Raw genomic sequence first — 144,179 nt, 5'->3', positions numbered from 1 at the left:
ACTGCCGGGCGGATCAGCTAGTAAGTAATACGTCTAATATTGCTTCCTTACGAGTGGGCTCCCTCACCAATTGTTGGAGGGATGCTCCTTGCAAAGAATTCACAATTTCCCTACTTCTCGTGGAACTTGCAACAGACACCTCAGTTTACATCAGGTAGATTAAAGTCTCCCATTTATTATTTATTTATTTATTAGCAGTTTCTTATATAGCGCATACATATTCCGCAGTGCTTTACAGAGAATATCTTGAACATTCACATCAGTCCCTGCCCCAGTGGAGCTTACAATCTATATTCCCTACCACATGTACACGCACACAGACATACTAGGGTTATTTTTTTTTTGTTCACAGCCAATTAACCTACCAGTATATTTTTGGATTGTGGGAGGAAACCAGAGTACCCAGAGGAAACCCACGCAAGTACGGGGAGAATATACAAACTCCGCACAGTTAGAGCCATGGCGGGAATTGAACCCATGACCTCAGCACTGTGAGGTAGTAATGCTAACCACTACACCATCCGTACTGCCATTTATTTATTTATTTATTTATTAACAGTTTCTTATATAGTGCATACAAATTCCGCAGCGCTTTACAGAGCATAGTTATGAGCAAACACAAAACAAATTACATTACAAGACAGTTTAGGACAAGTACATGGTTAATACGGATAGTTGCATCAGGGGACAGGACACTGAAGCAATTATCAGGGTGGCAGTGGTTTATATATTCTAAGAAAGGCACATGAGAGAGGGCCCTGCCCGTGAGAGCTTACATTCTAAAGGGGAGGGTTAGACAGACAGGGGTAACACAGAAGGGGGAGAGGTGAGCATAAACAGGTTAGGATGAGAGATGGTCGGGTTTTATGCAGGAGGGTCGGAAGAGGTCAGCTTAGTGTTTGATATTTTAAGTCTAAAATAGCGCTGGGTCATCCAAGAGTAGATAGCAGAGACACAGTTGGAGATATGAGTTAGGATGGAAGGAGAGCGATCAGGAAATGAGGGGTAGATTTTAGTATTTTCGGCATAGTGGAAGTCGAGTGAAGAAATAAGTTCACCCAGAGAGGACATGTAGAAATAGAGAAGAGGGCCAAGAATAAAATAATCAGGGACACCTACTCTCAATGGAACAGCAAGAGAGGTAAAGTCATTAGAGGTACAGCTGGGCATTTTCAAAACTGACAGTGCAAGTACAAGCATAAAGAGTGATATTCAAAAAGTTTTAGCAGATGGAGAAATGGTGATATCACAGCTGAATAGGCAGATTAAGCAGCCAGGAGTAGTATGATGTGAGAATGAAGTGAGCTCACTCAAAGCAGTCTCTTGGTTTTCTGGGTTGCTGGTGTCTTTCTGAGTCACTTTGATACGAAGATGTTAAGTTGGTTGGCAGTTTCTGTCCAGTTTAAGTCCAAGCTTTAATCTATGTAACTGTTTTCGCCCTACTTAAAAATCTTCCTACTTTAAAATTTGACAAACTAAAAATAGTCAGCTTGCAATAGTCAGCCAGGCTGAGGTCAGCCTTGTGTTCACAATATATACTAAAAGCTGTTTCTAAGTTAATTGATTGAGACCCCACCCAGCCAGAGCCCCTCTTCCACTAGCAATAAAACTAAGATAACAAATGGTAAGAGGTTACATACCATCCCAGCCACTAATAAATTCTAACTCACTTTCAAATCTTATAAAAATATTTGCACAATTACCTAGATATAGAATATAGCAGTATGCAAGCAGCTACTTCAATACTGGTGTAACAGATGATATGAGTTACCTAGATATAAAATATAGCAGTATGCAAGCAGCTACTTCAATACTGGTGTAACAGATGATATGAGTTACCTAGATATAAAATATAGCAGTATGCAAGCAGCTACTTCAATACTGGTGTAACAGATGATATGAGTTACCTGTAATGAGAAGGAGACAGGAGTTACATCACAGTTGGTCCAGAATAAGTCCAAGCTTTAATCTATGTAACTGTTTTCGCCCTACTTAAAAATCTTCCTACTTTAAAATATGATGCCATGATTATTACCTCTCCTTTTTATGCCATTTATTGATATCCTGCAATAGGCTCTTGTCAAGTTCCTCTTCCTGACCTGGTGGTCTGTAGATCACCCATATAGGAAAAATCGCCTTCTCCCCTGTTTCTATGGTCACCCAAAGGGCCTTAGTTTTTTCTTCAATACTTTGTATTAAGGTAGTCTTTATGCTTTTTTCACATACATTTCTACCCTTCCTATGATTATTTCCATTTTGTCCTTCCTAAATAAAGTATATCCTGGTATAGCTATGTCCCAGTCATTTTCATTGCACCATGACTCTGTAATAACCACAATATCCAGTTCATCCCTTGTCATTATTGCAATTAGTTCTGGGATTTTATTTCCTAAACTCCTAGAATTTTCACACGTGCAGTAGCTCTTAAAGTTTTGTTTGTGCTAGCTATGTTCATCTCTCTGCCTATAGCTATTCCATTTTAATCATCATTATCTTCTGTTGCAATGGATGGGCTTGCTGTTCCATTTGCCTGCAGAGACAATACCTCTAGGTTTGGGGGAGCAGATTTCTTTATTTTAATTTGGTTCACTATCCCCCTCTGCTAGTTTAATAATTACTAATGAAGCATCCAAACTTCTCACTTAGTATTCTCGTTCCCCTTGAAGATGGGTGCAGGCCAGTGGTGCAAGTAGAAAAAAAACTCATAGTGGTATTGTGGGTGTGGTCGGGGTGTGGTCATGGGGCATGATCATATGACACACAGGGGATTAACCAGAGGCTTAGCTAGGGCATAGCCGCTGGAGCACGAGCTCCGGGCAGTGAAATGTCACCGGGCGCTGGAGCCGTGCACTTTGCTTCCAGTTCCCCTGCCCTGCTCGCCCGCTCCCCCAGCACGCCCGCTTCCCTACTCACCGATGCGCCCGCTCCCTGCTGCGCCCGGCATTGGAGTCAGTCACTATTTTCAATTAAAGTCACCCAATGGACCGCTAGCCAATAGGCACTTGCGGTCCAGCAGCCAATTAGAGACAGCATTGGATGCTGGACTGTGAGCGCCTTCTGGCTAGCAGTCTAGCTGGAGACTTGAGCTCGCCTCTGGCTCAGCCGGGCACAGCAGGGAGCTGGAGAGCTGGGCAGGTGGGGGAGCAGGCTGCATTTCCCCTTGGCAACGAGCAATTTCATTCCCCTTGGCAACAAGCAATATTAGTCCTCCTTGGCAACGAGCAATGTCAGTCCCCCTTGGCAATGAGCAATGTCAGTCCCCCTTGGCAATGAGCAATTTCAGTCCCCCTTGGCAACAAGCAATGTCAGTCCCCCTTGACAACGAGCAATGTCCATCCCCCATGTCAATGAACAATTTCAGTTCCTCTTGGCAAAGAGCAATGTCAGTCCCCCTTGGCAATGAGCGATGTCAGTCCCCCTTGGCAACGAGCAACGTCAGTCTCCCTTGGCAACAAGCAATTTCAGTTCCCCTTGGCAATGAGCATTTTCAGTCCCCCTTGGCAATAAGCAATTTCAGTCACCCTTGGCAACGAGCAATTTCAGTCCCCCTTGGCAATGAGCATGAAGCCCCTGGCATAGAGCATGACATTCCCAGCACTGAGCATGTTGGTAAGTGGCACTTATGTGTCAAATGTGTAATGGGCATTACAGTTTGTTATATAGTATGTAATGGGCATTACAGTTTGTTATATAGTATGTAACGGGCATCATGTGTGACTTTATATGTAATTGGCATTACTAGCAAGTGGCTTTATGTAATAGACATTAAGGTATGTAATGGGCATTACCGTTTGTTATATAGTATGTCATGGACATCATGTGTGACCTTATGTGTAATTGGCCTTACGGCATGTGGCTTTATGTGTAATGGGTATTACAAAGCTTGCTAAAATGTGCAATGGGCATTACGGTGTGTGGTATAATGTTAGGCCATGCCCCCTTTTTGCCACGCAAGAGCCCCACCTACTACAAATAAGGGGGGGCGCGAAACATGCCCTTCCTCCGGGCACCGTGAGGATTAAAAAATGAGTCTGTAAAAATGCGTATTGAAAATGTATCAGGCTGACTAATTGCTGCTGGCTTCCAACAGCCCAGACATTGTATAAACAATAGTACCAATGTTAGATTGTGCTCATTCATTACAAATCTGTCATTTATTTAGCAGGAAGTAATAATACCAAAGGAAGAAGTCACTGGATATCGCTCACATTGTAGGGTTCTCTCTGTGGCTCAATATGAGGAAATGTGCATGTCTTGTTGCTATTAATGAATGGCTGTAGGGCAGTGGCGTAGCTAGAAAATTTTCTCCTCCCAGCCAAAAAAATTACGCCCCCTCCCCCCCCCCCAGAAGGCTAGGTGATGGCCACCACTTTTATATACGCCCCTGCTTTGCCAGATAGCTTGACTATGACCTAATAATCCAAATCCCTCCTCATTACACCAATTTTTTTGCCAAACATTGAAGTTTGCGCTGAGTTCTATCTGCCCCTCTGTGTACTGGCAATACCTCTGAAAAATTTACAGTGTTTGCCAGCTGGTTGGGCCACCAGTCACAGGGCTGCCCAGTTGGAGTTAACCCTAAGTACTGGCCAGCCAAAGATACCTCCCAATGCTAACCACCTGGAGATTAACTGAGCTGCCATATGCCCAGGAGAGATTGCTACACTTGCAGACGCAGGAGAGGTCACAGCCACACCTCTTGAACACAAAGGTACTGCAGGTCACATTCAAAATAAGAAATAATGCTGGCCATGTATCAGATGACCTCTTCTCCAACCATCCAAATGACCAACCCTCAAACTTGTTTGCCCAACTAAAGCAGTGTTGCGCACACCTGTAGTAATGTGCCCTGGTGCTGGGACAGTATCCATGCTCCCAGCACCGGAGCACCAGCGGCAGGCACGGGAGATGGAGCTGTGTCCCCAGTGGGACGCAGGTCTAGCTAGCACAAGGATCAAAGAACTGATTCCAGCGCTGACAGTCGGGGGAGAGGCGGCTGTTTGTAATTGGTGTCTTTTTGGCCGCCAATTGAACAATGGCGTCATTTGGGATCCAATCATGACTCCCGAAACAGCCGCGGCGAGCCAATCAGTTCTTGCTGCGCCATACTCTACCCCGCCCCCGGCGTCTGATGTCAGACACCGCCGGGAGGCGAAGGAGGAAAAGGAGCACAGGAGCGCACCGGCTGAAGAAAGACGAGGACGTCGCTGGAGGAAGAAGATGGTGGCGAAGAGGAGAAGGACTTTGGCGGCCGCTGCAGAGACAGGAGGATGCCGGAATCAAGCAAGAAGATCTCCATCATCTGGCTGCAGAGAAGAAGCGGTGCCGCCGCTGGACTGGCCACCTATCCTCTACCCTAGACCATCGGGTGATCAGGCACTAGGCCCATGGGCACTGTAAGGCCATTCCGGCCTGTGGGTATTTCAGTGGGCCACTTGATTGTCGGGCCCTCATGGCCCGTGGAGTTTAGCTGGGCCCCTCCTCCCCGTGACCCCTTCCATGGTAGGTCGGGCATTAGGCCTGGGGGCCACATAGGTACCCCTTAGGTACTTAAGGTGGGGCATCCTGCCCCAAGGCCCCCAAAGCTGGGCGCAAAGCCCGAGGTCCAAGTACCCGGGCACTAGGCTCGTGGGCTCCATTAGTCAGGCTCCAGGCCTGTTCCCCCACTCAGGCCTCCAGGCCTGTGTGCCATACCAGGTCCCAGATCTGTGCCCCCAGTCAGGCACTAGGCTTGTGGCCACTGACAGGCACTAGGCCTGAGCTGCAGTTAGGATCTGTTGTAGTGTAAGGGACTTTGGCATTAGGCCAAGGTCACTTTAATGTGGATAGGCAGGCGCTAGGCCTGTGAGTATTCTTCAGGCCCCTTGGCCTGCAGGTGATCGGGGGGGGGGGGGGGGCACTAGGCCCCGTATAGCAGAGTTCCCTGTGGGTGGTTGGGGTAGGAGGTGGACGGGCTGTGCAGCAAATTTGGCCCAACCCCCAATAGTCGGGGTTTGCGCATGCACATTTCTCGCATCGGCACCAATTGGCTTTGGTGAGTTACACACTCGCCAAGCTGTTCGCTGTGGGGAGGGGGTGAGCAGGGGCACGCCCAGTGTATTCTAGGCAACCCCATGAAAACACTGGGTGTTCCCCTGGAAAAGCAGACAGGCCGATGCCTGTCAGGGGCGGGTGACTAACGCCACATAATGTCAGTGCCCGCCCCCTCTTCGGCTGACCAACAGAAATAAAAGTCTGTATAGACTGACTTATTTCCAAAGAGGAGAGAAATCATTCAATGGTTGGCAATGGATGTGTTCACGAACATCCACTCGGACGGTACCAAGGGGATTGGGCGGCGGGTGGGAGGGCTTAGGGGATGGCGTTCAGCCAGACGGTAGGGGGTGTTGAGGGGCTTGCTAGGCAGCAAACGACCACTGCCTAGAGATCCTCCCAGAATCACCCCCTAAATGTGAAGTAAATACACAAATGCCAAATCACAAAGCACATCACTCTGCTTCTAGCTCTTCGCCAGGATAGGCGAATTCAGATGTTCATACTCTCAACTGTCCTGACTTCTGTTTGGGACTATCCCACTATCCCACACAGGGGCTGCAGTGTCCTGTAGTGAATGGTTGTATAAATGATGTGTGCATGTGCATAGGATCCAGGAGTGTGGGCAGAGAGGGTAACCAGGCACTGTGAGCCAGGGCTGTGTGGTTGCCCCAGTGTATATTTTAATGAGAGATATCTGTGCAGTGTGATCTCCCAGAACCCACATTTGTGGTTCAGATATTGCCACAGTTTGGAATTCAGATTTTAAATCCTAGTTTGTGTTTTGAATTGAGAAAATTACATGATTTTTTTTTTATTGTTTTTTTATTTCATTTTATTAATGATTATTGATTTTTTTAAACCATTTTTAATCAAACCAAAATCTGAATATGAAAAAAAAACACAGTAATGAATTAATCATTACCAAAACACAGGGGTTTCCGGGCACAGGGCCAGATTAACAATGGGCCTGATGGAGCTACAGCTCCAGGCCCACTCTCCAAATAGGCCCATTTTGTAGATGAGCACTGGGGCTTTCCAACAAACCCTGCCCCGCGTCACTAGCCCCCCGGAAACCGGAGATAACGCTGGGCAAATCTGGAACATTTTCCCCACAGGATAACATGGATCCGCTAATTCTGACCCCAACCCAGTTCCGATGGCTGCCAGTTCCCCCCTGGCATCACAGAAGTTCAAGGTTGATCTCATTCAAATGCAAATCACTCTGCCTTCAATCTGAAACCAGGCTGGTATGGTTAATTGGTTCCAGAGATATTGCGGGTAAACCGATTTTTTTATTTCTGAAATATAATTTCATGGCTGTTCATATTCTTTGATGGAACCAAATGGCCCAGTTTCATGTGACCAAAATCATTTGAAGTCCATTTAAAAGTTCTTCAATATGATACTGGTCTCATGTAAATAGGTCAGTTGGTTCCGAAGATATAGCAGGTTAAGCGATATAGCCAGTTAAAGGGGGGGGGGGGGGGGTTCTCTCCCATTCACACCAGAAAATGCAGGGACTAGGGTGGTATAAAAGGGGCCAGCCCAGGAATGTCCCTGCATGATCCTGGGACCATATTCCCGCATAACTCCCTGCATTTTCTGGTGTGAAAGGGGTATTATTTCAAATAGCCGGGACCTGCAGTGCTCAATACAGCCGGGCAGCCCCCCACGACTGTCAATGGCTGTCACTTCTGCCCGGTGGCGGCTGTCCCCTAGGCAATGAGGTATTCCCCCTTGGCAATGAGCATGTAATCCCACATGGCAACGAGCGTGGAACCCCTGGCAATGAGCATGGAACCCCTGGCAATGACCACATAGGTAAGCAGCACTTATGTAGCATAATTTTTAATAGGCAATATGGTGTTTGGCATAATACATAATGGAAATTATGGTGAGTGGCTTTACATGGAATGGGCATATGGTGTAAATTTTTAATGCACACCTTTGGCGCGCAATGTCCCTGTTTGTGAAGCATATTGTGAAATTTTGCTCAATCCGTTTGGTATAGTGTGTATTTTGGCTCAATCCATGTGGCAAAATGGTAATTTTGCCTTAATCTGTGTGGCAAAACGTGAATTTTGACTCAATCCATGTGCCATAGTGTGAATTTTGGCTCAGTCAGTGTGAATTTTGGCTCATTTCATGAGGCATAAACTGGAAGAGGCAAGCACAGTATAAGGGGGTTACTATTGTGTTGCATGATTTGTAGAAGGGGCATAGGTGACCACATATATATATATATATATATATATATATATGTTTCTGTAGTCAGGCGGCACTCGGACGACTTCCAATAAATGGGAGACCACACACAGATTCAAAATCTTTCGAGATTTATTCTCGTCATCAGGATAACAACATACACTTAGGTTATTTATAGCCACATCTATGTGAACAAACTCCTCCCCACATAGGGGCGTGAAGGACAAGAATTTCTTGTAACATAGAATTAATCTATGTTACAAGAAAAAAATGGCAAGGAAAAAAAGGCTGTATACATATAAATACAAAATATACATAAAAACATGTATAATACACCACTTCTAACAAAGACACATCCAAAAGGTAAAAAAATGCATATAATATCCAAACAACACCATGATAATATATAACACTGTCTTAATTCCAAAGATGTTGTAAAGCTACTCCGTAGCTGTTTAACCCAAAGGGCTCTCCAATGACCTCTGTTGGTCAGTCGGGGGAAATGCTGTTATCTAAAAAAAAGGATTTTTTTATATTAAATGGATAACGTGAAACAATGTTGCCAATATTGCTTTATAGAAATGCACTTAGACCAAGACTTTCATTTAGACCCATAGGTGACAGGGTCTTTAATGAAAAGATCCATTTTGACTCCATCTGCAAAAGTTTTTTCCCTCGGTCACCCCCTCTAATGTTGGGGGGTACCTGGTCAATGATCCGATATTGAAGGGAGCTTAAGGAGTGTCTGGCTTCCATGTAATGCAGGGCCACCGGCTGATCACTGTGGCCCTTGGCCATAGCCGCATTAATTGCGCTGCGATGCCCTGCCATACGCTCCTTAAAGCTCCTCTCCATTTTCCCCACATAATACTTCCTGCAAGGACACAAAATTAAATACACAATGAAGGTTGAGCTACATGTAACATAATGTCTACTGGGAATAGATTTCCCAGACATGGGGTGCTTCAATGTACTGCCACTAATCATGTAACTGCATGTAACACAATTCGGACACTTGAAACATCCCATCTTATGTGGAGCTAACACCCCTTTCTCTTTAGGTTTAGCAGTCACATCCACCTTAACTAATAAATCCCTAAGATTACTGCCTCCCGAGAAACATTGCATTACTCAACTAGTTTTTAATGAATCTAGGTCAGGGTCGTCTCGTACCATTGGGCAGTTCTTGTTCAGGGATTTTCATATGGCATTACTTTTAAGATTGAAGTGATTCTAAATGTAGTTTTTACGTACTTTCTTTGTGCTAGATTCCAAGATTTTTTCTCCTCAATCGTCTAACCTCTTTTCTCAAATTTGTTAGTGAGGATTGCAAATTGCTTATGCATTTCCTCATTATCACCGACAATTCTGCGTACCCTCAAATATTGAGAGTACGGCAGGCCTGCCTTCAATTTAATAGGTAGCTTTGGTGATGGAGAATGTTATTACGATCTGTTTCTTTTATGGACAGGTTAGTAGATAGCGAACCCGCTTGGAACTGGATCTTAACATCCAGAAAGTAAATTTCTTTAGGGTCAATCACAAATGTAAATTTAATGGGAGGACACAAGGAATTCTGCTCCTCAAAGATGCCAATGAGTACACTCTCCGTACCTGACCATATAATGATCAGGTCATCTATGTACCTGTAGTATAGCTGAATCCTGTTCATCACATTCACATCAGAAAAATATATATACAAGTGTGCCACGGAAGATCCCTTGGCACACACCCCGTTCTCTGTAGGTAAAAGCGTCCATCGTAATAAAAGTAATTGCATTTCAAAGTACACACAACAGCAAGGCACCCAGCTCTTTATGTTCACAGAGCATCGATGTGAATTCACGGTGAAGGTATTCACTTAACTATACCTGTCTTATTACCAACATTGAAACCGACATGGCAGAAGGAGGTGAGATTAACCCCCGCATACAGTTGGAGACTGGGGACATTTTTAGTTTTTCGGACGTGGAGGCTGAAAAGATTGTCTACCAGCAATGTTTATACGACAATGTCCAATCATCGAATGAGGAATTGTTTAAAGACTGGTATAGACTCAAGAAAAGAGAGACTGATTGCCTCAATCATTGTATCACCCTGTCCGATTACTTTAAATGTAAAAAGATTCCCAGAGGATTCAGTGTAAGGAATGTGCCAACAATCGGCAGGCACAATATGACTTTCTGCAAAAAATGGGTCGTGTTACTAAATAAATGTTCCCTTAATTTGACTCTGTTAGTTATTGAATAAGTGACCAAGGAGTAAAACACGGTACAGACAAAGATTACAACATTTGAGCAAACCCATAAGGAGACGCTGGCTGCTGACAACACCACTAATTGGATTGAAAAGCTCCAAAAACAAATGGATACATACCTGGCGGACCTCATCAAAATTAAGAAAAATAATTTCAACATCGTGATGGAAGATTATGAAAAGCAGAGAGTGTATCCCTGTGGTTACCGGTGTGCAAACCAGACCACCGCGCTAAGAGAACAGGAGCCACCGGAGATTCCAGTACAAAGCAAGATGCAAATCATCGAGTGAATCATCTGCCAGTTTCAGTGGTAATGAAGCACACCTGGACCCTCCTCCGACAGTTGTACCCCTTTAGGGGTCGACACCCGGGCTATTACTTCGGGAAAAAGAGCAAAACCTACACCAGGAGGGGCCGCCAGAATCAGAGGAGGAAGGGGAGGCAGACGCCCCCCGAGAACCTATCCAGAAGATCCATAACGGGGGGTGAGCTCGGTGTGTTAAATAAGGGTTTTTCTTTGGTGCCTTCTATGACTTTCGATCCCTTTCAGTGGGAGATAAAGAATTATAAATTATATAGAACACTTCGGTTGAAGGAACATTTTAATAACAAAGTTTCGAATGTCTCTAATGTACAGGATTCTATTGTCTCTATCCCACCGAAATTAAAAAATATTGCGCCAAGATCAAAGTAGCTCAATCAAAACCTTTTCTAGGATATTGTATAATGAAGTCTGAAATGATATTGTTTTTCTAACTTGTCGATATTAGAGCGTAAGGCATTGACAGATCTGAAGGAGTGTGACGAAATAGTTATTCATCCTTCTGATAAAGGAGGCTCTATTGTGGTCGTAGACAAGGACTACTATAAGTCTGAAATACATGAACAACTTGCTGAGTTAGACACCTATTCAGTTCTGTCTGCCAATCCTACCCACAAGTACAAATTGGAGTTAGATAAGCTACTGTCAGAAGCTGTGATAAATGGTGTTATTTCTGCTGAAATTAAGAATGCACTGACGGTACAGTATCCAATAGTTCCACTGGTGTATACATTGCCAAAAGTGCATAAGTCTCTTGAGAGACCCCCGGGCAGACCCATCATCTCTGCCCAGGGATCCCTATATCAACCAAGAGCTATCTACTTGGTTAGTTTCCTTCGGGATGCAGTTAAAATCCCGGCGGTCGGGATCCTGGCTTTCAGAATCCCGACGCCGGAATCCCGACCGCCGAAATGCCGACACATTCTCCCTCCTGGGGTGTCCACGACACCCCTGGAGGGAGAATAAATGAGTGTGCCGAGCGTAGCGAGGCACCGGGCCCGCTGCGTGGCGAGCGCAGCGAGCCCGCAAGGGGGGCGATCCACGTCCCCCCCTTGTCGGCATTTCGGCTGTTGGGATTCCGGTATCGGGATTCTGAACGCCGGGATCCCGACCGCCGGGATTCAATACTGAATCCGTTTCCTTCAACCGGTTGTACAACATGAGGTCACTTTCTTAAAGGACACCACCACTCTATTAAAAACATTAAGAGGTCTGACAGGATTACCGACTAATTGTTTATTATGTACGGCTGATGTCAAAAGCTTGTACACTAGCATACCACATGAAGAGGGGTTGCTTGCAGTACAGCAATTGATTGAAAATAACCCTTGGTATTCAGGTCCTGAAATAAATTTTTTCATGCAGTTACTACGCCTTACTTTCAAAAGCAATTACTTTTATTTCGATGGACCCTTTTACCTACAGCGAACGGGGTGTGCCATGGGATCTGCCGTGGCACCCTCATTCGCCAATGGGTATATGTTCCATGTCGAAAAAATTAAGACAGAGTTATATATTATCATGGTGTTGTTTGGATATTATATGCCTTTTTTACCTTTTAGATGTGTCTTTGTTAGAAGTGGTGTATTATACATGTTTTTTATGTATATTTTGTATTTATATGTATGCAGCCTTTTTTCCCTGCAGTTTTTTTCTTGTAACATAGACACAGGTGTGTATGGCCTGTGGAACACAGGTGCAATTAATTCTTGTCCTTCACGCCCCTATGTGGGGAGGAGTTTGTTCACATAGATGTGGCTATAAATAACCTACGTGTATGTTGTTTCTTATCCTAATGATGAGAATAAATCTCGAAAGATCTTGAACCTGTGTGTGGTCTCCCATTTATTGGAAGTCGTCCAAGTGCCGCCTGACTACAGAAACTGCATATGCTAACCCTCTTGGGGGTGGAAGCTGAGGAAGGCACCGGGAGTGAATTACCCTAATAGAGCATTAGAGTGCCGTCTATCTACATATATATATATATATATATATATATATATATATATATATATATATATATATATATATATATATATAAAAAACTTGATCGAGTAGCACTCCTCACATATGGCAATGGCCGGGTGCCTTCCCTAGAATCCCAGTCTGGGGGTTCAATATAACAGCATGGTGGGCGGCACTCTCCGTAAATAACCAATCTGAAACACTGCCGATTTGGTCAATGTTTCGAAGCTAAATTTTAATGCTTCTTCATCTGGACAATCATATATATATATACTAGGTGATTCATCGCGCCCTACGGGCGCTCTTCACACCGTCGTAAGGGGCTGCGCCCCCTTAATTTGTGAACGTTTGTATATGAGAAATATGGTTAGAATTGTATGAAAGATGCCCTGTATTGCAACTTAGGTGTCCGCGAATCGCGGGAGGGGGGGTCGCGGAGGGTGCCGCGAATTGCAGGAGGGGGGGTCGTGGGGGGTGCCGCGAATTGCAGGAGGGGGGGTTGTGGGGGGGTGGATGCTGCGAATCGCGGGAGGGGAGGGATTGCAGAGAATCGCGGGAGGGGGGTTGCGGGGTGGGTTGCCGCAAATCGCAGGAGGGGGGTTGCGGGGGCGGGGGTTGCGGCGAATCAGGGTAGGGGGGGTCGCGGGGGGTGTGCCGTGAATCACGGGAGGGGGGGGTCACGGGGTGGGGTGCCGAGAATCGCGGGGGGGTGTGTGTGTGCCGTGAATCGCGGGAGTGGGGGTTGCGGGGGGGGGTGGGGGGGGTGTGACGCGAATCGCCACAAGAAAAAATCAACACAGAAAGGTCAACACATGTAAATGTTGACATAAGTGTGGCACTTCATTGGTGTCCATGTCGACACATGAGAATGAATATGAAAACAATCAAAAAATGAAAAAAAATACTTCAAAAACTCATGTCAACCTTTTTCATTGTCGACCATAGCCATGTCAGTGTTTTCCATGTGCAATTTAATTCTGGAGCTGCCGCGAATCGCGGGGGGGGTGCCGCGAATTGCGGGAGGGGGGGTCGCGGGGGTGGGTGCCGCGAATCGCGGGAGGGGGGGTTACGGGGCAGGGGTTGCGGCGAATCATGGGAGGGGGGGTCGCGGGGGTGTGCCGTGAATCACGGGAGGGGGGGTCACGGGGTGGGGTGCCGAGAATCGCGGGGGAGGTGTGTGTGTGTGTGCCGTGAATCGCGGGAGTGGGGGGGGTGGGGGGGGGGTGTGACGCAAATCGCCACAAGAAAAAAATCAACACAGAAAGGTCAACACATGTAAATGTTGACATAAGTGTGGCACTTCATTGGTGTCCATGTCGACACATGAGAATGAATATGAAAATATTCACAAAATGACAAAAAAACTTCAAAAACTCATGTCAACCTTTTTCATTGTCGACCATAGCCATGTCAGTGTTTTCCATGTGCAATTTAATTCTGGAGCTGCCGCGAATCACGGGGGGGTGCCGCGAATTGTGGGAGGGGGGGTCGCAGGGGTGGGTGCCGCGAATCGCGGGAGGGCGGGGTTCACAGGGGTTCCGGTGGGGGGTTGCCGCGAATTGCGGGAGGTGGGGGGTCACGGGGGGTGCCGCGAATCGCGGGAGGGGGGGTTGCGGGGGGGTGTGACGCGAATCGCCACAAGAAAAAATCAACACAGAAAGGTCAACACATGTAAATGTTGACATAAGTGTGCCACTTCATTGGTGTCCATGTCGACACATGACAATGAATATGAAAATATTAAAAAAATTAAAAATAAATCTTCAAAAACTCATGTCAACCTTTTTCATTGTCGACCATAGCCATGTCAGTGTTTTGCATGTGCCATTTAATCCTGGGGCTGCTGCGAATTGCGGGGGGGGGGTGTGCCGCGAATCGCGGGAGGGGGGTCGCAGGGGGGTTCCGCCAATCGTGCAAGGGGGGGTCGCGGGGGGGTTCTTTTTGCCGCGAATCGCGGGAGGGAGGTCGCGGGGGGTGTTTTTTCCGCGAATCGGGGGGGGGGGTCGCGGGGGTGTTTTTGCTGCGAATCGCGGTAGGGGGGGTCGCGGGGGAGCGGGTGTTTTTGCCGCGAATCGCGGGAGGGGGGGGGGCGCGAGGGGGGGAGGTTTTGCCGCAAATCGCGGGAGGGGGGCGCTCACCTGGTGGCTGTGGAGTAGCAGTGCTGGGCAACATGGGAAGGCAGTGGGTGTCTGGCACTGTCTGTGGGCTCACTGGGCTGGTTCTCTGTCACATACCTCCCAACATGACCCTCTCCAGGAGGGACACAATGCTCTGTTTCTAGACTTCCCCTTAATGTATGATTGCCATCACCTGTTTTAAACAGGTTAATTTCTCAGAAAGGTGTTCAGCACAGATGAAGGCAATCACACATTAAGAGGAAAGTCCAGGAACAGAGCGTTATAGACACAGACACCCACTTTGAGTGACAGATGTAGCCAAATATATAGGAGATATATATATATATATATATATATATATATATATATATATATATATATATATATATATATATCTTGCAAAAGGTGATCCGGTACTCCACTCCAACAAACGTTATAAGGGGTGCCTTGGCTGGTCCTATACCGTCTGTTTAGAGATATGACTCCCTTCGTCCGGCACTCTCATACATCCAAAGAAAACGACCTCACACAGGTCTTAACGGCAACGTTTCGGGAATTTTATTGTATTCCCTTCGTCAGGACAACAATAATACATCTTACAATACAACATTAAATAAACTTACCCCCTCCACCGTGACGAGCGCTCCCCGCCGCGCCGTTCCCCGGAGTCGCGATGACGTCATTCTCCTCTGCCCACCTGACGTCTCACGTCGGCTGCCGAGGTACTGGGCGCCGCTTGAGGCGCTGTGTCTGGATCACCCCTAGTGACAGAAAATACGTGTAGTGAAAAACCTACAACACTAAACAAAATAACAATAAACCAAACAAACCCTCGCATCTGCAGCCACTGTTAAATTATCTTGTAATTATGGCTGATAAAGTAAACTAGTCTGACTATATGCGCACAGTCACATGGCCATAATCCTACTGTAGGGGCAAGAAAATTTATTCAAAAGATGCTCCCATACTGGGATGCCATGACAACTAGTGCAATCTGACTCATGTCAATCATTGTCAGAGCACTGCAAGCATGTCAAACATGCGCCTTCTTTATACAGCTTTGATTAATCCCTCTTTTTTGCTTGATACACACAATGTATCTATCGTTTATTACACTGTCTCTGCCGGGCAGTCAGAGGAGTCAGCCCAATTGCTTTTAGATGGCTGACCACATACATGGCTTTCAGCCCCGGAGGCATACAGATTTACAGATATATTGTTAGGCGCATGTTTGACATGCTTGCAGTGCTCTGACAATGATTGACATGAGTCAGATTGCACTAGTTGTCATGGCATCCCAGTATGGGAGCATCTTTTGAATACATTTTCTTGCCCCTACAGTAGGATTATGGCCATGTGACTGTGCGCATATAGTCAGACTAGTTTACTTTATCAGCCATAATTACAAGATAATTTAACAGTGGCTGCAGATGCGAGGGTTTGTTTGGTTTATTGTTATTTTGTTTAGTGTTGTAGGTTTTTCACTACACGTATTTTCTGTCACTAGGGGTGATCCAGACACAGCGCCTCAAGCGGCGCCCAGTACCTCGGCAGCCGACGTGAGACGTCAGGTGGGCGGAGGAGAATGACGTCATCGCGACTCCGGGGAACGGCGCGGCGGGGAGCGCTCGTCACGGTGGAGGGGGTAAGTTTATTTAATGTTGTATTGTAAGATGTATTATTGTTGTCCTGACGAAGGGAATACAATAAAATTCCCGAAACGTTGCCGTTAAGACCTGTGTGAGGTCGTTTTCTTTGGATGTATGAGAGTGCCGGGCGAAGGGAGTCATATCTCTAAACAGACGGTATAGGACCAGCCAAGGCACCCCTTATAACGTTTGTTGGAGTGGAGTACCGGATCACCTTTTGCAAGATATTCACAGATGCCCTGGGTCAGGCATTGGATCAAGGTTTACCCACGGAACTTTTTCTCAACATTATTTGCGGACATACCACTTCACTTGTCACATTCACTGGGTGATGCAAGCAGGCTTTTCCACACAGGAGATCCTGTATTGCCATTGGTGTTAACACAAACAGCCTGATATCTGTCATTGTCAACAACTGCTGCATTTCGACCAATTGCCCACATCAGCTACAGTTTGGATTGTGCAGTCCCATTTCCTATCTTATTAGACTTTTGCCTTAAGACTCTTTTCACTCCTGTCTTAGGGAGTTCTGTTTCCCTCAGAACTTTCTACTAACAGAGAACGTATTAACATTGATCGCAAATCATTTACAGCCATTGTTTATATTGTTTGCAAGATTGGTTGGGTGTGTACACACCATCAGATATGTCCACACAACCCACAGATGTGGGAGGTTTTTGCGATATTTCTCTACCTCTGGGAGACTCTTTCACTTACACCACCACCGAAATAGATAACATACTATTAAAAGAAAAATTTGCGGAAGCAGCAGGCGAAGAAACCTGCGAACAGATCTATTTTGATATCCTGAAACTCAAGAAAAGAGAAATAGATTACTACTTGCATGCAGTAACTCTTTCAGATTACCACCGGGACAAAAAGATCCCACGGGGTTTTCGGCTGAAGAATATCCCCACTATAGGGCGCCATAACAGCGAATTCTGCCGCAAATGGGCAGCAAAATTAAATCGCTGCTCCTTTGATTTAATTGTCTTGGTGGTAGAAGAATCTTCCAGAGAGTTGGCCGTGGTGAGAGAAGCAATCAACACCATTGAAAAAACTCACCTGGAACGCCTTAATCAGGATAAAAACACCAAATGGCTGGATAAGCTAACCTCTCAAGTGGATCATTATAAAGCAGAATTGGTGAAATTTAAAAAATCAAAAAGAGCAACAGTGGATCGCGACTACGCAGAAAACAAAGTTTATGCGTGGGTAAACTATAAAAGTAACCCAGGACGTCAAAACAGAGGTCGCCCTTTCCATAAACCCTGCTTTGATACTGGATCCTCGAGTGCAGAGGCATCCACTGAAAGCGAGAGCTCCACTGTCGCCCCAGGTACCTCCAAGCTTCCACCTTTAGGGGTTACCCCCCGAGACAGGAGAGCCGCCGCAAGAGGATCTACAACAGAAGAGGGGGCCAGTGGGCACGGGAAAGGAAAGCGCTGGCGGGGAAGGATCCCGTAGTGTTTAACCTCTCAGATCGGACCCTGACCACCAGTGAAGTCAGCGTCCTCAACAAAGGGTTATCCTTTGTGCCTTCGAACCCCTTCGATCCTTTCAAAAGCAAAATTGATCTTTTTAAATTTAATCGCGGCCTCAAACTGAAGGAACTGTATGGCAAACAAGACCAAACGGACATTGAATATCTTACGTTTCTCAATAAATCATCTTTTGATCCTTCCTCGTCTAACATTGCAATCAAGCAATTTACCTCTGCCATGGACAACACCATCAGTCAAGTATCCAGAATGCCCCCGTGTAATGAAAATCTTACAAGGGCTGAAAAACAAGCACTCAAAAATTTGAGAGAATATACGGATATCATTATTCATGCGGCAGACAAAGGGGGTGGAATTGTAGTACAAAACACCAAAGACTACATTCAAGAGTTAGAGGAGCAATTGAGTGACGTATCAGTGTACGAGAAACTCACTTCAGACCCCACCAAACAATACCAAAAAGAACTCTCAGACATTCTGGAACTGGCCGTAACTAAGAACTTAATTTCTACCAAAATCAAAGATGGCATTATGGTACAACATCCCAAAATTCCACTCATTTACTGCCTTCCAAAATTACATAAGAATCCGGTCAAACCACCTGGCAGGCCAATCATATCCGCCAGAGAATCTGTTTATTACATAGTGTCGCAGTTCTTGGACCACTACCTGCAGCCAGTCATTCAAATGCAGAGTACTTTTCTGAAAGACACCACGACGTTCATTCAAAAAATGATAGCCCTCTCGCCCCTGCCAAAGAAAAATCTTATGGCCACTATAGACGTGGTGAGCTTGTATACAAGCATTCCTCACCAGCGGGGCCTGGAAGCAACAAGATCTTTGCTCCAGTCTAACGAACATTACAAGGGCCCAGATGTTGAGCTGTTTATAGAATTACTATCTTTAACCCTAACAAGGAATTATTTCACCTTTAATTGCTCGCTATTTAGGCAGAAGCAAGCGTGCGCCATGGGTTCCTCGTGGCACCGAGCTTCGCCAACGCATTTATGTTTCTGGTGGAGAGGGCAGTATTCTTTGAAGACCCAGGCTGTGCACCCTTTCTCACCTTTTATTGCCGTTATATTGATGACATCTGCATATTCTGGAGTGGCACCGAGGAAGATCTGAAATCACTCCTCACAAATATAAACATGCGAGATGTTCACATGAAATTTATGTCAGAGTACAGTGGCACGTGCATACATTATCTAGATGTCCTAGTGACTTTAGACAACAACATAATCAGCACCTCGGTTTTCCACAAGGATGTGGACAGGAACACGTATTTGAGCGCCTCAAGCCACCATCCAGCAGCGTTGAAGCGTGGCCTCCCTTTCTCCCAGTTCTTACGCATGATCCGTTTATGCAGTGACAGAAGAGATGCTGAGAACCAAATTGATAATCTGATGACAAAATTCCTACAGAGGGGATACTCGGCACGCAATCTACAAAAAGAAAAAAGAAGAGCACTAGCCATTTCAAGAGATGAAGCACTCCACCCCAAGAGAGATGAGGAGGTTACAAGAAAAACTATATGGCCGATGGAATTTACTACAGGGTCCAGGCATTTTACCAAAACAGCTAAAGATCTATGGCCCAGTGTGACCAACGATCCACTTTTGCCGATGCTCAAAGACTCTAGGCTGGTCCCAGGCTATAGAAGAGGTGCGAATATTAAGGATAAAATTGTTAAAAACGACTTAACCAAGTTTAAAAACAAAACAGTAACTAATTTCCTCTCACGCAAACCAGGGAACTTCAAATGCCTTGGATGTACTACCTGTGGCTATCTCGAAACTGGAGATAGCTTTGTACATCCCAGATCCGGTAAACGGTATAAGATCAACTATCCCCTGACATGCAGCTCATCCTTTGTCATCTACTTTATCCGATGCCCCTGTGGGCTACTATATATAGGGAAGACCTCCAGGACTTTTAAAGAGCGGATGGGAATGCACCGCTCCAGCATCAGACAAGCCCTTGATGGACGAGGATCTGAACAGCCGGTGGCCAGACATTTTAGGGAATTGGGCCATTCCATGGCTTCCCTAAAATATAAAATGATAGACTGGGCCCCCCCCCAACTACAGGGGAGGAGACAGAAATAAGACCCTGCTTCAAAAGGAGGCTAAATGGATGCATACTCTGCAAACGGTCCACCCCTTGGGCCTCAATGAGCTAATGTCCTTGAAATGCTTTTTGTGATTATTCAACATTAGTATGTGTAGATCCACCATCGGTGCCGGGGGTGAGATTCATCCTGCTCTTTTCTCTTCATTTTTCATTCTCTTTTTCCTCCCTGTAAACCCACATCTAAGCCCTCTTTCCCTCTCTTTTCATTTTCCCTGCTTCTTCCTTCTCATCTTCCTCCTTATCTTCCTGCTCCATTTATTCTTTATACAGCTTTGATTAATCCCTCTTTTTTGCTTGATACACACAATGTATCTATCGTTTATTACACTGTCTCTGCAGGGCAGTCAGAGGAGTCAGCCCAATTGCTTTTAGATGGCTGACCACATACATGGCTTTCAGCCCCGGAGGCATACAGATTTACAGATATATTGTTAGGCGCATGTTTGACATGCTTGCAGTGCTCTGACAATGATTGACATGAGTCAGATTGCACTAGTTGTCATGGCCTCCCAGTATGGGAGCATCTTTTGAATACATTTTCTTGCCCCTACAGTAGGATTATGGCCATGTGACTGTGCGCATATAGTCAGACTAGTTTACTTTATCAGCCATAATTACAAGATAATTTAACAGTGGCTGCAGATGCGAGGGTTTGTTTGGTTTATTGTTATTTTGTTTAGTGTTGTAGGTTTTTCACTACACGTATTTTCTGTCACTAGGGGTGATCCAGACACAGCGCCTCAAGCGGCGCCCAGTACCTCGGCAGCCGACGTGAGACGTCAGGTGGGCGGAGGAGAATGACGTCATCGCGACTCCGGGGAACGGCGCGGCGGGGAGCGCTCGTCACGGTGGAGGGGGTAAGTTTATTTAATGTTGTATTGTAAGATGTATTATTGTTGTCCTGACGAAGGGAATACAATAAAATTCCCGAAACGTTGCCGTTAAGACCTGTGTGAGGTCGTTTTCTTTGGATGTATGAGAGTGCCGGGCGAAGGGAGTCATATCTCTAAACAGACTATATATATATATATATATATATATATATATATATATATATATATATATATATATATATATATATATAGAATCAGAGATGGGCGGCACTCAGGAGTTGGTGAAAAGAGCCAAACTGGGTTTATTGGTGCATGTAGGCAACGTTTCGGGGCTTCGCCCCTTTCTCAAGCCAAAAACAACAAGCAAAGTGAACACAAAATCAAATAAATACCTTAACTGAAGCAGATACAGCCGCTTCCACCTCCTCCTCCGTGCAGCGTGCTATCATCCCCTCCCGCCGCGTCTCACCCGGCGGGTGACGTCAACAGAACTAGAGGAGTCAGCTGAGACGCCTCTCCGGACAGAAGTGGTGTGGCTTCCGTTACCTAGGTAATGGAACAAAAACAAACATATAACACTGATTACAATACCAAACGTAAATTAAGTATGACCTAACAACAACGTGCAAAGCGTTATCAAAAGCTGCTGTGCCCTACTGTGTATGGACTGAAATAGTCTGCAATGTATAAGTGTAAGATACAGTGGGATCCTTTATTGTAGAGTAAATATAAGAATTAAAAAATTAACTATGTTACTCATCTTTAATAAATCTGAAGTTTCCAGAGGTCCAGATGGTAAGTATATAAATGGGGCCCCGTTTCCAATCTCTCTGGTTCTCGCTCAGATTCCCTGGATGAGGTCTGCTGCTCCTAAAGGTCAACACCAACGCGTTTCGATCTTAGGAAAGATCTTTTTCAAGGTGATACTCTGTATCTTCTATTTGAACATATATATATACAAGTTGGATTATAAATATATACGTTTGGAGTGCCGAGACCAAGACATTGGTATATATATATATATATATATATATATATATATATATATATATATATATATATTTATAATTAGTTGAAAGTATAAAGACACACCCATGAGCAGACCACTGGTCCCCCTCCCCCTCATTATTAGGTGCTGGCCACAACCCTTATTATTGCACATAATAGACCCTTGATAATTTTCAGCTCCAGGCCCATTTAAACCTTAATCTGGCACTGATTATTGCAGTTACACATAAGTGGTAATACTTATTGTTTCCCTCTTCAAAGTCAGAGGGGAATAGTATGTAAAAAAAACAGACACAATGTTGGTTAGGTAATAACAAATCCAAATTTGTAACAATATGCTTGGTTACACTTAAATTAGATGTAACTGAAGTCAATGGATTCTTAATAGGTTAGTGTACAATCAATCTGATGTCTATTAACATGAATCCTCAAGAATTTGAAAATGTACAATAAATATAGTATCAATAAATATCGACTTGCACATTAGTTTGTAAATCAATTGTAATAAACTTTACAGTCCACCTACTCAGAGAAGAAAAACGCCTGTGAAGAATTACACAATGATAGATATCTATTGCACCACTGTCCAGGCTAGCCAGTGCATGTGATCAGACTAGTGTAGCATTTACTATAATATATACTTTCAACTAATTATATATGCCTGGAAAAGGCAGGGGGCTGGCATAAGAAAAATGCAGGGAGCTATACTGTATTGGCGGGTGCACTCCAAAGGTGCATCCGCAGGATGCCGATGTCCTAAAAAACTTACGGGGTGAGGCAGCACTCCAGTCATAAAAAAAATACTGAAAGCCGAAACTTGGTAGACAACATTTCAGCACCTTTTATGTGGTCACCTATGTTTACCACACCATATACCCCTTATACAAATCATGCAACACAATAGTAACCCCCTTATACTGTACTTGCTTCTTACACATTATGCCACATGGAATGAGACAAAATTCACACCGACTGAGCAAAAATTCACACTATGGCACACAGATTGAGTCAAAATTCACGTTATGCCACACAGATTAAGGCAAAATTCACATTTTGCCACATGGATTAAGCCAAAATGCACACTATACCAGACATGTCCAAACAGTGGCCCTCCAGCTGTTGTGAAACTACACGTCCCAGCATGCCTTGTAGTTTCACAACAGCTGGAGGGCCATAGTTTGGACATGCCTGCACTATACCAAACAGATTGAGCAATAATGCACAATATGCTTCATAGTCAGGGGCATTGCGTGCCGAAGGCGCGCATTAAAAATTTATACCATAATGCCCATTACATGTTAAGCCACACACCATAATCTCCATTATGTATTATGCCAAACACCATAATACCTATTAAAATGTATGCTACATAAGTGTTGCTTACCTACATGTTCATTGCCAGTGGTTCCATGCTCATTGCCAGGGGTTCCATGCTCATTGCTATGTGGGATGTCATGCTCATTGCCAAGGGGGAATACATGCTTGCGGTAACTGGGGGACAGCTGCCGCCGGGCAGAAGTGACAGCCATTGACAGCCAGGCAGAGAGCAGGGGGCTGTCCGGCTGTATTCAGAGCACTGCATGTCTCGGCTATTTGAAATAATACCCCTTTCACACCAGAAAATGCAGGGACTTACCAGGGAATATGGTCCCAGGATCATGCAGGTACATTCCCGGACTGGCCCCTTTTTCACCAGCCTAGTCCCTGCATTTTCTGGTGTGAAGGGGAGAAAAAAACACCCCCACCCCCCTTTAAACAACCAGCTATATCTTCAGAACCAACTGACCCATTTACATGTAGACTTCGAATGAGTTTGTTCCCGTGAAACTGGGCCGTTTGGTTCCAGAGAAATCTGTTCTCAAACAACATGAACAGCCATGAAATTGCATTTCAGAAATGAAAAAAAATTTGGTTAACCCGCAATATCTCTAGAACCAATGAACCCATATAGACCAGGTATCAGATTGAAGGCCCAGCGATTTGGGTTCGACTGAGATCAACCCCAAGCTTCTGTGATGCCGGAGGGGGAACTGGCAGCCGTTGAGGTTGGAATTAGTGGGTCCCATGTTATCCTATAGGGAAAACGTTCCAGCTTTGCCTGGCTGTATCTCCGGTTCCCGGGGGGGCTAGTGACGCTGGGCTGGGCTCGTTGGAAAGCCCTGGTCCTCAGCTACAAAATGGGCCTATTTGGAGAGTGGGCCTGGAGCTGTAGCTCCATCAGGCCCATTGTTAATCCGGCCCTGGCTGTAGCCTGTGGGGAATGATGCAGAGAGGCTAGAGAGCTCCTCCTTGCACTGCGGAGTGGCGGCAAGGGTGACAGCAGGTGACTGGCAGCTGCCGCCCATAACAGGTGCCGCCCCTAGGCCCGTGCCTCATGGGCCTAGTGACAAATCCAGCCCTGGGTATACTCTATTTGGGCTTCTATATGTTCTTGTATCAGAAGGGCTTTCTTCTTACCACCTTCACATACAAACCAGACTTAACTATTTTAGAGCTGCCATTTGCCTCCAGTTGGTATCTCTCATCAATTGGATCCTCTATACTAGAGAAAGGCCTTTTTTCTATGATGGACTGTTCTTTGGGATATTTTTAATGTGTAGAAAATATTCTTGGGCCATTTTCCTAATTAGCATTTCTCAGTGACCTTTGTCATCAATCATATACTGTACATTGTTTTGATTTTGTAGTCATTGCTTGGAAATGTGCCAAATATTTGTATGAGCACAGAGAGCACAGAACATTTCACATACCCAATCTGCACACAGGTGAAATGCAACCAACTATTTATGTGATACTGGTATGGATAGAGCAGTAGGTAACATTTATGGAATAACTTATTTTGAATGATTTTTTTCTAATCCAATCCTGAGATATATTTCTGAAGCATGTTCGCCTTCTGTGGGAAGAAATTGGACAACAGCTCTTCGCTCTGATCTGGAGGAATCCATCATGCATCCGACCACGTAAAACATCTTTCCAGAAATTGAGGCAAAGCCGTTCACAACTCATGCCCAACTGGGAAAAGCGCCACGCCATCTATCGGCAAATACATTATCCCACTGCGATTAGATATAACACCGCTACAGCAATAGTTTCCTTTTCATTTAGGCACACCATATATATATAAAATAGAGTACTTATTATTGATTATCGGGAATACATTTTAATTAAATCCATCATGGTTCCATGTTATAATAATAATAATAATAATAATAATAATAATAATAATAATATTTATATAGCACATTTCTCCTAATAGGACTCAAAGTGCTCGCATTAGCCTTTTACAGCACAAAATACAAAACAAACTTAACAAGGGACATAAGTGAAATGCTTGGGTGAACAGGAAAGTCTTGAGTCTATTTTTTGAATGTTTCCAGAGTGGAAACTTCTCGAACTGAACGGGGAAGTGAGTTCCATAGAGTTGGAGCCACAGCGCTGAAAGCTCGACCCCCCAGATGAATTCAGGGAAATTCTGGGTACTATTAGTAGTCCTTCATCAACCAATCGCAGTAATCGAGTGGGACAATAAGGGATCAAAAGCTGCTTCAGGTACCTGGGGCCCTGGTCATGTTCTAACAAAGCATTACGTGAAAAAGCTCAAGGTTTGGGAAGGAGAGTAATGAAAATCTTTATGCATATTTATTGTATGTAATTTTTATATAAATTCATGTTTTGATATGATTTTGTAATTAAAATATTAGGTAAATTAAATGAGTAAACCTTTTCACATTTTAGACAATACATTAGGCATTGATTTCATTTAAAATAGTGATTAATATATTTGTAAAGTGTAAAGCTGTAGTTTTGAGAACATACAATTTATATTTTATAGTTAAGAGTACTACTGCCATCTACAGTCTAAAGTTAATATTGCATATGTTTAATTTATGTGACAAGAAACAATGGGATACGGTCATTGGGTGACAAGCATTAGGTTGACATGCATTTAGGTCGACATGGGTTAGGTCAACAGGGTCATTAGGTTGACATGGGTTTTCTTGGGCGTGGTGGTCACACTAGGGCGTGGTGGGAGAATAAAATAGTGTGCCCGAAGCATGGTGAGCATAACGAGCCATGCGAGGGGATGCAGTGCTTTGTTTCGGTGTCCATGTTGACACGGCATGTGCCGACAGGCGGTATTTTATGCCCTACCATCCACTAGGGTGTGGTGGGAGAATAAAATAGTGTGCCAAACGTAGCGAGGCACTGTGCCCAAAGCATGGCGAGTGCAGCGAGGCACCCTGCCTGAAGCATGGCGAGCGTAGCGAGCCATGCGAGGGGACACAGTGGTACGTTTCGGTTTCCATGCAACTCAACATTTGCCGACAGGCGGTATTTCATGCCCGACCATCCACAAGGGTGTGGTGGGAGAATAAAATAGCATGGCAAGCATGAAGAGCCATGTGAGGGGATGCAGTGCTATGTTTTGGTGTCCATGTCGACACGACATGTGCCGACAAGCGGTATTTCATGCCCTACCATCCACTAGGGCGTGCCAATAAAATAGTGTGCTAAGCGTAGCAAGGCACTGTGCCCAAAGCATGGCGAGTGTAGCGAGCCATGTGAGGGGAAGCGGTGCTACGTTTTAGTGTTTATGTTTTCTGTGTTGACATTCCGGTTAAAAAAAAAAAGTTGACTTTTTTATGTCGACCTTACCCATGTCAACCTAATGACCCTGTCAACATTACCCATGTCGACCTAAAGACCCTGTCGACCTTACCCATGTCGACCTAATGACGCTGTCAACCAAATGACGCTATCAACCTTAACTCATGTCGACCTAAATGCATGTCGACCATAATGCTGGGGACCTAATGATCCATACACGAAGCAATATAAGGATTACAGAGCAGGGTTGCCTACCCTCATGAAATGGCCAGGAGGCTCCCGAAAATCCGGTTCCTTTAACCCAGACCCTCAGAAAGGTGGGTAAGTCACCTGCATTCCGTTGGATTGGGAATGGTGTTGGTGGTTAAATACCAATTTTGTTTTGCATAATTTTAGCCCTGCCCCCTCCTTGGAGACCCACAATTCAAGGTATTTGCAGTATTGGGGGCGGGACTTGATGACGTCCCCCAAAGTGCTGCCGATAAAGGTCGAAATACATTAGGGGGCCTGGTACTTATGTAATATCTGGGCTCCCGTTTTTCTTATGAGACCGCGTCCGCTCGCCACGCTTCGGGCACGGTGGCTCGCTGCGCTCGCCACACTATATAAAATCAACTCCATGCGTAGTTGGATAGTAGAGGTATGAAAAAATGGGGTGCATTTAACATGGGAGCCCAGATAATACCAGTGGGCCTTATTCTGGTCCATTCTCTTGGACACACATTCGTACGCAGCCGAGCGAACTGCACCCACTCGCACACAGGCAGCAAAGGCACGCCTCTAAGCCACGCAAACCCGTTCATTCGCAGCTAAACACAAAGGGTAGTGGTGTTCCGAAGGGGACGCGGAATACATGTAAAGTAATACGCGTCCCCTCGCGGGGCTTGCTGCGCTCGCCACACTATCTAAAATCAACTCCACGCGAAACGAGGATAGTGGGGGTATGAAAAGGTCGGAGGACGCGTACCGCCGCCCCTTGCGGGCTCGCTGCGCTCGCCATGCTTCAGATTTGCGTTGATAGTGGGGGTGGCATGGGGGTGCATTTAACATTGTAAGCACCCATTAGGGTGCTTATACAATTAACAATCGTATTGGGGGTGCATTTAACATTGTACTAGGGTGCTTATACAATTAAAAATCGTATCGCATCGCATGCATCGTATTCGGCTATAAGGCATGCGATGCATGCGATGGCATAAGACGCCATAAGATGGAAATCTTGGGCGCCATGCTAGGAAACAAGTACCAAAGTGTGAGACACACAGGAATAGAAATATCCGATAGGTGGCAGTCAAGCCCTATACCTGTTTTGTGAATATCACAATATCAATATAACACAATAATTAAATCAGACCATTAACATACTAGTGTAAGGTCCACAGGTGCTGGAGTCTGTAATAGATGATAATTAAAACACCTGTACCGCAACTAGCCTGGATTTACCATATATCAATAGAAGGCATCAAAGGTATGGGTTTGTAAAAGGATGGAATCCTTTTTATAGGATTTGCGCTCGTGGGTAGGAGCAGCCTGATTGGGAAGCTTTAGTTGGGTATATATGTTGTTCAGATGCACAGCATTGATCAGGCGCTAGGGGGGGATGGGATAGGAAAACAATAAGGGGCAGACCGTGAGACAATTGGGGTAGGGATCACGTGGGGGGGGGGTTAGTTTATGAGATTGGGACGAAAAGGTAGAGATAAAGAGAGGTAGTAATGCAATTCAATGAGAAGGGTTATAAATAAAGATAAATAGAAAAAATGAAAAAATGAAAAAAAAAATTTTTTAAATAGAAATAATCAAAAAATAAAAATAAAAAATAAAATAAAAAAAAAAGTTGACCAAATATGTTTACACTCTTTCTGTGAGTAGGTAGAAGCAGTCTAGGTTTTAGGGAGGTTGAATAAGCTTGCCCTGCACTATTCTGACGGCTATGCCGCTTGCTGCGGCTTTGCAAACTTACGGGACTCTGACGTCACCTGCCGGCTTCTTCGTTTGCGGCTCTGCGGTATCGTCTGGCAGGAGGTTGCTTCTCCTCTTCTGCTGGGGGGCTTCTTGTACTTCTTGTACTTTAATCCAACGCGTTTCACACGCAAGGTGCTTTGTCAAGGATCTTGACCTATATACCCAAAAGAAGGCATCAAAGCCCCAAATATTGTTCTTGAACGCCCAGTAGAGAGCATTTAGATCCTTTATCCAGGATAGACAAACAGTCCAGGGCTACTAGGTACTCCATTACCAACACCAATCTGTGCTGAATAAATCAAGACATCTTTCAGAGTGACATCAGTATTTTAATACACATTTTTCCTTTCTTTATTTCACTATGATACACATTCTGTGTAGTTATGTACAGATGTAGTGGGAGACATCTTTGCAGGGGATGGCGGAAGAGTCACCATCCGCCATCCCCCGCCAGCCGGCGTAAGGGCACGATCCGTTTCACCGTGCGTTTCCCGTACGCGGACGGTGAGCGTAAATCCGCCCACAAAACATCCGCATACAGACGGTCACAAACACCGACAATGGGGAGTGGCGTACACTTGAGCGTATGCCACCGTATACGGACGGGTCTCCTCTTAGACACCTTTAACTGGCGTACAACAGAGCGTACGTCACCATCTCGTCCATTTTCACACCGACATCTTCCGTATATCGGAGCGTACGCCACAGTGCACGGACGGGTCTTGCCTTTTTTCAATGGAAAACTCAGCGTGTGTCACCGATCGTGAGAGTGAGCGTACGTCCGTGCACGGTGGCATACCCTTCACATATATGGCACTGCAAATCTTCCCTTTCAACTATAATTAAGACGGTACTTGTGTAGTATCACGGCTCCCACGATGGGCATCGTACAGTATAGGAAAAAATTGCATCGCATGCCGTTGCATGCGATGTGATGCGATGCGATGCCATTTTTCACAGAAATCATTGACATGTGTTAAAATCATGTTAAATGCACCCCAAAGGGCATTTGTTACTGTTACCACCCCCACTATGAACACCAACCCGAAGCGTGGCGAGCGCAGCGAGCCCGCAAGGGGCGGCGGTACGCGTCCTACGACCTTTTCATACCCCCACTATCCACGTCGGCGTGGAGTTGAGAATAGAAAGTGTGGCGAGCGCAGCGAGCCACCGAGCCCGAAGTGTGGCGAGGGGACATGGATAGCTGTCAATCCCGCGAGGGGACACGGATGCCTGTGAAGGTATCCGCGTGACCTTGCGGGGCTCGCTGCGCTCGCCACACTTCGGGCTCGGTGGCTCGCTGCGCTTGCCACACTTTCTATTCTCAACTCCACGCCGACGTGGATAGTGGGGGTATGAAAAGGTCGTAGGACGCGTACCGCCGCCCCTCGCGGGCTCGCTGCGTTTGCCACGCTTCGGGTTGGCGTTGATAGTGGGGGTGGTACAGTGTGAAAAAAGACATTTGGGGTGAATTTAACATGTTTGCTACTAATTAAATGCACTTGGATGCATTTGTGATCAAAATCGCATACCATCGCATCGCATGGCATGCGATGGCATGCAATTTTTACAACAAATGCATAAAAAAAACAGAAAAATTGCATCGCATCGCATGCCACTACATATAGCATGCGATGGCATGCGATGGGAGCCGTGAAGGTATACAAGTACCATTAAGACATTTAATTAATTATTCTAATTGTTATTCAATAATTGTTTTCTATTAACTCAATTGTCTACCTTAATAAACACCCTAATAAAACAACATTTTAACCCTCATTACATGTATATTTATTATGTTCAAATGTTGCATTTTAATCACTATCTATGTTTCCCCACATTGGTTTTACTTTTAAATAAAGTTATGTTGGTGTTACAGTGAAAAAGTTGACACATGTCGACTTCTGTGAATTGAGAGTCCTGCTTTTTAAAGTATACAAAAACACTTACCGAATGGGTGTAGATGGTTATAAAATAACTACCTTGACATATATAAGCAGGTCTTAGAATGAATCTTACCTAAATTTAAAACAACCTTTACATGTAGAGAAGTGTAGAAAGATATGCTTCCAATGTGTTTGAGGGCTGTGTGTGGCTTGCAGGTAGTGAAATTATAGTTTTCACTTAATAGGCTGCAGCATTGCTTATTACATTCAGGTGTAGTAATCAGCGTTAATTAGCAGACCCAGGCGTCCACTCTCATGCGGTATCTCTAGGGGTGGTCTGGAGCTATCTTTAGCGTCCGCCTGTTTTTGGCCCAAAATGCACGGTGCGTTCGCCGATCGAGCAGTTGTAGCACCGTACATTTTTGGTGCACACCCCCGTGTACGCCCATGTTTACGCCCAGTTTTCCTCATTATTCCAGCCGCTCCCATAACAACGCCCCCATGCCGCCCACATTGACCGTACACTTTCGGACAGGTTTTTTCGCACGGAGAAACCCGTCCGTGAGCGGTGTGAGGTCGCCGCACATGCGCATAGCGAAAGCTACGCATGCGCAGATGAAAAAAAAACCCGATCCGCCCGTATACGGTCCCACCGTACCAAGCAGAATAAAGCCCTTAATGAGATGCGAAATTGTGTTTTTTGTGATATTTTTTTCCAAAAACGTCAGAAATCGCACTTTTTCCTGAATTGGCATATTTAATGAGATGCAAAAAAAGGCAAAAAATTGCTGATTTTGACGTGAAATCGCACATTCTGAAAGTGCGATTTTTAGTCGCACCGGAACTCGCATCCAGATGTTTTCCAATTGAAAAGTATACAATTTGCATATTTAATGAGATGCGAATTCAGGAAAATGTGTCTAAAAATCGCCAAGCATGTACACCAGGTTCTGATATGCGAATTGGCCAGAACCCTGCACAGATCATTGAGATATGTGCATGGTCCTGTGTAAAAAAATGTGTTAAAGTGTTGTTGTTTTTTTAAATGGCGTGGGATCCCCCTCCTGAGCATAACCAGCCCCGGGCTCATTGAGCCGGACTGGCTACAAAAATATGGGGGACAAAAAGTTCCCCGTATATCTAAAACCAGCACCGGGCTCCAACAGCCAGTGGTATCATGCCACGAGCTCAGGGAGGACAGAAACCTCCCGTGGAGCAGATCCATGCAAATCTAACTCTCTCTGCACATGTTACATCTGCCCCACCTGCAGTGGACATGGTTTTGTCCATTAGAGAGAGAATTTTATTTTCAAGTGAGCCAGAATCAGGCCCTATGTGTGGTGGGAGAGGGGGATCAATTGCACATGCCCTCCCTCTGCCTACTGCTGGTGCCAACAGCCCACACTCTGGAATCCCCTTTAATGTCACATGTGCCCACTTCAAGACTTTACACCTAAAGTTTCCAACAAGCAATTGAATCTGCCAGTTGATATACAGAGCTTTAAATGGAGCAAAATGAATGCTGTAACCAAATGTAATGAATACATACAGTCAATTCTAGGAATTTACGCCCCCTGCAGAAGATAATTTTTATTGCAAGCTAGAACCCTGCAAGATTCATTCTGCACAGAAAAAGAAAATAACAGGACACATGTGCAGCATAGATTATAAAATAATAATATAATGGTGTGAGATAGAAGTTATCATAAATTTATTAGACATACAATCTAAAGCCTATATAATTAAATACACATGGTAAAAAACTAGTTCCATTAATATGCAGGGTACAAATCTCATGTATAAAAACTTCTCATATGATTTGTGAAGAAGCTGTAGGATATTCAGAAAAATGAAATAAGTACATTTACAGAGGAGAAGGTTTGGGTACGTAGCCCAATGGTTGCCTAGCGTAGTCAGCGTAGTGTCTCCGCGGCAGCACTCCGTAGTTAGCGTAGTCAGCGTAGTGTTCCCGCTGCACCCCTAGTCACATACGGTCAGGCAGCGTAGTCACCGTACTGTCCCCGCGAGCTGCAGCTCTGTCCCCGGCATCCATGGCAAGCCTAAAGAGCGCCTCTCACACATCGCCGGTAACTGCCAGATCCCCTGCACTGGCGGACGCCGGCGGAGATGGGATCATGTGGGCTACAGCGAAGAGGTGCTCCATCTGAGAAGCACAAGTGTCTCAGATGCTTGTGCATCTCAGTAATTCTTGCGGCAGGGTACAGCAAACCTGTCCCCCACATTACTCCCACATGATTACTGTTGACATAGGTGGGAACCATATTCGTGTTTAATGTTGTTTCGTCTTTGTCCAGTGTGAATTAGGTCTGAATAAAAATACCTTTTTAGCTAATAAATACAGTTTTAACAGTTACCATTCTGTTTTAGAAGGCAGTGCCCCGCCCGGGAGATTTCTTTATATCCTCTCTTGGATATTTCTTTTGAATGTGGAACTTAGATGCCCAGCAAGCCCGGTAATGGGCCACATGCTGGGACTTGTGCTTCTCCAAGTCCCAGTATGCGGCTCAGGCTTGCTGAGACTCATAGTTCCTCTCAGAACCCAATAGTTGTTTTTCTATTTTTACACATTTATCACCCCGGTGGCCACAGCCCAGGGCTGCTGGGGACAGCCGCAGGCTTCAGCCTGGGCAGGTAAATTCTGGAGGGGGGTCCCCTTCATTGGGGGGTCCTCACTTTCCTAGGACCACTGCCCAGGCTGACCGGTCAGGGGGTATTGCTTTGGCCCCAGAACTGTCACAATCCGAGTATTGAAGCAAGCTCTCTTACCGGCTAAGTGTCTACAAGTGTCTTGCATTTCAGATCCAGACGCAGCCATTGCTCCCGGCCACAAGCATGGTGTATACAAACAGACTTTCCCACCCTGACATGGGGGCTGCCATGTGCCTTTCAGACACATGTCAGTCTGAACCAATCCTGTGCAGTCTAAGCTCCCTGTCATACCTACCCGGCCAATCCTGGCCTTCCAGTCGGTATAAGTATGCTGGGAGCCCACAGACTGAGGCTAGTGCTTCATTTGTCAATTGTCTCCTTTGGTGCAGTTGTTTCTCTCTCTCTGCTGCAGTGTGATTTACTCCAGGTATTCCAGCACCTGTGACCATCCAGGTATTCCAGCTCCTGTGATCCAGTGTCCAGTCTAGGACTCACCTCAGCAGTTCTCAGCCTATCTCCTGAGTATTCGATGTTCCACCATCATTCCTGGGTATTCGATCTCCCACCATCATTCCTGAGTATTTAATGTTCCACCATCGTTCCTGAGTATTCGGTATTCCACAGTCGTTCCTGAGTATTCGATGTTCCACCATAGTTCCTGAGTATCCGATATTCCCATCATAGTTCCTGCGCATTCCATGTTCCAGCCATCGTTCCACATCTCAACTACAGGCAAGCCTCAGTAAAGTATTGCTCACACTGTGCGGAATGTATTCCCCATCAAGGAATTCATCAGTGCCTGGCACTGCACCCAGGGCCGGTTCAAGCCACCTGAGCGCCCCAGGCGGGAGGTGGGGAGGGCATCCTGGCGCTCATGCTCCACGGGGAGGGGGGGGTTAGGTGATGCGGCCGCTGCCGCTGACCAGCACAGGGGCAGTGGGAGACACAGGGGCTCCAGGGGGGTTTGGGGCTCATGGGGGGGATTTCCGCTGATGATCAGTGGGGGGTGCGGGTGGGCAGCTGGTGCCACCCGCAGATTAGCACTGATCCATGGGCGGGCTCCAGGGGGGGCGGGGGTATGGTTTACCTCCTGCTGCTCCCTGCTGGGAGGATGAATAGTACTTGGGCGGGCTTGGCACTGCAACTGCTTTATTCTTCCTGCTCTCCTCTGGCAGTGGGAGCTTTCCTGCTGCTCCTCCAGCAGCTCAGTACCGCCCTCCAGTTGCCGGCGCCTTAGGCAAATGCCTAAAGCTGCTTTGTGTTGCTGCCGGCCCTGACTGCCCCATATATCATCTGTCCATTGTACTACAGTATTCTGCATACCTTAATGCCTGCCTGTCTTCAATAACATCAATAAATCTGGTTGTATTTTACCTTGCCTCCTTCCTGCCTCTGGGTGCACTGTCACGCTAGTGAATAAGTAAAGGTTCTCCTAAAGGCTCCCCGATTCCTATATCAGCCCGAGTCCCCACCAGAGGTCTTTGTCACTGGGACTCAGGGGTAGATTTATTACGCTCGGTGAAGTGATAAAGGGGGAAATTTACTAAAGGAAATTTGTAAAAAAAGGTGTATTTGTATCCAGAAATTCACTTATTTTTTATATTTACTATCCCGAAAATATGGCAATTTGTATTCGTATTGATAGCACATCAATACGAATACGAATTGCCGTATTTTCGGCATAGTAAATGTCAAAAATAAGTGTATTTCTGGATACAAATACACCTATTTTTTTTACAAATTTCCTTTAGTAAATTTCCCAAAAGTGTCTGGTTTTTATCACCGGCCAATCAGCTCCTACCTTTCATTTTTTAAACCAAGACATTTTATCACTTCACCGAGCTTAATAAATCTGCCCCTCAGATCCCTGGTGTGACAGGGACCTTATATAATAAGTGTCCCCTGGCTGTGGCATTACCCTGCTGGCTGGATGAACTTGGTGCTGGTTCACCAAATACGAGGGACCCCTACTTGTTTTGTCCACTGTATTTTGGGAACCAGGACCAGCCCTTGAGCCTGGTGCTGGTTTTAAAAAATAAGGGGAACCCTTATTTAAATTGTTCTCTGATTTTTTTGAACCAAGACTGGCTCTTTGAGCCTGGGGCTGGTTATAGCCAGGGGGAGGGGGGGGGGGGGGGGGGGGTATATGGGGATGGGGAACCCACGCCTTTATTTATTTCTTCATTTTTTTTAAACTGAAGCCTGAATGGATCTGACTGATCTGTGCAGGCAGTGGCGTAACAGAACTTGTCATCGGTGCAGTCCCGGCTCCCCTCCTGGCTTCTGCTATGAAAAACAGACCATAACAAAATGTCTTCCCCCATACAGCAGACAGTTTCAGAGAACTGCCTGCTATATTGGGGCGGACATTTTATGATGGTCCATCCGTCCGAAGCCAGGAGGGGAGCCAGGACTGGGATCTCAGAGAATGCCAGTAAATCTGCCGGTCTGTGGTGGCGGTTACAATAGCCCCGCACCCCCCCGGCGCCTGCATTTACACAACGCCTTCCGACTACAGCAGGGGCTGCTGGGCTATTGTTACGCAACTGTGTGCAGGCTTCTGACAAATATGCATGGAAAATTAAGTGTATTTTTCAAGCATATTTTACCCGCAATTAGCGGCTGTATATTAAATATGGCCACTTAGTAAATTAGGAATCGCCATTCTTTTGAATGGCGATTCCTATATGAATAAGAATGTGCCATGAATATGAATTGTATGAATAAGAATGTGCCATGAATATGAATTGTGGTATTTTTGCATAGAAAATGCCGTCAATACGAATACGCATAAAATAGGAATATTTTTTTTATACAAATACACCTATTTTATGCAAATTTAGCTTTGTAAATTCCCCCCACTCCCTTTAATAAGAATAAGTATGTTTGGCAAGTATCACATATTATGCTGCTTTTTTAGCCCAATACAACTGGAATTAGGATTGCAATATATGTACTCGACCCTTAATGGGGTAAAATGTTTATACCTAGTCAAAATATGTAAAAATATACGTAATTCAGTAGGGTGCAATATAATGTAAATTAACAGTTAAAGCCCCACATTTTCATCTCAATCCATGTGTATGCAGAACTATACAGACTTAAACAATGCATGAATTATTACTATCTTTTTGAGATAACAGATAATATGAGTTCAATCTTTGCTTGGCACACTGACGTGTGACACAGGTGCAATATAGATTTAATATGTCAAATATATGTTACCTGCTTCCGTGTGCTGGGACAACTGATAAGATAATTTTTTGTGTTTTCTTTGTCAACGTCATCACCACTCCTAATGCTGTCCAAGTGTTATTTAGAAGGTAACATCTTGGTTCCATACATATCAGTACTAGAGATCTATCTATGTAAATACATTAGTATCGTAATTAGTGTAAAAACATGAGATAAACAACAAGACCGGTGTTAATTACACATTACTCACTTAACTAATAGGCGTACATAGTATTCTCTGATAATGTTTACCATATCGCTGATTTCCTCATAGGAGTCATGAATACTTACAGGAAAATTAATAACAATAAATGAGGAGAGAAGGGCATACAGTACAAGTAGTTCTTCCTAACATCCAGAAATGTCCCCTCCATAGTTTAAGGTAAAATAAAGAATCCCAGATATTTATGAAGGATAGACTGTGTTGAAGAAATCTTCCGGTCACTGAACTACACTGCACCATCATCATAGTTATCTTGGGGTATTGTATTGCTGAGGCAATTTAACAATTTAGGTAAAGCTTTGCTGATGATGTGTTTAGTAGAGAGTGGGCTCAGTTTTTAAAAACTCAGTCCATCCGAAGTGCTACTGAAAATTGAGCTCCTATCTTGATCCCTAGAAGGGTGGATAAGCCTACCGAATTCCCCAGGACCCCCCTCGCATCCTCCTATCTATTAAAATGATGCAAATGGCAACATTTTAGCACCAACCTACTCGTATAGACCCACAAATTGTGGCATTTACAGTAATGGGGCGGGGCTTGAAGCAAGACTAAGACCCCCGAAGCGCAGCTGAAAGTCTCCTCTCCGGGAGGCAAGTATGCGACAGCTGCAGAAGCAGTCACTTTTCTGCAGGGGTTGTTTCAATTGCATGTGGCCACCCATCTGCCTGCTGCAGTGGTTGATTTTAGTAGGACTGCAGCCCCCCAGTAAAATCTGGTACATTGGCAGCAGCTTCCCATTGAAGACACTCCTGCTATTCACAGCCAGAAATCCAGTGTTTTCTGTCCTGAAACTATGGGGGTAATTCAGACCTGATCGCTGGGCTGCGAGACTCCGTGGAGAGAAGGAGGCTGCTGATGACGTCAGTGGCCCTCCCTCCCAATGGCGAGGGAACGCCTGCTTTTTCCAGGTGACTCCTGAAAAATACTGCATTACCGCCTCCAAACGCCCTCAGGGTGTCCATCAACTTGCCGGCAGCCTGCTACCATCACACGAACGGCTTGCGCATGTGCACATCATACCGTGCACATGTGTGGTCATTCAATAATCAGCAAGGCAGCCAATTCGCAGCCCTGCATTCTAATCTGAATTAGCCCTATGCAAAGTAGACTCTGGCACAATGCCAGAGTCTACAGCAGTATGAAGAGGAGGGGGCCCACCCGGAGTCTGCAGTGGCACTCTGATAAAGTGCCGCTGCAGAGAGAGAGAGTTAAGGGCCCCATACATCAGCAATTAATTGTGACAATTTTCAGATATGGAGATGATTGCCACAATTAATTTTAGATGTGTGGGCTCCCCCTTTTGGCAATCCCAATCAAAATCGCCAATCGATTGCTTAATCAGGTTTTTAAACATGTTTAATAATCTGGTATTATCTGCAGATCTTTTTTATATGTGTTGGCATTCCCAATTCGTCTTCTTCATCTATTTACATTGTGAACAGCTGAAATGACAATCGATTGGGCAATTTCCAGATATGAAGATGCAATCTTTAGATGGAAAAATCTGCCGATCACTGAAATAAATCTGTAATGTGTGGGCAAAGTCAGATAGATTGTAAAATCCATTTATCTGGCCAAAATATCCCTATATCTGAAAATCCATAAATTGTGATTGCTGATGTATGGGGCCCATTAGATTTAGGTGGGGTGTTCAAACTGAAGAATAAATTGCAGTGTAATAATCAAACAGCCAGTATTTACCCTGCACATAAACACAATAACTCACCCAAAACTCTCTGCACATGTTACATTTGCCCTACCTGCAGTGTACATGGTTTTGCCCAAATATATCTTGCGATCAGTTTTTAATTATATTTTCAGTCCTCCTTAGGTTTATCTTGCCCTTTAAAAGACAGAACGTCTGGTTCATAATTGCATGTATGTACATATCCTGGATGGTCTATGCTCACTATTAAAGCATCCAAGCTTAGCATATACAACTCCAGTTGTAGCAGACGTGTCACGTCTCCAGTTGCAGCTGACGTGTCACGTCTCCAGTTGCAGCTGACGTGTCACATCTCTAGTTGTAGCTGACTTGCCACTTCTCCAGTTGTAGCTGACTTGCCACTTCCCCAGTTGTAGCTGACTTGCCACATCTCTAGTTGTAGCTGACTTGCCACATCTCTAGTTGTAGCTGACTTGCCACATCTCTAATTGTAGCTGACTTGTAACATCTCCAATTGTAGTTGACTTATCCAGTTGTAGTTGACTTGCCACATCTCCTGTTGTAGCTGACTTGCCACATCTCTAGTTGTAGCTGACTTGTAACATCTCCAGTTTGTAGTTGACTTATCCAGTTGTAGTTGACTTGCCACATCTCCAGTTATAGCTGACTTGCCACATCTCCAGATAGAGCTGACTTGTATCATCTCAAATTGTAGCCTGACTTGACAAGTTTCCCATTGTAGTTGACTTGAGTGGTCAGCAAGTAAGTAGTGCAGTCATCTAGATGTGGCCAACACTGAATAAAGAAACTGTACTTGCAGTTCATGTACCTGTGAAATTACTTTAGGCATTAATTTCTTATCATTTACAATCTGTTTTTCTTTGCTAAACTTTCAAGCAACATGATATTCTACATTTTATGTTTTTTATTTCAGTAATGAATTGTACATTTCTACTAGTTCTAACAATATAGATGCTTTATTTTTCCCTTAACTACTAAATCTTCTTATTTAACATTTCTCCAAGCATTCATTTAAGATTAAACGTTCCCATTCTGTAAATTTCAATGCTTGTATAAGATAGGTAAATGTTATACCTCCAAAAAAAAGTATTCTTTTTACAGAACATGTATAAAAATATAAATAAAATGTTACCATGTTGTCATCATCATTCCCTAAGAAAAGTAATATACTGGACCGGTATTCATTTTCCTGTGTATATATAGGTGTGGTCATAGAACAATGCATTCAGGAACTTATGTGTTAATTGTTGCACATCAGTGACCTGTAGTAGGATTAGGCACCTCCTTACATAAAGCCTTGCAACGTGTCAATTATTCAACACTAGGTATGAAAGATAATCAGTAATCTCATAGCTGAAAGATGTTGTTGTAGTGGTTAAACATTGCTTTGGCGTATCCTATGAATGATGTCTTAGCCCGTGAAACCAGTTCCAATATATAATCTAGGAATACGGCTACCAATCTACTCAAAAGCTACTTCATCCCCAGCTGGAGAAATGCTTGGCTCGAGGCACTTTAAATGCCATCCACTTCAAAGGCTTCTGTTCCTGGCTCTTTTGGCAGTTACCTCTATAGTTCTGATTAAATATGTATCCAATCCATGCACCTTCAAAGACATTCAGCATGGTGTGGACAGCACCAGAAGCCAGTCCTGCAGAGAAGACTTTTATAAACTTTTTAGCCTCAGACCACAACAAGGTGAGCTCAATTGTTCCAAGATTATTATGGGGGATGCTGATGCTGTCATTTTAGGAAAGCAGTTTACTGCTGATAGAGAGAAGACAACAGCTACTTCATATGAAACCATGTATTTAAACATAACTAGAGACTGCCGCAGCTTTAAAGAATTCAGGAAATATATTACTATTCCCATGAGCGAGGAAGAAGAGGACTTTCCCATTGCCTATTCCATGGTCATTCATGACAAAATAGAGATGTTTGAGCGGCTTTTGCGTGCCATTTATGCTCCTCAAAATATTTTCTGTGTGCATGTGGATGAAAAATCTTCAGAGCAGTTCAAAGAAGCAGCAAGAGCCATTGTCTCATGCTTTGATAATGTGTTTATTGCATCTAAACTGGAGAGAGTGGTCTATGCATCATGGTCAAGAGTGCAGGCTGATCTCAACTGCATGGATGACCTTTTGAGAAGCAATGTTCAGTGGAGATACCTGCTTAACACCTGTGGAACAGACTTTCCTTTGAAGACAAATGCTGAGATTGTCAGAGTTCTGAAAGTGTTAAATGGAAAAAATACTCTGGAATCTGAGAGGCCATCAAATGCGAAAAAGTCACGTTGGAAGTACCATTTTGAAGTAGGTGATCATATTTCACAGACTTCTACTGAGAAAGAACCATTACCAATAACTAGCCCAATGTTTACAGGGAATGCGTACTTTGTGGTATCCAGAGAATTTGTACAGTACATATTTGAAGAACCACGAATACAAACGTTTATAGAATGGGTCAAAGACACTTATAGTCCAGATGAACATCTTTGGGCTACTTTAAATAGAATACCTGGTGTCCCGGGTTCCTCTCCTTACAGTGACAAATATGACCTTTCAGATATGAACGCAATGGCTAGAATGGTAAAGTGGTCATATCATGCAGGGGACATAAAAGAAGGAGCTGCCTACCCCATTTGTACAGGAACTAGTAGACGGGCTGTATGTGTATTTGGTGCTGGGGATCTAAACTGGTTACTCAAGCAACATCATCTGCTAGCCAACAAATTTGATTCGGATGTAGATGATGTTGCGATACATTGCATGGAGGAATATTTAAGATATAAAACGATTTTCAGGAAAGAATTACAATGTGCAACCACATTAAAAGGTAAACTTTGTAAGCTCCATGACACGTGATTGAACTTAAATAAATATACATGTAGGGATTATAATTTTGGACACATGATGAAGTCCTATTTCCATTAGTACTGTGATTCCATACCTGGACACTATGATCTGATAAGCACTTTTTTTTAATCTTGTATATGTGCTGATTTTTAATTTTTTTTTTTATTTATTTGTTTAAATAAACCTTTTTAATTGTACCATATAGCTAACGGGATGCAGCAAATCAAAAAATGTGGGCAAACCTCCGAAAATACAATTTCCAGAGGTTTTGGTCGCCTACCTCTTATACACCAAGCCCCGGATTGTGATAGTTTCCAGGGTATGGATACGGTGGGTAACGCCATGTTCAGATGACATCACTCTGTAGAATGCTATGGGCATCTCCTGCATTGTCCCTTCTGGGAGTGATCCAGGCAGGGATGTGCTGCTCTCAGTAAGGCAGTGATACGCTGCTGTCAGTGAGAGAGCAATGTGCTGCTGTCAGTGAGGCAGTGATACGCTGCTGTCAGTGAGAGAGCAATGTGCTGCTGTCAGTGAGGCAGTGATACGCTGCTGTCAGTGAGAGAGCAATGTGCTGCTGTCAGTGAGGCAATGTCTCTGTGAGTGATTTTTTTTACACTTGTGGAGAGATACAGCTGTGGCCAAATATTGCGGATTTGCTGACACTGAGAGGTATTTTCAGGCATTGTGTTTACGCTGGGTCATATGAAAATAATTCACGCTCATCTGACCTAATGTGTCTAGTCATGTTACTGAGTTTTTCTCCCTTTATTCTATGCTATTTTATAAATATATTTCTAAATAGAAACATTGTCCATTCTTCACACATACAACAGAGACTACATGGACACTTGGGGTAGATGGGGCTGGGAGATTTATGTTTATAATAAACATAATTTTTGCAAGTGTCACACCCTGTATTAGCCCATGACCTGTTCCTCTAGAAGCGGATACCTTACTGATGGAGATATTACCTCCTGCATAGGAAGCATAAGAAGCTATAAGAAGTTACTACACTGTGTGTGTGTGTGTGTGTGTGTGTGTGTGTGTGTCTGTCTGTCTTCTGAAATATGTTTTATATGTATAAATAAATAAAATCTGATTGGTTGTTATGTGCAACATCTCCATTTTTAAAATCCTGCACTGTAATATACTCCTATTAGTGTGTAATATAGGGGAGAGGGCGAATTAAATCTTTCAAATATATAGTGAAGGTGATAGAACACTCAAATGAACACTCAAATGAAAAAAATGTTGTCTCCGCAGTTATATTAATAAAAATCATAGGTACAACTTTGTTTTCCCTGACTAAAAAATACCAATTTATCTACATAAATTGTTAGCCTTAATATTATAGATCCATACCACAAGCATCACCAGCTTTCTCAGTGATCATGGGAACAGGGAAAGGGAAGATCTGCTCGTGCTATAGCACCCGTTCTGGCCCCAAATGAGACAATATCAATAAATGAATCTCGAAGGGGGTGCAGCCAAAGACATTTAGATAATACAAATAGAAAGGATAGAGAAGAATGTCTTCTTTGTTGGCGCACAGAGGTAATTTGAAAGAATTGTATGTATATGTTTTGACAATAAAATTCCAATCTTTTATTATTTATTATTAAAAACTGTTAAATATGTGAAATATCTAAATATTGTATACTTTGATTTTTTTCTTTCTTTTGTTTATTTGTATACCAGCAGCTGGTTACTACTCCAGCTCCACACACCTGGTATGTAGTTTTATATTCTCATTGGCAGATTGCTTTGCCTCCTGAACTCTGATTCCCTAGTCCCCAATACCATTTGATAGGTGGGATTCTTTAATTCCATTGAAATCTAAGAAATCTATTGTCCTCCCACCAGAAAATTATGAATAATAAGCCCACTCCACTATACACCTCTCCTCTGCATATTAACCATTCTCTACCACCCTGAAAGTTATGTATCAGGGCCCCTTCATTCAGCCCAATGCCCCTTTCTCCCACCATCTGTGCAGTAAAGGGGTAACTAGTGGAAATTACTGATCCAGGTGCTACATGCTGAGCGGTTGATATACTACCCCCTGCCACCCGGGGGACATCAAAGCTTCCCCCACCCCTACCGCTGGAGGATCAGTAGGGGCCCCAATACATTGCTATGCCCAGGGGTCTACACTGCTGTTGATGCCCCTGTATGTATGTATGTATGTGTATGTGTATATATATATATATATATATATATATATATATATATAGCAATGGGGGGCAGATGGCACTCGCACGGACTTGGAGAAATAAGGTCAGACAACACAGAGAGGTACCGACGTTTCGGATTTTAATCCGTTATCAAGGTGAGAACACAGATAATGACAAAAGCACTTACATTTAACAGCGTGGACCGGGATCAACCTCGCGCTGCCCTCTCTGTCACTCACTCCTCCAGGCCCCGATTTCCTGTTTGGTCACCTGATTCAGACAAACCGTCTGACATCATTGGGATTTCCATAGGAGGCGTCCGTTGCTAGGAGACAGCGGTGCTAGAGTCGGGACAGCAGCTTGGAAGCGGCCAGTTACATAACACCTAAAAGAAAAGTGAACACCATTAGGTTAATCACACAAGGGCAACAGGGGGAAAGGAGAGGGGAAGAAACGGACAAGGGGAGTGGGGGAGCAGTACATATACCGTTAGCACATCATGAGCAACATGTTAAGCAAAAATAGACAAAGCAGAAAAAGTCAGAAAGAATCAGAAAAAATCGCAAAAAGAGGATGATGTTTGTGTCGACTAGGGAAGTCGGCACTTGGCTTCCTGTTCAAAAAAACATGTTAAATGAAAGTTGTTCATTGAGACCTCTAGGATTGACAGTGTCCAGTCTAAAGATCCATTGTGTCTCGATTTGCAGGAGACGTTTTCCTCTGTCGCCACCTCTCATGTCATCAGGGACATGGTCGATTATGGTGTACCGTAGGTTCGCGAGGCTGTGTTTGGCAGCTAGGAAATGTTTGGCGACCGGTTGTTCTACAGGCTTGTTTAGTAGTGCAGCACGTATAGCAGTCCGATGTAGGGCGATCCGTTCTTTGAACGTCCTGATCGTCTTCCCCACATACCCTAAGCCGCATGGGCAGGTGATCAGATAAACCACGAATGATGAAGAACAGGTGAGTATATGCTTGATGGGTATAGAGCGTCTAGAGTGGGGATGTGTGAAGGACTTGCAGGCAATTAGTGAGCTGCAAGTGGTGCAGCCAGAACATTGATAGCATCCTGCTGCTTTGCGTGTGGTACCCATTGGTAATCTCTTGGAGATATCCGTGTGGACCACTATATCACGTATGTTGCGCCCCCGAGTGAAGCAAGGCATGAGGCGTGCGTTTTTAAGGGTTTTGAGATCCCTATCTTGTTGGATTACAGGCCAAAGGCTCTTAAGCTGCGTACCCACGGTAAGATATAGTGCACAATCTAGCACACTATCTAGCCAGTTTCGAATAGCATGCTAGATAGTGCACTATATCTTACCGTGGGTATGCACTATCCGACGTACGATGCGCGCTCCCGCAGGTCGTATGGGAGGGAGCTGATTGGGTGAACATGCAACCCAATTCTGTCTAGAAAGCATAAGATAGTATAGTGTAGTATAGCTGTGACGTCAGATCGTTTGCTATATCTTATGCACATCGTACCTTATTTTAAGCACAAATCTTATGCTTTTTAACCACCAGGACTTTTCTGGGGAATTGTTTATGATATCTTACGGAACATAAATCGTACCGTGGGTATGCACCTTTAGAGGTATCTCGGATATGTCCATCGGCAGTGTTGTAGGATCGTACCCACCCCAGGGTATTCTCAGGGAACCCTTTGGGCTTGTGTTTCTGAAGTAACTCGCACCTGGGGATCAGGTCCACTTTCTTCCTGGCTTGAAGAAAGAAAGTGGACCTGATCCCCAGGTGCGAGTTACTTCAGAAACACAAGCCCAAAGGGTTCCCTGAGAATACCCTGGGGTGGGTACGATCCTACAACACTGCCGATGGACATATCCGAGATACCTCTAAGAGCCTTTGGCCTGTAATCCAACAAGATAGGGATCTCAAAACCCTTAAAAACGCACGCCTCATGCCTTGCTTCACTCGGGGGCGCAACATACGTGATATAGTGGTCCGCACGGATATCTCCAAGAGATTACCAATGGGTACCACACGCAAAGCAGCAGGATGCTATCGATGTTCTGGCTGCACCACTTGCAGCTCACTAATTGCCTGCAAGTCCTTCACACATCCCCACTCTGGACGCTCTATACCCATCAAGCATATACTCACCTGTTCTTCATCATTCGTGGTTTATCTGATCACCTGCCCATGCGGCTTAGGGTATGTGGGGAAGACGATCAGGACGTTCAAAGAACGGATCGCCCTACATCGGACTGCTATACGCGCTGCACTACTAAACAAGCCTGTAGAACAACCGGTCGCCAAACATTTCCTAGCTGCCAAACACAGCCTCGCGAACCCACGGTACACCATAATCGACCATGTCCCTGATGACATGAGAGGTGGCGACAGAGGAAAACGTCTCCTGCAAATCGAGACACAATGGATCTTTAGACTGGACACTGTCAATCCTAGAGGTCTCAATGAACAACTTTCATTTAACATGTTTTTTTGAACAGGAAGCCAAGTGCCGACTTCCCTAGTCGACACAAACATCATCCTATTTTTGCGATTTTTTCTGATTCTTTCTGACTTTTTCCGCTTTGTCCATTTTTGCTTAACATGTTGCTCATGATGTGCTAACGGTATATGTACTGCTCCCCCACTCCCCTTGTCCGTTTCTTCCCCTCTCCTTTCCCCCTGTTGCCCTTGTGTGATTAACTTAATGGTGTTCACTTTTCTTTTAGGTGTTATGTAACTGGCCGCTTCCAAGCTGCTGTCCCGACTCTAGCACCGCTGTCTCCTAGCAACGGACGCCTCCTATGGAAATCCCAATGACGTCAGACGGTTTGTCTGAATCAGGTGACCAAACAGGAAGTCGGGGCCTGGAGGAGTGAGTGACAGAGAGGGCAGCGCGAGGGTGATCCCGGTCCACGCTGTTAAATGTAAGTGCTTTTGTCATTATCTGTGTTCTCACCTTGATAACGGATTAAAATCTGAAACGTCGGTACCTCTCTGTGTTGTCTGACCTTATTTCTCCAAGTCCGTGCGAGTGCCATCTGCCCCCCATTGCTGCATTGTCCTCCTCTCAGTGGCACCCCGGCAGTTGCCCCCCAGCATCAGGAGTGCCTTCCTACGCCTACCTATATATATATATATATATATATATATATATATATATATATAATCACAAATATCTGGTGCGCAAGTCCTTGATTTTCAGATGAGGAACTACAAGTCCCAGGATAGAAATTCAAATGCACTTTAGGTTCCTAATTTAAACCGGCAGCTCCCGCAATACCTGGATCCACAGGTCACAAAGGTTTTCTAGAAAAAGACAAAAGCGGAGCGCTCCATAGTGCAAGTATTGCAATATGAAGTGGATCAGGTACCACAAGAGGTGGTTTTCACACACCGCGGATGTAAATCGCATGTAGCCTCAGGCGGCACGGTTGGAGAGGTTACACTCCTTCAGGAACGATCAACGCCAGGCCACGACCCAACGCGTTTCGTCACGGGCCCTCTTATCTCTTTTAATACCCAGTCTTGTGGTATTAGTGCTTTTTTCCCAATAATGGAGCATAATATAAAATTCTGACATGGTATAAATAAAATATTAATAATTAATAATTCCCTATTCACCTGTAATGACTTATCACGGCCCATATTGTCAGCCACTTTCTTACTGTCTAGAACAGGGGTCCTCAAACCATTTTGCTCAGACAATAAAAATAATGACAGGACCCCAGCAAGTTACTGCAGAAGGTCATCACGTCACATGTGTAGTCAGCAGACGGCACATACATGGCAGCATTGTGGAGGCACAAAATTATGTGAGGAGTCTAAAATAACAGACAAATGTAACAAATTTTTCAGACTCCCTGAATCACTGACTGAGATTAGAAAAGTCATCAGCCTGAAGGCCAGCAACATGGAGTCGTGACCCCATGCTGAGAAGGTCGGGACCAACTTTGGGGTCAGGACCCACAGTTTGAGAACCGCTGGTCTAGAACATTCACTTTAGTGCATACAACCTCGCTCCTACTGTTGTGTACATATCAAAGAGCACATTAAACCAATAAATTAGATATTCAATGGACAGCCAGGTCAAAATCCATAATGAAATCATAAAACTACTTTTGAAGATGCATAAAATGCTTTATAACATGCTGACTTTTATGTTATTTATATATACAGTATAAACAGTATAAACAAACAAAAAATAACATTTATGACTTTGAAGTCACTGAAATTGTGTTGAGTTTGCAGGCCACTGTACTATTGGCAATGCTGTGTAAAGGACCTACATTGTTTTTTTGACAATAAAAAAATCTTGTGGCATATGGCAAAGGGAAGCAAACCATTTACAGGATTATTAAAAATATTGGCAAATGTAATTGCTGTTGTTTTACAAGGCTATTCTTGTGCAAAGTGGGAGAAGTATTTGTACAATTGTTGCAAAACTTCTAAAAGAGTCAAGTCATCCATTTGCTTACAATTCATTATTGTATCATTAAAATGGTGCATTTATTCACATTCATAAATGACCCGTACAAACTTTTTTTTAGTTAAAGCAAAATAATGATACTGTATCATTGACATACTAGTTTACTATTTATTAAGATTTTTTTTTAAATACTAAGGTTATTAAATATTAAACAAATGTAGGAAATGAAGGAAATTAGGTCAGAATTGCTTTACTACTGTTTAATTATTATATTTTATTTATAAGTCACCACAAGTTTTTTGCAGCACCGTACAAAGGGCAAACAATAGAACAGTAAAGAGAGACAAAATTAAACATTACAGTAAATAAGTAACAAAAAGAAAGTACAGGTAACAAAGAGCACCACAATGCAATACACAATATAGCTTAGACATAAGTAGCGAGGGAGGAACAACTGTACTGCTAGGAACTGGCAGCCATAGATTGAGATGAGCCTTTACCAGTAGTAGAGTATGCGGTCAAAGACGGACACTAAATAGGTGAAAGCTGTAAGTGAAATGTGAAGAGAAGAGGGCGTTGACAATAAGGACCCTGCTCAGAGGAGCTAACAAACAGGGGCAACAGACAGATGACTGGTGCAAGCAAGTGGGACGTGGCTTGATAGCAGGATATAAGTAAAATAGGGATGGTCAAGGCATGAGGCAGGAGTTTAGAGGATCCGCCTCGAGACTAGGTTATGTAGTGGAAGGGTACATTTTGATAATTAGGTGTTTTCCGTGCCACTAGAAAGAAAATCACAGCTGCATTGAAAATACAGCAAAAATATACAAATATAACTAAGCTACTGTACAAATGTGTTTAGAATTTAATTATTTCACTAGGCCTCCGTACTAGATTTTGAATAGATTACTAAAGTCATGGAACTATAGAGGGGTCAGGAGGAAGTTGGCCGAAACGAGAGATGCTGCACATGCCCAGCCTGGTGGGAGGTGCAGACCATGAGCGGGGAAGAGGAACCGGCTATATCAGTGGTAGGTTATTTTATTCTTAAATGTATACTTTCCCACAACGTTCCACTTTATTTTACCAATGCTCATAAGATTAAGTAGCACTACTAATAGAACACAGGTGATTTCTTAACAGGATATTGATCTCTCCATCAGCGGCAGAACGGCCTGTATAGTAATTGTATGATGAGAGGCATGGGCAGCTGAACTTAATGAGCCCCCTAACCTCATCAGTAAGTTCCTACATACAATAAATCCTGCTCGGTTTTTTCCTCTCCTGGTTTATCCCATCTCTGCCACTGTACATAGATGTTAAAAATAAACTTTCTTCTGCTTTGAGGCACTGTGCACAATCATTAATCTTTTTCCAAGCAAGCATGACCATGCCACTGTGCTCGGTCTTGCTCCTTCTCTAGTATTGGGGCTAGCAAGATGTCTCGGAGTTTGCAAAAGGGACAACCAGTTACCAGGTATTTGTTTTTGCTAATGAGAAAGATAGAGGTGATTGTCTACCCCCTTGCCTTCTCACAGCTCAGCACTGTTGTCTCAGTTACTCTCATTACAGGGTGTGCAGTCTAGGGCCCCCCTCTTTCCATAGTCTACATTGTGTATCCGTACACACCTGAAGCCTGAGATTGCTTCTGCCTAGATTAGCACCCCTCCCCCACCACCTTCAAATGTTTTTAAGCAGGGACTAGCAATGACTGCACAACTGTGATGAATGCATAATTCCAAGTAAATCCTAATAGTCTATAAATGTCAGTTTTCTTGGGGTAATTGTCTGGGTGCGGGGCCCCCTTGAGCTTGTCTGGCTGGACCACTCCAGGGCATCGCTACTTTACACAGTCTCACATAAACATATCATTTTTCTATGTATGTCTTTTTTTCACATATTTTTCCACATATTTTTTCACAATTTTTTTCTTTTTTGACACACACTTTATCACTATTAGTTGCTTACACATACCCTACATTATATGACACTTTACACTCTATTACACTTCACAGCTATATTTTATTTATGTGATGCCCTGGGGTGGTTTTGCTGGACTGGTTTGGGGGTGCCCTACACCCCAGGCATGAACCCCATAGTGCTAGGGACCTGCTCTAATGAGGAGACCTTAACGTGGTGAGCAGGTAGATATATTTGGCCAAATGTATGCTAACATCCTCAGAAATGAATTATAAAAGGAATACATGTTAGCAGTAATGATTGCATAGTGCACCTGCAACCCCCTCTGTTTTGCATATAACTAAATATCTCAGCAAGGTAGCACCTCTCATTACAGGGTGTGCAGTCTAGGGCACCCCTCTTTCCATACTCCCACTCAGCTGCAAGTGTATATGACACAGAATTGACTGCTAAGGCCCATACACACTTGGCGACTTTGAGCTGAAAGTCACTCAAAACAGCAGGTTTGAGCTGCTTTCAGCTCAAAGCCGACCAGTGTGTATGGCCTGGCTATGAGCGGCAACATCGCCAGGAAAGTCGTTCATCTGCTGGTTATACCAGCAGATGAGAGGCTTTCAGGACGGTTTTGCATAGCGCTCCGCTATGCAACGCCGTCCTCCCCCTCCGTCGGCCCCGGGGGGAAAGCCGCTCAGTGTGTATGCACTGAGCGGCTTTCCCCCCAGCGATGAATGCGATCATCTCTGTTCATACACGCTGGGCATAGTTGCCCAGTGTGTATGGACCTTAACTGTTCAAAATTTTGAATACAGGCTCTGATGCTAGCACAGTCAGTAAACGTCACAAGACCTACAGAAGTGTGTTCAACCCTGTATCAGGCCCTATGTCTCAGGGAGTACTGGTAATCGGCCGTGGAACATGAGCTTTCAGATCAGGCATGTAATGCTCATTTCAAATTAGATTGCTTTGGTTATATTTTATTTGATAAGAAATGTAAGTAGCATTTTTTTAAAATGCAATGACCAGGTAAAATTATACCCCTGCCACACCGCCATAAATATTCCGGGTTAGTGCACATGAACACGCAGCAACCTGGAATATTGTGCAGTGTAAAAGAAACCAGGGTACTTGTTTCCTAGCACGGCGCCCACAATTTTAATCTTGTTACATCTTATTGATCGCATCGCATGTGACCAGATCGCATGCGATGCGATCGAAACAATGATTTCATTGTACAATCACCCTGATGGGTGATTAGTATGTTATATGCACCCCCATTGTTAATGCCGCCACCACCACTATTAATGCCAACCCGAATCGTGGCGAGCGGCGGCGTTACGCGTCCTACGACCTTTTCATACCCCCACTATCCACGTCGGCGTGGAGTTGATTTTATTTAGTGTGATGAGCGCAGCGAGACACCAAGCCTGAAGCGTGGCAAGCGCAGCGAGCCCCGTGAGGGGACGCGGATACCTTTTTTGTGCTTCCGTTTGCCACGCTTCGGGCTCGGTGGCTCGCCACACTATATTAGATCAAGTCAACGCCGACGTGGATAGTGGGGGTATGAAAAGGTCGGAGGACGCGTCCCGTGCCCCTCGCTGGCTCGGCACGCTTCAGGTTGGCGTTAATAGTGGGGGTGGCATTAACGATGGGGGTGCATATAACATACTAATCACCCATCAGGGTGCATGTACAATTAAATCATCGTTTTGATCGCATCGATCGCATCGCATACCATTTTAATGGCATGCGATGCGATTTTAAAATTGTACAGTGCGGCTCTTAGGACCCCAAAATCGGGTCCCATGGTATACCACTAATTAAGGCAAGCGATGGTATGCGATGGGCGCCGTGCTAGGAAACGAGTACCGAAACCAGTGAAATGACCCAGATAGCGAGCATGGTTGAGCACGGAATCAGTGCTGTTCGCGGTGCAGTGTTTACAGGTAACCTGGGACTTATTCACAGCAATGAAACAGCCGGTGTGGGAGATGATCTTGCCTGACTCACCTTCCATGACATCACCCATCCAGAATTATGCCAGTAAAAAAAAATCCTGAGCACTACCTGACTAAACAGTGTAAAATGGGCTCTAGTGTGGGCCCTTCTGAAACTTGTTATATTGGAATTTGCAAGTGCAAATATTAAAAAAATTGTCTCATCGTGGGTGTGAGAACCCCACAGCACTGAAAGGCTAAACCTTCTTTATAATAAAGGTCTCCTTTACTTTATATCATGTAACTTCAGTATTAATTAGTGGTTAATTTAATACAATGTCATTAAATTAAAATATTATGAAATTCATGGCCTGGAGTTATTCGATACTTCTTTTATTTGCCTAGGTGTCTGCATTACAGTAAGTAGCTGTAGTGGTACCAGCCAACACACAATTAATTGCTATCTGCTACACAAAAATTATTGTTTATTTTTTTTAAGTAAACAACTTAACAAAAGAGGATTAATTCCTATTTCTGTTTTATTACTGTGCAATTTATTTCCCTATGAAGTAAGAACGTGGCTTACTAGTGTAAAATTCCATGACAGCAACCAAACAATACTGTGATGATTATCACTATGGCTATAAAAGGAAAGAAAACGATCCTAACAGTAATCCTGTTTGTGTAATATTTATTTACCGAGTACCGCAATGCAAAAATAAGTACCACAAAATACAATAAAAGAACAAATATACAATACAGGAGCTAAAGATAAAACCATAGCCAAGATAATGTAAATGCATTTAAAACTGTGGGAAATATGTAATGAACAGTACAATAATGATGAATGCTGGAACAATATAATGGAAAAGGTAAGGCGAAGGGGTGGGGTGGGGGGGGGGGGGGATTGTGGAGCACAAGAGACTAACCATTTATAAATAGTACTCAAATTCCATTAATTACAACCAATAAATCCCAGTAGGTATGAATTTGGAGTATCTATCTCACAGAGACGTTAATATCCTCCTTCGCCATGTGTTGATGAAGCCTGGAGAACCAGTCACCGATTTGGGGATTGTGATGGCCCACCAAATACTCTGCATTAAGAGTCTAATTGGCATTGTTTAGTTATTATTAAATCCATAACATTTTATTTGAGATATTGTAGGCATAGCACCAGGTGTTCCCAACCTCATTCATTAAGGCACAATGAGGGGGATATTCAATCCCTGCTGCTATTTTCGATGGGGGAAATAGTGGCAGGTGCCTATTCAATTCTGTCTTGACCTGGGGTAGCCAACCCTAGTCCTCGAGAGCTACCAACAGTGCATGTTTTGCAGGTCTCCTCACAGAATCACAAGTGAGCTAATTAGCTCCATCTGTGTATCTTTTAAAATGTGTCAGTGATTAATGAGTGCAGCAGCTAGGTTGTCTGGAAAATGTGCACTGTTGGTAGCTCTCGAGGGCTAGGGTTGGCTACCACTGGTCTTGACCAACGGCATTGAATTGTCGCAATCACCACCAGATCTCGACAGTCCATGGCCATTTACATGGACACGCCCCCTTTTTGCCGATCGGCAGGTGGGACATTGAGTCTCACCTGGTGATTTGCGGTCAAGCAAAACGAAAACGGGCTAGGGTCACAGCTGTTGGGACATATACAGTCGTGACCCAGGATTGAATACCCCACTAAAGCTGCGGGATCCACTGAGCTGCAAACAGACTCCTATGTGGCAGTCTACACATAAGTGGTGGCGCCGCAGCCGCTGGATCCTACCACAGCATGCTGCGGTTGGATCAGACGCATTTCAGTGTGAACACATACATATCAATGTATGTGTTCACACAGTGTGGCACCGCCGCATTGTGTGCTCCGCTCCTGTCCTCTTCTCCCAAGGGAACCTGGGCAGTGGGGGGTCTTGCGTCCAGTCCCCCTCACCCATCAGCACAGTGGCAGCTGAGAAGGAAGAAACTATTTTTAACGTCAAAATGGCCACAGCTAGCCAATCACGGCTGGCCACGTCATCGCCTCACCCCCTTGAGCTGGTAGTCCTTCGGCGGCAGGCAGCCATCCAAAAGAGCTTCAGGTGAAGAGCTGAAGCCCTGGGAGGTGACGGCCATGCAAAAGAGCTTAAAGAGCTGCTGCCCCCAGGTGGAGACACCATAGAAGAAAGAAGAGGCAATTCAAAAAATATATTTTTAAACACATTTGTGGGTTTTTTTCCCCCCAGTAGTGCTGGACAGAAGCTCTCCGTTATGAATGGGATCCACAAGATATGAAATGCACCAGCACATTATAATTACCAGATGGAGACTGAGAGATGTTGAAATGTCTCCTTACTTATATAGCTGCATGGATTTTGTCCAAATCCGGATAAATACCCAGTGGGTCCAGGTGATCAAAGCAGATTTGTTGTGGGCAGACCTTTTGGTATATGCATACCTTGCATGACACTGCTGGAAACTGCTGAAATGGGAGAGTCCTGGAAACGATTGTAGAACTGGTCCGGAATATAGTGCAGTCTTGGTAACATGCAAAGGGGCAAATTGAGGTGCGGTGGAGAGGTGCTGGATGATGCTCAACGCGTTTCGACGCTAAATCACATCTTCATCAGGATGCGGATTTGGACAAAATCCATGCAGCTATATAAATAAGGAGACATTTCAACATCTCTCAGTCTCCATCTGGTAATTATAACGTGCTGGTGAATTTCATATCTTGTGGAGCCCATTCATAACAGAGAGCTTCTGTCCAATTATATGAATTGTTTTTAATATTATATTTTTTATTTTATTATGAGAGCTCTCATCAAATTATACTCTTTGTGATTGCATAATAAATGTTATACATTTATTTACATCTGGTAGTGTATACTTTTTCAGTTACAAACCTAGCACTGTACATCCATATACTTTTTCTGTCTTTACACAATTGGGAGATTTACACACTCCCTGTACAGCAGCTTTGGTCGTGCCTGTGGTTCTCTCTCTTTTTCTTTACCATTGGTGCCGCAGAGGTAATCAGCTGGTCGCAGGAGCAGCGATTACAATGGGGCGATTTAATCGCCGGGGCACACTCCCATCACTGGCAATAAGGTCGCCAGCGACCATATTCCCAGCGATTTCAGCCCCTATCGCCCCCGTGTGTACACAGCTTTAAGGTGCATACACATTAGACATTTTAAATGATGTGTATCATAATGTGTGCTTTAGCGTGTTGTTGGTAGCCCCCCTCTGTCACCTGTACATGCAGCTCAACCCTGACTAGATTGTCAATGACAGCATGCTCCTTTGTGTGTGGCCACTGAACAGTTTGTAAAAAGTGTGTGCGCACTATATCATTTGTCTTGGAGCTCCAAGTAGTTCAAGGAAAATCTTTAATATTGTATTGTTTACGAGTCGTCTAGTGTGTACACAGCTTAAGGTGTGACGATGGATAAAACTGTCATGGAGGAAGTATTTAAGCTGAAAGGGGCGCTGTGTGGGAATGAATGATAAGAACCTGCAACTACAGGAGATATGAGAATAGAATAAAAGCCACAAATTTGTAATCATTTATTTTACATTTTGTGATGTTCATACCAGATTCGTATATAATCAATTAAACATTAAAGTAAAAATAATTAGAGTGAAATAATCAGAAAGTGAGAGATTTGGTATGAAGGCTCCAGTTTTTTCAAAGCGGCAATCATTTACACTGGTTTTGCAGTGTAAATGATTGGCACTTTAAAAAAACCTGTAGATTTCTTACCAAATCTGTCACCCTCAGAGTATCAAGAGCAACATACAGCTGTTTGTGCTGCACATATAATTTTTGTACATTTTTTGTCTTCCTCCTGATTCTTCTTGCTGAGCCCAATAATAATAATAATCATAGTAATGATCATTACTTTACTGAATCGCAAGACTCTGGCTCCTCCCTTCAATCCTAAGCCATCAGTAACATTGAATTGCTTAACTCTATTTTACTTTGAAACAGAATGGAAGGTGACATTGATATTTGCAAGGTGCCGGCCTTCCAACCATTCCCACAGCACTTCTCAGAGAACTGAATCCCCCCACCTACAAAAAAAAAGGTTCTATATTCTTGAACTAACTCCACATCAAACATGCTGAAATTCAATATCATGACCATGCTTCGGTTTTATTTGTGTACTTTTAAAGAATGGATGGTCAAGAGCAGCCAGAAAATACGTATGTGCTCAAGCATGGGTAAAAGCATGGGTAAACTTAATACCTGAACTGTAATGGTAGCGTATGGGAAAATCTTGTTTAGTTAATTTACCTTATTAGTTTTTAATAGTTTTTTTTTTATTGGAGTGAGCATTTGACAACTGCTTTTCATTGACTCATACTCCTTTCATATCGCTAAGCCAGGGTCGGATCCAGGAAAAAAATACCGGGTCCGACCCAGTGCTTTTATATTAAACTGGGGTTGCCCATTATACAGAGGGTGAATACGGTTTAACCCTTCTTATAACCCAGGTCAAATTGGCAGGTTGGTCAACTGGTGTTATAAGCTGTGGTGCTTTCACACTGCACCTTGACCTGGGTCCATAGGTGCGATGTGAAAGGGGTATCAGCAAATTCTGGGTACTTATTTCCTACTACGGTGCCCACGATCTAGATTGTATGTGTCGGGCCGATATCGCAAGCATTGCATGCATCTTATGTGTTTGTGCGGCATAAGATGCATGCGATGGACGAGATTTTTACATTGAAATCAATGTGAAATGTTCCCTGAGACCCAATTTTACATTGATTCCAATGTAAAAATCCCACAAAACCCCAATTTTAATTGCTAACCCCCCCCCATATGGGTGAAATGCCACCCCACTATTGACACCAACCCGAAGCGTGGCAAGCGCAGCGAGCCCGCGAGGGGCGGCAATATGCGTTCTCCGACCTTTTCATACTCCCACTATCCACGTCGGCGTGGAGATGATTTTATATAGTGTGGCGAGCGCAGCGAGCCCGAAGCGTGGCGAGCCCCGCGAGGGAACACGCATTACTTCACAGGTATTATGCGTCCCCTCGCTGGGCTTGCCACGCTTCGGGCTAGGTGGCTCACCACACTATATAAAATCAACTCCATGCCCACGTGGATAGTGGGGGTATGAAAAGGTCGGAGGACGCGTGCCGCCGCCCCTCGAGGGCTCACCACGCTTCGGGTTGGTGTTGATGGATCTTTTATCTTATGGCTTCTTATGGATCTTCTGCATCTTATGGATGCAGAAGATCCATAAGATGAGATCCATAAGATGCGATATTGTACATACAATTAAAAATCTTTTCAATTGTATAGATTGTATGCCTTAATTAAGGCATACAATCTAATGCGATGGGCGCCGTGCTAGGAAATAAGTACCAATTCTGCTGTTAAGATTGTCTTTTAATGGAGTAAATAAAAATCAATCAGAAGTAAAATAGCCCTAGTGTGGGGGAAAAAATGTAACATGTCATACACAATATGGGGCTCACATAGGGGGGTAATACATCTGGGATTCCGACTGTTGGAATGTCCTGGGCCAATTTTGTTTCTTTGGACTGTATCTTGACAGCCGGAATTCAAAGTTCTTGCTGTAGAGTGTCGGAAAGTCTAAGGATCGGCAAAAACTACAGAAGAGTGTCAAAAATAGGCCGTGAATTTGACAATCCAAGGCTATTTCTGACAAAAAAGATCAGACTTTTTAAAAAGTTGGATCTGACCCTCTTCAATGCTGTTGTTAACGAGGGTATTGAATAGGCGTGTGCCTATGTTACCCCTGTCTGGAAATATTGGCACTGATTTAATACACCTCACAGAGCAGCAATGAGCAGCAAACACAGGTATAAATAGTAGCTCTGGGATCAAAAGCATGGCACGCTTCAGCAGTCACTGCCACAAGGTACATATGGAGGTTATGACGACCTGAAAACAGTTCATTGTGCAAGTGCAAGGGTACGTTACAAACTGCTAACTTCTGTATAAATTGTAACTAGCAATCTTTCCAGGCCACAAAGTTCTCTAACATTAATAAAAACAGTTCTCTTTTTCAACACACATTTATTAAATAAAAGTTTATTAGACATATATCCAAGAAAAAAAAAAAAAACACAACAGAAAAACAAAAAAGGTAACTTCACATTTGTATTAAAAAAAAGTTTTTATAGTAACCTTTGTGTACTAGTAGGGGAGTAAGACTACCAAAATCTTGCAATCCTGTATGAACTTTATAGCTCTTCTGGGCATTATCATAGATTTAAATAAACAGTCTTGTCCATGGTTTCTTGGTAAAGGCAGGAGGCCAACAGAAACCACCATATGTAATGTTTTGGGCTCTTCACTCTGCAGTGTTTGAAGCTGTATCTGAGGAAACATGAATGAAATTCATTACATTTACATATTTATGTAACGTTACATTCTAGTTACAATTAAAATGCAATAAAAAGCTGGATTGGAGCTCTTAATTTAGCATGAACCTAGAAACGCTAAACATACTGCTTACATTTTGTTCTTCAGACTTCTACATGTACGAAAAGCCGGTATGAGTTTAGAAATTAAAACCTTTATACTATAGATGATCTTTAAGAGTGAGATGCCAATTAAGTAGGTCCCTAATCGTATTACTGATAGACTTAAGCCAAACTGGATCTAATAGAAAATAAATACCTTGGGGTATCACTAGCACTGATCCAGACCTTGGCCCTTATTCAGATCTGATCGCAGTACAAATTTCTCAAAAATGGGCAAAACCATGTGCACTGCAGGTGGGGCAGATGTAACTGTGCAGAGAGACAAATTTGGTACTTGTTTCCTAGAACAGCGCCCACTAAGCTATTTGCTTAGTGGGGTTTTCTGCGTAGGGAAATCGCATCTCATGGGCCATTTTAGTGCTGTGTGATGCGATTTTTTCATGTAATATTAGGTATACAATAATATGATTGTATTTCATAAAATGAGGTTTTACGCACCCCCCGCGAGGGGCAGCGGTACGAGTCCTACAACTTTTTCATACCTCCACTATCCACGTCGGCGTGGAGTTGATATTATATAGTGTGATGAGCGCAGCGAGCCACAAGCCGAGCCCCACACTACATAAATTCGACTCCATGCCAACGTGGATAGTGGTGGTATGAAAACGTTGGAGGACGCATTCCGCCACCGCTCGCCACGCTTCGGGGTGGTGTGAATAGGGGTGGGGTGCGTAAAACATCACTATGTCATACAATCATCATTGTATAGCTAATGCAATGGCATCGCACACCTATAAAATTGCATGGCACTAAAATGGCCGATGCGTTTTCTTTACGTTTGCGTACGTAGAAAATCTGGGCGCCGTTCTAGGAAACAAGTACCGAAATTTGGGTGGGGTGTGTTGAAACTGAAATCTAAATTGCAGTGTAAAAATAATGCAGCCAGTATTTACCCTGCACAGAAAAAAATAATAACTCACTCAAATCTAACTCTCTCTGCACATGTTACATCTGCCCCACCTGCAGTGCACATGGTTTTGCCCATTATGAGAACAAATTTGTACTGCGATCAGATCTGAATAAGGGCTGTGAAGAAGCAGAATCACTGGGACTAAAGCTAAGTAAACACTGCCCAATGCATTTGATTGGAATGACAACTGGAACGATTATTCACTAGAGGAATGTTCCGGTATCTGTACTACATACTTTATAAAAATCAGCTGATTGTTTGGGAAATTGACAGATGGGGGTAATTCAGGTTTTCCACACTATCTGATTTTTACACCTGGACAATACACACTGATGTATATCAGGACATTGGGGCAGAGATGATTGGTCTTGCCGGACAGATTGGATAATTAAACGGTTATTTGCAAAACACTGAAACGATCACACACACACTATACGATAAAATCAGGCTGATCTCCTTATTATTGCCTAATCAGCCCAATAATTGGATAGTGTACACTTTGCTTTCATGTTACGATAGGGCATCAGACTGACACTTTGTATAGCTGCAGTTGTAGAATCTGTGCCCCCCCCCCCCCTGTAGACAGATCTACAGATAACAGACAATCACAATGTTGACACTGACCATCACAATGTTGACACTGACAATATTGATATTGTGTCTAAACCAGGGGTGACCTAACCGGTCCTCAAGATTTACCAACAGTTCATGTTTTTCAGGTCTCCTGTGGAGCTATAGTAGGAATGAAAGCAGCATGAAAATGTGACTTAGTTATGACTACAGCTGTGCACCAGTTTGTACTGCGATCAGATCTGAATAAGGGCCCTTATGCTGGTAGATCTCGAGGACCGGTTTAGCTATTCCTGGTCTACAGTAATAATGTAGACACGGCTGTATTGGCCTTAAGCTGGGAACACATTAGCAGATGTGTACCCAGTGAGACATGGTGGGCAGTGGTACCCAGCATCAGGAAAGTGGATACATACTTGATGCCAGCAACGACGGTGGGGATCATGCTGCATTCAGTAGCTATATTCTCTGATTGCTGGTCCTAAATGCTGCTCGGAGAATGCAGTGGACGATGCATGGGAGCCTGCACCATAAGGGATGTTTTTGATCTCAGAATATTCAATTGCGGGTGTGTTTGCCATTTTTTAAGTCCTTTTTCGACAATGCAGGTTGAGTTTTTTGTTTTAGGTCGAAATTGCATAGGCAAAAACGGACTGAAAACCGGGCGAAGACGGCCACAATTTCGCCGAAAACTTGTGCATCGGCGAATTGCACGCTGATCCACATGGTTTTTGACAGTGAATTTTGAAAATTTAAAAGTCGAAAAGTGGCACCAGTTAAATATACCTCTATTTCAGTGTGTACAAACTGGAAGATTTTAACATTTTGTCGTTCATACTCATTGGAATCAGCAAAATCATAAGGAAAAAAAAAGTTATCTAATTTGTACCCAGCTTAAAACTATCCCTAATTGCATGTTAACATAATGGCCAGTATACAATGAGGCTGATTCGCCATGTTCTACGGCGAATGTGTGCTATTTTCGTGCTCTAAGGTGACACATTTTTCCTGAAAAAGTGATTAATTCTATTCAACGTGCAGTATTCACGACAGCAAAGAGTGAATGACAGACAATTCGCCGTCTGATCGTCACCGCAATTCGCTGTGGTTTTTCAATGTGATTCGCCGTGAGTGTATTCAATGATCAGATGGCGAATTGCTTTCTAAATGATTATCACTGTGTCACCGTGTAGCAATCGCCATCTTTTTATGGTGAACTGGAATGTGAACTTTTAAAATAGAGGTTTTTTTTTTTTTTTAAATTTGGTGTAAAAAAATAAATAAAAATACTAATCAGGAATTTTATTATGTGAAGGGGCATACTTTTATTCAAGTGCAGCATTTTATAAATAATGACAGCATGTCAGTGTCAACATTCTAAACATGTCGCTATTATGAATAGAACCCAGACATAGCCTTTTCACTTCATAGCTGTGGTTACAGTGGTTATTTAGCACTTGGGTGGCCTTTTAAAATGCAGAAATCCAAAGGCTCAAAGCAAATGCAGATCACTGCCCGGACTATATTGGGCCTATAAGATACCAAGCAAGCATAATATGGAACATTTGACCAAGTAAGAAAGAAAGGCGTTCTACTGAAATAGGACTTGCATTCATTTTTATATTACTATAAATATGCACATGAACTTCTGCAGGAGACATATGGTGCTAATGTAACCCATAATGGGGCGCCGGTATTGGTGGCCATTCAATTTGAGACTTGCCTAGATGCTGTTATTGCTTATCTGCAGTTTTACATAAAATATTCTTTCTTATACTTTATTTTTCTTTTTTCATATATTTCTATGATATATATTTTTAGGAACAATTCCACAGTCTGATGTGTCACTAAATAGGAAGCGGAATATATCTGATAGTCATTTTTTTTATTTTGATTGGTGTCCTCATAACGCAGTGATGGAAGTGCCACAATGTGTGGGTTTGGTTTTACTTGGATTTCAAATCTAGATCGTATTGGCTATCGGCTGTCACGTGTTTTGGATAGCCAATATGATCTGATTTGAGACCAGAGTAAATGTGAACCTGCACATCTGTATTAAAAACAAGGATGAACTACATATAATAAGTTCATCAGGAATTTCCCTCCTTATATGTAAATAGAAACTTTGGTGAACATACAGAACTTTCTTTGGCATAAAGCATGATTTGCACAAAATCACACTACAATAATATTGGCATGCAGCAATTGTAGAGACCACCAAAAAATAAAATAAAACTCTATTACTAACTCAAATTTTAGTTTTTAAAATGTAAAAAACATGCTGCATTGACATTTAAACCGAGAAAAGGAGCTTACTTTTTCCGTCACAAGCTACAATTTTTACTTTATCCACCTTTACCAAATCGGTCACCTCTCTGAACTCCACATCATTGAGAACAAAGGTCCAGACATTATCACAAAACCGGTATGTATTTAATGAGCCCTGAAAGACAAAAGTTAAAGAACTAGGTAGTCAGATTGCATTGTCAGATATGAAAATGTAATACAGGTTGAGTATCCCTTATCCGAAATGCTCGGGACCACGAGCATTCCGGATAAGGGATTTTTCCGGTTTTTGGAATACATTTTTTTAGGCATACTTACCTGTCCCCCGGTGGTGCCCCGATGGTCCCCCGGCAGGCCTTCAGCACTGTCTCCGGAGTGCATTGCCCGAGTTCCCAGGCACGCCAGTGACGTCACTGGCACACTCCCACAATGCACTCCTGGGACCACTGGAGACGCCGGAGAGGATGCTAAACGCCAGGGGACATGGCAAGTATAAAAAAAGGTTTAGGAAAAAAAAAAAATCCAATTGTTCCAAAAAACTACGTTTTTTTTAATAATTTGGTTACGGGATACCGTTCCTGTATAACCTTACTAACAGGGTATTGACAAAATGTGAATTATTTAAGTTCAGTGACTAAATACAAAAGTGGTTTTTAAAAACTAAATTCAAAATTTAAATTTTTGTATATGTTTGATCTTAATTTTTATGTGGAACAAACTTTTAGTGTATATGAATAAAAGATTATTCAAAAAAAATATCTCCAAAAGAAAAGCTTCTATAAGGAATGCGGTGTTCTTCCGGTCAACATGCAATGCAGGAAAGGTAATTTTTGGGTAGATTAATGACGTTCACATTACCGTAAGGTGTTTCTACATAGGACACATTCAGACCATACCAAGTGTTCTGTCCCTATATAGAATACATATTTAATAAACAGGCCACAACAGTAATTAAACCCCTCATCTAAACTTGGATTAAAGCAATAGGAGAAAAAAATATATTCTTAACAAATCTGCTCCATCTAGTGGCAGAATTTAATATGACTCTAAATAGACCAGTTTACACATACATCAATTGCTAAGGTAGCTCCAAGTCTGGAGCAAACTCAGCCAATGTGGGGGACAAGACTAGGCGCTAGCATTGGCTAATTAAATCAACCACATTGAGGGGGGATATTCAATCTCTGCCGATACTTACAACAGTGGAAATATCGGCAGTTCAGTATTCAATACCGTCCGGGACACACCTGCTAAAGACTCGCCTCCTTACGGAGGAGAGTGTATATTGTCTGAAATGGCTGTGGATTGACGAATCTGCGGCCATTTATGCCGATCCACGGACTTACCAATACTCGGAACATTGTATTCCAGCTGTTGAGTTAGTTGGGAAAAAACTAAGAAACGGACCAAGATTGCGACTGTTGGGACATTCCAACAGTCAGGATCACAGATTGAATAATTGTGCATGTGTGAGAAAGATGTAGTTTCGCTCTCTGCCAGCATTTCAGAGATACACACACAAACACATACATATATATATATATACACACACATATACATACACACACACACACACACACATACATAGCATAATGTGTATACCCAGCTTGATAGGGGTATACTTCCGTAACATCTTGTATACTGTGGAGCAACAAACAGCTACTTCCATAAATCTTCACGTGGGGCAGTACAGATGGTGTAATGGTTAGCATTACTGCCTCACAGCACTGAGGCCATGGGTTCAATTCCCCCCATGGCTAAATGCGCAGAGTTTGTATATTCTCCCTGTGCTTGGGTGAGTTTCCTCTAGGTACTCCGGTTTCCTGCCACAATCCAAAATATACTGGTAGGCTAACTGGCTCTCAACAAAATTAACCCTAGAAATGTCTGTGTGTGTGTGTATGTACATGTGGTATGGAATATAGATTGTAAGCTCCACTGGGGCAGGGATTTCTGTGAATGTTCAAATATTCTCTGTAAAGTGCTGCGGAATCTGTGTGCGCTATATAATAAATAAATGTGCTGTTTCATGTGATACAGAGAATTTCTTAAAAAGCTATTCCTTTCTCTGTGGTAAGAATTTTAAATTAAGTTTTAGTCTTAAATGGCATACACACGGGGATATTTCAACCCCATTTCTAAGTAATCTAGCTAGATCACTTAGAAATGGAGGACTGTGTGTATGCCCTGCGGCTCTGGCAGTCTACTGCAAAAGACTAACCTGTAATGATGCATATTATAGTATTTTGCTATTTAGCAGCCAAGTTCAAAAGCAATCCAAGAGTTTATTTGTGCAGCAGGTGCACCGCCGCACATTGCTTTGGACCTGCTGTCATTCACCTGCAATTAGTGACCTTTTTCTGTGGCTGATCACTGCAATCGCGGGAAAAGAACTCAAATCGCCTAGTGTATGGGGGACTTCACTCTTTATCATGGGTCCTCAAACTGCGGCCCTCCAGATGTTGTGAAACTACAAATCCCAGCATGCCTTGCCATAGTTTTGCTATAAGGGAGTGTTAAAACTGTGGCAAGGCATGCTGGGATTTGTAGTTTCACAACATCTGGAGGGCCGCAGTTTGAGGACCCGTGCTCTTTATAATACAAGTGTCTAGATCTAGATCATTTAGCGCTATCTTGATTTCAGTTAGTCAAACACCACCTGCCATTTAATTTGCACGCTGCATAGAGCTCCACAATAAAGGGGTGTACACACGCTTCGATTTTGACATGTTTACGATTCTAATTTGCTTATAGAAGCAAACTTTAATCGAAATCCAACGTTTTTTTAAGACTCTTTCGATTCGATGCGCACTCCTGTTATTTCTTTTTAAAAAATAGATAAATAAATAATAAAGGTTAAGTTTTATTCCCCTTTCTGGTGCACCTACAAAGGACATTTCTTTTCTTCTTTTTGAGCCTCTATGAGTGCAGACTGCTAGGGTATATTTCCCCTCCCTCTGAGCCCACATCTATCTACTTCATCAAAAACAAGCCATCCTCGCCATAAAAACCCCCTCACAGGCCACATTGAATACATGCCTAAGTCTTACTTGGTTTTCAATGCTGTATTATGGTATTTTAGGATCATAAGAACCTCAAAAATGTTAGATATATTCTGTATTTATGGTTTGTTAGAAAACATGCAGTGATATTCAGATATATGAACAATTTAAGAACTTGGGAATGTTTAAAAAAAGAAAGAAAAAAAAAAGGGTGCTTTTCTAAACAGATATTCATGGCCTGTACAGGTTTCTCTATTTATGAATTTGAGAACATCCGACCTCTGCTAAAGTGATTATCATGTGTTTTTTCCTGCTAAGTTGCAATACTACTTACCCTGAAGTTGACTCTGTTTCTGACCCTTTGTGCCAGTGCTGAATTGATAGCCTTGTCAAACTGAAGCAGTACTTGTAGCGCAAGCTGTGGGTTGATTTGCTGAGACTGAAAAGGAAGTAAATTAGTTTATAAAGCTAAACCATGGTAATCGTAATATGTGTTAAGTATGCTCCAGTCAATGATTTCATATTGTTGTAGTTATATCTTTAACATATTATTCACTACATAACAGGATTTAAGGGGACAATGCTGTATTATGTCTGCCTCTCTAAATCATCCATCACTCCTGAGCAACCCTGCAGGTAAAAAAATGCTGGTACATTTTCCATCGTAGGGCATTGTACAACCAAAAAAAAAATCACATCGCATGCGATGCGATTGGACCCGATTTTTAATTGTACAGGCACCCAAATGCCCCCCCATTGTTAAAGCCACCCCACTATCAACGCCAACCCGAAGCGTGGCGAGCCCGCGAGGGGGGCGGTACGTGTCCACCAACCTTTTCATACCCCCACTATCCACGTCGGTGTGGAGTTGATTTTATATAGTGTGGCGAGCGCATTGAGCCACCGAGCCCGAAGCGGGGCAGGCCCCGCGAGGGGGCTCGGATGACTTAACATATATTCTGCGTGCGCTCACCACGCTTCTAAATACAAGGCATGCAATGCAATGCTATTTTAGCCCAGAACGCACGCCGGGATCGGTGCATGTATGGGCACCTTTACTTCCACACTGTATCTCAGAAGTGCTGCATCTCCACATGGCTATAGGTATAGATGCAGAGAGGTGTACACGCAGTGGGCAGAATGTACTAAAGCAGTGGTTCCCAACCCTGGTCCTCAAGTACCCCCAACAGTGCACGTTTTCCAGGTCACCCGGCAGGTGCACAGATTATTCAGGCACATTTTAAAAGATCCACAGGTGGAGCTAATTATGTCACCTGTGATTCTGTATGGAGACCTGGAAAACGTGCACTGTTGGGGGTACTTGAGGACCAGGGTTGGGAACCACTGTACTAAAGGAAAAATGTGGCCAAAAGCCCAGGTTATAATTAGCCACTAAATATAACCGATTGTTATTGGTTACATATGGGCTTCATTTTTTTATTAAACAAACCCAGTAAAATGAAAGTTGGGAGCTTAGCTTTTTGTAATTTATCTCTGCATCATTTTATGAACCTACCCCTTTATCTCTATTTGCTCATAGAACTACATTCCTCTACATTAATATAAAAATCTAGACAAATCAAAGTTTAAACAGAAGTCTAAACATCCATACCCACTGGGCAACTTTGAGCCAAAAGCAGCTCAGTTTACACGTTTGTGCTGCTTTCAGCTTGAAAGCCGGCCAATATGTACAAGGCAGTGGTGAGTGCTCCAGCATCATCGCTGGCCCGGCCACTCATCTGCTGGTATTACCAGCAGATGAGTGACGGGGTGGATGACTTTCCACCCATTGGGGGAAAAGATAATAAAAACCACTAAAATGGCGGAGAAGGGATCATGCGGGCGCCGGCAGAGAGGCGCTCCAGCTGTATGAGACACTCCTGCATCTCATTAATTATTGCGGCAGGGTGTCCGCTGCCCGTGTCCGCTTCAGGGAGAGCCTCCTTTTCAAACCCCCACTATCAATGTCAGCCCAAAGCGTGGTGAGCCCGGAGAGGGGACGCATTACCCCCCGATCTGTTCATACCACCACTATCCACGTCAGGCGTGGAGTTGATTTTCTAAAGTGTGGCGAGTGCAGCGAGCCTCCGAGTCCAAAGCGTGGCGAGTGCAGCGAGGGGACGCAGATTACTTTACATGTATTCCGCGACCGCTCGCCACACTTTATAAAATCAAATCCACGCCGACGTGGACAGTGGGGGTATGAACAGGTCGATGGGCTGCTTAACGCGTGCGCTAGCCACGCTTCGGGCTGGCGTGGATAGTGAGGGTGTTTCAGGAACACAACTGACAGGGACGCTGACCGTGGGAACACTACGCTACTTCTGACAGGGATTCTGACTAAGCTAAGCAGCCGTGGGAACACTACACTACCTCTGACTGACTACGCTGGCCGCGCGAACACTACGCTGATTCTGACTGGGACACTATGCTAACTACGTAACGGGCACCGTGCTATTACACAAGTACCGAAAAAACATATGTACTGTATCTCAGGACTTGAATATAAAATAGTGAGATTGAATCAATAAATGCCTTGGAGTAGATTACATCAGTCAGCCTGTGATTTCTACAGCTTGCCCTCTATATGTACATTGGCTTAATTGTTTTACATCACTCTAGACATCACAGACACACAAAATACTGTAGTAGTAAAGAATGTGGGGGTGGGGGGGTGGGGGGAAAGGTTTGCCTGGGGGATGAGTGAAGGAGTATACAGCCCAGTACAGTATAACGGAGATTATAGAAGAAGTCATACAATGTAGTAGGGGGAAACACTGGATGTAGGTTGAATTCCATCCTACAAAACAAAATGTAGCAGGAGCCCGTGACAGCCCCAGTGCTCCCTGCTGTGTGTCACTCCAAGCCAGCCATTACTGTACACGTACAGCACGTACAGGAATCAGCCATATTACACACAACCCCACTCACAACATTCATACAGCGTGATGCCGGCAGCAGCCGGTAACTGGGAGCGCCGCCACCTCACCTGTATCAGCTCATCCAGACTCTCCTGCAGGCTGTTCCCCAGTGTGGTGTTCCTGTACAGCTGGTAAGCCATGGTTTATGGTGCTCGCACCCCGCTGACCATGCACCACCGCTGCGTTCCCAGCTGCCCCGATGTCGATCCCTGAACAGCGGTATGCAGCAGCGCCGGCTATAATAGCGGCAACCGTATGTCACCGGCTGCGATCAGCGGTACCGAATACCGGAAACTAGTCTGTCCCCGTCTAGCATCGCGCATGCGCTCCAGAATTCTCGCGTTTCCAGTAATTTCTCGGATATCACGAGATTTCCTGCGCTTCCACGTGACTTGTCCGTCCCTGGCAATGTCCTGGCAATCATTTAGAGACATGCGCCCTATGATCCCCCTCAGTTATGATTACAGGATGTGATGTACAGTGAGGGCGGAAGTTGTTAGATGCCCAAACAGTGTTTTTAATTTTATCTGTAATTCACGTAGGAGTAGGTTATTTTGTGTTATTTTAGCTGCATCGTACCCTTGCGGGCTTGCTACGCTCGCACGCTTCGGGCACGGTGGTTCGCTTCGCTCAATACAGATTTATTTTCCCTCTCCAGGTATACATCAGGGTTGCCGAATGGCTGGGAGGGTCCCGGAAATCGGGTCACCCTCCCGGCCCCCCGAAAAGGTGGCCAACCTTCCCGGATTCTGGGGGAACCCCGCTCCCCCCCGATTGCGGCTCCCCCCCCTGACCGCGGCGTTTAAATTACGTTATGTCTGCAGATCCCCGGGGAGGGGGCGGGGCTAAAGCATCGTAATGGTGTCATTAAGCCCCGCCCCTCCACGGAGATAGGCAAATTGAGTAACTTTCTTTTGTGGGGGTGGGGCTTAATGATGTCACGTTTAAGCCCCGCCCCCGAGCTCCTGCTGAAAGTCTCCTCTCCGTGCTTCTCCCGAATAGGAGCTTTTAAAAGTCGGCAAGCCTGGTATACATGGACCCAGGGCATGATGGGAAAATTGTCAAAACTGAAGGGGATCTAGACAATACTGTCCCATCATATGTCTCTTGTCCCCAGCAGCAGTTACTGCACGGCCTCTTGTGTATGGATGGCCATCGGCGGGCAGTACACATGGATAAAAGACCATCTATGGGTTTACCCATCAATGTTCATCCCTGTTCTTTCAGTAAATGAGCTGCTGGGCCAATCACAGTCTGGTGACGGCTCTTGGAGGCGATGGGAATCGATTGGGACGGATGCAGATAGAATCTATTCTGGTCCTTCTGCACCTGTTCCCAGGGGTGCATTGCGGCGCGTCATGACATCAGGCGGCCAGCGGACTCCTGGGCTGAGAGACACTGGTGGAGGAGCATAATCTATTTTGGACACAGCTGTGACAGTACCGCGGGAGATGAGGGAGCTCAGCAGCCCAATATTTGTATAGGTGCGTACACAAGGGGGAGATTATTGCAAATATCGCTGGAAATATGGTCGCTGAGCGACCATATTGCCAGCGATTGGAGTGTGCACCAGCGATAAATCGCCAGGTGCACGCTCCCGTTTTCAGCCCCTTCCGTTTTCAGCGACTTCCATTGACTCAATATATTGCCACCGATCATATTGCCCCATGTGTATGCACCTTACGTGTGTATGACCTGACGGTGCTGGTCTGCGATGGCGCTAGTGCGCTGCTCTTTTGAGTATGCCTGTATCATACAGGCATACACAAAAGAGCAGCGCACTAGTGCTGTTGCAGACCAGCACCGTCAGGTCAGGCTGTATCTGTGCCCAATGCCCAGGCTGCATGTACCCAGTTAAATATACTGAGCTGGGCACATAACAATACAAGTGTTTGAAATGCAGTTATAGTTCACATATAACTGCATAATATATGCAGTTTTATGTATAATGTATAATAAAAAATGCACACCCCCTTTACTCATGGCAATGTCCTCTTTGTTGTTGGCCACGCCCCCTTCCCAAATGTGTACCAATTTCTAACCTGCAGATGTTGGAGGGTATGAGTTAATGTTCTAAAAGTGAAGATGTTACGCATAGCAACCAATCAGTAATAAAAAAGTCGGTACTTGTGGATTATCACGGCTCCCATCGCATGCGATGGGATGCGATTTTTGCCGTTTTTTTTACAAAATCGCATGCGTTTTTTAACAGAAAAGCATCCAAATGCATTGAAATTAGTATGAAACATGTTCAATGGCCCCCTAATGTCATTTTTGAGGCTGTACCACCCCACTATCAACGCAAACCCGAAGCGTGACGAGCGCAGCGAGCCCGCGAGGGGCGGCGGTACGCGTCCTACGACCTTTTCATACCATCACTATCCACGTCGGCGTGGCGAGCGCAGCGAGCCACCGAGCCCGAAGCGTGGCGAGCGCCGCGAGGGGACGCGGACACCTGTGAAGCCCGCGAGGGGACGCGTATACCTGTGAAGGTATCCGTGTCCGCTCGCCACGCTTCGGGCTCGGTGGCTCGCCACACTTTCTATTCTCAACTCCACGCCGACGTGGATAGTGGGGGTATGAAAAGGTCGTAGGACGCGCCACGCTTCGGGTTCGCGTTGATAGTGGGGGTGGTACAGCCTCAAAAATGACATTCGGGGGCCATTGAACATGTTTCATACTAATGTCAATGCATTTGGATGCTTTTCTGTTAAAAATCGCATGCGATGCGATTTTTTCCCGTGCGATGGCCATCGTGGGTGCCGTGATACTCCACAAGTACCAAAAAGTCTAGCTATAATTTATTACATTATAGAAAATGGTACACAGAATTGAATTGGTTGCCAGAGGCAACATTCCCCACTTCACTTTATGAACCTTTAGTAAATTTACCCCTATAATTATAATAATTATAGTTCAGAAAACTGAAGCTCCTCCTGCATTTGTGTTAGTAAACTAGTTCAGAACATTAAGTAACTTAATTGCTGCTTCTTAAGAATGCATACTTGCCTACCCTCCTGGAATGGCTGGGAGGCTCCTGAAAATTGATTTCCTCTCCAGATAGGTGGCAAGCCTCTGGCATACCCCTCCTCCGCCTGCCATTTAAATACTGTTATTTGGTGCTCTTCAGGGAGGGGCAAATCATGTCAATTTAGCCACTGCCCCCCTCATACTCCCAAGAATCACGGTATTTGCTGTACTGGGGGTGGGTCTTGATGACATGAATATAGCTTGCAGTAGGGCCCTCTTACCTCCAAGTCTGTCTGTCAGTTTATTTTATCACTGTCTACAAATGTAAAGTGCAATGGAATCTGCTGCGCTATATAAGAAACTGTAAATAAATAATAAATATAAGTCGTCACTCCCACCCCCAAAAGTGCCCCTGACAGTCTCCGCTCCGGGCTTCTCCTGGAAAGGAAAAAGAAAAAGTCGGTGAGTATGTACTATGGTAATGGTTTAATCATAATGCCCAACTTTGAATAGGAGGTAGGAGGGACGTTTGCCGAGACAGCGGATCAGACTGACAATATGAGGAACGCTCCTGTGCATCATCAGAAACATCCTCTGTAGGTCTTACATGAAGTAAGACAGAAGACGTCGCTCACAAGGGACATGCCTTTGAATGCAGCATGGCCGCCACTGTCACTCCCAGCATCACAACGCAGCATGGCCACCACTGTCACTCCCGGCATCACAACGCAGCATGGCCGCCGCTGTCACTCCCGGCATCACAAAGTGTGTATGGACTTGCTATGCCAGCTCCCCCACCGCATCCCATCACTCACAATGGTGCTGGGTACACACATCGACTAGTGTAGACGTAGTAAAACCAAAAAATGTTAACACGGTCGACATGCCATGCGATGCGAGTCCCGATGCGATCTGAACGCATCTGGACTCGCATCGCACGGCATGAAGGAGAGGACAGTACCGATACCTGTCACCAGTTGCTGGGCAGGGTGCTGCAACACCTGGGGTCACGGCACAGCAACAGCTTCCCCCTGCCGCCCCCCACCCCCCATGCATACATCAGAGGCCACACACCCCTCCCTCCTCTATACGGTGGACTTCCGGGTCGATGCGCATCAGCCCTGCAGCCCCAGGAGAAGCCCCTCTGGCTGCCGGAGCTATGTGAGTATGTAATGCACAAGGACTATATAGTGCAGATCTGCGCTATATAGTCTTGCCTGCCCTATGTCGCTGCCGATTTGCGCTCACACAGGAGGCTCGCAAGCCCTAAAAAGTACACAATCGGCATGCGATATGGCTTCCGAGGTTCACTACATCGGCAACATCGGAAGCCATATCGCACCGTGTGTACACACCATATGAGACCTACTAACAGTTCATGTTTTCCAGCGGTGTTTGTCTATTGTGTACCCAGATCAAGGAATGGTTATTGACCATCAATGATTCATAATCATTGATGGTACTTTATGGCCAATGTTGAATACTTTTGCCATCAATGGGGTAGAACCAGATGCTTTCCCTCCATCAATGGCACTGAATCTAAATCTGTATTTTTTTATTACAAATGCCGTGACACAAATCCTGATTCTGATTGGCCCACAGGCCAGTCAGTCAATAAACATGGGCAACCCTCAGTTGGTAAACCATTGCATATATCGGCATTGATGGAGACCACTCTAATGGCTCTACAGCAGTTAATTAAAAGAGTGGGAAAATAATCTGGGGCCGGTTTTAGGAATGAATGAGCAAGTATCAGGGTTGTATACTATATCCTCCAGACAGAGGCGTAAGTTTAACCCATTTGCCCAGAGGCAAGTTGGAGTTTGGTACCCCCCTTAAAAAACAAACAAAAAAACAACACAAATATGGTGTGTGTGTGTGTTATACACACATATATAAACACACACTACTTACTAAATTGTACAGATAGCACTCTCAGCTTGCCCACTGGGACCAGAACCCGCAGTGAATTTGCATGGTTCCAGCTCCACAGTGTGACAACAGATGCTTCGTCAGGGCCATCATATAGTATCCCTGTTCACCAGCGGGTCCCATCTTACAGTCCAGCTGCAGCAGGGCTTCTGGGATAGAGCCACTTAACAATGCAATAGAGAAGTAGGTACACCGCAGAGCTACGTTGGAAGAGCAGTGGTTACATTTAAGGTGTGTACACATGGGCTGATTGGCAGCCCGACGATTTCGATATAGGCGTCCACAGACACCCAGAATAAATGAGAACATTCAATTAGCATTCAATTAGTAAGATGTAGAGATGTGCAGGTTCGGATTTACCCAGATTTTCTTATTGGCTATCAGCTGTCACATGTTTTGACTCCAAATCATGTGACAGCCGATAGCCAAAAGGATCCCGTTTTGACTTCTGGGTAAAGCCGAACCTGCACATCTCTAGTAAGATGTTGCAGAATCAGTGCTGAATAAGTTTACTTAATATTGTTAAAGAACATATTGAAGCTCATAAGCAGTTTAATTATATTAACCAAGGAAGCCCACATGTTCTGAATTTGAACCATGATGAGCACTGCTGACAAGGGGACCCTCAGCATTGGGCAGTAGCCAATATACGAGTTATATCAAGGTTATAACAGTGCCTTTTCTTTGTTTACCAAATTGATGATGAAAACGGAATCAAAAAGTATATATAAAATTAATGCTATGCTACAGATATGATGATGATGATGATGATGATGGTGGTGGTGGTGGTGTGTGTGTGTGTGTGTGTGTGTGTGTGTGTGTGAATAATAAGGGACCTGGTGTTGTGTTTCCGTGACCTTCGTGTGGTGATTTGGATGTGTGTGTGTGTGAATTTAGTATGAATGCAGCAAGAGCCTTGTATATGAGCATGTATAAATTTTTATTTTTCATGCATATACTGTATCTCTATTCTTCTTTAACCATCTTCTTTCACTTTGCTGTAGGAAATTTAAAAAGCAATACTTAGTGGGGACATGTATCAAATATTTGTAGACTATCCTCAGAAAATGTCAATTTCTCAACGGGATGCGGGACTGAAAATATTAAGGATCCACCGAACGAACCATGGAGGGACCACTGCAACAGCAACCATAATCATCTAGAGCAAGGCTGGGCAATTGCGGCCCTCCAGATGAGGATGAACTACACATCCCAGGATGCTTTACATTAGTTTTGCTATGTGGCCATGCTGAAACTGATGCAAGGCATGCTGGGATGTGTAGTTCATCAACATCTGGAGGGCCGCAATTGCCCAGCCCTGATCTAGAGGGAGGGTGGCAGAGGTGTAAAATTTAATCAGCAGCGGAATGCAATTGAAATAGCCCCAGTAGCTAATGCTAACTTTAGGTGGCGTTAGCCAATGGGTTACACTCAGGGGTTAAAGTGTGTGTGTGTGGGGTGGGGGGGGGGGGGGGTGGGATGAGGTGGAACGGAGTTCTGGAACAGCATATGTAATTTCATGTCAACAACATCAGCACTAAAGTGGAGGAGGGACAGAAAGCAGATATCTGTATAAAGGGCACTTCCTGTTGGCAATTTGTGTAAGGGGTAAGGGCATACTTGCCTACATTTAAAAATATTTTTCAGGGGGATTTCAGCGGGTAGAATTTTCTGCAGCTGGTGGGGGAAATGGGGTGGCGGGCCGTGGTTGTGCCCATGGGAACACACTGTGCTTTCGTGGGAACACACTGACAGGGGTTACCAAACTGTGTGCCACGGCTCCCTGGGTTGCCGCAGTGCTGTGACAGAGGCAGCCGCATGTCCGCAGTGCAAGCAGGGAGTGAGCAGCGTGCTGGGCAGGGGGAGCGGAGTCAGCCAGTGGCTAGGAGAGAGGAGGGATGAGGACTCTGAGGTGGCTTACACTGTGACTGATGGTCTTGAACACGTGCTATGCTGCAGCTGGCAGCTGTGTGCTCCGGGGCAGGAGGCTGTTCTGCAGCCCAGGGCTGGAAGCAGGGACATGCCCTCAGCCCCTGTGACTGCACCAGGCCAAGATCACCATCCCTGGCCTCTCATGCTAGGAGCATCCTCTCCCATACCACTGGGCTGCCAGGTACAAGGGACAGAGGGGGTCTGTCGGTGCAGAGAGGTCTGACAGGTGCAGAGAGGGCATACACACATAATGCCTCCGGCATGGTGACAGCATACACACACAATGCCTCCGTAGAATTACTCAGTGCTTGCAGGCAGGGGAAAAATCATTCGATGGCGAGTGGTTTTCCCCGTGGGCATGGCTTTTAATCAAGTTCGCAGTGTGCACAGGGGCAGGGGGAGATTGGCAGGGCGGAGTTGACCTGCTGCAGGTCTGAATCATGCTCTTGGTGCATGACCTTAATAAAAAACAGCTAATTCTTTCCAAATGGGTCCAGGAGACCAGGGCGCCATGAAAAAGTCATGGAGACTTAAAGGGTGCCTCGGACTGAAATAGTTTGACAACCACTGCACTATACAATGCGTTCGATAGATCATTCCAGTCCACGATGGAACAATTTGATGCTTCGCTCAGTGTATAACTTGATTCCACAGCCAAGCCAGCTACACTATACTTGGAAGATTGTCAACTTTACATCCTATAAAAAGGTCAGCAAAAGAGTCCTATAAATTTTAAATAATAAAATGAAAAAAGTGGGATCCTGATTTTCTGTGTGAGACTACAAGTGAAGAGTTACAGCCAGGTTATGTCTATCATTGCCAGATATACTCCAAATATAATGGATCTAGACATTTCGAAATCGTGGTCAGATGTCACAGCTTATTACACAAAAAAATATATTGGCACTTACAAAATCAAATGGCACCTTATAATAAAATGAAGTCTACATAGTGTTTAATTTAAAGATGTGTTGTATAAAAGATCTACATTATTTACTGCAGGGCTGGGCAGTTGCGGCCCTCCAGATGTTGAGGAACTACACATCCCAGCATGCCTTGCATCAGTTTCAGCATGGCCACATAGCAAAACTAATGCAAAGCATCCTGGGATGTGTAGTTCCTCAACATATGGAGGGCCGCAATTGCCCAGCCCTGATTTACTGTCTGTCGACCATCACCATAATGATAGACATTCAAAAAGGTCAACAAGTAAAAAAGGCGGACAACATTTTTGTCAGTTTTTTGGGGTCAAATCTTGTATGTTTGGTAATATGCAACCACCATCAGTAGAAACGTATACCCTCACAGGCTCAGTTTGCACGCCATACTCTGGCTCAGGCTCACTCTGCTACCGTTGTGCTTGCCAAAGGCTACTATTCCAAACAGTAGTCCATGTAGATAGAATATCCAGCAAATGTTAGGAAAACATGACCCCCCCCAGTGGTTGCTCACTCTGCTACCGTTTTGGATCTGACGACCGTAAGCAGTGTAAACCATATGGTGTTGATATGGTGACAATCTACCTGGACAATGTAGACCAGTGGTGGCCAAACTGGTCCTCAAGATCTACCAACAGTTTGTGTTTTCTAGGCAAACTAGGAATGAATGCAGCATGTTTGAAAATGTGACAGTCAGTAACGACTACAGCTGTGCAGCAGCTAGGGGATAGGGGATTGGGAATTGTGGACCGTTGGTAGATCTTGAAGACTGGTTTGGCCAGCCCAGCTCTAGATCTATCATCCAGATACAAATTGAAAGTAGAGTTTTGTGATTGGCCAAATGTGAGCGGATCTATAGCTATGACAAAGGAATGAAAACAAAAGGCTGACACTGTACATATCCGGTCAGGGTTTTATTAGGTTTATTTATACAACAAAAATGAACCAATCTTTGCGCAACATTATAATTTTTTTACCTGCTCAGTATAAAGGATATTAAATGAGCAATCTGACAATATGCATATAACACATATGTATGAACAGCAACACTGTTTGCCCATACCCCACATGTACAATACAGCTATATAATACCTTCTTTACAACAGTCAGTGATGGTCTGAGCACTTGCTTGCAGAGGGCACAAGGAGCACATTATAAAAGATTGTTCACAAAAATCCATAAAAATATATATTAGCTCTGTCCTTTTTTTATGAATATAAATATTTCAATAAAGAACATGCATCCTCCAGATAAAAATCGCAAGAGTGCGTTCTATATACATAAAACAAATATAAAACAATTCTAATACAAATATTAAAAGGTAGGTATTATGGTAAACAAGTAAACGGACAGCTTCCCATGCATACAGTATCACAGCATTGGAACATTCCAAGAGTGACTAATGGGTACTTTCAATTGTTTGCTGCCATTTAACATTACACAACTTTTGGGATCCAGGCTCCAAGGGATCGTTTCCCTCCCAACCAATCATTTCCCTGCAAAAGGACTGCTCTATAGTAAAGTTACGTATGTCTACATTTGGTGCTAGTTATTAGCCAGAAAAACAAAAAAATAAAACCAAGCACCATGCCTTCAGCGACTGATGTTATTCCTCAAGAACAAAACCAAATGTAATACCCCTTTCACATCGCACTTTTAAAACGGTAAATTGCCGTTTTTTTCCCTTTTTAAAACGTTTAAGCCTGCACTGTGAATGCACCACAGCCGATTTACCGTTTAAAGTTAACTGGCATTTCGAACCGTGTAAAAAGCAGAGTCCTACACGGTTCCTTGCCGTTTTTTGTGCAATGTGAATGTGTACAATGCTATGCATTCACAGTGCAGGCTTAAACGTTTTAAAAAAGGGAAAAAAAAAACGGCAATTTACCGTTTTAAAAGTGCGATGTGAAAGGGGTATAAACCGGTATTTAAAACGGTAATCTGCGGCAATGTTAAGGCTCTGACCCGTTTTAATTACCGTTTTAAATACCGGTTTTTAAAACGTGTCGGCGATGTGAAAGTGGTATTAGATACAAAAACCTGTAAATTGTGTTACTGTATAGACATATCTAATGATTTTCTGGGAATAATAAAGGACGCATTCAAGACATTTTCTTTAATGTCAACAAAAGCACAGGCGTGTCAAATCAGACAATAGTAAAAGTTGACAGCCTTTTTAGTTGCAGCTGGGGAAATGTATTAACCTTCTATTTATTGCACATTGTTGTGATACAATTTATCTGTGATTAGAAAGTCAAGCACCTTCTCATGAAGTTTTTTATTCTATAGAAAAACTATTTTTTTTGTTTCTATTTTACAGCAAGAAAAGTTCTACTACAACCAGAGATGTATGTGACATTCTGACCATGGTCATTCTGTTGCGCAGCTATATTATAAACTAAAGGCTGAAAGTCGCTCAAAATAGCATGTTTTAGCTCAAAGCCGCCCAGTGTGTATGCCCCGGCAATGAGCGGTGTGCGCTGCTGCGCGAACCCGCATCATCGCCGGGAAAGCCGCTCATCTGCTGATAATACCAGCAGATGAGCGGCTTTGAGGATGGCTTTGCATAGCACTGCCTCATGCCAAGCCGTCCTCTTCGTGCTGACTGTGCCGGGCAGGGGGAAAGTGGCTCAGTGTGTATGCACTTAGTGGCTTTCCCCCCAGCGATGATAGAGATCATCGCTGTCCATACACACTGGGCATAATTGCCCAGTGTGTATGGACCTTTAATTACTAGAAAGCCAAAGTTCCACAAAGAAGTCTAGTTATTCCTCAGTCAATATGCAGAACTAAATGACCGGCAACCTGGTTTTCGGTGCAAAGAGGCCTAAATGGCACACCTACTTAGGACCACCAGTGTAACTCATACTACTCCATAACACATGTAACATTGCTTTCAGGCTGCCAATGCAGCAACAAATGAATTGTGCACAATATGAAAGGACTTCAGATAAGTGCAAATAATGACTAATGTGGATGTTACCGACATATGTAACTTGAGGTTGAGACATTCCATTTGCAAACACATATCAATGCAAAATCTACACCACACACTTAAAAAAAAATGGTGATGCAAGGGGTCACCCTTTCCCCAGTCAGAACCCTGGGGGGAGGGGTCACCACACACAAAGGCGTTTATAAGAAAGCTAGCTATTTCAATCAATGGTTTGTGGAAACATATGGCAGTCATAGTGAGGTTTGGGAAAACAGCTTATGAAAAGCATATTAGTTTCAATTAATAGGCACAATATTGTGACAATCTACTTTAGACTATACTGTTAAAATCGATGTGTATTCATGTAATACTTATTACCCAAGTGTAGTTATTGATCAAAAATACCTTGGCCATGGAACCAGTGTGTTCTATGACGAGGAGAAGGGTAGATGCATGATTTTGTGTGGAACGTGGCAGAAACTGAACACTATACAGACAACATTTGCTATACTGTACAAAAAGGTTTTTAGACCCTTAAAGCTTCACCCTGTGATCCTTGTGAAGTCCATGTAATTGTAACTTCAACATGCACAACAAAACAGGATTACCATTTTATGCTTCCTCCCGACGTGCTGAAATCCAGGTGGGCAGAAGACAAAATAATTGTAACCACCTGTGTGCACCTAAGCAAAGGTCTATATATAGATTTCTAATACTCTAAGCTACATTCATATATATACACATGGGGTGATGGTGCTCTTTGGTAACATATTATGATAGTAAGCACCAACCAAGCCAGAGGACTCATTAATAAAATGAGCAACCATGATATTATAAAAAGGAGCAGCATAACTCGCTTTAACGGTAACAATATCCCAAAATCAAACTTCACAGGAAAAAATATTTGAAATGAAAACAATTTCTGGTTATATGCACTAATGACCTACTCGAACATTACTGTGAATTGTTTGGTTAAGTATTACTACTATGTCCTCTTCAATTCCCGCCAAATATACACACAAGACCCATTAAAAATAATTGTGCCCCAAATACATGCTTTGCTCATCACAAGTATCAGGATTTCTGTTTGAGGACAATACAGAAACAGTTCATCACCTACACTAACCCACTTAACATACTGCTACAGGTTGATCGTGCTTTTAGATGTTACAGACTCTACGTAATAAGCAAATAAAAACATTATTGCAAACAACTCAAACTTACCAATACCAATGTTTTGACACTTATGCACTGATCGAGAACCAAGGTAAAAACAACTTCTAATATCTGAGAACACTTTGTTCAGCTATTACCAAGCAAACGTGTCATTCTAGATGATCGTTCCTCCTGTATAACCGTTCTGGGTACGCCTGCTTTGGACATTCATTTGTAATCCAAATAAAAGTTACATCAATATTTAACATACAGGGCGCCAGCACTGGGTAAACCGTCTATTGCACTTGTCCAATGCTTGTGTTCGATTGTAACAATTTGCTGTTTCAGGGAAGCCAGCTCCATGTGTTCATATCCACAGTCATATCTCAAAAGGCAACTCAGTGCATGAAAACTAGGGTAATATATTGAAAATGGAAGAAACAAAAGACTATTCCCCCTTCTCCACGGACACTGCTCAGTTTTATTGGATGCCCTCTGCATCAGTTATTGCTCACTGGGTTTGTCTTCAGTCTTCTTATTTAGTTCCTTATCAACTCTAGATATAATAATAGACATGTTATATTATTTGCATTTAGTAGAGGACATCAGTGTTACAAGTACCTCTTAAACAGGACTGTTGGCACACACAATAATTTCAACAGAAGGTTATTATTTACTTTTCCCCAAACATGCACCAAAATATGAACCCCACAGCATCAACCATTAATCCTCAGTGACAAAAAAAGAGATAAGACAGAAGATAGAGGAATAATGGAAATTCATAAATACTCTATATATTTACATACAACTGTCACGTCAAACAATAATCCAGGAGCATTTCTTAGGCTAGGTACACAGAGAAATTAATAATATATTGCAAACTAGAGGGTGTGTACACCTAAAAATTCTGAAAGAGATTGTTCACAGAGATCAAATCAGCCATTCAGCACAGCCGATCTGGCTGAGTGTACGGGTGACCCGCTGACCACCTGTACGCTGGCTGCAAGAACGGAATACACAACAAGTTCGGCCAATTCAAATGCCCGTTCACTTGTCACTTCTGTATGAAGGCCCATACAAACTGGGCAATTTTGGCTAAAAGCAGCTCAGTTTTGTTGTTTGAGATGCTTTCAGCTCAAAAGCCGCCCAGTGTGTATGGGCCAGCAATGAGTAGTGAGCATCATTGCCAGCGGCCACCGCTTATCTGCTGTTATTACCAGCAGATGAGCGACGGAGTAGGTGGCTTTCCAGAGCGCCCTGCCCTGCAATGGTCGCTGGTCACAGGAGCATGCTCATGCAACCAGTGGCTTCCCTGGCAGAGCGCCCCATTTTCAGTAGCGACCATTGCTGGTCACTGATGAAAATGGGCCACTGAGCAATTTGGTTGCTGAGCGATATATCGCTCAGCGAACAATCACTCCATGTGCATGGTGCTTTAGTGTATATGCACTGAGTGATTTTTAGCCCAGCAATTTTCCCCATTATTGTTCTCCATACATGATGGGCAAAATGGCCCAGTGTGCATGGACCTTAAGTATATCGAGCGGCAGATTGGTAAGTGTATATGGTTACTGATTAGCCACTCTGTCGGTGTGACAACAGTCTTCCGATATATCTATGTAGTGTGTAACCAACCTTAGCTAACTCCCTTTAAATGGCTGCGTTTCAGTCGAAGTTCCTACTTTGGGGAAAATTATTACTGTACTTAATTGGGGGTTAAGACAACGGTTGAACAGAATTGATTAACGTTTATTGAATAGACAATGCAGTTAAAATAAACGTGGAACGTATTTCATTTACATGTGGAGAAGCCCTGGATTTTTCTTGTTTATGTATGTGAATTAACAACCAGATATTATACTGAGGTACAGTGGTTCAGTTTCCAATGGTTGGCACTACAAGTTGATTTTTCGAAAAAACATACCTCAAAAATAGAAAAAGGAAAAAAAATTCCAAGCATTTCTATCTTCTTAAAGTGAGTAGAAAATTATCCATTAATTAATGTAAGAGGGCCAGTACGCCACCTAGTGCATTAATAGACCACAACACTTTGATGTAAACAGAAAAAGTGGCAACAAAAATACAGATCTGTCCACTTACATTACGTATAACGCAATACAAGTCACGTTATACACATTGTGTGAGCTCTGTTACTGTAGCACTGGGCGTCTTTTTTTGCACTTTTTCCATTAAAATGGGTAAAATATAACGAAAAAGGATGCACAAGTAGCTTCTTTGTACTAAAATTATAAGTGGAATGCCTATATTAAGTGTGTGACTGCTGCTGTATCTGCATAAGAAATGGAACGTTAGTGTTTTACTGGAAAAACACTGTAACTTAGCATTTGTGTACTTTATCAGCCTTGGTGTAATTTTATGGGATTTCAACTAATTTATAAAAAAACTCTGATGGACACCCTCTGTGGTCTCTTTGGGGTGTATTCAATGATTTATGCGAGCAGTGATGACTGCTCGCTGTCACAGTACGCAGGGTCAGTACTCATCTGACCCCCTGCACACGCCGTTTCCCCCCTCGCTAGGTTTTTGTAGTGAAGGGAAAGCTGCATAGCGGCCACTAAAACAGTGAGGCTCATGGCTAAATGCAGCAGGCTCCCTGCATTCAGCCGCGAGCCTCGCTGTTTGGGGAATCCTCGCCATCCTTTGACAGCGAGGGTTCCCCCAGGACGTAGAATAGGGTGAGCGGCCGACATGTGGGTTCAATGGCGAGGATTGCTTGTTTTTGGTGATCCCTGCCATTTAACCCCCTCGTCGGCTGCATTGAATATGGCGCTTTATGTTTATCAGAGATGTAGTATAAATTATATTTATATTTACCTGTACAAATCACAGTGGTTTTGTCATTCTAAGTATTTTTAATTATGTTAAACTTTTTCTCTTTAACTGTTAATGTGGAGAGACCGAGTCGTTCGTAAAATGTAATGAGGGTACGTACAGTTGGTTAGCATTAGTGCCTCACAGCACTGAGGTCATGGGTTTGGACCTGTGAGGAGTGTAAATATTGCCCCTATGCTTATGTGATTTGCCTGCAGCATAGAGAAGACCCTATTGGTGTTGTTTTAGCCAAGTTTCAGTTGAATAAAAGTCCATTATGGAAAACATGCAGAAATAAGAGCTTCATTTCAGAAGACCAACATTTTTTTTATATGTGGTTTCAAGGTCATCCAAACATTTTTTCTAGGCCCTAAATGATTTAACAAGATAGCATTCTGAATAAATGTACAGCCTTAAGGGAAAATAAAAACCTAATAAAAATGGAATGACGAGTACTCTAGTGAACAGTAAAAAAATGAAAGTAATTATCTTAAAAGCACTTGAAATGAGTAATTTGGAAATAATTACAAAATTGAATTTATTGTGCCTTATAATTAACTGATGCATCACTGAAGCCAAAGTTCTGTTAAAGTGTTGCTCATGCAAGCTGCGGGATTGCGGAGACAGTATTTTAATTATAGACAGTAGAAATTGATGCAGGCTGGGTATTAAACAGGTCTCATGTCATCTACTACGTGCACGGAAAAGCTGAGAAGAAAGTGAGGATTAGGAACCTTCTCCACGGTAAGGAATTGGTTAGCTTGAACACTGGAGCACAGAAAATATAAACATTACTATAAAAAGGGGAAAAAAAATTAAGAAAAAACACCATATAAATATTTGTATAATATAAAAAGATCAGATAAAATATTTGTATAAATGTGACTTGTGTCTGCAGACAAGTAGGAAAGGAAAGGAGGAGCCATGCAGCATACACAGTATATTCTATTACTGAACAGCAGCATGCTAAGAGCCCTCTCTATATGTAGAAGTACATTTGCATCAAACTAATTTCCTGCTGCCCGGCTAGCAATCGTTGGGACTCCTGGACCATTAGTAAATATAAATGACAGGATGAATCCATTTGTTACCTGGTTTCAGTGACAAAAGTAAAATGATGCATATGGTTAATGTTTATATTCACTAGTGCTACAGTATACGGTAATCTCCAAGCCAACCAATAAGGGAAGGGTTAGTTTGTGCAAGGGGAATAGACTCGTCTTGGTGCAAACCATTGTTGGTGTGCAGATACCTTTTGTGTTTGTTTTTACATTTTCCTTCGTCATACCTTAGTAGGAAAGAGTTGGAGTTCAGTAACTAGAAACAACTAGCACACATATAAAAAGGTAAATTTAAATTTGTACTATACTCCTGAAATGTATTACAGGTTGAGTATCCCTTATCCATACGTATTTTTTTTGCTAAAAGCACTACTATGACATCTGTAACTGGCACACTTCTATGACATCTGTAACTGGCACTACTGGGGACATCTGTAACTGGTGCTAAATACAGTTATGTGTAAGAAAATGATTGCTTGGCATTCAAATTCAGTACCTGAGATTGCACACAAGCTTTGTTGCATGTTTTGAAACCTTGTTTCATGCACAAATAAAATATATTTTTGTGTATTTCATGTGCCTGGTGTAGTTAAATAACATAAATGCAAGATACCTCATTGAAATATAAAAATATTCTGAAATACAGATTAATTAGTTATCAAAATTCTTCTGGTCCCGAGCATTTTGGATAAGGGATACTCAACCTTTACATCAAAACAATTGTTATTATAATCATATAAGGGATTTCCAGTGCTCCTGTTTGTGAGGGCAACCCTTTGGTTGACCCACATGCAACTGTAGCTGGCATGTGTATGGAGGAACACATTGACTGTTATACTGTGGGCTTTGGTACTGCTACAATTTGTGGTTCAGTACCTACATACACAGTATTTGTCCTTTGGGGCTATAAAATGTTTCGCGATTATAGCTAATATTTTGCATAACATTGTATATACACTGCTCAAAAAAATAAAGGGAACAGAACACTTAAACAACACAATGTAACTCCAAGTCAATCACACTTCTGTGAAATCAAACTATCCACCTAGAAAGCAACACTGAATGACAAATTATAGGCAATTAGCAAGACACCCCCAATAAAGGAGCTCCTATGCTTTTTGGCTGGTGTTTTGGTCACTTTTGAAAGCTGGCGGTGCTTTCACTCTAGTTGTAGCATGAGACGGAGTCTACAACCCACAGAAGTGGCTCAGGTAATGCAGCTCATCCAGGATGGCATGTCAATGCGAGCTGTGGCAAGGTTGTTTGCTGTGTCTGTCAGTGTCCAGAGCATGGGTCTTCAAACTGTGGCCCTCCAGATGTTGTGAAACTACAAATCCCAGCATGCCTTGCCACAGTTTTGCTATAAGGGAGTGCTAAAACTGTGGCAAGGCATCCTGGGATTTGTAGTTTCACAACAACTGGAGGGCCACAGTTTGAAGACCCATGGTCCAGAGCATGGAGACGCTACCAGGAAACAGGCCAGTACATCAGGAGATGTGGAGGAGGCCGTAGGAGGGCAACATCCCAGCAGCAGGACGGCTACCTCAACCTTTGTGCAAGGAGGAACAGGAGGAGCATTGCCAGAGCCCTGCAAAATGACCTCCAGCAGGCCACAAATGTGCATGTGTCTACTCAAACGGTCAGAAACAGACTCCATGAGTGTGGTATGAGGGCCCGACATCCACAGGTGGGGGGTTGTGCTTACAGCCCAACACCATGCAGGACTTTAGACATTTGCCAGAGAACACCAAGATTGGCAAATTCTCCACTGGCGCCCTGTGCTCTTCACAGATGAAAGCAGGTTCACACTGAGCACATGACAGACGTGAAAGTCTGGAGACGCCAAGGTGAACGTTCTGCTGCCTGCAACATCCTCCAGCATGACCAGTTTGGCAGTGGGTCAGTAACGGTGTGAGGTGGCATTTCTTTGCGGGGCCGCACTGCCCTCCATGTGCTCGCCAGAGATAGCCTGACTGCCATTAGGTACCGAGATGAGATCCTCAGATCCCTTGTGAGACCATATGCTGGTGCAATTGGCCCTAGGATCCTCCTAATGCAAGACAATGCTAGACCTCATGTGGCTGGAGTGTGTCAGCAGTTCCTGCAAGACAACGGCATTGATACTATGGACTGGCCCGCCCATTCGCCAGACCTGAATCCAATTGAGCACATCTGGGACATCATGTCTCGCTCCATCCACCAACGCCACGTTGCACCACAGACTGTCCGCCACCTCAACAGGAGTATGCCCAGGCATTTGAAAGACGGGGATGGTAATCGCACAGGAGGGGATAGATATGAATTAGAAAGGATAGGCCCCCCCAATAAGTGTCTTAAATGATTCAATTCTTTATGACAGATGAGGGTGTGCCACCACAGGACATCAAACGATTACATACATGGTTTTGGACAGAAAGAAATGTCACTGTGTGGTGCACCAAGTAAAGAGTCGATTAAAATCTAACCTTTATTGTTATTGGTTAAAATTATAGCGAAAATATAAAAGACACAAAACATAAATGACATACACGTTTGTTAAAAAAGGAAACAAATTATCCTTACGACGTGGGGTCCCACACTCCCACTTTCCAATTCCCACTTTGTAATAAAGTACGTTTTTCTGTCTGGTTTATTTATATGTATGCGGCGGGCAATGAACACACATTATAAATTACCCCATTTATGGGGAGAGAGTTAATACACCTTAAGGTAGGCTGCTGGAGTAAATGTGCCAGTTAGTTTTCAATTATTTAGTTATGGCTCATGCGGCAGTTTAAGAGAGTACAAGAGCAGTGAGGAGCAGTATTTGTGCTAAAGATGCCAATTAATTGCTCAGTGTGTAGTGTTTCCACATTTGATAGAGCATTTTGGCAACATCTAATCTCACGTTTTAATCGTGTGCACACATCATAGAACTGATCACTCTAAATTGGCCAGATAATTGGGTAATTATGTTGATACAATCCCTGGAGTGCAACGTATCTAAAATATAAGACAGTTGTCTCACAATATGATAGGACTGAATAACAGAATTGCTCAGTTGTACTTTACATGCCGACTGAATAGTTTCATATGAATTGTACAGAGTGCTTGTACCAATTAGTCTTTTATTTAAAGGATATAATTTGCGTGGCGGCGTTATCAGAATATAATTTCATGTAACCAATGCTCATTTCTTAGAGACATCGGTAACCGCTCAAAGCTGACACTGGTATGCTGTCCCTATAATGTGTCAAGTGCTGGTATTAATTTACACTTTTAGTCAAAATTTCAGCAACTTGAACAGTACTTATATGCAGAGATACTGGTAATTGCTTGGTGTGTAGTGTTCACACAATAACTCTCAAGTGAGTCACGGCTGAATAGCGACAATGGATGAGGTGTACTTAAATTATGCTTCAACCAAGTATACCAATATATCAATACTGGTGGTGGTCAGTACACAAATGACCGGGTACAGCGTTACAAGTGCACAATCTATAGTCCCTGGAGCGCGGCGTGTGTAGTTATTACACGCCGTCTCACAATGAACAGGACTATGAGACAATCAAAAGGTTTTTGGTCCTGACGAAGCTCATTAGCGAAGCGTACGCCGACCGTACACTTCGTGGGCTATCCCCACTCCCCTACCCCTATTGAAATGTACAAAAATTTTTGATCTGTCTAGCTTAAAAACTGTAAAAACTGTATTAGCGAGCGAGCGCACGAACACACAGCCCGTTGGCTGCCAGGCGCGCATTTGAATTGTAACTGTCATACAGTCCTGTCCATTGTGAGACGGCGTGTAACTATCACACACGCCGCGCTCCAGGGACTGATGACCGCACGAACATTAGTGCTGTACCTTGTGGATGCATACTGATCACCGCCGTCACTGACATACTCAGCCGGCGTGCGATTGCAGCACCACTAGTATATTACTACCCGGTCTTTTGATTGTCTCATAGTCCTGTTCATTGTGAGACGGCGTGTAATAACTACACACGCCGCGCTCCAGGGACTATAGATTGTGCACTTGTAACGCTGTACCCGGTCATTTGTGTACTGACCACCACCAGTATTGATATATTGGTATACTTGGTTGAAGCATAATTTAAGTACACCTCATCCATTGTCGCTATTCAGCCTTGACTCACTTGAGAGTTATTGTGTGAACACTACACACCAAGCAATTACCAGTATCTCTGCATATAAGTACTGTTCAAGTTGCTGAAATTTTGACTAAAAGTGTAAATTAATACCAGCACTTGACACATTATAGGGACAGCATACCAGTGTCAGCTTTGAGCGGTTACCGATGTCTCTAAGAAATGAGCATTGGTTACATGAAATTATATTCTGATAACGCCGCCACGCAAATTATATCCTTTAAATAAAAGACTAATTGGTACAAGCACTCTGTACAATTCATATGAAACTATTCAGTCGGCATGTAAAGTACAACTGAGCAATTCTGTTATTCAGTCCTATCATATTGTGAGACAACTGTCTTATATTTTAGATACGTTGCACTCCAGGGATTGTATCAACATAATTACCCAATTATCTGGCCAATTTAGAGTGATCAGTTCTATGATGTGTGCACACGATTAAAACGTGAGATTAGATGTTGCCAAAATGCTCTATCAAATGTGGAAACACTACACACTGAGCAATTAATTGGCATCTTTAGCACAAATACTGCTCCTCACTGCTCTTGTACTCTCTTAAACTGCCGCATGAGCCATAACTAAATAATTGAAAACTAACTGGCACATTTACTCCAGCAGCCTACCTTAAGGTGTATTAACTCTCTCCCCATAAATGGGGTAATTTATAATGTGTGTTCATTGCCCGCCGCATACATATAAATAAACCAGACAGAAAAACGTACTTTATTACAAAGTGGGAATTGGAAAGTGGGAGTGTGGGACCCCACGTCGTAAGGATAATTTGTTTCCTTTTTTAACAAACGTGTATGTCATTTATGTTTTGTGTCTTTTATATTTTCGCTATAATTTTAACCAATAACAATAAAGGTTAGATTTTAATCGACTCTTTACTTGGTGCACCACACAGTGACATTTCTTTCTGTCCAAAACCATGTATGCCCAAGCATTGTAGGGAGGTCATATAGGCACGTGGAGGTCACACACACACTACTGAGCCTCATTTTGACTTGTTTTAAAGGACATTACATCAAAGTTGGATCAGCCTGTAGTGTGTTTTTCCACTTTAATTTTGAGTGGGACTCCAAATCCAGACATCCATGGGTTAATAAATTTTATTTCCATTGATAATTTTTGTGTGATTTTGTCAGCACATTCAACTATGTAAACAACAAAGTATATAATAAGAATATTTAATTCATTCAGATCTAGGATGTGTTATGTTAGTGCTCCCTTTATTGTTTTGAGCAGTGTATTTCCTATTACCCGTGATCACTGATATGAGGGCTCAGCCAGGGCTTTCTAATTAGTCACAAAAGGCCAGCCGTTTAAGAATGAAGGCTGAAAAAAATCCCCAAAAGCAGCCCCATCGCCTAAAAACACACAGGTTTCACTGACTGTGTGTTTTCGGGAGAACTTCTATTTGGCGATCCATATTTGATAGCCTGATATAAAATAAAAAAAAAAACTGTGAAAAATCAGGAAAAAAGTTAAAAAAAAACGAACAAAACAGGAGTTTTTCGTGCCCACTGTTTTATCGGGGATAACAGGATATCCTTGTTAATCTATTACTAATAAGTATTAAAAACTTCAGAACTTATCTGCTAAACACAAACGTTTATAACCATTTACTAAATTTTATACCGGTCTGGTGCTTTTACACAATAACGTACCAACATAAACATATACTTACTTAAAATGTTATTAAGGTAGTATTTAAAATGCATCCAACATACAGAAAACCCCAAAAATTGTATTGCTCAAAATAAATGTTTAAGAATAATAATCTACAGTTGTGGTCTAAAGGGGAATACACACATAGCGATTTTGTGCTCTTTTCTAAACAATCACAGATCTGTGTGTGTATGCCCCAAGAGATTATGATGCACGGTCCCGCACGCCGCTATCGTCTGCCAAGTCAGTGAATGCAGTCAAAATCTAGTCAAATTGCTTAGCAAGTGACTGCAAATCTCTCCATCTTAAGGGGCATACACACGTAGAGATCTGTGCTAAGCAATTTTGCTAAGCTATTTTGCTAAGCAATTTCGCTGGTGTCAAGATCTCCCATGGGGAGCACATACACATGCAGAGATTTGTGCTAAGTGATTTTGCTAAGCGATTTTGCTAAGCAATTTTGCTTAAGCAAAAAAAGTCAGGGTAATGGTTCAGAATGAGAGATTGTGATCAGTATCTCTCATTCTGTACACACAGAGAGATTTGCAGTCATTTGCTAAGCAATCTTACTAGATTGTGACTGCATGCACTGACTTAGTTAGCAAGAGATATTTAATCTCTCGGAGCATACACATGGAGAGATCTGTGCTTACTTTCTAAGCAATCTAGTCAGATTGCTTAGAAAATAGCACAAATTTGCTCCGTGTGTACACCCCTTTAGTTTAGTAAAATTGCACCGCACAAATCACAGCATGTGTATGTGCTTTCCATGGGCGATCTGGACACAGGGAAATCGCCTTCCCTAAATAGCTTAGCACACATCTCTACGCGTGTATGCCCCTTAATATTGGGGAATAAAACAAATATAGCTATATATATACACACACACAAAATATAAGAAAATATAAGACTGAAAAATATTTGAAAAGAAGGTGTTTAACAAACAAACAAAAAAAAAAAACCTGTCTACTTACTCTTTTATGCACTCCGGTATGCTGACATACTCCATCGGAATAAGTTCTGCTAATTCTACCAGGCTAAAGACATACCTAATTTTCTGGCTGAATTTTGAGCTAGAATGAAAACAAAACCCCAAGAACACAATCAGTATTCACACAAAAACAAAGTAAGAAAGCATAAAATACATTTGTTTTCATTACCTAATGAAAGGTTTAGTAATAGCCAGAAGTGTTCTGATAAACCATGAAGGATGAACTATGATTAGGGACTTCAGATTTTTCCGTAACCTTAAAGAGAAAAATGTTAAATGAAACTCAAAATTAATATAGTAGCTTCTCATACACACATTATGTGATTATTTGTAATGCCCTGGGACTTTTTTTTTTCTTTAAATCATTAGAGACTTAGGGGCAGATTTATTAAGCTTGGAGAAGAGATAAACTGGAGATAAAGTGGAGAAAAGGTAAAAGGAGATAAAGCACCAGCCAATCAACTCCCAACTGTCTTTTTCAAACACAGCTGATTGGCTGGTGCTTTATCTTCTTTTACCTTTTCTCCGCTTTATCTCCAGTTTATCTCTTCTCCAAGCTTAATAAATCTGCCCCTTAGGGGTATATTCAATGCAGGTGGCAAGCCCCTGACAGCGAGCAGTGCTGATAGCTTGCCGTCAAGAGTATTAAATGCCGCCTCCTTCACTTGCAGTTTCCACCTCGCTGGTTCTTTTCAGCAAAGTGGAAACGGCAAGTACGCCGATCAAAATGGCAGGGCTGGTCACAAAATGCAATGGGCTCACTGCATTTGAGGAAACTCGCCGTTTAGGGGACTCAACGCTGTCATCTCACGGTTAGGATTTTTGCAAAACATTAAATACGGCGAGGATGGCTTTTCCACGCCATACAAACCCCCCTCACTGCGCACATTCAAGAAACCCTCTAAAACAGACAGACATTCTTCTTTTTCATACACTACAGCAGATCTGTAAAGCGAAGAATGGATTCCACTTTCAAAATGGAGAAGGTGAAATTCAGTAATACACTTGTAGAAGGGTGATAAGAGGTGCTTAGAGGTTTCTGGACAGTAGTACAAATATTGTACTACAATGCCTTCTTCCAAGACTAAAAAACGTAAGCTTTCATCATAAAGGCCATATTCCAGCATTTGCAGTAATTTGGATAAAAACCCTAGTGCTTCCAAAAATGATGGCTTATTTCTGCAATGCATGCAACTGAGAAATGCTAATTTATTTTATTTACAAGTGGCGATTTCGGAGCTTTGGGGGAGAGGTCATGCAAATTTTCCGACAAGAAGCAAAGTATTGGAAGGTGACAAAAAGGTGTCAAAATGGTTGTTCTATTTTTTATTATTATGGAAAAAGTAAAAAAGCCTTTACAGTATTTTGTGGTACTGAAAAAGAAAATGTTAATTATTAAAATGTTAAATTTTTAGTTTTTACACACATACCCAAAAAAAATACTGTAATGTTCTCATCTGCAAGCTCAAACTTGTTTCCCATTAAAAACCTCAATTTACACATAATTTAATCCATGCATGAGCTGTTTAGAGAAAATTATTTGATGGATATGTCTCTATGAGCCAAAGTATACTATAGAAACCCTTAAAGTGCATGATTAGACAGTAGGAGAGTTGGACAAAAAAGGTTCCATTACCTTAAAATAAAGATTATTTTCTACCTTACCACAGAGGGCACCTACGGTAAAACCGCAGAGGTGGCACCTACGGTAAAACCAGAAGCCTGACATGTAGACCATTTATTTTTCCATACATTTTGGGGTAATAAAGAAAATATGGGCTAAAAAAGGGCAAATAATAGGTCTAGACATGTTTCAGCCCTGCAAAAATTATTAAAGAACAATAATAATAATTACCTTCTATCAATTTGTTGATAGCATTTCCTAAGCCAACCCAGACTTGGCATTTTTCTCCGTGTTGTGGCTCCATTTAAATAGACTATCATGTAGTTCTCTGCAACTAGCATTTCCAAAGTGCCAATAACATACCTGATGGAAGAAGGTTTTAATTTTTAGTTTATTACATGCAGAAACATTCAATTTCCCATGACATTCTCAAGTTAAAAGTTTTTTACTTGTTACGAGAGGAAAAACATAGTAAAATGACAGCGCACATTACTAGCTGTCCCCAGCATCCATTCAAATGCATAAAAGATACACATTCAAACTACACCTTCTGCACTTCAATTACACGAGGTGCAGAAATAGCATTTGCTCCATGAATGTCAATAGGCAAAAGCTTCTGAAACTATAAGTGGGCAGCAGGAGAGGAGTAATATTTTTAAATTTACTGTGGCCAAAACAGGGTATTGTAACTTTTTGTGGAGAAACCCTGTAAAAATGTGGGTATATTGCCTAGTCAAATGCAAACATTCAAAACATGGACACAATGTTGCTAGAATAATCAGACAGATAAAATGTCAACATGGATTACAAAAGATCTACAAAAAAAATGATGTCACTGATTGATGCACATAACAATTACACTGTAATTTATAATTTTATTCACTTTAAAACATTTTGCATAAAGTTATAACCACATTGGAATGTGTTAAAAAGAGGGTGCACTCAATCCCAATGATACCTACTCCTCTATTCCTACTTTAATATCTAACTATATAGGTAGGGGGTATCAATTTCCCTATAGAGCTTTCCTACTGGTTTGACTGAATTATTACCTAATTTTGCTTTATGTGTTAAGCTCAATGGAATGTTCTGCGCTATCCATATAAAACAGGTAATAAATAAAAATGACGAGACACACACATGTGCCAAACATTTCCCCACACAGCCCTTTTTTTTTCAATGTAATACTCATTAAGGGGTCTATAACTAAGCCATGGACAGCAATCAACTCCTAACTGCTATATTACAGGCATTCTAGGGGCAGACTAGATGGGCCAAGTGGTTCCTATCTGCCGTCAAATTCTAGGTTTCAAATTCTATTCACTGCTACTATCAAACTAATAAATACTTGCTCCTGAAGGGCCATGCTGCAGTGTGACCAGGTCACTCCAAAAAACTGAATGGGGAAAGGAGAAGTGGCTGAAAATGCTGTGCCTATGCTCTCAGCCAGTCAAATCAATGCTTCTTCACTCAGCTCTAGAGAGAGAATGGGAGTGACCCGGTCCCCTTTCGGTGCTGACCATCACAGACCAAGTCTTTGGGCAGTATTCAATGAGAATACTGACGACGTGCAGCGAATCCTGTTTAGGATTCGATGCACATTCGCCACTGCCCGCCGGCTCCAGTATTCAACGAGTCAGGGGCTCGCTGTCCCTGACCGGCGAATTTGAGCTCCTGCGGCAGGGAGCCTGAGGACGGTGGCAGGCAGGGAGATGGAAGTCTGTGGGGGGGAGGTGGGCTCCCCAGGTGCCAGGCAGCACAGGCTATATAAATTAAATATATATTCATGTGCTTACAGCACATGAATAAAAATAGCATGCCCCTCCTCAGAATAAAATTCCTGATTTTTTTACACCAATTGTAAAAAAACAAAAACACTTTATTTTAAAAGTTCACATTCCACTTCACCATAAAAAGATAGCGATTGCTACTCGGCGAATCATGGCGAAAAAAACCTTGAAATGTATTCGCCATCTGGACATTGAATAGGGTGATTCACCGTTTTAGTCAAAAATTCGCCTTACAGCACAAAATCGCCATAAAAACATGGCGAATCAGCCTCATTGAATACCACCCTTTGTCTGTCATTCCTCCAATATTGTGGGTGCTTCATGGAATATAGATAATGTAGCAAGCAATGAAATAGTAAAGATTTAAACAAGAGCTATGGGAGGGGTTTGGATTTCAAATCAATTAGAATAGTCCGTCATTTTGTTTTTAATACTTTATTTTCTTTACAAGTGAAGTATAGGTGCCAACAGGCCCTTATGGTTCTACAAGCACTATCATGCTGGGACAAGCTGCTGGGACTTACAGGGTCCTAAAAAGAACAAATATTAATTATTTCTGCACCATTACCCCTTGTCCCTCAGAAAGTAGTACCCCATTTTTTGGGGAGTCACGACTTTCTAAGGGCATCTAAAACTGAGTTGGCCATTGTGGAACTGGTTAACGCTATGGCAAAGGAACCAAATGCTGTGCATCTCCCTACTATAGCATTCCACACCATGCTGGTTTAGCCATGTGTTGGTTACTGGTGTTATTAGCAGCGTCTCACACACACATACTGGCTTTTCAACAGCAGCCGGCTTTTATTCAGTAACGTTAATATCTTTGGATGGTCGACATCTTAACAGTGTTAACATTTGTAAAACATGTTTTATTATTCAAAAGTTTACAATAACACATAACATTCTGCAGTACATACAGACACTTTACACATAAATACCTACTTAAAGAGATTGTCCATTAGATACCGATAATTGGGTTGACTGCTGTCTGGCATAAAACACACAGCAAATACAATAATCGCATTTAGTCCATCTCCGTAGTAGCCTAAAAATAATACACAATCAGTATAACATTCAGTTTTCACAAAAGGAATAACACCACATTTTTTTAAACTATATCATTGGAGAGGTTGTATACATTTGCTCATGTAGATAACATTTATTATGTATACCATGATCTAATATAGACATTACACCACAACATGTTCTACATATGAATCACTCAGGTACGCAGCGTACTTAGGGTTACCACCTTTCCCCTTTAATTCCGGACACATATTAATTACACAGGTTCTGTGGCTGGCTGACTTCAAGACTCCATATCACCTGGTTTTAAACTTCCACAGAACCTGTGTAATTAATATGTGTCCGGAATTAAAGGGGAAAGGTGGTAACCCTAAGCGTACTTGCAGCTGCTGAGAACCCCAAGTGCACAATGATAAATCACTCCTTTGTCCACTAGCAATACCTATTATGAATCTCATATACCCGTCACTGCCACCATTCGTTCTGCAAAATTCTTGCACTTGAAAGTCTGTAATAGCGAATACTTCTCTGATCTCAGCAAGCTATTAAGTTTGCAAATATGCTTTATTTCCAAACTATTAATGTACAAACATTAGTGAAAACAAAATAAACTAGCATTTAGGGGGGTATTTATCAATGTATGGAGAGAAAAAAATTGTAAGATTAAAGTTCAGCCAATTAGCTTATGCGTTATATTTTACAAGCATTGCTGAAAAATGACAGTTAGAAACAGATTGTGAGAGATAATATAACAATTGTATAGCTTTGATAGATGCCACCCTAGTGCAGAATTCACCTCAATACAGAATGCATACTCATTTTTGTGATCTGAACTACAGCTGACACATTAACTAGAAACCAGTACCTCATGCATATTAGGCCATATTAACGGGAGCAGTTAAAAGTGCAAGGCATTTGATAAAGTGAAAAGTCTGTATCAGGCTGGTCTCTAACAGTCATTACTTTCTTGACCTTTCCTGAAATGGAAGCACCGAATACATGCCTGCAGGTTAACACAAGGTATAAATAGCCACAAGCTATTTGTGGATTCAAAGGCTAGTGCATTAAAACAATGTAAAACATGCTGTTGCAGGTTTACACAAGGGGCTAAGAACACTGATTCTTAACTGTGCTATAATTAAAAATCTTGCCAAGTGTACATGCTCAATGTATACACACACACACACACACACACACACACACTGTTCTAGGCTGAGCATGCAGGCCAATTTTGACTCTGTAGTCAACAACCTGCATGAAGAGCAGCCACTGGTGATGTCACCAAGCGATATCGGTAACTACAATGTTCAATGTGTATGCACTATACCATTCACCAGTGCCATAACCAATACTTAGATCGGCAGTGCCGCAGGTCGTCTAGTGTGTATGGGGCTTAAGTCTTCAGTCAAATCACATTTACATGCATACAAAATTTGCTTAAAGCTAATTGGACAAAAATAAAATTAATATAAAAAAACTTTGGAAAACAGTATTCGATACGTTAATCAGATTTATTAAAAGTCCACTATAAACTATATTAGTAAGAACAATCTAGCATGTCAAATCAATGCTTGGATTCATCTAGTCCTACAAAAAAATGGAAAGGTTAGCTTCTGACCACAGACTACAAGTATTGATTAAGCTACATCTAGCCTTGCAGATTATTTATCCGTGAGTGCCGCCGCCTACAATCTATATATTGTTGAACACTGGGACGGCACCCAGAGCTGATGGCATAGGAGGAGTGAGTGCCGAAGCTGATCATTTCTATATATATCTTTGAAGTAAACATTATAATAACAAATAACTTGAGAGTTTTATTAAAACAATCAATCTCCAAATATATAGCTGTGGCACTGAAACAAAGTAAGTGACAGCAGCCCTTACATCAAATAGAATACAGATCTTTTATTAGAGCCTGGAAATGCTTAATGCCCTGTACATGCGGAGCGATGGGAGCAGTGTTCTGAGTCATCTAGTTAAGGACAGATTGCTCAGCACAAAGTGCTGCACCAGCGCTGTGTGCTGAGCGATCGGTCACTGACAATGTTCTCAATTGAGAGAACACTGGCGATGACTCGTTTTATACTGCATGCAATATAAATATAGTGATGCATGGCACTGTGCATCGCTGTCGAAATAAACAAGGAGCAATCTGTGCTTCATTTGGGGTTGTAATCGCCCCGTGTGTATGGACCATTAGACACTATAAGGGTAAAATATCCTCATCACCTCCATGGCTGATCACTTTCTTATATGGCTCAATAGCAGACATGTCAACCCTGTGATCTTGCTCCCCGATCCTGAACAAGCGCCAGCGTCTGCTCTCTTCCTTTTCCTCAGCAGCTGTGTACTCTGGGATTGATCCTTTGGGTAGTACTTCAGTAGTTTTTGGTTTTGGGAGGTCATCTGTCAAAATGTAAATAAAATGAATGCACATCTAATAAACAGTTTTTTTAACATCTAACTTAGTTAACCACTTTCTTTGGGCTGGGAGCAACACATTGTACATTTTGCAAAGAAACAAAATCAAATTATCATCAGTAGAAGTTTAGCTGTGGAGATCACACAAGTGTATAAATTAGAAATAACAGACATTGCAAAACATTTCCTCCGCAAAGTACTCTGCCAATACATTGATTTGGGAGACAAAAGATATGTAAAACAGGCTTCTAACTGATCACAACTGAGCATTTAACGAATGGATGAAAAGGATTTCTCCTTTTTGCATTTTAACTTGTTTACCAGAGTGCAGTGCAAAAATCAGAATTATAGTCATGGGAAAATGATTATCGCAGTCTGTCTCATCTATTTAGATAATGCCCAGCTGTACTAATTCAATCAACGAACTAAACTGAATTGGTTTAGTTATGTGCAATTCTCGGATGCATTTTAAACTATTTTTTTGTTCAAAATGCATCACTTGTAGTTCAAATCTCAGAGTGTTTCCTTTGGCTTGCAATGTGCCCTCCGCATAGTACATATCGCAAGCCTAAAAAGTATGTGCATACAGTACTTCTTGTACTAGATTGCATCTCATCTAGTTCAAATCGCACGCTGTTATAGCTTATCGCATGTGATTTAAACTAGATGCGATCTAGTACAAAACGCACCTAGCACATTACACAGTGAACGGGCACCTTAAGACTGAGAAGGTCATCAATCCTTGATGATCTGAAGCTCAAGCACAATTGGTTATGAGGAAGACAATGATACAAACCTCACAAGCAAGTCCAAGGTATGGGCACCTTTAGACTAGGCACACTCAGGTTTCATTATTGACAGTTGAATTTAAACATCACTAATACCCCTTTTCAACTTATAAAAAAATAACCTGAGTTATTACTTGGTCCACCTGGGTTGTGACTCCGTGTAATGCCCTTGAAAAATAACTTGGGTTGAGTAACTTCGTAATAGGACTCTGGTAGCTACCAGGTTAAACCTGGGTAATGGTGGAGTGTAAACCATTTGACCTAGGTTTCACACCGGGGTCATGTTTAAAAGGTGCCGATTGGCTGTTTAAGCAGAGGTTCGCCTCGAGTGAGTGTCTGAGTGACATACAGGGCAGACAAAGGTTCAGTGTGAATGAGTCCAAAGTGCAGTGTAAATGGGCTCTGAACCTGGGTTGGAACAGTGTCCAGAAAAAAGGGCCGGACATAGGTTTTTGGTGGAAAAGTGGTATACTGTACAATAGAACTGTTACAGCAATGTGAAATTGGCTACTTGGCCTCAACAAGTAGCGTAGTATGCCACAGTCAAATTTCCAGAGTTAAAAAAATATATATTGAAAAATTCCTGTCTGGAAAGGGTTACAAATATATTTGGTATGCTATGGGACACCTGCAAACCACAGTGAGCTATTATTTCCAAATAAAGAAACTGTGGCAAAGCTTCCAAAGAGTGGCTACCCTCCCAAGATTCGGTACTTGTTTCCTAACACGGCACCTGCGATTTTATTTGTATCCATCGGGTCCTTTTCATTGTATACCCACCCTTATGGGTATTTTACATGACAAATGCCCCCCCCATTGTTAACACCACCCCACGATGAACGCCAACCCGAAGCGTGGCGAGAGGCGGCGGTACGTGTCCTCCGACCTTTTCATACCCCCACTATCCGCGTCGGCGTGGAGTTGATTTTATATAGTGTGGCGAGCGCAGCGAGTCACCGAGCCCGAAGCGTGGCGAGCGCAGCGAGCCCCGCCAAGGGGACGCGCATTACTTCACAGGTATTACGCGTCCGCTCGCCACACTATATAAAATCAACTCCACGCCGACGTGGATAGTGGGGGGATGAAAATGTCGGAGGGCGCGTACCGCAGCCGCTCGCCACGCTTCGGGTTGGCGTTCATCGTGGGGTGGCGTTAACAATGGGGGGGCATTTGTCATGTAATATACCCATAAGGGTGGGTATACAATGAAAAAAATTTTCATTGTCGGGGAAAAGGCTAAAAATATCCCTAAAATCGCGTTGGTCGCGTCCATCATAGATTCCTCTAAGAATGCATAAACGACTCACTAGGAAGTCACAAAAGAAACCAGAAAGAATACTTAGGAACTGCAGGCCTCGCTGTCCTCAGTTAATGTCAGTATTCATAAATAGACAATACGAAGACTGGGCAAAAATGGTATCCATGGGAGAGATGTAAAGCGTAAATCAGTAAACAAGAGGAACAGAATGGCATGTCTCACATTTGGCAAAAACACACTGACAACCCCCAAACCTGTAGGGTTAAAATTCGAGCAACTGAGGAGTTGCAACTGGTGTAAAGCGGACACAGAGGGTGAGATTCAATAGGATGAGAGATTCAGAAAATGAGAGATTTGGTAAGAAATCTCCAGTTTTTTTAAAGCGGAAATCATTTACACTGCAAAACCAATTTGATTTTGAAGTGTAAATGATTGCAGCTTTAATAAAACTGGAGAATTCTCACCAAATCTCTCACTTTCTGAAACTCTCATCCTATTAAATCTCACCCAGAATTCCTCAATAATATCATACTACAAACAGTCAAAACACTGTAATGGTAGTGTGTTGGTATGGGGAATTTTGTTGCTTCAGGACCAGGGCAACTCGCCATAATAGATGGAATCACAAATTCTGCATTCTCTCACAAAAGTAATGGTGCCCACACACGGTGCGATTCTTGGATGCGTTCTTAACCGTTTAGTCAAAATGCATTGCTTGTAGTTCAAATAGCACAGTGTTACTTTAGGCTTGTGCTGCAAGCCGAGAAAGTATGTGTAGGCAGAACTTTTTGTACTAGATCAAATCGCACACTATTGTATCGTATTTAATGCTATTTGAACTAGATAAATTCTAGTTCAAAACGCACCTACTGTAGCACATATCGCACCATGTATAGCTTAAACACAATTGGTTTTGGAGCAAGACAATGATACAAAAAAACTCACAAGCAAGTCCAAATCTGAATGGCTCAAAAGAAACAAAATTGATGCTTGAGACTGGCCTAGTAAAAGCCTGACTTGAAGCCAATCGAGATGCTGTGACAGAACCTTATACAGGTAGTACATGCCCGAAACCCTCCAGTGTGGTGGAATTAAAGCAATTCTGCAAAGAGGAGGCCACAAATCATCTATCATCATGTGAAGACCTCTTTAGTTACTAGAAGGTGTTTGTTGTGCCACCTTTAGCAGAAACCACACTAACCAGTTATTAGATACAAGGGTCAATTCATTTTTATAGATGTTGGATAAAATGATCAATTAAAAAACAATTTTGTATTTATACCGAAGAGAAATCTGGATTAACATAGCCCGCGTATGGGTGCTGCGACCATGTTGACCAGAGATCTGTGAACTTATCTGGGATACTATGGGTTAACAGGTGTCAATTTACAGCGCAAGAAAAGGGTGCTCTAATTCAGTAGCCCCGAGTGTTGAAGCCAGAGGCTGCCGCCCTTTTTCACCAGCCCTAAAATTATCACTGCTAATTGAATTACTCACTATAGTATCTACAAGAAAGTATTTTATGAAATATTACACAGTCTATAGGATGTCTCCCAAATTCATGTATCAGGATTCTCAATGTTCCGATGCAGATCACAATGTACTGTTTCAGATGTGTATTAGTAGCCGATTCTGATTGCTCCCCGAGTGCTTTCACAAAGAGTGGTCACCTATATAGCGGATAGCCAGTGTAACGATTGGATGCTAAAGCAGAACGAGATATTCTAAATGGTGCTGTGCGGCAGGCAAGCAGACAATCAGATAGGAATTAACACGTGGACATGCACCAAATCAGACATGAATATTTACATTGACCAAGCAAAAAGGTACAGAGTATTTTGCTGATTAAGCTGGTAATTACTTTAGGTTTTCACAATTTCTTTAAACCAAGAAGTAGGGGGCCTTACCACAAAGGAATGAGGAAATGACCTACTGTTAGTTGCCTGTTTCCAAGGCTTAGCTGTTAAAGGAAACTATCCTCCACGGGCAATGGAAACAGCAGCATAGAAAATAAAACAGAAATAGACAGGATCCCTTTACAGTGTCTTTAATGAAATGCCTGTTCAACTGCTTCATTAGCGCACAGACCTGGGATGCAGGCGTGCAGCTATAAAACATTTTAACAGCGCAATGATCAGAAAATATCCTGAGCATTTGAAATAATCATAACCTAAAACAAAAAAACACATTAAAAAGTAGCAGTTTATATTTATAAATAACCGTTTTGCATAAGCATTTTTATCTTGTTTGAAACGGCTTGTACCATGTCATATCATATCTCTCCTTAAGACAAGTAAAAATGAATGTATACCAAAATCCACATATTTTACAGCTCAATTATACCTTTATCCATACTTGTCTACTCTCCTAGGTCCTGTGGGAGACACATAGTTTTTCAGGTTAACACGCGGCACCCGCGGAAGAGTGGGAAACCATTCCACTCACTTCTTACTAAAGGGAGGTGGGGATTAGTAACGCGTTTCTATGGAAACATATAATTTTGGCCACATCCTTATGGAAATTTTTGCTTAGCAGGATATATTCACAATGTAGGGGGTGGGGCCTGGATAGTAGTGCCATTAGGCCCCACCCCCTCATGGTACACTTCCCAGAGTGGAATAAGCTAGAGTTGGGAAGAAGCCTTCATTAGATTTTCCTCCTAACGTCCCCTAATTCCTTGCCATCCTCACTGTAATTAGCTGAAGAATATAAATTAAAATAATTATAATTGCTGATGGAATGGTTTAGCAGCAGAATAATAATGTTCTCTATATAGCGCTGAAGACACTTATAGTAATTGTAGTAGCTGGAGTCTGTCTGGCAGTTTGGAAACAAACACCTGCAGTTTACTACTCACAACATAACATTCACACTTGGTTAACCTGAACTATAATATATTTTCACTGTAATCTCTTCAATCAGGGACTGATACACTTTAATAAGAAATGGCATTGGTAAAAGCAAACACAGTATTCAGCTGTACTTAATTATGTACAAAGATGAACCACTTAAGACTTATATTTAAAAAAGAGATATAACAAAGAAATGGAAATCTTACCTTCCCATTCAAATTCGTTGCTGTTTTCAGATGGAGTATCTATATCATCCAAGTCCAAATCCCCACTTTCATCTAGGTCTTCAGAGTGGATGGAACCATCACTGCGATCCAGTGTTAAGCTTAGGTTGGGAGCCATGAGTTTCCTCTTTGCCTTTTTACTACCATTTATTTCAACTGGACTAGGAACTGAAGGAAGAGGGAAAATCGGTGCACTGTTATACGTCACAACTGAATCATTCGCACAGAAATTACAGCACCATGGTATTTATGGAAAAAAAAATACAGGCTTTTCAAGTACAAAACAACATTTATTTAGCAGATTACAGCATTCCACGTGGTATCCCATGGATTTTCTGCACAATGTGAATACAAGTGTAAAAAAAAAAAAAAGTGACAGGAGCAAATTAATTTAACAAATCCTAGTGTAAAACAAAGCAACGAGGAACCTATAGTAAAGTGCTGGTAACATTTGTGTTCCCAACATGCAGTGTGCTGGCCAGTGTAGTGAAACACCACTTTAGAACGGGCATGTCAAACTCCGATTACAATAATAATGCCAATGATTGCATGTAAAATATGAATAGTGCAGTTTGATATATTTCCAATCCCAATTTTAAGAATAGCCCCCAGAAATTATTAACAAAACAGCTGACAATAAGGCAGTATTAACCACACCAAGAGATACAGGGTCACCTTTAATCGATTATTATAGGCTTGGTCAAAGCAGGGGTAAAACTAGCTGGATGATAAATTGGTCTGCAATAATCCAGTTTGACATGCTCGTATTAGTTTTTTTGCATGTTTAGTCCCTATAATTGCTCTACCAGAAAAACACATGAATCATAATGCAAACACAAATTGTATTCTCTCACAAGAACATTACAAAAAAGTGTGGAAAAAAAAATATACATTTCTTCCCAATTATGCTCCGAGCGAACACTGAATGGGTATGCATTGCTTACTGGTGTGGCAGGAACTGGAAGACTCACATAATGTGCAGAATGACTAAACAAGAAATGAGTGTGGTTAACCCTGCCCTAGATTAATCAAAGAGTGGCATATCTACAAAGGCTATGTGAATTAATGCGCTAATATTATATTAATCTAAGCTGCTACTGTTCTAAAACATGGCTATTCCAGCAGTGTGCACCCTCATCATTTTCAAATGGAAAGAATGAAACTTTTAAAATGCACCCTACCCTTTTTGTGTGTGGCACTCTGCGTCCTTACGCTGCCCCATACTGCGCTCACATCCCGCTGAGAACTTTAGTGTGCGCTATCATGTGTAATGGGTATTACAGTGTGTGCCCTAATGTGTCATTGTCAGAGGACAGAATGTGTTATGGGCATAGAAGCATGGGCATGGGCATATGGGGTGTAATCCTAGTGCAGTGTGCACATTTTTATAGATCCTTATTTTGTTTTTTTGTTTCTAATGTTAATTTCTAATCTAAAATGTGCCCTGTCCTAAAAAAATCCTAGAGAACACTAATATCTATGGATAGATAAACTTTTTGATAGACTATTAGTTCAATTAACAAATAATATACTGTGAGTGCATTCATGGATGTTTACAGCCGATATGTTTGTGAACTACGTCCACCCACCACATATATATATATCATATCGGTCCTGCTGCACATGCAGATATGTCACTTGCCTGTGTATATAATATGCCACTTAAGATGTCACAAGTGGGTGGGCATATTAAAATGGTCTGCCGGTCAAATATATCAGGGTACATTTACTAAATCTTCTAAAAATTAAAAGTGGGGATGTTGCCTATAGCAACTAATCAGGTTCTGTCCATCATTTTGTATGATGAAATAGAGACATTATAGACAGGATCTGATTTGTTGCTATGGACAACATCACCTCTTTATTTTTAGAAGCTTTAGTAAATGTATCCAATTGGGTGAATGATTGGTAAGTGTGTATGCACAAGATCTTTTGTGCATAATCCTTACCAATTGAAGTCTGTAGATTGACTGGAGGGCCAATTCCTGGGTTTAAGAAGAGGTCTATCTCACTCTCCGCGCTGCCCAGTTAAAAGATGCAGGCCAAGTATTTCTCTACAGTACAAAGCATGGGCGATAGGGGTGTGACCATAGACCAGGTGGGTTAAAACTGAAATCTAAATTGCAGTGTAAAAATAAAGCAGCCAGTATTTACCCTGCACAGAAACAAAACAGTTCTCCCAAATCTAATGGCCCCATACACTAGTCCAATACTAGTACATGTCGGACCCAATTTCTCCTGAGCTACCCTGGCAGCTACCCGGGAGAGCTCATTCACGATTTTGCACTTAATGTGCCATTTTTGACAAGGAATAAAATCACATATACATTTCCGGGGAGCTGCCGTGCAGGAGAGTAATTTAAAGAAATCTTGGCAGTCCGACTCCGTAGTGTTCGGGAAGCCTGTGGCGGGAGAATTGAAAAATGTTTTTTGTTTTTTCAAAAGATAGGCCGGCCGCTGATTGGCTGTCACTGTCCTATGTGCTTCAGGTTGGCAATAGGGTATTAGATACATTTGTATTGCACATAGTCTTATTCATACAGTTGCTTATTCATACAGTTGCTCTTTTTTTTTTCAGTGAGCTAAATTAATTTAAATTATGGATGGAAATCTAGTCAGTCCACAATGATAGAAACGGAGGGAAAATGGTCTGATCCATGATAGCTTTTACCTACATCGAAAAATATTTTTCTTTTACAGTCTCTGTCAAACAGTACTAATGAATCTATTATACTGGTTTCACATTGCAAACCTGCTTTCAACCCGTTTTTGTAAATGTGTCTTAAAACGTGTCAAAAGCCAGTTAAACCCCCTTCATATTGCATGTTGTAAACCGTATATTGCAGTTTCAATACCATTTTTATACCTTTCAGATTCAACCCGTTTCACCCATAGAAAGCCATACAATGTAATTTTAAATGTTTATTTCCTGCTTGTGGGCGGGGATCATGCAGGGAGATAACCTATCACCCTTGTGTGGTTATCATTTGTAGCAAATACTGATTCTGAGCTGTTCAGACTGCAGGGAAAACGGCTCAGAAACGTGTAGGATCCTGCTTTTAACACGTTTCAAAATACTGGTATTCTGTAACCGGTAAATTGACAATGGAGCTTTCACACTGCAGCTGTTACCTTTTTAAAAATGGTAAAAAAAAACATCAATATACCGTGTTAAAGCTGCAATGTGAAAGGGGTATACCGGTGTCAAGATGGCAGGAGAAGCAGCAGAACAGAACTTGTGGCTAGCTGAATTTGGTCCTAATATGAAAGGGCAAACTTAAGAATGCAAATTTTAATTCACCTGTTTTTCTTTGTTTTTGCAGATGGAGATGAGTTGGCACATCTTTGAAAGCAACTAGCATCATCTCCTAGAAATTATGCTTAGCATGTCAGAGTTTCTTTTATCAACCAGAAGGAAACAGATTTAAGGCCCATACACACTGGGAAATTTTGAGCTCAAAGCCGCTCAGTTTTGTCGTTTGAGCCGCTTTCAGCTCAAAAGCCGCCCAGTGTGTACGGGCCAGCTATCAGCGATGAGCCCTGATGCGTGCTCCCGCATTATCTCCGATGAGCGACGGGGTGAACAGATTTCCATAGCATCCTGCTATGTGGAAAGTTGTACACCCCCAGGAAAATCATTTTGACGGTGAAAAATCGCTCAGGGTGTATGGACAGTAAGAGTTCTACCAGAAGTTTTAGATACTCTGCAAATCAGCAAACAGAGAAGGTGACATGAAGTGCAGATGTTCTGGCCTCCATGAATGCCTTTTTAATAACCGAGACCATTATAAAAATAGCAAATATGACCCTGGACTTATTATTTGCACTTAAGAGCTTTTGGTTTTTAAATTAAAATTCTAAATCAATGTATATGAGGTTTTCTCTTTAAGAAGTTGGTAAATGGGTTTACATCACTACTTGCTTTGGTTTATTTTAAGCCAGGTTATATTCAACTTAAACTTTATTGTAATACACTATGGATGTGATCAGCTTAAACATGTAATTTTTTTAGATTTTAATTTACTTTCATAAAACCTGTTCAAGTTCGTGTGGCACAAACAGGATTAAACAACTGGCAAACGGAAGTGCTATATACAGAGAAATGCAATGGTCAGCATTTACATGTGACACTCTGCTTGAGTGTCACATATCAATACTACACATTACAGGACAGTGATGTTTCACATTGGCAAACATAAGCGGCTAACTCATTTCTGTTATAACATGATATCCACCTGTGAGCTTTAGTCTACGGTGTAAGGAAATTAAAAAACAAAAAATAAAACAGCACTACATTTATTTGCAGTAAAAGGTACTTTTCACTGAAATGCATGGAGGCCAAAAAGTGAAAGTTTACTCTGCAAAACATTTGCATGCTTCCATGTCTTCCAACTAACATGCTTCCATGTCTTCCAACTAACATGCTTCCATGTCTCAGAGTTAAAAATCGGTGTACTGTATATGTGTTGTCAGAAACACGCCTCACGCTGTACACTGCTCTGAATAGGGAGATGAAGCATGTTAGTGAAACTGTGCAGATAAAGTGTTTTTTTTATCATAAACTGTACTGCAGGGAAGGGACTTGGGTGTGCAGACAAAAGGAGGAACCACAGATGGTTAATACAGCAGGCATACACAGGCAGACTGAACAACATGCCGATATAGCTAGAAGGTAGATACTTGCGCGAGTTATGAGATGCTGAATAAGGGGTATAATAAACTGACTGATCCAAAACTGGAAATGGCCAAGCTAAAGCAGACAGAGGGAGTACACAAACAGGAGGACACAAAACAAGAGGAAGAATATTTATAGCAAGTATTCAATCATTTGTAATAACCATATGTGCATAGTAATGGTGACTGAACCACTATTTTACTGAGAAACTTTAGTCATAAACATAAGAACAAGGTATAATTCACCTGAACAGATTTTTTATAAGGGATTTCTGAGTAATGAGACAAGGATGTCCTGAGTCATCCCTTAGCAATACAGCGTCACTGCAGCTGTGGTTAGGCTGCAAGCCCCCACATGCTGGTCACTCAGCGAGATTACAAAAACAAACACAGTACATTGTTAGATAATGAGGCACATAATATAACTCCTCTACTGATGGCAAAGAGGTTTTTTTAGGCCCATAAAGACCATGTAAAATTTCTATTTACAGTGAAGATTTTATGAGATTTAGACCCAAATGAGTTTGGCTAGCATGATACAGGTTTCAAATTAATTAAAAAGTGGATTAGGCATCCCAGCTGTTGTGTAGACATAATGGTCAGCCAGATTATCTGTAATTCCATGTGCATATGGTCTTCTGCACATGGCCTAAAGTCACCCACCCCTGTTTAGCAAATACGGCTGCAAAAGAATGTACATGCTTAGACCAACTAACACTAAAATGTATGCAGCGTTATTTCCAGAGTGATTAGTAAGCGTCATGATTTTCTTAGGAGTTCTATGAACAATACTGGTAGTGTGTGTGTTACAGCCGCTGACCTCACCCATATGTGCTGTCTGAACATCTCTTCACAAAGCCAGAGACATTAATATACATTTGACCCTTTGTTTCTGCTACTAACAGCCTCCATTGGGATCCACGGGGACCCCTCTGACATTCGGCACCGAAAACCCCCCCCACAAAAAACACTTGTGTCGACCTTGCAACTGTCAACCACGTTGCCATTGATCCTTCACTTGCGTTGATCTAGCGCCACTGTCTATCTGGGCGCTGTCGACCAAGGGGTCTATCTAGATGCATTTGACCACTAGTGGTCGACCTAAGCATGTTTTTTTTTTTTTTACTGACTGTCTTTGATCGGATTCTTGCTTACAATCCCCAATCCTCAATGACACAGATGCATGCACATTACAATAGTCGCTCAATAACACAAAATTCACTTTGCAAACACTTTGTATCAAAGTCGGAGTCTGGTCCCTTGTCGTGCTGAAACAGTTATGGGCCTTCTCCAAACTGTTGCCACATAGTTGGAAAGCGCACAATTCATTAGAATGTCATTGTATGATGCATCATTAAGATTGCCACTGGAAAGAAGGGCTACAGGTCAAACCATGAAATGTAACCTCAGGCCGTTACTTCTCCCACACAAACTTTGCAGAACACATTTGGGAAAGGAAGTCTTCTAGCAAATGTGACATACAAGATGATAATGAGGCATTATTAGTCACTCCAGAATTTTTTTTACCACTCAATGCATAAAGGCATTGCTGACCAAACACTAGTATGAGAATCTGTCAGGAAGATGATTGCGCCAGACAGGGTGGTGGTCTCCTAGGGGGAAATTTACTAGAATGGGTGTTCTTTTCATATGGGATGTTGCTATGGACAACCAATCAGAATCTACGTATTTATTTAGCCTTCTAGAAGATAATAAATGGTATCCGATTGGTTGCCCATAGCAACATCCCATCCGAAATAGAACTCCCATCTTAGTAAATCCCCCCCCAGTAGTTAGATTTTTTTAACCCTACGAAAAACCCTTTATGAAATGTATATTTCTACCAACCCCTTACATTAAAATCATCGCTAACCTACTTCAAACTTATCAGTAAATACAACCAAATAAAATACATTTTCACATTCTAAAAAAAAAATTGTTTATATCATATTTTTCTAAAATGTTGATTTCCTTTATTAGTAATAAGTCAGTGTTAAAGGATTCATGTTTAATTTAGGTCAGTGCTCTCGTTACCTGGTCTGCCCTCTCCGTCAGTTCCAGATAAGTAATCCCCCTCAATGTGGTCATCTTCGGGAAGTGGCCTGTTTAAAAAAAGGAGCCCAGTTTATGTAAATATAGTTATACAACATGGTTAATAGCAGAATCTGTGTACATATTTATTTTCTGGCGTTTGATACGTTTAAGGACAAATTAATTTTTTTTGGGGGGAAAATTATATGGAGTTTATGAACGGTAATTTGTTTAATGTTTGGGCTTTTACATAAGGGAAAGCAAGCCCCTGCAATCACATGAAATCTTTTGTCCTCACAAAATCATGGTTCTTGCAGAAAATTTTGAGAATAAAAAATAAAAGAATGAAATAAATCTTAAGGAAAGATGGGTAAATTAGAAGGATAACCTACAGTGTAAACTTTGTAGTACGCCCACCATGGCTCCCACACCCATTCAGCATTCAGATGCTGCAACCATAACTTTTTGTGTAATCTATTTTAGGTGTGAACTAACCCAATGTAGTGCAACCAAGATGGCTGTCTTACCTTTCATGAGAGAAATATTATTTACAGTTTCTTATATAGCGCACACCTATTCCGCAGCGCTTTACAGAATATTTGAACATTCACATCAGTCCCAGTGGAGCTTACAACCTATATTCCCCACCACATGTACACACACACACAGACATTCTAGGGTTAATTTTTGTTAGGCGCCAATTAACCTACCAGTATATTTTGGATTGGAAACCGGAGCACCCAGAGTAAACCCACTCAAGCACAGGGAGAATATACAAACTCTGCACAGTTAGGGCCATGGTGGGAATCGATCCCATGACCTCAGTGCTGTGAGGCAGTAATGCTAACCATTACACCATCTGTATGGCCATGGAGCTACCCAACCATATGTCGGCTTTGAGAGAAGATCGACACAAGCTTAAGGTCGACACTCAAAAGGTCAACACAACCTGACGGTATTTTGACAGTTGGTCAAAGGTTGTTGGTATAATGACCATCGGTCAGACGGTAAATTGACTGCATCCCCTAGTTTCTAATCTGGCTTTCTGTTCCCTATTTTGCATTCAAGTACCCAGCATCCTTTTCTTTACAGACTTCATTCTGAGATTTTATGGTGCCTAGAGACACAAATGTTTATGTTTTATTTTTTGCAATTTTTGGTAAATGGAAATATTTATATTTGTTAATGTAGATAAATCTTTGTTATTGTCGAAGTTAAAGCTCATACACTAGGCAATTTTAGCCCATTTTCTAAGCAATCTGTCTAGATCACCCTGAAATTAAGCAGGAATCGCTCAGTGTGTATGCCCCCGAGCAATGCCTGTGCGTTGCCAATGCCTGACTAGTTCTTGACTACATGTAGTCAAGATCTAGTGAGATTGCCAGTGTTCTAACTAGAGAACAGTGATAAAACACATATCGCCCATACACAAATCACTACGTGTGTGTATAGGCAATCAAGCCACCAGGAAGCACAAGGGCAATTTCTCTAGCCTGCATCAATCAGCATGCAGGCTAGCAGAAATCACCCCATGGGAACTGGGTTTTAGACTTGTATAAGACACTAAGAATTATAATTAAATAACCTGCAGAAAGAGTAGGTATTATACACATTTACCTTGGAAAGTCTTCATCTTGCCATTCCTCCTTTAGCTCCACCCCTTCCATCCTTAGCCTTGCTTCTGTTGTAGCCACAGACTCTGGCCTCTCAAAGGATCCAACAAATGTGTCTTGGCTAAAGAGCAGAATAAAAAGACATAACCAACCAAAAAAGAAACATGGCTAAGAAAAATAAAAAACATAGCAAAACAACCCACATATCAATTAGTTATGAAGTCTTGGCAGGTGAGTCCTTCTATATCCACTAAATTTACAGACTAAGCCACTGCTGTACTTGGTGACATTGCAACGTAACAGTCCCTTTTCCTATGTATAGCTATGAGGATCCTAGCAGATGGGATCCCGACATTCAGAATGCAGACAGGTACTGATTGCCCGAAGTAATGGGCACCCATCAGGACAATTCAATTGTTGCTTCATCGCTGATTTGTGGCATGCCCAGAAGCACTGGGTTTGGATGCGCAATGCACAACGTTCACTTTGAGCACCCACACAATTCTGCATGCAACGTGAAATATCTTAATCCTGGCTAAAGCAGAATAGCTATGTGCATACTCACAAAATTAAAAAAAAAAAAACACTTTGCAAGCTACAGAAGATAAACATTTCTAATTCAAATATTTGTAGTTCGCTTTGAAGATCACATGTCCAAGCTTGGAAAAGGATTCTCAAATAACCCAGGTCCATTTACCCGGGAATGTGACTGCTTCTGTGCACTCTGCCTCTAGCAAGATATCTTTGAACGATGGTGCTTCTTACTAGAGAATACCTATATGGTATCTACTTTTTTGCTTTTGTCAAGTGGTTTCCTAAATTTAAACTAAATCTGCAAAGCTCAAAACTTTCATAATAGGCGGACCCAGCAACCTATATAATCCCCATCACACTGGTAGGGGTTCAACCATATTCCTTACTTTACAACAGTACAAGAAAGAATGCTGAAACCTTTGTTATGTTTTTACCCAAACCGGTTTGTGTAGACCATAACACATAATTTTTCTATTACAAGTAATCACGTACCATCACATTGTTGCTTTATTTAATTGTCCTTGTGCATCTTGCTGAGGCAGCCTTAGTGCCTTATAAGCAGCTAATCAATAGGACATTGTGCTTACGATACTCTTCCAATTTTATCAGTGTTGCCTACCCATGAGACATCTGCTATCTGTAGCTGTATAGAATAGTTGGCACCCTATGGTTGGAGTAAAATGGCCCTTGTGTTATGCAGGATGCACAAACTAGACCGCAATGTCATTGGTCCACATTTTTTATTTTCAAAAAGTAGGCAAGTACGATATACAGTATACAGACACATCTGCTTCATCCTGCAATGCAATTCTAGGTTATTATTACCCATTTATTTTAGAAAATTTCAGGGACTGCAGAGAAAGAGGAATACATGTAGCTATTCAGAAGGAAGAACAGCAGCAGGGAAAACACAAAACAATGAAGTTAGGCTTCAAAGCACTTATCAACTGTACAGCAGTAAGACAGGAAACCACCATAGGAAGCAGGAAGGCAGCTTCCACTGCTGAACTACATAAAGCATACATAAAAGGACAGTTATAAAGTATAACCGATTATGAGTGACAGGGTTAAAAAACACAAAATGATATATATTCTGCTTAATTACTTCACATTGCGGGAATCAATGAAACTTGACGAACAAAAAAAAAACAGACGAACCAGAATTAGAGGTTTAGGGTCACCTTATTCACTGATGTTGAATTGCAGAGTTTATTATAAGTATTATGATTAGAAGTGCTTAGGGTGTGCACCTGTAAGTCTCAGCATGGAAGCACATCTCATATTTGGAATTAGGGTGTACAAAGTGGGTTTGCGTACATCTCTGAATCATGTACTATGCTGTACGAACTTTCATTAACCCGTTGAGTGCCAAGTGAATTTGTAAAAATAGGTGTGAAAAATGCCAAGCACACAGTTTTATTCATCAAAATGATCGGTAATGATATATATATATATATATATATATATATATATATATATATATGAAAATATATTTTTTTACACAATATTTTGAATTTATAAGTGTGAGTGACACAGACATTTGTAGCAGATATTTTGAGCATCTCTCACAGAGAAATACATGAAAAGAAAACCTGCATGTCAGTCAGTCAAATGGAAAAACCTCAGGATTAGTATTTTGATCTAAAATAACTTGAATGCAAAATAGAGTTAAGCAAAAACATATATAAAAAAAAAAAACACAATGAATACCTCACACTTTTCTTGTAAAAGCAACAAACTGTGGATGACTTCCCTTTCGGAGGACAGTGATCCTCTGCTCTTCTGGGTTTATATTAACAGAAAAGAGCACAGTACGTAAACAGAACTCTTCTGACGTTAAACCACACAATTCCCCACCCTCTACAATATTTTTTGCTGTTTCATTTAATCAATATGAAGCAGCAGCAGCACAGTCAATGCCGCTTCAAACTTATATGGAATGCAGCTCTCACATGACAGATGTTCACATGAATCTGATTCTAGAGATGAGCAATGAAAGCAAGTCAATGATAATGCAGATGGATGCCCAGAGTATTTATAGGTGCTGTATCTATTATGTATGAAAACTATAGGTGCATTATTAGAGCAGGCAGGAGTGCTAATCAATCTCTAGCACTTCAGCTGGCTCTCAAGGCAATATGAGAGATAGAGTCCAGCAACAGAACGTTGTTCATGCATCACTAGCCTAAAAAAAGGTTAGCGTGTTACCCACTTGTAATTCCTTGTCATAATTAGCAGAAATACAGGGGTTTTACCACAGGGCATCCCTTACCATCACACTATGCTGTTCTAGAATTACAACAGTAATTCTAGATGTTAAGCTTGCAAGCAGGGCCTTCCTACCTCTATAACTGTCTGTTATGACCCAGTCTTGTTTTTTTCACGGTAGTATCCAATTGTTTTGTTTAGTTGTTATTAATGTTGCCAAATTATAAAATACAATGTAATTATCTATACAAGAAACTGATCATAAATTGCATCCTACCTATGTTACTATGTAACCAAGTCTACCAATATCACATGGTTTCCCTGCTCCACCAGTGGCACTACGCTAATTGTGTACAGCGTCCATGGCGAGTGCCGGAGCAGGGGGACTGAATGCGACTGCTGGGGAGTTACCGTGGATCCCAGTGTGAGTCAGCGGGGATCGACGCGGTGCCCAGGCCGGAGAAGGGTAAGTATTGACCAGCTATTTTACCCCCACTATCCACGTAAGCATGGAGTTGATTTTATAAAAGTGTGGTGAGTGCATCGAGCCACCGAGCCCGAAGCGTGGTGAGCGGACACGTATCAGCGTCCTCTTGCGGGGCTCGCTGCGCTCGCCATGCTTCAGGCTCAGTGGCTCACTGCACTTTATAAAATCAACTCCACACCGACGTGGATACTGGGAGTATGGCGTGGATAGTGTGGATATTAAGCATTGTGTATTTTTAGGGCTCCAGAGCCACTTACGTAGTTTACGTAGCCAGCATAGTGCTGTATTGGTATTCTGAATACACCACTACGCAAACTACGTAATGGGCGCCCTGATAATACACAAGTACTGATTTTACTTCCCGTACCAGTAACAAACACATGTAGACTTTTAGCAAATTTAGAATTCAATAAAAAAATAAACTAAGTGAAGTCAAATGATAAGCTCTGATAAAACAATTCCAATTGTATAGAAAAATGTGTCCTTCAACTTAAGCTGAAGCTACAAAAAACAAAACAAAACACGAATACAACTTCTTGCTTGATTTAAACAGCTAAAATACAGTGTTATGCAGCTGGACAAACATACAGCTAATGCATCTATTCATTTCTGCTGGCTCCCAACTTTGAGTCATTCTTATTAATGGATACACATCTTTTCTGGCCCCTGAATTATACATTATTTTGGCCAGCCATAACTATTAGTAGAAAGCAAACCTTTTGTATAAGGCTCGACGCCAAATGTACTTTCAGAAAGAACATAAAGAGAGCCGTAAAAGAGCTTTCAAATTCTTATTAGACATACTGAGATTTCCGATAATAAAGCAAGCAATCTTAAATGACTTATATGGCTTTAACCACTTGCCTATGGTGGTCATATAAGATCATACCTCCCAACTTTTCATGTGAAGAAATAGGGACACTCGCGCGGCGAGGGGGCGTGGCGTATGCAAATGAGGGCGCGGCTTATGCTAATTAGCCGCGACCTCATTTTCATACGAGAATAGACGCTGTGCGCATGCGCACAGCGTCTATTCTACTACATTGGGGGGTCTCCCAACTGCCACCCCCCGCAGCGGGACAATGCCTGCCGCGGGTGGGACGTCGGGACAGGACCCGAAAATCGGGACTGTCCCGACGGAATCGTGACAGTTGGGAGGTATGTAAGATGCAAGCTCTCCAGGCTGGGCGATCAGAGGGAACTCAAGGTCTTGCTACTTCCTGGTTCCTGCCTCATCCCAGTGCCTTCCCTGCTGCAGACAGGGCAGCCCCCCTCACACCGGGGTTGCATAGATTTGCAGCCATTGAAGAAATGTAAAAAAGCAACCACTCACATTCTGGTGTGGCCACTAGATAACTGCAGAGAGAAGCAGGCGCTGAAAAAAGATTTTCGATGGTTCGATCAATCTACATACATTTATATTTGCACTGAAGTTTAGAAAATGTGTACTTTTTTTTATTTAATAAAATCGTATTGGATAGGTTTTAAATAAATGTTCTTACCCTAATGCAACAATAATAACATCCATGACAATTTATCAATTCTAACCTTTTTTTGGAAAAAAACACTAGCAAGGTTACAGCTAGTGCAAGCACTGCAGAAAATGAAACCTAGACTGTACTATCTAAATAAGCTTAGAAGAAAATATACATTCATTTATTCTGCCAGCTAAATATATTAAGGTCTCAGATTTTCTGCACTATAAAAAGGTGTTGGGGTTTTGAGTGGCTTTCAGCTCAAAATCGCACAGTGGGCCTTAAGGAAGCTCTGAACACAGATATGAATGGTGTAATGGTTAGCATTACTGCCTCATGTCACTGAGGTCATGGGTATGACTCCCGCTGTGCTTACATGGGTTTCCCCATGGTATTCCAGATTCCTTCCACAATCCAAAAGTACCAACCTGGGCCAGAGCAACTAGTACCTGCTGCACAGGGTAAGACATTTTCTAACCTTATTTATTAGGAGTGTTGTACCTGATCTTATATGAAGCATTGGGGGGGGGGGTTCAAGTGTTTTACCTGCTGGTGGCCACTAAAGGGCACCTAACGGAGCAGTTCAAGGGTTCTTCCATCAGGCTATACAAAGCCGCAGGATCTGACATTATTGTTATATCGTTCTGTCATTTTGAAGTGCTGGCAACTGGTAATAAATATTCTCAGATACTGGACACTTACATTTGGCAATGTGTATGTCTAACGGAGGTTGACAGAACTTTGGAGATGTTACACCAATGTTTTAATGCACACTTGCCAATTAAGCAAATGTTTGCATGAATGTTTATGCATCTTCCATCACAAAACACTATGTTCAAACAGTGATGCGCATATACTTAGCATAATAAAGTGTCAAAACTAAGACAAAGAAAATCTGTAAGGTTGAAAGCCTTCAAGATTTTCTGGAATGAATGAATCTGGGACACTAAAGGTGCCCATAAATGCTAAGATTTTTCTGTGCTGTGCGTTTTGTACTTCAAAGTGCCGTGCGATTTTGGCATTGGCGATGTGATGTCCTGTACTATGATTTTAGCCTCTTTTTTTATTTATTTTTTAAAGTTAATAGTCAATATTGTACCCGCAGAGACGCGCATCGCATCCCGCAGGTACACTGAGCAATTCTAACCACATGCGATGCGTTTTGAACTTTAAAAGTTCAAAACGCATGCTAAAATCGCAATGTGTATGGGCACCTTAAGGTGGAAATTATGCAATAAACCAGTATTTACACATTTGCAATTATTGAGACAATATACATAGTAATACATACTGTTTATTCGGTACTTGTTTCCTAGCACGGCCACAATCTTCTTGGTCGTGTGCCTTAACTTTAAGGCACACGATGCCCCCGATGGACCCGATTTTCTTTAAAATCAGGTTCATTTTACCGTCAAATGGAAAATCGGGTCCATCGCGTCGGTCGTGTGCCTTTGATAAGGCACACGACGCGACCGACGCGATGGACCCGATTCTCCATAGGCTTCAATGTTAAAAATATTTTAACATTGAAGCCTATGGAGAAATCGCGTCCATCGGGTCCATCGCGTCGGTCGCCTTAACATGTCACATGACGCGACCGACGCGATGGACCCGATTTCTCCATAGGCTTCAATGTTAAAATATTTTTAACATTGAAATCGCGTCGGTCGTGTCGGTCTTGTGCCATTATAATGGCACAAGATAAGATGGACTTGATTAAGTCCATCTTAACATAGTAATCAATGGGAAATGGGCCAATATGGGCCATTTCTCATTGTATATGGCCCCGTCATGCCCCCCCATTTTAAACGCCACCCCACTATCGACGCCAACCCGAAGCGCGGCGAGCGCAGCGAGCCCGCGAGGGGCGGCGGTGCGTGTCCTCCGACCTTTTCATTCCCCTACTATCCACGTCGGCGTGGAGGTGAGAATAGAATAGTGTGGCGAACGCAGCGAGCCACCGAGCCCGAAGCGTGGCGAGCGCAGCGAGCCCCGCGAGGGGACGCGTATAACTTCACAGGTATACGCGTGCGCTCGCCACGCTTCGGGCTCGGTGGCTCGCTGCGCTCGCCACACTATTCTATTCTCAACTCCACGCCGACGTGGATAGTAGGGGAATGAAAAGGTCGGAGGACGCGCACCGCCGCCCCTCGCGGGCTCGCTGCGCTCGCCACGCTTCGGGTTGGCGTCTATCGTGGGGTGCGGTGTACGCCATTAAATTTGGGGGGGTTGGGAATATTTTACATTGAATGCAATGTAAAATCGGGTCCCAGGGACCCGATTTACATTAAAAAAAATAAATAAATCGGGTCCAAAATCGGTCGGTCGCATCGCATGCGACCAAATCGCATGCGATGCGATCGACCCGATTTTTCCGACACGACCACCCCGATGTCAATCGGTGTGGCCGTGCTAGGAAACAAGTACCGTTTATTCTATACTGTAGATGGTAACTATACATATACTATACTGTCAAGACGCCCATTTGGTGATTGCTGGAAGAATATCTTCCAGCAATCACCAAGTGGGCATCTTGACAGTCTGCACCAGATGCGCCCGTGTCAGGAAAAGGCCAGCCTGGTGCAACCATGCCAATCAAGTGGCTATGCGATGGCTTTTGCAAGTGGGACTAATATTAAACGGTAAATAGGCATGGCTCTACACTTCATAGTAGTGCCAGTTTAATTTCTGAGTTTAAAAATGGTTAGTTGCAGCTGTGTTTGCATCATATACGAACTTCTTGGTCTTTGTTAACACATCAACGGGTGTATTTACTAAAGTACAGTAAAGATGTTTCCCATGGCCACCAAGTTCTAGATATGATCTTACAGAAGGTGCTAAATAATCACAAGTAGAATACAATGGGTTGATATGGGCCACAACCGCACTGCCAAAAAACAGTACTAGTAAATATACCCCAATACCTGTATTATGATGCAAACCTATTGGACCTTTCAGCTATAAAAAACAAAAAAACAAAAAGTATAATAATTATTTGAAAAGCTGCTATGTAAGAACGACCTTTATGGTGTGTACACACGTTAGGTGTGCCTTAAGATCCTATCCACGATCTGATCAGATAGGATCGTGGATAGGATCTTAAGGCACATCCGATTTGCATCCTTTCTTGACTATATAGTGCAGATCTGCACTATATAGACAAGGCAGCCAAGACTTTCTGGCTTCCGATACGTGAACGCGCATCGGATCGGGATCGCAAGGGTTAAAACCCTTGCGATCTGCAACCGATGTTGACTATATCATCAACATCCGAAAGGAAATCGGACCGTGTGTACACAGCATTACGTTTCTTGGGAACTTCTCCAGAATGTTTCAGAACACAAATATTGCAAAGCTTCCAGTTTGGAAGAATAGTTATTATGCTGGATATCTTTAAACAGTAAAGGGAAATGTGTAAGTAGCAGATAAGAAAGTATATAACCTATTCTAAATGTTACTACATGGTTAAGTCTATACTGTTTTTTTTGTAATAACCTATGTATCAGCATTTCTTTGCTAAAAATAGAGATTTGTGGGTATGGTTTTATTCGGTTCCCAAATCGTGATCGCATTGGCTTTCAGCTGTCACATTTTGGATAGCCAATAGGATATGGATTTAAGAACCGAGTAAAACCGAACCCCATACAGCTTCTGCTAAAACATGTACTCCTTTAGTTCTCCATTAGTAAATATTTAATTACAAAAAAGGGTATCTAATCATTTACACTTTGGACGCCTTAAGCTGGGTACACACTAGTAGATATATCTGCAAATCAATCAATCTGCAGATATATCTACAGACTGATCGGGCAGTGCGTTCTCGATACCTACTACCTGATCCGTGGGGACTAGCAACACAAATGGGTGGGATAATTTGCACGTGCCCGCCCACTGAGCTCTAAATCACCAGTGGCTCCCAGTGCGGCTGTTCATGCGGTTGGCGGATTGCCCGTACTCACAGAAAGATGCACCAATACGACAGGATTCACAGAAATATCGCTCGTACACACTGGCTGGTGGTACATCAGTATGCAAAAGAAGGGCATTTTTAAAAAGTATTCTCTATTACACAGGATAACGGGCCCTTTTGAGAGACTGAAGCTGTGAAACCAAAGGGTGATCATTGCATTCTACGTATACATATTGGTAAGTATCCAATAACCCCACAGAATCTATTCCATTAGCCAATTCTACTGTGAAATCCTGTTGGAGTTGCTGATAAAAATTGTGCTTTTAAAAAGATGTTTTCTAAATGAAAACCTTAAAAGGGCTGATGTAGAGCTGAATGCATGTTAGATTGCTGTGCACATGTTGTGTCTTCATGCTGCTCCAGAGCAGGTCATATGCAAGTACAGTCACATCTCCACTTACAGTGGACTAACTGGGTTGCAACAAAGAGTTCTCGTGTAGGCACAATTGTATCCGGACGGATCAACTATGTCTAGATTGACAATAACTTGGTTGATCGTGACTAGTTAGTCACCTAAAAATGGCAGCATACACTAGATCGACATGAACATGGTCGACACCAACAAGGTTGAAAGGAGTTTTTCATGATTTTTTAAAAAAAAATTGACTCATTCATACGTTACCATCCCAGTGGACATGTAAAATAGTGTGCCGAGCACATTGAGGGACCGTGCCCGAAGCATGGTGAGCGTAGCTGCCATGCGAAGGGGACGCCATACACTTATACTGTGTCCATGTCGACAGACCAGGGCTGTGGAGTCGGTAGATAAATGTTCCGACTCCTCGTACTTCTGACGTCGACTCCGACTCCTCTGTATTAATATGCAAATGTATTTGATACATTCCTTGAAGGAAAGAAAGGCAACATACATATTATTACTACAGAAACTAGAGGCTGGGAAGCCAACAGTCTACTGCAGTGATTTTCAACCTTTTTACCTTGCGGCACACTAAATAAGACTTTAAAATTGCCAAGGCACACCCTAAGATCCCTACAGGGCAAAACACATTGGCCACCACAGGGAAAAAAAAACCTATTGGCCCCCACATTAAAAACAATCACACTGGTCCCCACAGGTAACAAAAATAAAATGCATTGGCCCTTTACATGAAAAGAAGAGACCAGTAAATAACAGTTGAACTGGTGGTGGCTGTAAATGGGTTTGGGCATCTCTAGATCTGGGGGCACACTTGAGAACATCTCAAGGCACACTAGTGTGCCAGGGCACACTGGTTGAAAAACACTGGTCTACTGTATTAAACAGTTTAGCAAAGGACAAACACAATGAAAACAAAGTTTTTTTTATTTTTTTTATTAATTAAATGGCTGGATAGTAGCAGTAGGCATAAACATCAGGAACAGGAGCTTTACCAGTTCAAAGACAAAAACCACATTATTTGGTTGTTTTGGGAACAAAAACAAAGCTTATCTATATGAACCAAAATCAAACTCTGTAAAACCTAGAAATGGTTTATATTAATCTTGAAATGTAGTTATAAACTTAGCAAATGTATAGATAGACAGTTTCTTCCAGAAACATGTACACATGTCTACCCTCATACAGACAAGCAGGCATGCAGGTTTTAAAATAAATATAAACACTAACAGTTGAATCTAAGAAGCTGTTCCATCAAGTCCTTCTAAGCTCTTCTAGCTATAGAGAAGAATCTTCACTCAATAGGAAAGGTTCAGAAGTGTGGAGCATGAGTTCTTGCTTTGTGACGATAACAAAAATCAACGAGCCACAATCTCCGCTGGTTTGCTTGCTCGTCACCGTTCAATTCATGGACACAAGGAGCGATTTCTTTACTGAATCGTTACTGGCGACGAAAAACGGTGCCTGTACATCAATATGAAAAAGCGTAAGGAATGGCTTAGCCAAGGTAACAAACAACCCTGCGCATGAAACAAGATCTTCATCCGCGTAAAAAGATGTTGTGCGTATGGTGGGAGAGCTTGGTTGAATGATTTTTTCAAGTCTACACCAGGTGATTTCTACCAACGAGGTATTGAAAACCTTATTGAACGTTGGAAATAAGTTGTAAACTAGAAGGGAGAATACATTTATAAGTATTGGTGCTCCGAATTGTGCGTTGCGTGCCATATAGTGAAGCACATGAAAAGCATGCTTTTTCACGGTCACTTAACGTGTTCGTTTTGCGGTTACGTGAGGCACTGCATGCATTGGTCTTTATTCTTACAGTAGAGAAGTCATTAATTATAATTGTTTGCCGACTCCAGGTACTCGAAATTTCCTCCGACTCCTCGACGCTGACTCCACAGCCCTGCGACAGACACCAAAAAATGTGAAAAACTCATGTCAACCATGTTCCTGACGACCTTTTGCTTGTGTCAATTTTCAGTTACTGTTGATCTAGAAACGCTGCTGTCTATTTTTAGGCATCTAACTGGTCACAGTGGACCAAGTCACTGCTGATCTAGACATTGTCGATATTCTATACCATAACCGACACAGTCCAGGGAGACATCCCAACAGAGATTGTAGGCTAGGCAAAGTTGTATTGATAATTACACCTTTTTTTTTTATACCAAGAATATGGCTCGTGTAAAGCTGTGTACAAACAATGCAATTTTGGCTATGGATGATTTTGACTACGCGATTTCCCGTGAACCATACAATCTTGACTATCTTCACTTAGATTCAGTATGTGCTATTTGGCCAATGGCTAAATACATTACAAGCAACATAGTCAAAAAGGCCTTGCATGTACAGTCTTTATAGTCTATTTATCCATGCAATACTGACCTCATGGGCTGCAAATCCATATCGCACACAGGGGCTAACTTTCTATAGAATTTTGACTATCTAGTCAAAATTGTAAGCCAAAATGGGGCAGATGTATCATAGCGGCGCGATAAGCGCCGCTATGATACTTCCTGCTTCGCCTCAATAGCGAGGCGAAGCAGGAAGGGACATCGACAAGATGTATTAACATCTTGTCTGCCGAAGTGGGGGAGCGTTAACTCCCCCCTTCGGCGATGTCGCTTTCTGGAGATAGCGCATCAGTTAATACTGATGCGCTATCTCCTGTCCCGGGCCGGCCGCACTGGGCATGCGCGGGATCTCGCTGTTCACGCAAGATCCCCAGCGCAGCCCAGACCTAACAGCAGGGACAGCGCTGTCCCTGCTGTTTAGATAGGGCTTCGCCAGCCTGATGCTGGCGAAGCCAAAGCAGGCTTCGTGGGGAACGGTCAGCGATGCTGACCGTTCATACATTCGGCCTGCTATCATTTTGATAGCAGCACCGATATGGACAGGGGAGCATAGCGCCCCTGTCCATTACCGCATCCCGGCTCTATCATACATGGGGGAGAAGCGGTATCAGTGCACATAACGTGCGCTGATAAACTTCTCCCCCATAACGATGGATAATACATCTGCCCCAATATCACATATATATTCCGTTTAAAACTGAAAACCCTTGATGTTTTATGAATGTTTCTTCCTTTAATGTTAACCTGAGATCAGCAATGGTCTACCTTCAGGCTGTTTGGTCCATGTTGCCAAGAAAAAAAAAACCTGTCTTTACCAATCCAATGCTGAGAAAGGCAAATCTGTCGAGGCGAATGTGGAAGAGCAGAAGGCTTCTCATAATTTGAACAAACTCCTGCTGAGAAAACTACTTAATGCTTTGTAACTATGGGGTAGATATTGGTGAAGTGATAAATTGTCTGGTTTTTTATCACCGGCCAATCAGCTCCTACCTGTCTTTTTTCAAACCAAGCCTGTAACTTCACAATTAGGAGCTGATTGGCCGTTGATAAAAACCAGACAGACACTTTATCACTTCACCAAGCTTAATGAATCTGCCCCTATGTTATTCAGTCACTTTTCTATATTGCAATGGAATCGGGACATCTGTCAGAATGAACTTAGGTCTACAGTCATTAGGTCGACAGGTCGACCCCACTAGGTCGACTGGCAGGAAGGTCGACCTGACTTAAGGTCGACATGGGCCAAGGTCGACATGACTTAAGGTCGAATTTGCATAAAGGTCGACATGAGGAAGGTCGACTGGTCATAAGGTCGACATGGGTTTTTCAGTTTTTTTATCCGAATGTCGACACAGTCGACATGGACACAGTTGGCAATGAGAATCGGACCCTCACATTGCTCGCTTCGCTCGCAATGCTTCGGGCACGGTGCCTCGCTGCGCTCGGCACACAATTTTATTCTCCCACCCTGCCCTAGTGGATGGTAGGGCATGAAATACCGCCTGTCGGCACATGTCAGCTCAAAAAACAGTGAAATACCCATGTCGACCTTATGACCAGTCGACCTTTATGCAAATTCAACCTTAAGTCACGTCGACCTTGGCCCATGTCGACCTTAAGTCAGGTCGACCTTCCTACCAGTCGACCTAGTGGGGTCGACCTAATGACTGTAGACCTAAGTTCATTCTAATAGATGACCGCATCCCATTGCAATGAATACCTGAAACCTCATGATAATTCTGTGGCCTTTTCATTACCTAAATCTACATGTGTTTTCATTTACAAGTGCTCAAGTATTCTGTTTAACCATGTCGCTTTGCCAGAGGTCACCAAGTAGCCTTTACTTATAGCTTGGTCATGTGCTCAGTGGTTCTGGTCTTTGTGTTTGCCATTCCCTGTATGTATTTATCAGATGTTATGCGATCTGTATATGCAATGGCATGTAAAGAAAATCTTGCTGTATACCGAAATAATCTAAAGGAAACGAGTCGTACATGAATATGTGGATGGAATAAAGAACTGAGTGAGGGAGACATTTCACTAAGATTAATTATGTTCATGTGCTTAATTCTTTTTATGCAATATTTTATATATATTGTAAAAAGACACCACTGTGTCAAAGCGCGTTAGAGGGGCATCCTTTGAGTGACTGTTGGCTGCTTACCCATCTTCTGGTACGCTTGGAGTTCCAGCTATCCAGCAAGGCTAGAGGAAACTGCATACAAGCAGTGAAACACAGAACCCTGGGGCTACATATCAATGATCCAAAACAAAAGAATGACAAGTGGAAAGTACGTGCAAAAGGAAAGAATTATAGGAAACAGCATGAGCAAGAGAGGATACAGCAAAAAACCAACGATGTCATAATTAGCAGAAGCGTGGTTATCGTCAAATACTGTCACTCAATTTGCAACATTTCACAAACACTTCAGCATGACAAGCAAACCCATTAAGAATGCAACTAAACTACTAAACTCAAGCAATGTTTCAAATAACCAAACTAGTATGGGATTACAGAAACGTGTGCTACCTGCAATCGATATATACTTCCTAACAATGAAAGATACAGACAAGTGAAGGAGGGGGCAGATGTTTTACTTGACAACCAACAAACATTTAGTTATTGCAGATACATGACGTCCAGAGGGGATTCCTATTGTAAGGCTCGCCAAAGAGACAGGAATGCAGTGGAGTCTTGCATTATATAACACTCAAGACATAAATCTGAAGATAACAAGAAAGGACGACCTTAAACTCGCAGAATAGGTGGGTGATTTGGGCTGGTGTTACTTGTCCATTAGGAGATAGCCCAAATTTCTTGTCCACCAGAAAACAAAGTTTTGTCATCGACGGAGGCAGGCAAGTTATGATCTGATTGTAGCAAAGCAATTTGCTTTACTAGGTCTCATGATAAGTACAGCCAAAGTGTGTGTACTGCTTCAGGGTTAGAAGAAGCTTTATAATTGTGCTCTTATATAATAAAAATTACTGGTGTCTTGGATTAAATACTGCTAATAATAATGCAAATCAGAAGCAAACACAATAACACCTCACAGATTGGCAGCCAATGAGAGCTTGCAGTGACATAGCTGGCCCCGCCCAGGCATGTGGCTTTAGAAAAAAACAAGTCGATGGTGGAGAAAAACCTGTCAGAAAAGCTCCGGTGGCCCGCGGAAGATCCACACGATAAAGTGCCCTAGGAATTAGGCCCAGATCACTCTAATCCAGGGGTGGGCAATAAGCGGCCCTCCAGCTGTTGATGAAATACAAATCCCAGCATGCATTTCATCATTTTCAGCATGGTCAAATAGCAAAACTAAGGCAAGGCATACTGGGATGTGTAGCTCATCAACAGCTGGAGGGCCGCTTATTGCCCAGCCCTGCTCTAAGCCCTACGTAGGTAGGCTAGTGTTCATTCTAAGCAAGCGGTCAGGGAACTCGGTCCACATTACCCCACACAGTACATGTTTTGCTGGTAACCCAGCAAGTGCACAGGTGTACTAATTACTCAGACACATATTATAAGGTCTGCAGGTGGAGTTAATTATTTCACTTGTGATTCTGTGAGGAGACCTGCAAAACATGCACTGCGTGGGGTAATGAGGACCGAGTTCCCTGACCACTGTTCTAAGCACTACAGCAGACAGCAACACCCCAGGCAGGGAAGAGGAACTGCATGGATTTTCAAAGATGGTGGGTGCTAGAATGAACACCACATAGACAATAGACTGAGCACTAATCAGTGTGGCTCTGGGCCCTAAGCTTTACTATCATATCAAGTCAATTATCAATTACAGTAAGATGCTTTGTTTATGTGTAAGTGACACTACTACTGGGGGCCATTATGTGCATAAGTAGTGCTACTGTGTGGTGTAACATGAATTAGGGGCACTAAGTGCTGTGTAATGTGAATGAGATTGTTCTACTGTGTGGTATAATTGAATTGGGGAGGGGCACTATTGTGTGACCAAGCCCCTTCCTTGTGAGACCACACCCTCTTTTTAGCACATATCTCTGGCTCACACTGTTTCTTTATAAAGTAGGGGATGTACAGATGGAGCCCTCCTCATCTAGCCCTTTAATAGGATGAAGTGAGTAATAGGATTACTCTGCTAATCCCCTACTTTGTTGTTCTATGTATTGTATTGCTGCTGAATAGGCTAGCCATGACCTAAGGAAGATAGCTGAGAGGGGCTCCATCTGTAGGGCACACATTTATATTATGCAGGGGGTACCTGGTTACCCACGACATCTCAAGTGCACAGGTGCAGATGATTTGGAAACGGTCTTGGCACCCATTTTCCAAGTGATTTCTGTCTGCAGGGCAGAGGTGCCCCTGTTGGATTACGGATCTATGGGTGCAGGGTGTGAGGTGTCGGACCCCCTGGACCCAGGGGCCCTTGAGCACTACACACCTTGCACCCATCATAGAAGTGCCTATGACTGCACGCTGTGAGGAAATTCTATTGAATGTGCCTTTATTTTCTTAAAAGGTTTGCATTTGAAATGATTGCCGCTTTAAAAATATTCACCAATATTTCACCAAAATTTCCACAAAGCTTGCAGCTCGCAGGCTATTAAATAATCCCCTAGGCTTCATTCTTACCTTCCTTACCTAATTGGCATCATGACTGTTCCTTTCACATGGAGTTCTGCCCTTACTAACAATCACACAAACGACCAGGTCACCGTCCTCTAGCAAAATCAACACAATCCTGTCCTGCTGCTGGAAACATTCAGGTTGTTCTATTCCCCGCAAAACAAAGACATATCAAAGAAGTCTGAAATGAATGCTGAATACAATAAGCTGCAGAGAGACTTGTCTGGTGACGATCTCCTTCTGCTTATATTAGATTTATTGTAACAACTTACATTAAAATGCCTGCTGATAGGTTATTACAATTATGTATTTCTTGATTTAATCACAGATTTTTATTTATTACTAAGAAGTGTAATATCATAGCCTGAAAAGAGCTGCAGGTGTCAGACTAATACACTGGTAGTGCTGAAACACAGAGTACAGTCTCTGGGCTACCTCTCACCCACCTCACACCTCTCCAATCCATTCTTAACGCTGCTGCTAGGCTCATCTTCCTCTCCCGCCGCTCTAACTCCGCCTCCCCCCTCTGTATCTCTTCACTGGCTCCCCATTCCTTTCCGAGTTCTCTTTAAACTCCTCACCACCACCTACAAGGCTCTCTCCTCCTCCGCCGCTACTTACCTCTCTTCACTGATCTCTATCCACACTTCCTCCCGTCCTCTTCGCTCCATCGCTGACCGCCGACTGACCTCTCACCTAATCACCTCCTCCCACTCCCGTGTCCAAGACTTCTCTCGTGCTGCCCCCTGCACTGCAACAACCTCCCACCACCCATCAGGCTTTCTGATTCCCTTACCTCCTGCAAGCGCTCCCTCAAAACCCACTTTTTTCGACTAGCCTATCCCTCCTCCTAACCTCTTTTGATCCTCCTATCCTGCCTCCGTTCCCCTCCGTTTCTACTTATCCTATTGTTTTTCGTTCGTCCACCCACCTATTTTTAGTATGTTAACTCTTATGAGTAGGGTCCTCCTTCCTCACCCTACCTCTTTACCTCACCTGTGCTCCTGTCCTGTTCTTCCCTTCCTCTACTTCATCTTCAGTCTCCTCGACAATTTTGACACCTACTTCTGAACTGATGCTGATTTTAGTTCTACCAGCTATACCCCTATTTATACTGTATTTTTCAACACACCCTGTACATTACCTTGTAATTTGTTTTTTTGTTTGCTATGTACGGCGCTGTGGACACTTTGCGGCGCCTTATAAATAAACATACTACTACTACAGTATGAATGAATGAATGCATGGGTAATATCCATTCATACGGCACCTATGCAGGTAGCAAAACTTTTAGAACAGATCTTGATACTTAATGATGTCTAGGAAATGTGGGGTAGAATCTTGTTTCAGGGGAATGAAAGGAAGACTCCAAAAATAATTGCATGCAGCAAGATAGACCCAGATATAACTGTAGCATACAGTATAATTGTTTCAGCCAAGGGTGTAACTACCGTAGGTGCAGCTGCTATGGGGCCCAGAGCTGAGAGCGGGCCACTTTTCATGTCAAAGTGTCATGTGCTGTATACATTTTTCAGCATTAGGTGATAAATAGGGGCCCTTACCAGCTTTTGCTATGGGGCCCACATGTATCTAGTTATGCCACTGGTTTCAGCAGTAAGTAACATGGTCACATCACCACAGCCATATGGTACTTACTATGAGAACTTCTCTCAAACACATCTTAGCTTTGGACAGCTGGATAACTAAAGAGCTTTCTTTAATTAGGAAGTGTGGCTGCTGCCAACATGGACTGAATAAGGTCTTCATTTCATTCCCCAGCTGCCAACTATGTGGTGCCTCCACTAGTCCTGGGGTCCTAGGCCGCAGCCCAACCAGCCTAATGGTTAATCCGTCCCTGTGGAAAGTGCAGCCTTTTTGAAAGTTATATTTTCAGCCATAGAGCCAATGAATTGTATCAGGTACTTATCACTGCCCCACGCAAGAAAAAAAATTGTGATTGCTATGGACAATGGAGGTGATGTTTCTGGTTAACAAACTCCCTTGTATGTTCGTACGGGAACTTTGATGGTGAAGATCTGCGCATAAGCGAATATGCAGGTCTCAGGTCTTTACTGCGGACACCCTTGGAGACTTGCATAGTCTTCAAGGCGCTCACACTCGGGGGGAGGGGTGTTCAGGAGCTGGGCAGGAGATGTTTGCATGCGTTTCCAAGGCATACCCAAGCCAACCAGAATCAGGCCCAATGTCTCCTTCCCATACACACCAAGCAATATTTTAAATCATATTTAAAATATTGTTTAGTGTGTATGGAAAATATTGTCACGGATGTGCACTCATGCAGGTTGTTAATGATGCTCTCTGTGTACGGACGCAGGTACAGACAAGGGAGTGCTTCTTAACAAGGGCAATGGTCCCTGCTCTCCCCTCCTCTGCTCCCTGCAGCTGGCATCGGTAAGTGTGTGCGCCGTTTTGTACACAGAATGTTGTAGAACAGTGTACACATAAATGCCCCTACTCGATTGATAAAAGGAACAGTTTGCTGTAGACCCTTTGCCCTTGATAAAACTTGCCGGTACTTGTGCAGTTTGACGGTAGCAATTCCCAGCGGATCGTATGCAAACGGCATGTGATATTTGCATGCGATTCGATCTGCGATGCGATTTAGCACACCCCCACTATCCACGTCAGCCCGAAGTGTGGCGAGCACAGCGAGCGCCACGAGGGGACACAGTACGCTTCCTCCCGACCTGTTCATACCCCCACTATCCACGTCAGCATGGAGTTGATTTTTATAAAGTGTGGCGAGCGCAGCAAATACACATCAAGTAATCCGTGTCCGCTCGCCATGCTTCAGGCTCGCCACACTTTATAAAATCAACTCGACGCCGACGTGAATAGTGGGGGTATGAACAGGTCGCAAGGACGCGTACCGTGTCCCGACAAGGCTCGCTACGCTTGCCACGCTTCGGGCTGTGCTAAAATGAATCGTGGATCGAATCATTTGCAAATCGTATGCAAATTGCATGTAATATTTGCATACAATGCGATCCGCAGGGAAGTGCCGCCGTGAAACTACACAAGTACCAACTTGCCAACCCCATATATAAAATACATTCCTTGTACATTACTGGAAACCTGTTAAAGGCACTCCTTTATCAACAGAGCTGTAAAATACTGTACAAATATAGAGATATAGTGGGAAATTTACTAAAGGAAATTTGTAAAAAATAGGTGTAAAAATAGGTGTATTTGTATCCAGAAATACACTCATTTTTGACATTTGCTATGCCGAAAATACGGCAATTCGTATTGATGTGCTATCAATACGAATATGAATTGCCGTATTTTCGGGATAGTAAATGTCAAAAATGAGTGTATTTCTGGATACAAATACACCTATTTTTACACCTATTTTTTTACAAATTTCCTTTAGTAAATTCCACCCATAGCCTTTAAATGTGTAGAAAATAAAAGAAACTACAGTTTATATGATTGCTATAAGGACAGTAAATGTATTGAAAACTATCAGACATATGTGCTGCAGGTATCACAGAAACAGTTAGAAAAGAGCAGAAAATCACTGTCTGTATGCCCCTTAACCCCTTGAGTGGTAGGTTTTGCTGGGGCAGGACAAACCTACCAGGGCAGGTTTGTCCTGCCCCAGCAAAACCCACCACAGTTGGAAGCGCCCCCTCCCTCACCTCTGCTCCGGTGTTAGTACATCGGAGCTTCCCTGCCGCAGCTGTCCCCGCTGCCTTAGCCGCCGGCCTGTCACATTCAGCAGTGATGTCGGCGGCAGGCTGGGGGATGTTCGCGCCGAACATCCCGAGCCTGCCGCCTATGTCATTGCTACTAAAAGTATGGCGGCAGGGGAAGCAGGGTTAGAAGAGCTCCGGCATGCGATCATCGGAGCACAGGTGATGGGAGGGTTGGGGAAATGACTGGGGTGGGTCTCTAGAGGTGCTGCGCCAGTGGTGCACACCTGGACACCACTGGCGTGCACCTATTTCATATTTGTGGTATGCCCGGAAATTTTCCGCGCATACCACTCAAGGGGTTAATATGCAGTTAGCTACTGTCAATTTTGAATAATTTCCGGTTCAATCCTAATGCTAAGTGCCCAAACCAATGAAGCAAGTGGTGTCACATGATAATAGGTGGTGACCTAAAATAGCTTTCCTAATAAATTCACTTCCAAGTAGCACACCACAATGTGTCATACAGCAGATCTTTGTGCATAGAAGGGTACAGGGTTGCAATGTTTTCTAAAGCCTTATATACTTGGTGTTCTACCTTCTATAAACCCAGAAAAGATTCTGGCTCATATTTATGAACATTCTATTCACGTTGAAATTGACTGATCACACCTGCTGTTTATTAGTTTTTTGGGGTGGTGAAAGGAACTCAATAATTCATCAGCGACTTTATAAAAGCAGAATAAATAGAAATCTACAGAACTTTTGTAACTACCAATGAACTAGGTGCCTATTAAAGAGCCACAAAGTGAGATATACAAAACAAACACCTGGGCTCTGGCCCGCAAGAGTGAAATCATACCCTGTGAAAATCACTCCAATCTGCTCAGCTGCAAATAAATCCATACGCAACTCATTCACCATGAAATTATATTCCCTGTATGTGCGTAATCTAGAACCTACTCTGACTGTACAATAGAAACAGGCTGATAAAGGCCGGAGCGAATGTCATACACTCTCCTCCAAAAACGGGTGTGGGACAGGGGTCCGACAGTCATTAGCCCGACGTCGGGATCCCGACTGGCCGGACCCAGACAGCATGGTGAGCGCAACTAAGCCCCTCGCGGGCTCACTTCGCGAGCCACCTATTCTCCCTCTATGGGAGTCGTAGACACCCACGAGGGAAAATAGCAGGTGGCCGTTGGGAACCCGGCTGTCAGTGTTTTGACAGTCAGGATCTCGTCCGGCACCCCCCGAAAGTGCCTGGGCCTACCTGCATTTTCATTGACAGAAACAGCCAGTTACCACCCACAAATGCCATCTTCCTGTCAATCAACTCCAGAACAGCACTTTACGAAATCACAGATATGGTCTGGATATCTCCCATAAACCAGAAAAGAGCGCATGTCCTCAGATGTACAGTGATCAAGTATTCAAGCTCTGTTGTGCTTGTTGTGCTTCCGGAACTCAAATTACGTTTAAGTCATTAAATTTGATATATTCTTGGACAGGGGAAATTCAATTACTTTAAAAAAGGTACTTGTTTCCTAGCACGGAATAGGTGCTAGGAAACAAGTACATAGGTGATCGCATACCTTAACTTAAGGTATGCGATGGACGCGACCGACGCGTTTTTAGGGCTATTTTTAGCTTTTTCCCCGACAATGAAAAAATTGCGTCCATCGCGTGCCTTAAGTTAAGGCATGCGATGCGACCGATGCGATGGACGCGATTTTACATAGGGAACAATGTTAAATGGGCCAATGGACCCAATTTTTCATTGTATACCCACCCTTATGGGTATTTTACATGACAAATGCCCCCCATTGTTAACGCCATGCCACAATGAACGCCAACCCGAAGCGTGGCGAGCGCAGCGAGCCCACGAGGGGCGGCGGTACCCATCCTCCGACCTTTTCATACCCCCACTATCCACGTGGAGTTGATTTTATATAGTGTGGCGAGCCCGAAACGTGGCGAGCGCAGCGAGCCCCGCGAGGGGACGCGTAATATCTGTGAAGTATATAGCACTCGCCGTGCTTCGTGCTCGGTGGCTAATGGACAATTTTGAGAGATATTTTGGCTAGATGCACTGGAGATTTTGACAAAGCGATTTTGTATATGTAATTTTAGTCTATGATCTAGTCAAAATTGCCTTGCCTGCTCAGTCTACCTATGCTAAGCAATCTATGCTAGACAATATTGACTAAGCAGGAGAACAATTTTGACTAACCTTCTAGGAGATTTTAACTATCTAGTCAAAATCTGCTGCCAAAATTTCACCGTGTGTGCACCCCTTTAGCAGGCACGGTTACAGAGAGGGGTGAATGGGGAGATCTCCCCTGCATCAGCATGACACGTAATGCCGCCGGCTGCCGCGGGCGCACTCTTCCGACTGTCTGCACTAATCCCCAACCATACCTGTAACCTACACAGCAGGCGGTGGGAGGAGAGCAGCAGTACTGTACCCGGACACGGGTGGGGGGAGGCGGGCCCGTCAGCAGCAGCAGAGTTGAGAAAGTTGATGTGGTCGCACCAGGACCGTGACGCATGGGGGAGTGTGCGGCGTTATGTTTCTGGAGCAGGGGCTGGTGGCCGGGCAGGTGTGCGGCAGGCACAATGGGCAGCTCGGGTTGTGTTTGGGGATGTAACAGTCATGTGGCGTCCATGGAAAAGCACCACTGCTCGCTGGTGGTGGTGCCGGACGAGGTGTACAGGTACAGCTGGAGCAGTCTGCTGTGGTCTGTGTGTGGTAGTTTCCCGTCAGGGAACACAAGTTCCTTGTGGCACGGCTAGTGTCAGCCAGGCAGCACATGAGCTCCCGACGACCCACAGCTGCCAGCCTCAGCACCGTGTGACAAGTGTCAGCGGCTGGGTGTCAGCCAGCCTCCCATCATTAAGGGCCTCTGGGGAGAAGTATCCCCACGGTACCAGTTAATTGCAACTCTTATGGAAGTTGTGGATCAGGACTGGGAAGGGGAGGAGTCAGGACTGGAGGGGGGGGTTGGTCAAAATAAAACAGTAAACCGTCCCCCCTAGAAGAAAGGTCTATATCCTCCCCTGCCCTTTAGTGGCCTATGTATTATTATGGCATTGTGCAATGATTAACAATCCATACTGAAACAAAGTTTCCCCTTATACAAGTTGACTATTTTCTGGCACCTTTTAATCTGGACACATCTGGTGCCAAGGGAAGAAAAAAAAAATCAGGATTCAGATGGATGTAGAGGGTCAGTAGGAGGGCATAGTGAGGCAGCGGGTAGGGGTGGTGGTCACGCTGCATGGGGTGAGATGAGCAGCGAAGGGAACATGTGGCCGGGAGGGGGCTGCTACTGTTACCAACGATAATCTGGCAAAACAGATAATCTGTATTTAACCTGTACATAAAAGGTTGCTGGTACAGAGATAGAGATGTACCTGCGAGTTACTGTAGATCCAAGATGCTTCAGAGGAGTTCCTAACATTTGTGAAATACAGAACCTGATAACGCGCATGCATAGAGTGTCAGTTTCCAGAGCCAGACAGAAGCTGCAGGAGGGGATACAAAGTACTGTCTCCTGCAAATATGCCTCCATAGGCAGAAAGCAGTTTACTAATAAAGGATGGTATGTCCATTTAGGGGAGTGGTTGCCAAACTGTGTATCTAGGCACACTCGGGTTTGTAGTCCACGACCAAAACAAATTATTTATGCTCAAAGTGATAGGCAAAACCAGTGCTGGTGGCGGCCACATAACTGAACCTAAGGGCGACAATTAAGCACACTTATCAATTATATATATTTTTGTTATTTATAGAGTTTTGGACTAGGGGTGCCTTGAGAGTAAAACTCTAAGGCGCCCGAATCTAGGGAATAACTAATTTAGGGAATCAAATCTGGTCAATTGGTGTTGTTTGCTGCCTTGATACAAGGGAAGGAATCCAGACCCTCTTCAACAGAATTTAAATAGTGAGGCAAGTCCTTTGTGGCACAGGTTCCCCAAATTGAAGAGTTGCCATTTTATTGACTAATCATCCTAGGTTTTAATAATATCACACCCGTGCCTTAATGGACACAATCAGATGCAGCATACATGATTTCTGCATACACTTTTTACCACTCCACTAAAGTCCTGGGCACAATGCAGTCAATTGAATCACTCTGGGCACTCAATCCAGGAGCAACATCACCTCGCTTCGAATTGTATCCCCCCTTCGAAACCAGTAATGCTATAATTGTATGTGCAAACCATATTATTTTGTCAATAATTTAGCAGTATGGCTGGTTTAGTGGTTAGCATTACTGCCTCAAAGAACGGAGGTCATGACTTTAATTAGCAGTCATGGATCATATGTGTGGAGTTGTTATACTCCCCAAACCTTTTTTAATACTTACCAAGTCCCCCGGCGTCCATGGCAGGCCTTCAGCATCCTCTCCTATGTCTCCAGCGGTCCCAGGAGTGCTTTGCGCGAGTGCGCCGGTGACTGGGAACTCGCACAAAGCACTCCTGGGACCGCTGGAGACACCGCTGAAGGCCTGCTGTGGACTCCGGAGGAAAACGTGGACGCTGAGGGACCACCGGGCACCACCAGGGGACAGGTAAGTATGCCTAAAACTATTTTATTTCAAAAAAACGGAAAATTCCCTTATGCGGAATGCTCGTGGTCCCGAGCATTTCGGATAAGGGATACTCAAGCTGTATTTACTTCAGAAATTTGCACCCAAAATCTAAAAAAGGTACTGTAATTGAACCGGTTCGATTTAACCAGGAGTGTCCAAACTTTTTGCAAAGAGGGCCAGATTTGGTGCGGTGAAAATGTGTGGGGGCCGACACATTTTGAAAGTAGAGCTGTGAAGCCACTATAGGGGTGATTCTAATTCCCCTTCACTGTATGTCCCCCAATCTACCCCCATTCAACGTATTTCCCCCAGCCTAACCCTCCTTACTTCACTGTCTGTCCCCCCAGTCTGACCCTCCTTCACTGTATGTCCCCCACACTCTGCCCCCATTCAGTGTATTTCCCCCAGCCTGCTCCTCCCTTCTCTATACAGTATGTCCCCCACTCAATGTATTTCCCACAGCCTGCTTCCCCCTTCTCTTTATGTCCCCCACTCTAATTCCCACAGCCTGCTCCTTCACAGTATATTCCCCTGCCTGACCCTCCTTCTCTGTATGGCCCCCTCTGTAAGCCAGAGGATGGAGAGGCCAAGCAGGCACCACAAGGAGAAGAGACAGACGCCTGAGCTCCCTGCTCCTGCCGTCACTCTCCTCCACAGAGTCTGCTCTGCATGCTGCGGCCATCCTCCCTCCCGGCATACTGCTGTCACTGGCAGGCCGCAGGAGGAGAGATTGCAGACCAAGGATGGAGTGGAGCCCGGGCAGGGGATGGGGGTTGGACACTTACTTACTAGAAGACGCCAAACAGTGGCTGCCAACACCCTCTCACCACTGCACAGTCACACGTGTGCGCTTGCCGGAGGCCCCACCTCTATAGTCCTGCGCTGTGCATCCTGCATCTAATGCCCCGCCTGCTTCCAGCTTGAGGCTGTGGGCCACTTAAAGTGACATCACAAGCTGCAATTGGCCCGCAGGCCTGACTTTGGACATGCCAGATTTAAACAATTTGACTGAATGTTTTCGTCCATTTTCCTGGATGTGTGAGCACATTTCTGATTGTCCTTTGCTCTCATCCAGTACCATATTTTTATTCCATCCAAGCATCTAGTTGGATGGTGGGAGGAAAGTTGGTCTGATGTGTGGCAAGCAAAAGGTAGGAATTGAACCTCAAGATAAATCCGGTCACCCCGCTGTATCAGAGCTACTCTGCATGGCAGTCCCATGTCACAACAGTGTTTGCTGCGCCACAGGGCAGTGAGCACTTCTGTGTGAATCTGACATTCATTCAGTCGGGCAAATGGTGCTAGATTGGTTACCACAGCCAGCATTTAAATGCCGCGGCAACAACGACATTTAAATGCCGGGGCTTTAACAACAATTCAAAGGGTATGGGTGAAAACCGGACCAGGACAAAACCCCCGGACCGCCGGACCAAACATCAAACTCTGCATTTTGTAGCTTGTAGCCTCCGGTCCGGGGGGTGTCCTGTCCGGGGGTGTCCTGTCCGGGGGTGCTGCCTGTCACACATGTCACCAGGTAGAGGAGGAGGGGTAGAATAAAGCCTCCCTGTATGGTCCGGGCATGTAGCAAAAACCGGACGGTCCGGACCACCCGGGAAGGCTGTAATCTCCCCTCCCCCATGTCCCTGGTGATAGCTATCACAGGGATCCCCCGGACAAGACACCCCCCCCGGACAGGACACCCCCCGGACCGAACCTTACAAGCTCCGGACTGCAGATTTTGATGTCCTGTCCGGCAGTCCGGAGAGTGGTCCGGGTCCGGTTTTTACATAGTCCCCAATTCACAAGCTTCATCTGGATATTGATTTCCATCCTCATATTTAATAGGACAGGGACTTATCTGAATGACTGAATATTCTCTACAGAAAAATATTACAAAGTATTAACAGTAATATTACGCTCTACTGGGGAAAAAAATGGTTTTACGTTAAAAATATTTACTTTCCCATAACCAACTTAGATAGCTGTGGAAAAAGTCATGCAACATTTTTTTACAGCAAAAAGTAAAACTGCTAAAGCCTACTGTATATCCTAGTTGCTGGGAAGACATGGCAACATGGGGGGGTCACACAGACATAATCCAACTGGATACTAATTATAGAAAACAAGTGTAAAAACAAAGTATAACCCTGCCAATGGTTAGCAGTGTAACATAGTAAGAGCACATTGACACAGTGCAGACCTTGTGTTGCACAATACATATTTACTAAGAGCAAATCGGAGTATGCTGGCGCTACATACATAACTATGCATGCATAGACATGCTTATGTCCATAATAACAGAGGAGCGGTCACTTGCAGCCACTAAAGAGGGAACACGAAGTCGCCCGCCTTCGGGCGCATACATTATGGTCGCCGCCACACTCACCCGGCATCATGTATGTCAGACTCCTCAGTGGTCATATCTGCAGGCCCATCCCCTTGAATCATGTCATCAGGCAGCGGACCCCGGGCGGCACCGACACAAAGCACAACAAGGAGTGGCCCGGCCGCCGGATCCCGCAAGGATCTGACACTGTGCACGGAAGCCTCCCTCAGCCTCCCAAGGTTTCAGTGAGAGACTAATGGCAGCAGCGCTGCATTATGGGGGATGTAGTTCTTCCGTGCGCAGCTCGCTGACCCTGTCCCAGGATTAAACTTCAACTCCCATAAAACAAAGCAGCGCGTGTGGCGCGGAGTGCGCCCCCTGCCGGTGACGTCATGGAACTTTGCAAACTGTTGGTGTTACGGGGACCTAACGGAACGTAGCAGAGAGAATGTTAGCTATAATCATCGGTGGAAAATTCATTGCATATGCATCATCGATGGTGGGAAACTATTTGGTCGACCATCGATGACAAAATCATTCTACATTGTTCATAGACCATTAATAATTTTGAATCATCGATGGTCATCATCACACGGTTATGTGCTTATCAGTGGCGTAACTAGATACATGTGGGCCCCATAGCAAAAGTTTGTAAGGGCCCCTATTCATCAACTAATGCTGAAAAATGTATATAGCACATGATACTTTCACAGGCAAACTGGGCCCCACTCAGATCTAGGCCCCATAGCAGCTGCACCCCCTGCACCTATGGTAGTTACGCCCTTGGTGCTTATCTTATCTGTGCTGACTGTGAGAATGGTTCTGTGTGATGTACCAAAGAAAAGGTAGTCATGTTGTGCAGCGACAGGTCTCTGCAGATGGAATATATGCCGTTTAGGTGACAGCTGTAAAACCTCTGCAGCTATTGGTACATTGAATATATTCTCTTAAAGAATTTAGGGGCAGATTTATTAAGCCGGTGAAGTGATAACATACCTCCCAACTTTCTGAATATTAGAATAGGCACACTAGCGCGGCACCCGAAAAGAGGGCGTGGTCTATTCAAATGAGGGCATGGCTTATGCAAATTAGGCTGCTCCCCCGTTTTCGGCCGCGAATAGACGCTGTGCGCACAGCATCTATTCTGTCAGATTGGGGGGGGACTACGACTCCCAACTGCCCCCCCCCCCCGCAACGGGACACTGCCGGCCGCGGGAGGGACGCGGGAACGTTCCCAAAAATCGAGACGTTCCCGCGTTTAGCGGGACAGTTGGGAGGTATGCTGGTACTTAATCAATGGGTATGGGTTAAATATGGAACTGGACCTAACAGGCTCCATTCATCTTCATCGATTTCTGTCATTCCGGAGCTGGTAGTTTCTGGTCTGGGGGATTCCTCTCCGGGGGTGTCCTGTCCAGGGGGGCTGCCTGTGTCCAGTCCCCAGGACAGGACACCCCCTGGACCAGACATTACATACTCCGGAATGCAGAGTTTGATGTCCAGTTTGGCGTTTTGGGGTATTTTCCAGTTCCAGTTTTTACTTAGTCCCTTTATCAATGGCTAAACAGCCCCTAACTGCCTAACCCAGCCTGTAGCTTGATGTAGGGTACACACCACGACGACCCGCTCACGATGCACATCTTGAGCAGGTCGTCAGTGTCTCGTCCGACCCGCTCACGGTGACGCGGGGGGGCACGACCCGCTCACGATGTGCACCGTGAGCGGGTCCGATCCGATGGCGACCCGCACCCGGCTGTATGGTCGTTCTTCAGATCCTACCTGCAGCAGGTAGGATCTGAAAAACAACCGACCGATGCGCGGGGCCACGCATTGGATCGGGATCGGACCAGAACAGGGGAAAAAAGGGCCCAATCTACCTACAATCTACATCCAATTGGTCGGAATTGGATCTAGATTGAGGGGATCGGGCCCTAGTCGTCCTGGTGTGTACCCAGCATGACACTTAGTGATAAGGTACCTGCCACTTTATCACTTCACCAAGCTTAATAAATCTAGTAGTTATAGTGCAGACTCTGCTGCAGTGGCTGATGAGGAGGATGAAAATTGGTGGAGATTATGGTTTGAAACTTTTCTTGGCTACTAAAAGAAACCACAGCATGAGGATCTCAGCTTTTATGCCCTGTGAGTATGGTACAAATGACTTTTTGAAAATTTGGACCACCTTGTCCTATGGTATAATTAAACTTTACCTATATTCACATTGTGGGGGCGGTCTTTATACACCTGTCCATTTAACACCATTATACTTTGGGAATTCATCAAAATTGGACATACTACACCATATATCTTTCTCCTATTTATCAGCGACATCTCTGGAAAGAAGTATATATAATGGGAACATTTCCTATGTCATCACTTGAAGGAGGATGGACTTGTACTACAATTTTTATTTGTTAATAAATCTACCCCTTAGTCTTTAGACCTCAATATCAAAGGACACGACTGCAGCATAGCCATCCAACTGAACTGACACTTGGGGTACACAATTACAAAACTCTGATCATGTTCGGAATCTTGGCATTGCGCTGGATAATATCAGATATCAGCCACAATCAAATCCTCGTTCTTTCATCTGAGGAACATAGCAAGAAACAAACAGTTCGCTCTGAAGATCTTCCAAAAGTCACATACTGTATGTATTTGTATCATCTCGTTTAGATTACTGCAATGCCCTTTACCTTGGTCTCCTAGGAAATAATTGCACCAATTACAGCTGGTACAAAACACAGCTGCCAGGCTGTTAACCAACCAGCTCTGTTCTAGCCACATAACACCCATTCTCTACTCTCTCCCTGGCTGCCTACAAAATGGCATCAATCATCTTCAAGATTAACTGAGTTTCAAAGCCTTACATGGTCAAGGCCCACAGTACCTAAAGTAGCTTCTGATTCCATTACTGTCCCAGCTAAGTACCATGATCTGTAGACGAAGGACTTTTAGCAGTACACAGAAGCTCCCATAATTCATCTGGGGATCGAGCTTTTAGCAATGTGTTTCTGACTCTATGTAACTCACTTCCCCGCACAGTTCCAGAGGACCCCACTCTAGAGTCTTTCAAAAGCAGAATAAGACTTTCCTGTTTACTAAAGCATTTCCATAATTAGTATCGTTTATGAAAGCTTTTGTGTACTTCATTGTTCCTGTACTGTATTACATTTATTCTATCTGCTAAGCACTATTGGAGAAAGAACGCTATATAAATAAAATTATTATTATTATTAAACTTATTCAGTTTTCCACTGTAATTTACCAGAGAGGTTCACACTGCACAGCCTGCACCCTTATTTATACCTCTCAGGCATACCATGTCAGCATTGGCAGTGCTGCACATATCACCAGGAAACTGCTCATTTTCCTGGTGATATTCAAAGTGCATTAGAAAAATCCGCAGAAACATGGGGCCTTATTTTAGTTCACTCTTAGAGGCAAATTCCTTCTCAGATGGACAAAACCATGTGCAAAGCAGGGGGGCAGATGTAACAGGTGCAGATAGAATTAGATTTGGGTGAGTTATTTTGTTTCGGTGCAGGGATACTAACTGACTGCTTTATTTCTACACTGCAATATAGATCTCACTTTGAAGAAAAACCCCACCCAAATCTAATTATATCTGCACGTTACATCTGCCCCACCTGCAGTGCACATGGTTTTGTCCATCTAAGAAGGAATTTGCCTCTAAAGCCCCGTACACACGGGGGAGATATATTGCTCAGCCATATATTGCTAGCAATATATGGTTGAGCAATATATTGCTCAGTTTCTCCTTTTCATCAGCGACCAGAGATGGTCGCTGATGAAAGGGAACCTCTGCCGGTGGTGCCGCAGAGGTAATCAGCTTGTCGCAGGACCAGCGATTAGAACGGGGCTTAAAACGGGAGCGCGCACCCGCCGATTTATCGCTGGGGCAAACTTCCATCACCGGCAATATGGTCGCCTGCGACCATATTTCCAGCGATTTCAGCTCCTATCGCCCCTGTGTGTACACAGCTTAAGAGTGAACTAGAATAAGGCCCATAGTGCAGGTGCCATGTTCCAGGTGCCATGTTCCAAGTGCCATAGTCTACTGACCTGAGCTGTTGTTACACACATCCACTTGCATGCTACTGAGGTGATTTGTGTGTGGGGGGGGGGAGTGGATGTTCATTGGGGTGGCACTTACCCTCTCGCTAGGCAGAAAATATATGCTGAATCTGGCCCAATGTGTCCTGCCACACTGCAAAAATTGTTTAAGGATGATTTGAGAAACATGACAAAGAGTTAATAGGGTGTTGGATTATCCTCCATATTCCCCAGATCATGTTAACAAGCATATTTAGGATAGCTGGAAAAACAAATCCAAGCAATTGAGGCCTCAACTTGCAACCTACAGGACTTAAAGGAACTTCTGCCAACCAATTTGGTGCTAGATTCTGAAAGACACCTTCAGAGATTTTGTGAAGTCCAAGCCTCAATGCTTGAGAGCTCCTTGGCATCATTAGACATGGGTGTGGTATAGGGTTTCGACAGTCATTAGCCCGACTCAGACAGCGCTGCGGGCAGTGGCATAACTATAGCACTGCAGACCCTGCGGGGGGGGGGGGCGCTGTGCATGTGGGGGTGCCGGGGAGCTGCGGTGCTATAGTAATGCCCCCGCCCCCATCCCCCACAGGCTTACCTGTCTGCGCGTCCCGGCTCCCCTCCTGGCTTAAAACAACTCTATGGAGACGGATCACGATAAAATGGCCGCCCCATAAAGCAGACAGTTCTCTGAAACTGTCTGCGGTATGGGGGCGGCCATTTTATCGTGGTCCGTCTGCATTGAATTATTAATTGAAGCCAGGAGGGGAGCCGGGACGCGCAGACAGGTAAGCCTGCGGCGATGGGGGGGGGGGGGGGACCGGCGGCCGGGGTGGGGAGGCCAGCGGGGAGGGGGTGGGGGGCGCCCCAAACCAAGCTACGCCACTGGCTGCGGGCACAGTGGCTCACTACGCTCGCCGCCTATTCTATTCTCCCTCTATGGCGGTCGTGGACCCCACGAGGTAGAATAGCCGGTGGCCGCCGGGAACCCGTCTATCGGTATTTTAACAGTAAGGATCCCGACGTCGAGTAAATGACTGTCGGGATCCCGACTGTCAGGACCCAGTCCGGCACCCACAAGACATAGCTTCACATTACTAGGCAGGTTGTGTATGGCTGATGGGTGTATTCCAGTTTCAAAAGGATACTGTAGTGATTATGGACTTGATATAGAGTGAGGGTACTAGACCAGTTAGGACAACATATTTTGCACTGTGCATACTTAGAAAATGAATATGTTCAAATGTTCTATTATAGTGTTCATTCTAGCACCCACTATCTTTGAAAACCCATGCATTTCCTCTTCCCTGCCTGGGGTGTCACTGTCTGCTGTAGTGCTTCTAGCAAAGTGTGGTCTGTATATCAGCACTGATATGCAAACCAGACCTGTGCTAGAAACACCATAGCAGACAGCGACACCCCGCGCAGGGAACAGGAACTGCATGGGTTTTCAAACATGGCAGGTGCTAGAATGAACACTACTATTACAAAATTGCAAGCCTTAAATGCATCGCTGCAGATACCTTCATATACAGATATGCCCTCATTTATCATTGCTGAAGTCACAACAAACAGCCCCTCCACCAGGTAGTGTGAGAATCATCTAGCATTGGCTATCTTTTTTGCCGGCGACGCGTATGTATTAGATTGCTGGGGGGGGGGGGGGGACTAGGTGTTGGTGGTGGGGCATTTGTCATTGGGGGGGGTAGGCGGCGTCCTATGTAATGCGGAGATGCGGTGGGGGGTGGCGGCTGCTGATGTACTGCCGTGGGGCGGAACGGCACCGGTGTTTGTAATGCGGGGTGGGGGCTCACCTGCTCCGTTCTGCAGCCTCCAGATGGGGGAACGGGATCTGGGAGCCCGCTGCCACCGCCGCACATGACGGGCCATGGGAGGTGCTGTGCGCTGCCGCGCATGCGCTGCAGCCCTCCCGTGGCCATATTGGATGTGGGGAAAGTGCCGCGGCCCTGCCAGTCCAGGGGGGGAGCTCGGCCGGGCCATTTTTCAGGAGTTTTGGGCCGGCCATCCGGGAATTGGCCTGGTTTCCCAGTGGGCCAATCGGCCCCTGGAGTTGACAGTGTCCCAGCAGGGCCCGGGGCTTCCCAGCACTGAGTACAGCCAAAACTCCTGCACTCTGACATGGTAGATCAGAGGGCTGGAGCTGCCAGTGCCATACCTCCCAACATGTCCCTTTCCAGGAGGTTCACAATGCTCTGTTTCTGGACTTCTCTCTTAATTTATGATTACCATCACCTGTGTTGAAACAGCTCTCTTCTCACTTAACCTGTTTAAAACAGGTGATGGCAATCATTAATTAAGAGGAAAGTCAGAAATAGAGCATTGTGTCCCTCCTAGAGGGGGTCATGTTGGGAGGTATGCAGTGCCACTAATCTGTAAGGTACAATGGGGTTATTCTATTTCACTCTTTCTGACAAAATCCTTCTTAGATGGACAAAACCATGTGCACTGCAGGTGGGGCAGATGTTACTTGTGCAGAGAGAATTAGATTTGGGTGGGGTCTTACTTCAAAGTGAAATCTATATTGCAGTGTAAAAATAAAGCAGCCAGTATTAACCCTGCACAGAAACAAAATAACTCACCCAGATCTAATTCTCTCTGCACATTTTACATCTGCCCCCCTGCAGTGCACATGGTTTTGTCGATCTAAGAAGGATTTTGTCAGAAAGAATGAACTAGAATAAGGCCCATAGTTACATAGTAGGTAAGGCTGAATAAAGACTTGCGTCCATCAAGGTTCAACCTAGGTTTATAATAATATGGATGTGCTGTTGGGTATGTCTCAGACGCTCCTAGAGAGGCTGCTTATTGGAAAACCAGTTAAGTCTA

General features: G+C 43.3%; 3 protein-coding genes across 5 annotated transcripts; 1 reads left to right on the top strand and 2 right to left on the bottom strand.

Moving 5' to 3' along the window:
• Nucleotides 1–39,799: 39,799 nt before the first annotated feature.
• LOC146073030 (beta-1,3-galactosyl-O-glycosyl-glycoprotein beta-1,6-N-acetylglucosaminyltransferase 3-like) lies at nt 39,800–41,167 on the top strand. The gene has a single exon (XM_083180205.1). It carries the CDS (start codon nt 39,800–39,802, stop codon nt 41,165–41,167), a length of 1,368 nt encoding a protein of 455 aa, XP_083036331.1.
• Nucleotides 41,168–55,129: 13,962 nt separating this feature from the next.
• GTF2A2 (general transcription factor IIA subunit 2) lies at nt 55,130–68,143 on the bottom strand. The gene is made up of 4 exons (XM_083183756.1): nt 67,862–68,143; nt 65,207–65,311; nt 61,901–62,027; nt 55,130–57,937 (listed from the first exon to the last, which is right to left on the bottom strand). Exons 1-4 carry the CDS (start codon nt 67,931–67,933, stop codon nt 57,912–57,914), a joined length of 330 nt encoding a protein of 109 aa, XP_083039882.1. The 5' UTR covers nt 67,934–68,143; the 3' UTR covers nt 55,130–57,911.
• Nucleotides 68,144–76,462: 8,319 nt separating this feature from the next.
• On the bottom strand, nt 76,463–137,562 carry BNIP2 (BCL2 interacting protein 2). Of its 3 annotated transcripts, XM_083183755.1 has the most exons (12): nt 137,316–137,562; nt 110,670–110,786; nt 109,056–109,123; nt 107,032–107,097; nt 102,330–102,515; nt 97,034–97,210; nt 94,718–94,820; nt 92,217–92,348; nt 90,531–90,617; nt 90,345–90,443; nt 83,740–83,775; nt 76,463–80,211 (listed from the first exon to the last, which is right to left on the bottom strand). In XM_083183755.1, exons 1-12 carry the CDS (start codon nt 137,375–137,377, stop codon nt 80,160–80,162), a joined length of 1,185 nt encoding a protein of 394 aa, XP_083039881.1. In that variant the 5' UTR covers nt 137,378–137,562; the 3' UTR covers nt 76,463–80,159. The 3 variants fall into 3 exon arrangements, with proteins under 3 accessions (XP_083039881.1, XP_083039879.1, XP_083039880.1); XM_083183753.1 differs by lacking the exon at nt 107,032–107,097 and having other exon boundaries at nt 137,316–137,557; XM_083183754.1 differs by lacking the exons at nt 83,740–83,775; nt 107,032–107,097 and having other exon boundaries at nt 137,316–137,554.
• Between the last annotated feature and the right edge of the window lie 6,617 nt (nt 137,563–144,179).

The sequence above is a fragment of the Crinia signifera genome, chromosome 4, assembly GCF_055691185.1.
Source record: "Crinia signifera chromosome 4, ASM5569118v1, whole genome shotgun sequence".
NCBI lineage: Eukaryota > Metazoa > Chordata > Amphibia > Anura > Myobatrachidae > Crinia > Crinia signifera.
This window is presented reverse-complemented; position numbering and strand designations above follow the sequence as displayed.

Coding starts and splice junctions, on each gene's coding strand:
- LOC146073030 (XM_083180205.1), top strand. CDS start 39,800: ATGCTTGGCTCGAGGCACTTTAAATGCCATCCACTTCAAAGGCTTCTG.
- GTF2A2 (XM_083183756.1), bottom strand. CDS start 67,933: ATGGCTTACCAGCTGTACAGGAACACCACACTGGGGAACAGCCTGCAG. Junction 62,028..65,206: donor GAAACAGAGTCAACTTCAGG/GTAAGTAGTATT, acceptor TTTGTCTTTCAG/GGCTCATTAAATACATACCG. Junction 57,938..61,900: donor TGTAGCTTGTGACGGAAAAA/GTAAGCTCCTTT, acceptor ATGTTTCCTCAG/ATACAGCTTCAAACACTGCA.
- BNIP2 (XM_083183755.1), bottom strand. CDS start 137,377: ATGATTCAAGGGGATGGGCCTGCAGATATGACCACTGAGGAGTCTGAC. Junction 94,821..97,033: donor GAAAGTGATCAGCCATGGAG/GTGATGAGGATA, acceptor TATTATTTTTAG/GCTACTACGGAGATGGACTA. Junction 90,444..90,530: donor ATTACTAAACCTTTCATTAG/GTAATGAAAACA, acceptor TTTTCATTCTAG/CTCAAAATTCAGCCAGAAAA.